This window comes from Pygocentrus nattereri, chromosome 2, assembly GCF_015220715.1.
Source record: "Pygocentrus nattereri isolate fPygNat1 chromosome 2, fPygNat1.pri, whole genome shotgun sequence".
NCBI lineage: Eukaryota > Metazoa > Chordata > Actinopteri > Characiformes > Serrasalmidae > Pygocentrus > Pygocentrus nattereri.
This window is the reverse complement of record NC_051212.1, coordinates 35,520,908-35,644,210: the sequence shown is the minus strand read 5'-3', so window position 1 is coordinate 35,644,210 and position 123,303 is coordinate 35,520,908. Positions and strand designations below refer to the sequence as shown.

At 38.8% G+C, this 123,303-nt stretch overlaps 4 protein-coding genes across 10 annotated transcripts in view; 1 reads left to right on the top strand and 3 right to left on the bottom strand.

The window, feature by feature from the left end:
* Nucleotides 1-1,658: 1,658 nt before the first annotated feature.
* abcf2b (ATP-binding cassette, sub-family F (GCN20), member 2b) lies at nucleotides 1,659-23,883 on the bottom strand. 2 transcript variants are annotated; one of them, XM_017719596.2, is made up of 15 exons: nucleotides 23,738-23,883; nucleotides 21,721-21,899; nucleotides 20,103-20,315; nucleotides 19,079-19,261; nucleotides 11,493-11,664; nucleotides 11,201-11,296; nucleotides 10,427-10,529; nucleotides 8,211-8,306; nucleotides 7,459-7,578; nucleotides 5,473-5,562; nucleotides 3,475-3,585; nucleotides 3,264-3,326; nucleotides 2,965-3,093; nucleotides 2,224-2,427; nucleotides 1,659-2,118 (listed from the first exon to the last, which is right to left on the bottom strand). In XM_017719596.2, the coding sequence occupies exons 2-15, from the start codon at nucleotides 21,866-21,868 to the stop codon at nucleotides 2,002-2,004; spliced, it is 1,845 nt and encodes a 614-aa protein (XP_017575085.1). In that variant the 5' UTR covers nucleotides 21,869-21,899; nucleotides 23,738-23,883; the 3' UTR covers nucleotides 1,659-2,001. The 2 variants fall into 2 exon arrangements, with proteins under 2 accessions (XP_017575085.1, XP_017575086.1); XM_017719597.2 differs by lacking the exon at nucleotides 23,738-23,883 and adding an exon at nucleotides 23,529-23,658.
* Nucleotides 23,884-28,170: 4,287 nt separating this feature from the next.
* Nucleotides 28,171-42,636, top strand: chpf2 (chondroitin polymerizing factor 2). Its single transcript, XM_017723278.2, has 4 exons — nucleotides 28,171-29,428; nucleotides 32,866-33,430; nucleotides 34,435-34,617; nucleotides 37,490-42,636. The coding sequence occupies exons 1-4, from the start codon at nucleotides 29,154-29,156 to the stop codon at nucleotides 38,759-38,761; spliced, it is 2,295 nt and encodes a 764-aa protein (XP_017578767.1). The 5' UTR covers nucleotides 28,171-29,153; the 3' UTR covers nucleotides 38,762-42,636.
* Nucleotides 42,637-51,904: 9,268 nt separating this feature from the next.
* Nucleotides 51,905-93,151, bottom strand: smarcd3b (SWI/SNF related, matrix associated, actin dependent regulator of chromatin, subfamily d, member 3b). 4 transcript variants are annotated; one of them, XM_017723274.2, is made up of 15 exons: nucleotides 92,995-93,151; nucleotides 80,214-80,422; nucleotides 76,581-76,670; nucleotides 69,499-69,541; nucleotides 66,275-66,397; nucleotides 65,946-66,068; nucleotides 62,869-62,964; nucleotides 61,181-61,201; nucleotides 59,568-59,669; nucleotides 57,492-57,653; nucleotides 57,271-57,368; nucleotides 56,625-56,760; nucleotides 56,372-56,494; nucleotides 55,392-55,493; nucleotides 51,905-55,281 (listed from the first exon to the last, which is right to left on the bottom strand). In XM_017723274.2, exons 1-15 carry the CDS (start codon nucleotides 93,070-93,072, stop codon nucleotides 55,228-55,230), a joined length of 1,560 nt encoding a protein of 519 aa, XP_017578763.1. In that variant the 5' UTR covers nucleotides 93,073-93,151; the 3' UTR covers nucleotides 51,905-55,227. The 4 variants fall into 4 exon arrangements, with proteins under 4 accessions (XP_017578763.1, XP_017578764.1, XP_017578765.1 ...); XM_017723275.2 differs by lacking the exon at nucleotides 61,181-61,201; XM_017723276.2 differs by lacking the exon at nucleotides 76,581-76,670.
* A 24,983-nt stretch (nucleotides 93,152-118,134) lies between these two features.
* Nucleotides 118,135-123,303, bottom strand: part of nfx1 (nuclear transcription factor, X-box binding 1) — an 18,404-nt gene continuing 13,235 nt past the window's right edge. Inside the window, exons 16-24 of one of the 3 annotated variants that reach the window (XM_017723271.2) lie at nucleotides 122,706-122,936; nucleotides 122,302-122,375; nucleotides 121,640-121,741; nucleotides 121,378-121,419; nucleotides 121,078-121,176; nucleotides 120,726-120,792; nucleotides 120,470-120,615; nucleotides 119,754-119,858; nucleotides 118,135-118,272 (exon numbers count right to left, since the gene is read on the bottom strand). In XM_017723271.2, the coding sequence (XP_017578760.1) occupies nucleotides 118,200-118,272; nucleotides 119,754-119,858; nucleotides 120,470-120,615; nucleotides 120,726-120,792; nucleotides 121,078-121,176; nucleotides 121,378-121,419; nucleotides 121,640-121,741; nucleotides 122,302-122,375; nucleotides 122,706-122,936 (939 nt within the window). In that variant the 3' untranslated portion in view covers nucleotides 118,135-118,199. Of the gene's footprint in view, nucleotides 118,273-119,749; nucleotides 119,859-120,469; nucleotides 120,616-120,725; nucleotides 120,793-121,077; nucleotides 121,177-121,377; nucleotides 121,420-121,639; nucleotides 121,742-122,301; nucleotides 122,376-122,705; nucleotides 122,937-123,303 lie in introns of those variants that run through there. The other 2 variants (XM_017723272.2, XM_037532610.1) reach the window with 2 other exon arrangements.

Genomic DNA, 123,303 nt, shown 5'->3' with positions numbered 1-123,303 from the left:
CAGCATATATGTCACGATTTCATGTAACAGCTTTGTGAGGTAGCATTTAGAGACATTAACTCTTGAGACATCTGGTTCCTTTCACCACCACTGCAAACATTCTCTAGAACAGCATCTCTCAACAAACTCTGAATGACTTTGCTTACATTTTAACCACTAAATTATGCACACATTTTGGAAAAGTCGATGGAATTTCTCTTTAAGGTCATTCTTTGCTATGTTACCCAAGTGCTTGCAGATATGCAAGATGAGCCTTGATCATATGAGAGATGGCAGTAGGTCTGCTTATGTAGACTGGAACAATGAAGATACTTAACAGATATTTAATTTGATTCATTTGTTTAAAGGTCCATTACTTGGGATGACCAGAAAGCTGAATTCATACTAAGCCTATACAACACAATGTGCTTTCTGAATCATTCCTGCATCCCGTTTCATTTGAACTGTATCAAGATAGAACTCTTGACCTTACCATTTCAACCATGTCGGCCAAACTTCAGATTAATTCAATGTAATTGCATTTATGATATTAAATGAAAACAAAACCAACACTGATAGCTAGATTCTGGTAGATTTGTGTACAACCCCAATTCCAATGAAGTTGGGACGTTGCGTAAAACAAATAAAAACAGAATAAGATGATTTGCAAATCCTTTTCAACCTATATTCAATTGAATACACTACAAAGACAAGATATTTAATGTTCAAACGGATAAACTTTATTGTTTTTTGCAAATATTCACTCATTTTGAATTTGATGCCTGCAACACATTCCAAAGAAGTTGGGACAGGGGCATGTTTACCACTGTGTTACATCACCTTTCCTTTTAACAACACTCAATAAGCGTTTGGGAACTGAGGACACTAATTGTTGAAGCTTTGTATGTGGAATTCTTTCCCATTCTTGCTTGATGTACAACTTCAGTTGCTCAACAGTCCGGGGTCTCCGTTGTCGTATTTTGTGCTTCATAATGCGCCACACATTTTCAATGGGAGACAGGTCTGGACTGCAGGCAGGCCAGTCTAGTACCTGCACTCTTTTACTACGAAGCCATGCTGTTGTAACACGTGCAGAACACGTGCAGTTCAGCATTAATGGTGCCTTCACAGATGTGCAAGTTAGCCATGCCATGGGCACTAACACACCCCCACACCATCAGAGATGCTGGCTTTCGAACTTTGCGCTGATAACAATCCGGACAGTCCTTTTCCTCTTTGGCTGCAGTGCTGCCTGAGGGATCGAAGGTCACGGGCGTTCAATGTTGGTTTTCTGCTTTGCTGCTTACTTACAGTGAATTCTCCAGATTCTCTGAATCTTTTGATGGTATTATGGACTGTAGATGATGAAATGCACATTGAGAAACATTGTTCTTAAACTGTTGGACTATTTGCTCATGCAGTTGTTCACTGAGTGGTGAACCTCGCTCCATCCTTGCTTGTGAACGACTGAGCCTTTCAGGGATGTTCCCTTTATACCCAATCATGACACTCACCTGTTTCCAATTAATCTGTTCACCTGTAGAATGTTCCAAACAGGTGTTTTTTGAGCTTTCCTCAACTTTCCCAAACTTTTATCCCAATATCTTTGGAACGTGTTGCAGGCATCAAATTCAAAATGAATGAATATTTGCAAAAAACCATAAAAAGTTTATCCATTTGAACATTAAATATTTTGTCTTTGTAGTGTATTCAATTGAATATAGATTGAAAAGGATTTGCAAATCATCGTATTCTGTTTCACACAACGTCCCAACTTCATTGGAATTGGGGTTGTAGAATTCTGCACATGTCGAAGGGCCAGAAGATATATGCAGTCGATTTTTGATCTGCCATGACTGCACATTGATGCACTGAAATGCAATTTACAATCCACTCTCAAAAGTTTTAGGGGAAGTCCAAAAAACAGTGCTGTTTGAAGTCCTTAGATTACATGCATATAATAAGAGGAGCAAGAAAATAATCTATCCATGATATAGAAGGAAAAGTCCAGTTTTTAGAGCTTTAAACGTCATGCGTCTGTTTATCGATTTTTGACTTCAAATGCTCCTTGTATGCCAGAATGTCCCCGTTCCATTTCGTGATGGTCTGCTTCTCACACACCCAGATCTCCTGAGCCACCTGAATTAAAACGCAATTTAGTTACATTCAGCATTTTTAATATCTGGACAGTGATCACTAAATGCTGAAATCATTGAAGGCTCCATCTACAAAAGTAATGCATACCTGCTGGATAAGTCTGAAGTCGTGACTGACCAGCATCATCCCTCCCTCAAACTCACTGATGGCATCAGCTAGTGCATCAATTGTCTCAATATCCAAGTGATTAGTCGGTTCATCCAGGAACAGCATGTGGGGGTTCTGCCAGGCCAGCCAGGCAAAGCAAACACGGCACTTCTGACCATCTGAGAGGTTTCTAATGGGGCTCACCTGGAGGAGGAGCTCAAAGGTTAATTACAATGGTAATGGTGAGAACCAGTGGTCATGACATCTACAGCAAATACAGCCATTTTATTTACTGTTCAAAACCACCAGTGAACCTGTTACTCCTGTGAGTTTATATGTAATGTAAACCCTGGTGAAAGAGGGATGAATTGGAAACAAATCTGTTTTCTTTGGGTACCACTTTGCCTATAACAATCTGCATATACCTCTTTGCCATAAATGCATTAAAAAAAATCATTTAGTCCAAAACTTTCTCATATAGATATATGTTTTCTGGAACTACATGACACTCTGAAAACTACCTGACACTGTATAACAATGAACAAAAGTACCTCACTTAGCTAAAACAATAGCAACTGCAAGCTAGAAACCTGAATTATATATGTGCTTTTGTCCATTTTTAAGGACAGAAAATTGTATCAATTTGAATTTTGGCCAAACTGCTGCTTCAATACTCAAGACACCAAAACTGATTTAACATTGGTTAACATGATAAGTAATCATCTCAATTCACTCACACACCTGTTGTTTGCCTGTAAGGCCATAGCGTCCAATGATCTTTCTCATCTCTTCTTTCTCTTTGATCTCTGGGTAGCATTTCATCATATACTCAAGGGGCGACAGATCTAACTCCAGCTGTTCTGTCAGATGCTGCGGTACACAAACAATAGAAAACTCAATAAGTCAAAAGTCAAAACATTTCAAGAAAACAATACTAGGTGAAACGTAAGCACTACATTAAAGTCTTTGCAGAATATTCTAGCAAGCATTTCACAAAAAAATAATCATATTAAAACTTAGTAATTTAATATATAGCTCACCTGGTGATACCTGCCAATCTTTACATGTGAATGCTTTCTGATCATACCATCAGTTGGGAGGAGCTAGGAAAAAGAACAAAAAGGCAAAAAAAAATTAGGTTTAAAAAAATAGGTTTAAGTGGATTCTTTTCACATAATAATGCAATTCAAGTCAGTAAAATCAACTAAATAACATTTATTTATTATTGAAATACTGTTACCCCCAACTGACCTCTCCCATCAACAGTTTCAGTAGTGTGGACTTCCCAGCTCCATTGGGCCCCACTAGAGCCACCCGTGTGTCCAGGTCAATGCCAAACTCCAAGTTCTTATAAATATATGGCTTTTACAAAAAAAAACAAGGTAAGTTAGTTGTTATTAAACGAACACATACAACCCCAATTCCAATGAAGTTGGGACACTGTGTAAAACATAAATAAAAACAGAATACGATGATTTGCAAATCCTTTTCAACCTATATTCAATGTTCCAAAGAAGCTGGGACAGGGGCAACAAAAGACTGGGAAAGTTGAGAAATGCTCAAAAAACACCTGTTTGGAACATTCCACAGGTGAACAGGTTAAGTGGAAACAGGTGAGTGTCATGATTGGGATTTGATGATTGGGTATAAAGGGAACATCCCTGAAAGCCTCAGTCATTCACAAGCAAGGATGGGGTGAGGTTCACCACTTTGTGAACAACTGCGTGAGCAAATAGTCCAACAGTTTAAGAACAATGTTTCTCAATGTGCAGTCGCAAGGAATTTAGGGATTTCATCATCTACAGTCCATAATATCATCAAAAGATTCAGAGAATCTGGAGAAATCTCTGCAAGTAAGCGGCAAGGCAGAAAACCAACATTGGATGCCCGTGACCTTCGATCCCTCAGGCGGCACTGCATTAAAAACTGACATCATTCTGTAACGGATATTACTGGGGAAGCTGTGGGCTGGAGGTTAGGGAACTGGCCCTGTGACCTCCTTGAGCAAGACACCTAACCCCTAATTGCTCACCGGGCGCCGTGGATAGGGCTACCCACCGCTCCGGGCAAGTGTGCTCACTGCCCCCTAGTGTGTGTGCATTCACTAGTGTGTATGTGGTGTTTCACTTCACAGATGGGTTAAATGCAGAGGTAGAATTTCCCTGGTTGTGGGATTAAAAAAGTATCACTTAACTTAATTCACATGGGCTCAATAACACTTCAGAAAACCACTGTCAGTGAACACAGTTTGTCGCTCCATCTACAAGTGCAAGTTAAAACTCTGCCATGCAAAGCAAAAGCCATATATCAACAACACCCAGAAACGCCGCCAGCTTCTCTGGGCCCGAGCTCATCTGAGATGGACTGACGCAAAGTGGAAAAGTGTCCTGTGGTCTGACGAGTCCACATTTCAAATTGTTTTTGGAAATCATGGACGTCGTGTCCTCCGGGCCAAAGAGGAAAAGGACTGTCCGGATTGTTATCAGCGCAAAGTTCAAAAGCCAGCATCTCTGATGGTGTGGGGGTGTGTCAGTGCCCATGGCATGGGTAACTTGCACATCTGTGAAGGCACCATTAATGCTGAAAGGTACATACAGGTTTTGGAGCAACATATGCTGCCATCCAAGCAACGTCTTTTTCAACGGAGACCCCGGACTGTTGAGCAACTGAAGTTGTACATCAAACAAGAATGGGAAAGAATTCCACCTACAAAGCTTCAACAATTAGTGTCCTCAGTTCCCAAACGCTTATTGAGTGTTTTTAAAAGGAAAGGTGATGTAACACAGTGGTAAACACGCCCCTGTCCCAACTTCTTTGGTTGCAGGCATCAAATTCAAAATGAGTGAATATTTGCAAAAAACAATAAAGTTTATCCGTTTGAACATTAAATATCTTGTCTTTGTAGTGTATTCAATTGAATATAGGTTGAGAAGGATTTGCAAATCATCTTATTTTGTTTTTATTTGTTTTACACAATGTCCCAACTTCACTGGAATTGGGGTTGTAAACAGTAATAAATCACTAGAAAATGTAGATGCTTTATGTGTAGCTTTATTTAAATAAACTGTATTTCCAGAACTACATATTTATGATTAATATGATCAGGCAATAATTGTCATTTACTTTTCCAACTTCTATAACTGTGTATCACAGTGGTTTATTGGAATGCTGTGTAAAATTTGACAAAACATCCTCTGAGTGGGGAACCATGCAGTTTGCCAATAATTTTGTGCTGGGCTTCATACATACCGTGTCCTCAGAATATCTGAAACAAACATTCTGCACCATGATGACAGGAGGGGGGATCTTCCCACAGGGAGGAAAATAAAATGACAGAGTCTAGAGAAGGGAAGAACAGAAGCTCAAGGTTAAATAAAATAAAAAGGAATCTCATGATTAATGTACACCGAAAAAGCTATGCACTGAGTGTACTTAATTCACATGTGTACATCATTCCCACATCAATAAAATATACAGTACTGTTCAAATGTCAAAAAGCTCCTTTGTTTGATTTGTAAATGTGGCATCTGCCCATCAACTGGGGTGTGTTGACAGCAGCGAGAGCCGGCAGGAAGCTGGGGCCTAAATTCCAAGCCCACACCCGCAAAGACACGGGGAAGAGAACGAAATCTGCCAGGGAATGGAGGACGATAGGGAAGGCTATTCACCTCACATTCGACCCCAGCTGGTGTGATTAGGGGACAGACACATGCCACAGTAAACTTTCTTCTTTTTTGTCTATTTTCTTTTCTCAATAACAGCTTTTGACAACTACAAATCCTACATCAGACTACATCAACAAAATTTTGTCTTTGAGTTTACTTATTTTTGTACTAATTGCCTTGATGTATACTGTATGTCCAAAAGTATCCAGACAGCCCTTCGTAAGTAAGTGAATTCAGGTACTTGCATGCTCACTGCTGACACAGGTGGTCAGCTGCATATAGAGCTCATATAACATCCAAACAAAGCACTGCCATGAGAACGAGATGCTCTAGATCTCATACCTGAGGTTAAGGTTACTGTGCTAAAACCAAGTAATCGCCAGCTAGAGGGGTATAAAGATCCCCAGCACTGCCTTGAGGAGCCATGTTCTCTTCAGTGATGAAGCACTATTTAATATATTTTGCAATAGCTGGAGTGGTGTTTGTGATCCAGAACGAATCATCCAACATCAATACCTGATCTCACTAATACTCTCCTGGCAGAACGATCTAACATGTAGTGTAAGGCCTTCTCACTTCAGTAAAACCATATCGTTTCTACACTCTATGTCCTTTTTATCAGGTTTACTCACTATATAGATGCACTTTGTAGTTCTACAATTGCAGACTGTAATCCATCTGTTTCTCTCCACACCTTTAGCCCCTTGCATGCTGTTCTTCCAATGGTCAGGACCCCGACAGGACCACCACGGAGCAGGTATTATTTGGGTGGTTGATCAGTCTAAGTACTGCAGTGACTTGGTGGTGGCGGTGTTAGTGTGTGTTGTGCTGGTACAAGTGATTCAGACAGAGCAGCTGGATTTTTTTTTTTTTTTTTTACACATCTCAGTGTCCCTGCTGTACTGAGAATAGTCCACCGAGCAAAAGTATCCAGCCAACAGGTTATATCCTGTAACCACTGATGAAGAACCAGAGGGTAACTAACATAAACCGCGCAGCAAGAGATGAGCCATCACCTCTAACTTCATCTATCAGGTGGCCTAATAAGGTAGGAGTGTCTAATAGAGTAGACAGTGTGTGGACACAGAGAGCATTGCTGTGTGTGATCCACTCATACCAGTGCAATTCCTTCTTCACAACAATATACAAAATAGTCAAACTGCCTAGTCTTTTATGCTGACCTCATTTGCATGCTGTAAACAAGTTTCTTATTTTAAGACCATACATTTAGCTGAAGGACTGTTTCTAATCACATGTAAAATTAAATAGATTTCAAGTTTATAGAAGAGACCTTGTCTTACATAGTATTAGTGACCTAGATGGCCAAACATCCAGTTTTTCCAATTCTTTTTCTGATGTGACAAACAGCACTGACCATGACTTTCTTCCCTTTCTGATTTCAATGTAGTTACACAAAAAATGCTTAAATCACCTCTGGGAAAGTAATTAATCAAACATTACACTGTTTCAACATCACACATTGGGCAATGGCTACTGGTACACAAGATATGTCACAAGAAGTTCAACCATGACCAGAGTGAGTGACTGTGTGAATTTGTGTGTGCTAGACCTTGTCGTTGACTACACGGGAAGTCAAGCCTGAGGCCACCATCTTCTGCAGTGTCTTCTCTTTGCTCTGAGCCTGGCGGGCAAGTTTAGCTGAGCCGTGACCAAATCGAGCAATATAGTTCTATATGGAGACAGACACAGACAGAAAAAAAGTTCACTTCAATGTTTACTAAGAATGTGAGAATTATTGGCATACTAGTTGCAATTAAAGTAAATATACTCCCAAAAAACAAATACGAGATGAAATAGTATTATAAATGGAAAGAGGATTCTGCTTCAAAATGCATTACAGACCATTTTCAAAAAGTTCTTTTCTTTTGTCATATACGCTGCTTAGAGCAGGCTCACACCTCATCCTACTAATCAGCTAATTAACAAGCCCTTTGTGATCTGAAGTGGGTGTTTTAGAGCAGGAAAATGTGCAGATCAAAAGAAACTCCAGGACCTGAGTGATTTAGAGAAGGAGAGGCAGACTACAGTCCTAGAGGGCCGGAATTCAGCACAGTTTGGTGAATTTGTCGTTAAAACACATTCAACTTGGTGTTAAACTACCAGATAGAGTAGGTGTGTTTAAAGCATTTGAGAAAGTCACCAATAAACAATTAACCACAGGTCACCATCCCTGATTGAGTGTGACAGAGCAGTCTACTATCAGAAAATTTTAAAGGGACAGAATGATCAGGTGATTTTTTTTATATTCACAGAGCACTGTGAGGCAGTTCCAGGCATGTCCACAAGGTAGCAGTGTTTTACCTTCATGTGCGCTATCTGGTCCTGCTCCCAGTTGTAGCGTTTCATCTGGTTCTCCTCCAGCTCCTCCCTCGTCTTTACGTACTGATCATAATTACCCTTCAATCAAAAGTAGACCCATCTGTCAGTACACAGTAGACAGAATAATGCACAGTCCCTTTACTTTCTTTTTGTTACTTTTGTTTTAGGCAAAATGAACAGTGTCCTAAAACAATTTAGGTCTTTCTATTTGAAATCACTACACTTATGATGCACTTATGGCTACCCTTGTGCGCTCTGACATGATTAACGGACAGCAAGGTAAATACTGATTGCAGTCCTGTGACCTGAAGTGATAATATAGCATTATTAAAAGAACTTTGTAACATTAAGAATACAAAATTTTGATTTTGTAAAAAAAAAAAAAAAAGCAGGACACAGGAAGCACAGGCTCTTTTAGGGCTTTTAGGTTGAGTGACATTGAGTGACTTTGTTTCTCCAGACAGACTAGTAAGTTAATACACTTGGAAATGCAAAAGAATAATGAAGCATCATGTCCTGCAATGAAGCATTCAGTCCTTCTAAATATAGACAAGAAGCCAGAAGAAAGTAGAAGAGAAATGCTAAGATAATCCTACTGACAGAGAGGTGCTATTCTTACAGAGACAAAAAAAAAAAAAAATCAACACTGCTACAAAACTTTTCAACTTTTTTTAACTTGTGGTAGTGTAACAGCTGTAAATGGTATGACTGCAAAAAGCACTATCCTTTCCTTCTTCAGGAGATCTTCTGCCATGCAGAGTATCTCCAACACATACTAATCATATATCCAACTCTAATTTTGGGACTTTTTTGGGTTGCACCAAAATTTAGGCACCTGAAAATGGCCAAAAATAGCAATTTTAGATTTTGGCCAGAAGCACTAAATGTCTGAAATATTTGACAATTGAACAAAGGTTAAATAGGCAACGTATCAAACAAAGTGCTGTTTGTTCCTTTCACCCTCGTACGCCAGTAAGCACAGACACAATCAAACATTTTAAGCACCAGCATGTCAGCTGTGTGGAACTACTTTTCAGTTTCCATGAAGGACATTCTATTAGACAAGCAATTTATAATTAGTGTACCATACAAGAGTGGATACATGACATGAGAACATCTCCACTACAGGTTGGATACCATGTGAAAACATAAAATCCTGCTCAATACACAGAATACACATAACAGAAAGTCTCTGATAGCACTCTCGATGCAGTCTGTAGTTGCAGTTTCTGAAAATTCATGAACAACAGGGCAAAAATGCAAAGTATAACTAAAAACAATGGGATTCATTCCCTTGGATGACCTACACTTCTCTTTGTTTCAAGGCATATTCTGTAGCCTACATGCTGTAATAGTTTTAGTAAGTTTATTTAATGTAAACTTTTTATTTGTCAGATTTCTGTCTCTTTTCAGATTTTTTGAGAACTTTTAGTCCAAGAATAATTTTTTAGTCAAAGATGTTAATTAAATGCAGATACCCTGTATAAATTATGCAAGGTTCTGGTTTAAAAAAGTAAGTAACCTGGTTGCCTTAAAATGTTGAATTAATTGAACTTCTAATAGCAAGTGTGTTTTACATTTACACAACTTACTACTTGAAGCAGTTCAAGAATTTCAAGAACTCAATTTTAAGGCAACCAGGTTACTTACATTTTAAAGTTAAAACAAGCATTTTTACAGTGAATGATGCTTCTTAGAATGTTACTGTATTTGCAGAATAACACATGTGATAATTTATTTTGTACTTAAAACAACCAAATCTCTATACAACCTAATCCTCTTATGCATCAGGTGTAAAACTTTGCTGGGCAGCAGAAGAGCAGTGCCTATATTCAACAGGGGTGGACAATATGATGACATTTATCATTACATTTAATTTAATCATGTTCTATCACCATATGTTTTTCAGTACTTCAAGAACATTAATAAAATAATCCATTACAAAGATATTAGTCCTGTTTAATGAGTATTACCACAACACAACTAATTCTGTGAAATGTTGAGAGATAAGATCACTGTTAAAGACCATTGTCTTCATGGTTTTTAAAAGTATTTTTAAATGTGGCACTTTTCTCTCGTAAGTTATACAACCTCAGAAAAAAAAATATTGCATTAAATGTTGAAGTATCATGATGTTATATGTTTGCCGTATCCTCCACCCCGATTTAGCTTTCACAAGTGCATGTGAAATTACTCACAGTGTAGTATTTGAGTTTCCTGTTGTGCAGATGAATGATGTTGGTGCAAACGCCATTCAAAAAGTCTTGGGAGTGCGAGATGAGTACAAGAATTCGCTTGAACCTAGAAAGGAGGAAAAGGACCATTAAAATAACTAAGAACACTGACAACAATTTTAACATAGAGGCTACTAGCATGCAACCTTGAAAACAAATGTACACAATTTTTCCTTATCCCAAATATAGCCAATGTGTCCAGTTTCATAGATAACATGGCTGAGCCCCTGAAAATGTTTTTTAAATGGATGGCTGGGCCCCTCACGTCCACCTTCTGCTCACTCAGTAGGTAAGATTAAGTAAAATATCCTGCTATTTACTTTAAAGTGTAGCAGTAAAATCACCTCTTTTTTAGGATTGTGTGTGATACATACTGGGTTTTATCATCGTGACTTACAATCCAATTTTTACTGATTTATAATCCAACTTTACTGACCTCATAATTTAATTTTTCATTTACTTAAAAAAATGACTTAATTTCTAATGTGTAGAGTGGAATACCCTGATATCTTTGTTGGCCTATTTCTATGAAATTTTGTGAATATGCCACAATTTCCTGTTAAAGTGCTCCCACCATTTCCTAGGCATCTTTTTTGTTTAAATGGCCAAATGGAAAGCATGACAAATTGCAGAGTTCACAAATACTAAATCAAGAACGAAATGAACAAGCACTCAAATAATTCAAGAGTGTCGTTTTTAATTTAGAAATGCTGTGAGTGGCAGAAATTGAGCACATACGATTTTAGCTCTTCTTCTAGCCACACACAGGCATCCAGGTCAAGGTGGTTGGTGGGCTCATCCAGCAGCAACATGAAGGGCTTAATAAACAGAGCTCTGAGAGTGTGGAGAACACAAAAAGAGAGGGAGAGGGAAAGAAAAAGCAAGAAGAGACAGAAGTAAATACCAGATACAAACTATGATAAATATGCATCCTTAGGTATTTTAAAAAGAGATACATAAATCTTTCTTTCTCAAAAACTTTTCAAAATCAATAACAAACAATTTTTCCCACACTTTAGTGATGTTTTACCTGGCCAGTGAGACACGCATTCTCCAGCCACCACTGAAGTCCTTTAGCTTTTTGCGTTGCATGGCTGGAGTGAAGCCCAAACCATACAGAATCCGTGAGGCTCGAACTTCAGCTTTGTCTGCGTCCAGCTCCTCCAAACGCTCATAAATCTCCATCAGTTTCTCACACTCTGCTATAGGAATGAGAAAAGCATAGATTTCAATTTGTTTTTGAGGTTTAATTTTTCCATACTGTGCTGTAAACAACAACCCCAATTCCAAAAAAGTTGGGACGTTGGGTAAAATATAAATAAATGCAAATAAAAACAGAATACAATGATTTGCAAATCTCATAGCCCTATTTTATTCACAATAGAACATAGAATGCATATCAGATGTTCAAAGTAAGACATTTATCATTTCATGAAAAATATTAACTCATTTAGAACTTGATGGCAGCAGCACATCTCAAAAAAGTTGGGACAGGGCCACGACCAGCATTACAGACAACAGTCTGTAAACGTCTGGGAAGTGAGGAGACCAATTACTGGAGTTTTGGGAGAGAAATGTTGTCCCATTCTTGTCTTGTAGGATTGTAGCTGCTCAACAGTCCTGGATCTTTTTGCCAGATTTTTGTTTCATGATGCGTCAAAGTGCTCTTCTCCTATGAAACCATGCTGAACTTCAAAATTTGATTAATCTAACCACAGAACAGGTTTCTATTTTGCCTCAGTCCATTTTAAATGAGCTTTGGCCCAGAGAAGATGACAGTGTTTCTGGATTGACATATGGCTTCTTCTCTGCATGAAACAGCTTTAATTTGCATTTGTGGATTGCACAGCAAATCATGTTCACAGGGAATGATTTCTGGAAGTGTTCCTGAGCACATGCAGTGATTTCCATTACAGAATCACACCTATTTTCAACGGAGTGCCACCTGAAGACCCGAAGATCACAAGCATCCAATTCTGACCTTAGACCTTGCGTACAGGGATTTCTCCAGATTGTCTGAATCTTTTGACGACATCATGTGCTATAGATGGTTGGATGTCCAAAGTATTCACAATTTTACATTAAGGAACATTTTTCTGAAATTGTTCCACATTTTTCATAGATTGGTGAACCCCTACCCATCTTTGCATTTGAGAGACTCTGTCTCTCTAAATTGCTCTTTTTATATCCAGTCATGTGAGGATAGGTGCAAATTGCTCCTCAGGCTGTTTTTTTTTTATTATTAGTAACACTTACTTTTCCAGCTTTTTGTTGCCCCTGCCCCAACTTTTTTGAGATGCGTTGTTGCCATCAAGTTCTGAAAAAAGGTAACATTTTTCATGAAATGGTAAAATGTCTCACTTTCTTTTTTTTTTTTATTATTTTCTTTTAAGAGCAAGACCAAAAGCAAACATATAACAGCATTAATTACAAGAAAATAGAGAACAGCACTGTCTATGCTCAAAATTTTTCCCCATTTTCTCCCCCAAACATTTTGGTCCACCCCCAATCATACCAACCCACAGAGGAGCAAAACTGAATAACATAATGAATTGAGTCTGTAAAAAAAATAAAAAAAAAAAAAAAAATAAAAAAATATATATATATATATATATATATATATATATATATATATATATATATATATATATATATATTAATAATAAATAAATAAATAAATAAATAAATAAAAAATCACAACAAAAATGCACAGAAAGGAGAAAAAATATATATAATTAAATAGATACATAATAATAATAAAATAATAATAATAAATAACAAAAAAACAAACAAAAACAAACAACAACAAACAAAAAAAAAAAAAAACACACAATTGTGAATGAATATGAATTATAGTAGTTCTTCAAGTTCAGTCAGCCGGCAATGTTGAAAGCGAATCAACATAGGAAAGAAAAGAGTTCCACTTGGTGTAAAATGAGGCAGTGTTACCTTTCAGGGTACATGACATCTTTTCCACTTTGAGAAAATGCAGTACATCTTGAAGCCAAAAAGCAACAGAAGGAGGTTTTGAAGATTTCCATAGAAAAAGAATACGGCGTCTAGCCAGTAAGGAGGTGAAGGCCAAAACCTGTGCTTGCCCTCGAGTAAGTGAGGGTAATTGAAGAGAAAGGCCAAATATTGCCACCATAGGACAGATATCTATTTCCACCTCCAAAACCTTGGACATGATATCAAAATAACAGTTCCAAAACCTCTGCAAGACTGGGCAATAAAAAAAACATGTGACTCAGATTACAAGGAGAAATTGAACACCTATCACACTGATCATTGACTAAGTTGGGATAAAATTTAGATAATTGAAATTTTGAACGGTGCATTCTATGCAAAACCTTAAACTGAATGAATTGGAGCCTTGCGCAGGGTGAACAAGACTGCACCACATTAATCGCTCTAACTCACCATTGATCGGAAAGAGAAATGCCCAACTCCTTTTCCCAAGCACATATAATTTTACACACATCAGGTACCTCTAAATTTAGAAGAATCAAATACACTCTAGATATAAGCGATTTATTGGAAGGATCTAAAGACAATAAATCATCCCAAGGCTGCCTTATAGGGCAGCCAGGGAAGAGAGCTAAGGCACAGTGTCTGATCTGGAAATACCGAAACAGATGCGAAGAGGGCAGGTTACGCTCACAGGCCAGTTGGGCAAAGGTGCAAAAGGTCCCATCTTTAAAAAGGTCACCAAAAGATGTTATACCCCTCTTGTGCCAAGTAAGAAAGGCAGTGTCAGAAAGAGATGGGGAAAATAAATGATCATTCAAAATAGGCATTAGCAAAGAAGAATTTAAAATGGCGTCTAAACTGACACCAAATACGAAGAGTGGAAATCACCACTGGGTTTTTGGAAAAGTTTTTAATCTTAAGTGGTAAGGGAGAGGTGAGTAGAGCAAGTGGAGAAGATGAGACACAAGTTTGAGTCTCCAATCTGCACCACAACAACTCTGGAGAGTGAAGCCAATTAAGTATTTTATGAACATGTGCTGACCAATAGTAGAATGAGAAGTTGGGAAGGGAGAGGCCTCCATCAGATCTGAATCTCTGTAAAATTAATTTACTCACTCTGGGAAGCTTGCCATTCAAAATAAAAGAGATAATAAGCTGATCCAAATCTTTAAAAAACTTTTTAGGTAAATATAAAGGAATAGACTGAAACAAAAAAAGAAATCTAGGCAAGACATTCATCTTTACAGCATTAATTCTGCCCAACAAGGACAAGGGAAGGGATTTCCACCTCTGCAAGTCCAATTTAAGTTTATTCAATAAAGAGGTGAAATTATTGCAAAAAAGAGATGGTAGGGTGCGAGAAACATGTATCCCCAGATATTTAAAACCAGTTGGAGCCAATTTAAATGGTATAGTGGAGTAGTTAAATGTCAGGGCCAATGCATTGACTGGATAACACTCACTCTTCTGCAAATTTACTTTATATCCTGAAATTAAGCCAAATGTGTTTAGCAGAGACAGAATTGATGGGAGAGATGAGGCGGGGTCAGTCACATATAATAACAGATCGTCAGCGTACAACGATAGTTTCAGCTCGACACCAGCACGTACAATACCCTGAAAAAGTGGAAGGGATTTCAAAGCAATAGACAAGGGCTCAATAGCTAAAGCAAACAATAAAGGTGACAATGGGCACCCCTGTCTTGTCCCACGCTTCAACGAAAAATACTCAGAGCGGACACCATTTGTATGCACACTAGCTTGGGGAGCAGTGTATAAAAGTCTAATCCAGGAAATAATTTTATCTCCGAATCCAAATTTATGCAGCACTAAAAATAAAAAATTCCACTCGACTCTGTCGAACGCTTTTTCTGCATCTAAAGAAATAACTAATTCAGGAAAAGAACAAGAATGTTCCATAAATATAGCATTCAAAAGCGTCCGGACGTTGAAAAAAAGCTGGCGCCCCCTAATAAATCCATTTTGATCATGTGAAACAACCCCGGGCAGAACACGCTCCAGTCTCAATGCCAGAGCCTTGGCCAAAATCTTTACATCTACATTCAAAAGAGAAATAGGTCTATATGATGCACAGAAATCCGGGTCCCTGTCCTTCTTAAGAAGAAGTGAGATAGAAGCTTGAGTCATCGTGTGTGGCAAAGTTCCAGAGGACAAAGACTCCTCAAAAACCGCTAAAAGAACAGGAGCCAATTTGTCAATAAACTTTTTAAAAAATTCAATAGGGAACCCATCTGGACCAGGAGCCTTATTTGTCTGCATAGCTTTAATAGAAATACCAATTTCTTCTAGGCTCAGAGGTGAATCAAGAGATTCTGCATCTGGTAGATCCATGATGGGAAACTCTAAGCCATCCAAGAAGGCAGACACCTCATCGTCAGACGCAGCTTCCGATTGATAAAGTTCCGAATAAAAAGATTTAAAAATTAATGGACAGTGGATCCGAACACAGCTCACCCCCCGGACCATTTATTTGAAAAATCGATTGAGAAGCTGCACGTCTTTTTAACTGATGGGCCAATAACCTAGAGGCTTTGTCACCATATTCATAGTAACTGCTGCGCGCATGTAAGTGGAGGCGCTCTGCACCGGAAGTAGTAAGAAGATCAAATTTAGTTTGAAGATCCAATCGACGCTTCTGCAAAGCGGAAGTTGGGTTGAGTGCATTGAGTCTATCAAGCTCAGCAATTTCAGTCATCAGATCCTGCACTTCATGTTTCTGCTTCTTGTTGGAATAGACAGCGTAGGAAATAATCTGCCCTCGTAAATAAGCTTTAAGGGATTCCCACAAAAGAGAAGCTGATGTAGAATCATTTTTGTTGTTGATAAAATCGTCTATAGAAAAATTGATAAATGAATTGAAGGCAGGATCCGACAACAGCAGCGAATTAAATCTCCAGGGTGGTGGGACAGAAGGACGGTTAGATAACTTCACATTGACAGTTAAGGGGGCATGGTCAGACAACACAATAGGATGGTAATTAGATGAAATGACCCTTGAAGAGAGAAAGCTATCAAAAAAAAAAAAATCAATCCGAGAATATGTTTTATGTGGATGAGAATAGAAAGAAAATGTTTTAGCACTAGGATTATGAACTCTCCAAGGATCAAGAATAGCATTGTCAGTTAAGAAATCAAAAAGCACTTGAGACGTAGCAGAGCGGGTTATCATGGGAGGGGCTGAATGATCTAAAACTGGATCAATAACACAATTAAAATCTCCACCAAGTATCAAGAAATGAGTATTCAGAGATGGTATCGAGCTGAGTAATCCTGTCATAAAGTTTGGATTGTCGAAATTGGGGGCATAAACATTCACAAGCAACACAGGGGTATTAAATAGATGACCTTGCACAATCAGATACCTGCCATTCACATCTGCAACAACATTCCCAGGAACAAACTGAATTCCCTTTTTAATCAAAATTGCAACTCCTCTGGTTCTAGAATTGAATTTAGAGTGAAAGAACTCACCAACCCAAGAGAATTTCAATCTAAGATGATCCTCATTCCTATGGTGTGTCTCCTGTAGAAATACTACATCAGCAGTTAAATGTTTCAAGTGATTAGATATCTTCAACCGTTTACGTGGATTATTTAAACCTCTAACATTCCAAGTCAAGAAACTTAAAGGGAACTCACCTAACACTGTCTTAAAATTAGGACCAGTCATTTATCATACAATAAATGTGAACCATCGTGCAGGCCAACTGAGAGAAAAAAAAAAAAAAAAGAAAAAAAGAAAAAGGGGACATCAACCCACTCATCCAAAGCATGACTCCCACCCCCCACCCTACTTCCAAACAGACTCCAACGGGAGTCAATCCCAAATGAACAACACTTCTGAAAGAACAGCACAGTGCAAGTACAGACTTTTAGTAAACCCCACAGAACAAGCAAATTTACAACATATTACAAACAGTGTCTCATGGTGCACCCCATTCAATCAATTATTCTTCTCAAACATTTCCATTAATTTCCATTGTAATTATATTTATCACTTTATGTACCTATTTATGTTTATCTCCCCTCTCCCTTCCCCACTCCATCCACATATTTATTCACTTTCAAAAAGCAAGGCATGGAGAGGATGTATGCAAAGGGCAGGATGAGAGAAACAGTCAGTCACCCAGGCATTGTAGAAATGAAGCGCTCAGCTTCAGTAGGAGAAGTGAACTCCCGCGATTCGCCCTTGTATGTAATACGAAGTCGAGCTGGGTAAAACATACCGTACTTGACCCCGTCCATTGAACGAAGTTTACTTTTGATTGTGTTGAAGGCTGCTCTCGCCTTGGCCACTTTGGAGATGAGGTCAGGGTAGATGGAGAGATTCATATCAGAAAAAGTGATTCGTGGACGATTCCTTGCCTCTCTGAGAATCCGAGCACAGTCCTCAAAATAGTGTAACCTCACTATTATTGGACGAGGAGGCCCATCGGGTTTTGGCCGAGGCGCCAAATAACGGTGAGCTCTGTCCACAAGTGGGCTTTTTTCCAAAGAGAGGGCTTCCCTCAAAAGCTCCGACACATTGGAGTTGGACAAAGTGAATCGTGAAGCACGCCGATAATCCTGATGTTCTGACGACGCGAACGAGCCTCCAGGTCCTCGCATTTAGCATCGACTCTGACGAGCTCACTGGAAAGGGACTCAACTCTCGCCCTGAGTCCCACAACCTCATCCGAGAGTGCCGACAGGGAGGTTTCAACTTCAGAAACGGTGCGCACGACTGACCCGAGCTCCGCTCTCAGCGACACGTTGTCTCGGAGAAGCTCAGATTTCATCTCCTGAAGCTCCGTCTGAAGTTTGGAATGATAATCCCTGGAGATAGAGTGGAACTCTGCTGTAAGTGCACGCGTGAGCTCCGAGGTCACCGCTTGTATGATGTCCGATTTTAGAGCTGCGAGCTCTTTGGCGAGGTCGGGGGAAGCGGGCTTCACTCTCGGAGGGGACGCAGCGCCCGAGGCCGAGGAGGCCGCAGTAAGCGCGGGGCCGATGAGAGGCTGAGAGGAAGCCAAACTTTTACTCGCTTTAGGTGGCATGGCGACGAAAACAGACACAGCAAAACGGGTGAGTAGACTAAAACCAAGGCTCAGTCGCGAAAAAAAGGAAATTAACAGTGCACCATAAGTAATAAACAACCTCGCTCTGTGGAGTTCACGTTTTCCACAACCTACGCCATACTGCCCGAAACCGGAAGAAAATGTCTCACTTTCAATGCAAATCATTGCATTCTGTTTTTAATTACATTTATTTATATTTTCAAAGCGTCCCAACTTTTTTGGAACTGGGGTTGTACATCAGCAAATCTGCATGACCTAGAAGCAATTTGACCAGGTTCAGAGAAGATTTTGGGGATGCCTTTTTACAGAAACAATTTGGGCTATTTAGGTGACTACTGAGTTCTAGTGTTTTTGAGCAACCTTAGCCTCATAGCTTCAGTTCTAAACTAAAAAGCAAAACTTGGACTCCAAACATCCCTTGGTTGATTGACTACATTGTATCCTGTGATATGTTCTGTGGATAAGATGAACCATAAAAAAGTCTCTGATAACACATCACTACAGCACTTTGTTAATTTCTTCTATTTGCATTTTTTCCATTGCAAAAAAATCAAGTCGGTGTACTCACAGTCCTCATGGGCTAGTCTCTCTGCTTCCTTCTCTAGTTTGATCCTCTCATCGTCAACCTCCATGACACACTGCAATGCTGTCTTCTCACTGGGAGCCATCTCGCGTGTCAGATGATAGATGTCTATGTGCTCTGGGATGGGAACCTCTCGATGGGCAATAGCAGACAGGAGCATGGATTTTCCTGCCAAAATTATCATAAAGAGACTGATAAATGTTTTTCATAGCTGTCAAACTGCTGGTCAATCCCTTTAGCTCAAAAGTCTATTGTTTTAAGCATCATGTTGTCAGGAGCAAAATACATCATAAAGATCCATATTACCTATGTTATATTAGCCTTAATGAGGCAGCAGAGTCTGTTAGTATTTTCATCCAGGTGGCCAGGTGCTGAATTCCATCAGCAAGAAATTATATGAGACATTTATTTTCGTAGAACACATTCATGAATCCTTTACTCAAAGGCCTTCAGAAATTAAAGGACTCATGTCCTACATTTTTCTTGCATTTTATTTTTTCCTCTGAGGTCCGCTTATGACATTTGTGTGGGTTTATTTACCAACAATAGCCACAATTCATTTTCCAATCGTCTAGGCTGTTTAATTAAAAAATTCTAAAACATTTTTATTACTATATTTTTTAAGACAGATACAGGTAAATGACCTCTGTTTTGACAGGCTGCCCTGTATTGTGCCTCTTTCAATGGGGCTAAATTGCTGTATAGGCTGAATAGGAGAAACAAGAAATTCAGAAACTCCTTTATTTCGGTGCAAGAGAAATTCAGTTTTCCATGATATGGGCCCTTTAAGTTGAAAAATCTGTATAATTTATATAGCTTTATTTATAATTTAGGAAACAATTGACTATTGGTTAACTATTGGTAACCGATAGTATAACACATACGTGGCTGATGGAGAATGTGTAGAAAAATGGAAAATTCTTTTAACATACTCAAGACTATGGCGCTTGCTAATTTTAGTGTGTTTCAGTATCTACTACAATAGCACAAGTCACAGTGTTTGCCATACCTGTTCCATTGAGGCCAATAAGACCGTAGCGTCTGCCTGAGTTCAGCTCCAGGCTTGTGTCACTCAGCAGCTCCTGGCCATGGAACGTAAGCGAAAGACTGCTGATGTGAACATCTGTACTGTTTGGATGGGATGCCAAGACGCCTGTGACTGCTCGAGCTTCCATCTTACGCAATTCAAACTCATCCAGCTCTTTAGCCAAGGCAGTAACATCTGCAGAGTGCAACAAGAAGAGGGATGGATAAGACAGAAAAGAACAAACTCTCCCTTCGCTTGCACAGGAAACATCAAAAACGGTTCAACTGCATGGCAGAAATAGTAATTAATATGAATCAGGCTGAGTTCTGTTTTTAAAAGAGTTTTTAAAAATGTATGTTATAACATCACACTATATTTTGTTACTAAAATAAGTCGAAAACGCTGAATTTTCTAAGCATTAAATAGCAGAAAAATCTGTTTGTTCTCTCTTTAGGTGAGGGCTGGAGTTAGGGTAACTTTCTGGTGGGCCAAATCAAATCTACTACAGAGTTATTTGAGTAAATGAATAAATAGCAGACAATAGTTTTCTTCCACCAGCCAACACTGACCAGCTCTGGTTATTAAAAATAAGTATTAAAAAGTTATTAGAAATATGACAGCAACATATAGGAACTAATGTAACGAATGTTAACTAGGTTGTGGGTTAGCAAACTATTGCTACAATTGCTGCTACAAAGCTAACCTAACGCTGTGTGGCTGGTCTTTGTCTGGGGAGGACAAAACAAAATGTGGGGAGAGCCAACGTTTCTGCAATACTAACAAACACACATGGCGAGACTGACTATGAAAGCAAAAAACGAGAAGCTCGGATTAGAACACAGAGGCAGTGTGAAGTTATGCACTGCTCAGGATGCCATTCCTCCATTATATCTTTACATACATAATAGAACAGCAATCAACTATTTATGTTCAAAATATCGCTTGTAGAACCTTTAACAATCAGCAACATGAGCGACAAATGGTTTGGTTGCATTAGTGCATCTGGTGCATTGATCACAAAAACTGACAGAAAATGCCACAAAAGCTTTACAGCTTTGAAGTTACCGAGAATTTAACCAAAGCCTCTGTAACCTCGTCACAACAAAATCACTTGTCAATTATTTTGTTAGAATTTATGACAGGGATGTCATTCAGAAAACTGCTTGATGGAGTAATTCATCAACACCATCAACGACCTTTGCAATCTACAGATCTAAGTATCACTGATCCATTGCGATCAATTCCATGTAAAGATTTTTACAGCATACAAAGAAGAAATTACCCTGGAGAGGGATCTTCTTTGAATCCTACTCCTTATTTGGTACTTGATATAAATATATCATTTGGCGTTTCTGTTATTTCTTACACCCTCTGTAGCTTAGAATACCGACTCCAAGGTGTATGAATAGCCCACTAGCTTGCAGTGATCCTGCATGCAACAATAAATGAGAATACACAGCAAAATCATTCATATGAACACCTTTCTAAGAGGAAAACTCATCTCAAGTGTAGTTACTGCGTAGTTACACACTAATGATGCTGCTGTATCTTTCACTGTTGGTATTTTTAGCAGTTCTTTGAGTAGATGAATAAAACACACCTCCATTTGCTTCGCCATTTGGAACCACTCCATTTTCCTCCGTTTGCTCTGCCTCCACGTTCACCTCCTCATGCTTTTTGACACGCTGACGAGCTTTGGCTGCCTCCTTCTTCTTTGCAGCCTTCTTCTTAGCAAGGTCTGAGGGCATGGCCGCAGAGCACAGCAACCTGGGGGAAGGGCTACACAGTACACTGTGTGTTATTTATTATCATTATAAATGCAAAGGTCACAGTAATTGTGGTAAATTTAGCAGCGGTCTGCATTCCTAGATACAAATACAATACGCAGCAAAATGAGCACTATGGTCAATCTCAGATATTCCTGTTGCTCTAAGGTTAACGGAGGAAAGCCTGTTCATCATTTCGCAAACTGAAACTGGCCCAAGATGTGGCAATAAATCAGGGGTGAAAATACTGGATCAAATCCAGTCCTTCCACAAACGTTAATTAGCATAGTCAACAGTTCAAGTTTACACAGATATGAATTGTTAAAAAATAAACTATGAGGCAACCACGTAAGGGGGCAAGAAAAAAAATATCATGGTCTTTGAAATTTTTACAAGTACTCTGAAGGTCTAAATGAAAAAGTGAATTGAATAAAAGTGCAGCTTTGAATTTACTTGCTTCGAATGTGTATATCAGTTCCACACATACCAGTAACATTCTTGCCAAAAGTGAGTAAAAACAACAGTAATTGTGATGATTTTACATAGTGCATTTTTGTGGGTCCAATGTCCACATCATGTCCAAAAGGAATCAAGTAAATGTAAAGCAATCATTTTAAATACTATATAATTGTTATTTTTATGTACAATAATAACAAAATGTAGATTTAAACATTAGACTACTTTGAAATTGTATTCAATTGTTCATGATTGTGTTGAACAAGAAGTGAATACATTGACAACGTACTGTAATATCTATTCGCATTCAATTGTATACTGCCTCGAGATCTGAGCTACTTTTAAAATACGATGAATAACGGATAGGATTTTTATTGAAACTTCATTATCAGTGATATACAGCCTTCTCAGTCATTTTACAATCTTCTGCAGCTCCTCAGAACTGACTTTATTTTCATGAACAGCTTCCTATTGTCCTATTAATTAGTTATATGGACTAGTGTATTAGCATCACCTTATACGCTAATCTGGAGCCACACTGGATTTCGTAGTGAAAATACTTCCAAACTTTCCAGACTGGCTGTTTCATAACAGTTTAACAGCTCGCTGATACTGACGAAGGAATTGTGTTAGCTGACAGTTGGAACCTTAAAGTTTCTTCTGCCTTAAAAAAGGTAACTGAGGACGGAGCGACACCCTCGAGCAGAGCGATTTGTGCTGAGAGAGGCTCCGCTGTGGCGCAGCGGTCTGTTGGGCCACCACGAGCAGCCTCGACCGGCCGACTGCAGCTAACTTACCCTCCGCACGGGCAGCTAACGGCCTTAGCCGCCGCTCACTGACTACAGCAGCTCGTTTTACCCTTTGTGGAGACATGACACCGAGCCTTAGGGGCCGTTTTATAACATTTATTCAGGGAAAATCTGTCTGAAACAATAAGTTACAGCAGAGCAGGATGGGAGTTATTAGCCAGCTAACTGCAGCAGGTCTGCACCGGCGCTTTGGCTAACCGGCCGACATGCTAACATTAGCTAGCTTAGCTAACCGGCCTACGGATATTGCGAATTTATTACGAAGAATAAAGGTTTTAATTTTCGAACAGCACAACAGACACAACGGGGTTAGAGTCATTGCTAAGTTAATGTGCATAAAATAAGATTATAAACAGAAAACCCTTGCATTTTCTTACCCCCTCACACTATTACCATCAGCAGCGGCAGCATGACAGCAGCTGACAGCAGGGAGAAAGAAGGAGAGAAAGACAGAGAGAGAGAGAGAGACAGAGAGAAATACAGAGAGAGAGACTAACGGGGCCACGTGAAGCGTGAAACACGGAATAGTGCTGTCAGCTGGTGAGTTAATAAACTAAGTTATAAGCACAGACCCGGCTCTGCTTACCTTGTTGAGCGATAACTGGTGCTGGTGATAGTTTAACGTTATACAGCTGTTATAGAGACCAGCTCTACTTTCCTTAATTGACTCTGAACGTGGTAGTTACAGAGCCCGGCTCTGTTCTCCTTACTTGGTCACTGTTCGAGCCCCGTGTTTGGTTCTGGGCGGAGAGAGTCGAGACCACGCCCACATGTGGGCGGGACCGATCCCTCCAAGCGACAGACACGCAGCTGTAATGCTGCTGAACTAGATGAACAATAATAGAAAACCAGTCTGTCACTTTATTCAGTCTGAACTTTATTCAGTCTGTCACTGTATTCAGTCTGAACTTTATTCAGTCTGAAGTTTATTCAGTCTGTCACTTTATTCGGTCTGAACTTTATTCAGTCTGTCACTTTATTCAGTCTAAACTTTATTCAGTCTGAACTTTATTCAGTCTGAAGTTTATTCAGTCTGTCACTTTATTCAGTCTGAACTTTATTCAGTCTGTCACTTTATTCAGTCTAAACTTTATTCAGTCTGTGACTTTATTCGGTCTGAACTTCATTCAGTCTGTGACTTTATTCAGTCTGAACTTTATTCAGTCTGTCACTTTTTTAGTCTGTCACTTTATTCGGTCTGAACTTTATTCAGTCTGTCACTTTATTCGGTCTGAACTTTATTCAGTCTGTGACTTTATTCGGTCTGAACTTCATTCAATCTGTGACTTTATTCAGTCTGAACTTTATTCAGTCTGTCACTTTATTCAGTCTGTCACTTTATTCGGTCTGAACTTTATTCAGTCTGTGACTTTATTCGGTCTGAACTTTATTCAGTCTGAACTTTATTCAGTCTGTGACTTTATTCAGTCTGTGACTATTCGGTCTGAACTTCATTCAATCTGTGACTTTATTCAGTCTGTCACTTTATTCGGTCTGAACTTTATTCAGTCTGAACTTTATTCAGTCTGTGACTTTATTCGGTCTGAACTTCATTCAATCTGTGACTTTATTCAGTCTGTCACTTTATTCAGTCTGTGACTTTATTCGGTCTGAACTTTATTCAGTCTGTGACTTTATTCGGTCTGAACTTTACTCAGTCTGTGACTTTATTCGGTCTGAACTTTATTCAATCTGTGACTTTATTCAGTCTGAACTTTATTCAGTCTGAACTTTATTCAGTCTGAAGTTTATTCAGTCTGTCACTTTATTCAGTCTGAACTTTATTCAGTCTGTCACTTTATTCAGTCTAAACTTTATTCAGTCTGTGACTTTATTCGGTCTGAACTTCATTCAGTCTGTGACTTTATTCAGTCTGAACTTTATTCAGTCTGTCACTTTATTTAGTCTGTCACTTTATTCGGTCTGAACTTTATTCAGTCTGTCACTTTATTCGGTCTGAACTTTATTCAGTCTGTGACTTTATTCGGTCTGAACTTCATTCAATCTGTGACTTTATTCAGTCTGAACTTTATTCAGTCTGTCACTTTATTCAGTCTGTCACTTTATTCGGTCTGAACTTTATTCAGTCTGTGACTTTATTCGGTCTGAACTTTATTCAGTCTGAACTTTATTCAGTCTGTGACTTTATTCAGTCTGTGACTATTCGGTCTGAACTTCATTCAATCTGTGACTTTATTCAGTCTGTCACTTTATTCGGTCTGAACTTTATTCAGTCTGAACTTTATTCAGTCTGTGACTTTATTCGGTCTGAACTTCATTCAATCTGTGACTTTATTCAGTCTGTCACTTTATTCAGTCTGTGACTTTATTCGGTCTGAACTTTATTCAGTCTGTGACTTTATTCGGTCTGAACTTTACTCAGTCTGTGACTTTATTCGGTCTGAACTTTATTCAATCTGTGACTTTATTCAGTCTGAACTTTATTCAGTCTGTCACTTTATTCAGTCTGAACTTTATTCAGTCTGTGACTTTATTCGGTCTGAACTTTATTCAATCTGTGACTTTATTCAGTCTGAACTTTATTCAGTCTGTCACTTTATTCAGTCTGAACTTTATTCAGTCTGTCACTTTATTCGGTCTGAACTTTATTCAGTCTGTGACTTTATTCGGTCTGAACTTTATTCAGTTTGTGACTTTATTCGGTCTGAACTTTATTCAGTCTGTGACTTTATTCGGTCTGAACTTTATTCAGTTTGTGACTTTATTCAATCACTTTTGCTCGGTCACTTAAACGGGTACTCCAATGATTTTTTCCAAATTTCTGCATAATAAATGTTTAATATGTAAACAAAGTCATTCAGCGTGGTTTGATTTGAGATGCTCTGTTATAGAGAAACTTAAAAGAGTCAGAAATGTTCACAGTGGTGGTGATAGGAACCTGACGTCCACCTCTAAAAGCTTCCTCACAGAAAGTTTTTACATGAAATGGTTATGAATACACTGCCTGATGCCTGAGACATTGTTTTACAGTAGTTTTGTGATAAAGCCTTTGGTCTATAACATGTTTTAATGGTGGAAACATGTAAGACGAGTGTTCTAAGGCAAAGTAGTCCCCAAGGAAAACTTTTTTTTTTTCAGTTTTTCCACTATTTTACCATCATCAACATTACTTATTAAACTCTGTTTTTTTGGATACTAAATAAAATTGCAATATTTGTGATCCCTGGTTCCCATCACCACCACTGTAAAGAAATCAGTGTCTCTACAAATGAACCATTCCATATCAAACTACTCTGAATTACAGTGTTTACACCTCAAACACAGAATCATGCAGATATTTAAAAAAAAATAGTGCATAATATTTTCACATACTAATATTTCCACAGGTGAGTAAAGCCGTCTCAACCCACACTCAGAAGAAATGTTACTTCTGTGAAATAATGACTTAATTTAAATTGAAAGTAGTTTTTCAGAAACTAAAGTGGCTAAAACAGTCTGTACTATTTTAGTACTGAGCAACTTTCAAAACTACAGGGGAGCTTCATCATCTCTCAGTAGAGGAACTGAAGCTTGTTAGGTGTGGTTCTTCTTTTCTTTTCATTTAAATGGTAAACTTCTAAGTCAGAAGTGTGACTAATTACAACACAGTACAGATGCTGCCACCAACATAACACAATGAAATCAAACACAAAAATCAATAAGGAACTAAATGCTAAAGACTAAAATGTAACTGAGTAAATATACATCCAGTTCCTCACTAGCAAAATGGTTCTATAGCACCAAAAAGAGTTTCACTACTGTTACTGGTCATAGAACCTATTTTGGTACCTCATTTTATTTGAATACATGTAAACAAGCAAGTCTAAATATTGTTAATGTAAATTCTCAATGCAAACAGTTTTTATCTTCTTCAGCTCAGACCTGCAGCAGATTTGTGTGACCTTAAGACGTAAACATTCAGAGTGGTTTGCTCTGTTTTAGAAAAACTTACTGAGTCAGAATTGTTCACAGTGGTGGTGATAGAAACCAGACGTCTGAAGAATTTTCCACTAAAAGTGAACACATGGAAAGTTATTACAGAAGTTTAAAAGTTTACAAACATGCTGCCTGATGCCTGGGTGGTCGCTTTACAACAGTTTTGAGATAAAGGTTTGGCAGCAAACTGTTTTTTAATTCATTCATAAGAGGTACATGCAGTCTGTTGTATAACATGTAGTGCCAAAAGAAAACCTCTCATTATGTATAAAAACATAGGAAACACATGTAGATTCACAGATTCACTGGTTATTTTGGTTATGAATGGTAATAAAATGCTTTATATTTGGGTTGTGGACATCGCTAGCCCTGGTTCCTATCCACACCACTATAAAGAAATCTGAGTCGATAACTTTCTCCACACATTTCACACCAAACCTTTTCTTAAATCCCAAACACTGAAATTCCACTTTAAAGGGCAGTTCTTCTGATTTCTCAAATTGTATACATAAATGAATCTTTTCAGATGTAAACAAAGTTATTCGGGCTGATTTGGTGTGAAATGGTGTATTTGTAGTGAAACTCAGATGTCTTTACAGAGGTGGTGCTGGGAACCAGGGGCCACTGTGTTCACAGTGTAAATGTATACGTTTCATTCACACAAATGAACCAAAATGACAACTAACCTATATGAGTTTTATAGTAATGTTGATAATAATAAAAAGTTTTGAATAAAAAAATGTAAAAAGGGTACATATTTTCCATTTCCATTTATTTTACATTTTAGTAAAAAAGATCATCAGAGAACTACCACAGACCGAGCCTCCACCTCAGGCAGCATGTCTGTATCAGTTCTGTGAGGCAGCATTAAACACTCCAGACGTTTGGATCCTCTCACCTCCACTATGAGCAAGCCCAGAGAGTTTCTCTATACAGCCGAGCACTTCACCCCGAACCACTCTAAACGACTTCGTTTACGTCTTCAGCACTAGGTTCTGCGGGCCTGTGTGAAAACGGTGGAAGTCCCCTTTAAGGCGCGGACGGTGTGGAACGTTGTGTGTGTGTTTTTTGTTTCCCGCGGTGTCCTGTTACTGAACCCGCCGTGTGGATGTGTCCGGCCTGTCTCTCTCCGAGATGTGGGCGATGTGGTGGTCGAAGCTGGAGCGCTAACACCAGTCCATTCTCGAAAAAGAGTCCGGTTTTGCTCTCAGGAAAGGACAAACTTTATTAGAGAACGAGCACTTCTCCTCCGCACGAGAGAAACAAACGACCGTTCAACGTCTGAGGACGAAGCGCAGGACCGACGAGCTGGAGGAGCTGAGAGAAGAGCAGGAGCGGAAAGAGGAGACCACCTCGGAAACATTAAAAACATCGAGAAACATTACAGAAGAGGAGAGGGGAGCTGTCGGCTCAGATTAGCCTGCATTCTTTCGACTTTGTGTGCTGGATTTTGTCGGAGACTGGGTGGAGGATGTCTGTCTGATGAAGAAAAACAGACGCCTGAAGTATCTGAACTAGTGAAGGAGAAATCCGAAATGCTGGTAAAATGTGCTTTAATGTTGACGACATGAACTAAGAGGCTCAGTTCGGTGCGAGAATGAATGCTAGTTTTAGAGATATGAGACATTCTTCTCTTGTCGGAGTAGCTAACTAACTAACTAGCTAACTAACTAGTTCCGTGCATGGATTTCTTACAGCAGGAAGAACTGAGAACTGCGTCGTGCTCTTACTGAGAAACTGAAAGATCCTTTAAACGATGGGAAGCAATGTTTTACTAATTAAGTGTTAAGAATTGTCGTATTGTTTTACCTTAAGCTAGTAACTTAAGTGTCTGTTCTTAAGAGAATGTGCTCACAGCTTTCCATCCCATAGAGTCTTTCGGTCACTAGATGACCACAGTGACTTACAACATCCCCCAGAAGATTTCATAACTGCTGAAGTTACAGTTTACACTGTTTGCAAGGCAAACATTTCACAGCACTGTGACTTGAGTCATTTAGAGCAAGCTGCTCGAGGTGGTTTTTGCCATCCAGAGGCTTGGAGGACCCTGATCCATCTGCTCCATCATGCGCCTCTCTTCTTTTCTGGCTGTTTTCCGCCCTGCCCTGCCTCTCATCCTGGGCCTTTCTCTGGGCTGTAGCCTCAGTCTGCTCATGGTGTCATGGACACAGGGAGACACAGAGGATGGCTGCAGTGATGAACTGCTGAATGGTGGTCTTCTTCAGGGCAGTCATGTTGGAGAGCACCAGGGAGCCAATGGAGAGGATGGGAATGAAGACTTCCAGCCACGTATTGTACCCTATCACAAAGATCCCAGCAAGCCACACAAGAAAGTACTCAGGTCAGTAAAGTTGGCTGATGTCACAGTTCCTTTGAGATATGTGTCTGCTCTGGTACCCCAGGGAGTGGTGTTATTGAGGCAGCGCTGTGAATTATACAGTACCAGTCAAAAATATGGGCACCCTGATTAAATTGAGCTTTTTCATAAGCTTACAGACACTTTATCTAACAGGTTATGCTTTAATCTTTTTAAAGACAAATATAAATAAATCAAAACACTCCAAAAAGTATTTTTCAGCAGCCAACAAATGTTCAGCATACGTGGAACTTCAAGTCAAATCATTCCAGGTGAAGCTGCTTGAAAGAGTGTTCAAAGCCCAGGGCAAAGGGCGTCTACTTGGAGGAATCTGTATGAGAGTTATGATTTAGCACTTTTTTATGTATACTGCATACGCCCATATGTTTTTCATAACTTTGATGTCTTCACCATTATTATAAAAAATAAGCTCTACTGTGACTAGATGTGTCCATAGTACTGACTGGTACGGTATGGTGTATAACATCTGAAGTGTAATATTAGGGATGAGTAAAATGATAATATTTCACTGTTATTGTGATCAGTTGTGTTGAGTGTGTTTTTCTGAGCACATCATGGAAAATGTCAGAAGAACACTGAATAACTATGTTTCATTGCACAGTGAGCATAGTTAGGCCTGTTTAATTGGATTTAGTGCAATGCCATTTGTAAAGCATAGAATAAACATAATTGCAGTTGTAGGATTATTATTATTATTATTTTATATGTAGTGCTAAAGGTACTATCTTGCATGTTGCAACTTATTAAATCTCACAAAAACTAAATATCGTGATGCATGTTGTACATCGTATTGACATGATATTTTTGCCGTATCACCCACCCCATGTGTAAGTGTCATTATTGGTACATCAGCTCAAATCTGAGCAAAAAAAGACAGATTTGTTGCCTAAAAAGTGTGCAGTGTCACAGAAACATTTTATTGCATGATTAATGGCATGCAGCCTAGTGTACCTGCACCAGTGTGGAAAATTCATGCCCTGCTGTGAATTCCATTCCCTGATATTTCCAGTATCCTGCCAAAAAGACCTTCAATGATAGATTAGTGTTAAGACCTCTGACTTTTTAAACAAGTCATCCATTGAGAAGCATGGTCTCACATTTCATTGACTGCTGAGTTGTTGAAATACATCATTTGTATGTCACAGGCAATATGAGGAGAAACGTGATAATATTGCACTGTATTTGGCAAAGTATGATGGTGATCATGACCGTTCCTGCAAAAGCCATTAATCTTAGCTGTTATTTTGTCATGTTTGTTTACTACATAAAGTTTTGTCTAAATGGTGAATGAATGAACTCAGTGAATGAATGAATAACCAGTTTTGTAGATTGTCTGCTTGTTCACACAATTTCAGAATAGCAATGATACCACAGTAGAGGCCAAGTGTTAAGCTCCTACAGCCAAATCCTCCTCTGATTTGTGAATGTCTGTTTTATTCTCTCACGTTACTGAGGATGAATTTTTCTGATGAAACAGCAGTGGGTGTACGGCCACAGAAACGGTCAATCAAATTGGGGACAAAAATGCTAAACGTATTTTACATAATACATTGGGGTGACATGGTGTGCCTTGACATTTACATTTAAATTTGCCTGCCTTGTAAAACCCATAAAACCCAACCTTTATGCCTGCAGACAGTTCACTGCGGTTAATTTAACAAAGAAGCTTTGATTAATCTGTAGTTAAGCAGTTCTTAGCTGTAGGTCTCTGCTGATGTTTTCATTGTATGTATTAGGCTTGAAGCTGTCATCATTTTTGTGCTTCAGACACAAAGATCCTGTGGATCAAAAAGGCATAACATACATATAAGTGTGCATAAATATAAAAAAAAAAGAATATAGACCACATTTAGCACACAAGTTTTCAGCTTGTCTTGATTTAAAAGAATGAGGTAAATCTTATTTTGTCTGTATCAAAGCTTCTTTATTAACGTAAGCTGATTACTGTCTAGTACGAGTTTAATTGTCGTGGCGTCTTCTCTTCTCCCTAATCTGCTCTGGTAGAGGTTAAGTGTCAGTATATTGAATATAACGTGCCACCTTTGCGGAGTAATTATCTAAATGAACCACAGCTCATGCGATTTCTGTGATTGCTATTCATAAAAGCTCTTTTCCTGCAGATGGTTAGTGAGATATTGGTTAGAGCATTAAACACATCCTGAGCAATCTGTCCCTGTTACAGTCATAAAGGGGGCTGGAAGAGGTCAAATGTGTAAACAAGAATAAACTGCAGTGTTTTGTTGGCACTCAAGTGGTAGGCAGGTATTTACAGGTTAATACGTAATCACAGTTATAAACAGACAGCAAAGGTCTGACAAAGGAGTGACTAGAATGGGGAAGTGAGAAAAATGGTGAACAACTTAGAAACAACTGGGACAGGACCATATGCTCAGAAATTACAAAAAATAATCTACAAGAAAATGACCTACAACTGCGAGGGTGGAGTACACGCATACATGCAGGAGTCAAAACCTAAAAGCCCAGAATATGTGATATTTATACAAACAGGCAAGACACGGGCGCATTCACTATCCACGGGGTGGAACTAGAGTGGATGTCACGCTTAGGATATTGTGTGCAATATACCATCGTCTGATCGCGACCCTAGCTATTACAAGTTAATGATGGTATCTATCGTTTGGGGACCTTCTCGTGCCATCAGCACATCACCTGACTGCAGTAACAGTACACACAGAACAAAGGAGCTGTAAATACAAACTACAGGCTGCTCCTTACACTTACAGAGTAAGGACACTCTTACGGCACATTTCTCCAGTATCCTGTTTCAGCACAGCTAGTTAATCATGCCTCCCATAAACCGAACAAAATAAACTTGCTTTCTGATCAGAAACTTTGTTCTTGCTATGGTTTTAGAAATTGTGTGTTTACAGCCTATAAATTGTATTTTGTTAAAATAATAAAAAGGTTACAGCTTAACCTAGAGATGTACTCTAAATGTCTCTGTTATTGCAGCTGTGACTCATCTTTTTTTGGGGGATGGGGAGATCTACCTCATGCTACAGAATGTTCTGAAGCCAGACAACATGTCAGACCTGTTTCAGAACAAGGAAAAAGAAAACTGTTCACATGACATCCTAAACCCATAGTTGGCGTGTTTCCAGACATTTAAATCTTCCAGCTGGATTGAAAATCATGATAGATGGAAGCTGTGGGCAATTGATGATACTGCTGTCAGCCTAGTGGACACATGCACAGCAGGGTTTCCTGTGACTCGGAGAATGTACATGTTAGCCTTCCCCTTCCCAGTTTGGTAGCAGTGTGTGATGGAGGCTGTCCTGGCTATTAGCAGTGACTAAACTGAGAGAAAAATACAAATCCTTGTGGGTTCTCTGACAGGTTGGGTTAACCTTTTCCCGTCTCTTCCTTTTTCCTCCTTGCAGGACGCGTTATATCCACACAGAGCTTGGCATTCGAGAGCGTCTTTTGGTGGGCATCCTGAGTTCACGCACCACCCTCAACACAATGGGAGTAGCAGTCAACCGCACGGTGGCTCACCGCTTCCACCGAACCTTCTTCTTCACTGGCCTCCGAAGCACTAAGATACCTCATGGTATGATGGTTGTTGCTCACGGTGACGACCGACCTGTGTGGCTGATGTACGAGACGATTCGTCACCTACATCAGCACCACGGCAATGAATATGACTGGTTCTACCTGGCGCAAGACGACACGTACACGCAGGCGGAGCGGGTGATGGATCTCGTGGGGCATTTGAGTGCAGGGCAGGATCTTTATATGGGGCGTGCAGAGGAGTTTATCGGTGGCGAGGAGCGTGCTCGTTACTGCCATGGTGGATACGGCTATCTGCTGTCACGCAGCCTTCTGGCACGACTGCAGCCCCATCTGGACTCCTGCCGCAACGACATCCTGAGCGTAAGACCCGATGAGTGGCTCGGCCGTTGCATCATTGACTACTTGGGTCTGAGCTGTCTGGAGAAGCATCAGGTAAGGCGGAACAGTTGACAGATATGCACTAGACTAGGTGTAATCTTATAGGACTCGTATCCTAAATTTCTCTTGTATTTTATTCCACTTATGACCTTTGTGTGGATTTATGGACCATGTACTCAGTTAGAATAAATTGTTACAGTTTGTTTAAACTCTTTAAATTTAATTGCATAACTAGTAATATAGGGTAGTCAGCACTTTTTCCTGTTTTATTTCATGTACAACAAAAACTTTTCATCAAATTCCTATTATAATAAAATATCTCTTCTAATTGAGTATTTTAAATACACAATTTTCAGTTTTACATTTTGCTTCAATGAGCTGAGAATCAGAAATAACTAATAAATAAAATTAGAGCATACATTTATAATCTCTGCTGATGAGTGCAGCTTTTAAGAGTTAACATTTAATTTGCCATAAATATCCTGACCAGTAAGTTTCCAGTAAATGCAGCATCTATTGCTGTTGCTCATTTCCTGAGTCTTTGTATGAAACTAATGCTCAGACTGTATGTAAGCTATTTCAAATAGTTGTTGTGAAATTTAGTGGTTAGAACAGCAGGATTACCCATGAACCTGCAGCTGTGCTCCTAACAGTCCAGTGTGTCCCTGTGGTGCTATGTCATCAATTTAAATAGGATAGCAGCATTGATAATGATGAGCAGTAAAGCTGGCCAAACTGCTGTCTAACACAAGCAAAATCAGAAGAAGTTGATACAGAATTAATACTTGCTTGTCTAAACGGGATTCACATGTTTGGCTTCGTGTAGCGGCAGGGCTTTTTTTTTTCTTCTTTTCATAAGGCTGATAAATCTTTGGATTGAGTCGTTTAAATCGGGATCAGATGAAGTCTGTTTTGCAGTGTTATATTACAGCTGGGCCCACGTGATTATTTCTCTTTCTGGGTTATGAAACTACATCTCAACAGTGTAATTTCAAGTTCATACTGCAAATGAAATAATACAGTACTTACTTTCATATTACATGCATTTTGTTCTTTAGGAGATGACGTACCGGTACTTTGAGCTGCAGAAGAACGCAGACCCTGAGCGTGAAGACAGCTCCCAATTTAAGAATGCTTTCACTGTGCACCCTGTCTCAGAGCCAACGCTCATGTACCGCCTGCACAAACGCTACAGCCAGATTGAACTGGACTGGACCTACGCTCAGATACAGCAGCTGCAGGTGCGTATGTAGCCTAATGGCTGTAGTCCTTTGTCCTTTGTTTCACAAATCTCATGCATATTATAATAGGCAGTATAAACTGCTTAATAGCAATATGTTCATGCTAAATTTTGCTTTGTGGCACACTGTATGCAGAATATAATAGCATGAAATAATAGTGATGTCCAGTGATTTACAGTAAAATCTGAGACCATGCTGAAGATCTGGATTTTTTTCATTCAAACCTGGAAATAAACAACAGAGACTTTTAGTAAGTCAGAGAAAAGTTATGACAAGTAAAATGCAGAAAATGTACCTAAACGTCTGCACTATTTCTAGGTCACAGTTTAAATTTCAGCAAATTTGTGACATGGTTAAGACTTTCGTTTTTTTTGTCTTGCTCATTTCTTTGAAACTCTTCTTCAGGCGACTGGCAGGTAGATTTTATCTGCTTGCCAGAAGTTTTTACACAAACTTCTGAAGTTCATGACTCAAGTGCATGCTGCTATTATAACAAAGGGAGATACAGTACGACTTACTAAGAAATTCTGAATTTATATTTCAAAGATTCTGCTTTTCATTCAGTATGTTAAATTGCTAATATAATTTGTAATGAAACACATTAGTTAAATTAGAAAAGAAAGCAAAATAGAAGCATTTTCACTAGCGGACTCAGGCTTTTGGATGCCACCATATGTTAGCATGTGCTTTAAATTGTACCATCACTGTTGGACAGAAACCTTGTATCTCCAAAATAATAACATTACAGAAGAGCGAAGCCTTCTGTAAGTTAATGTAAAGAGATTTTGATCCAAGCAGTTTTTGAAAAGTTTCTTTTGGTGTAGTCATCATGAGGTTTTATCACAATTTAAAGAATAGCTGGTCTTTTCAAATTATGCTCAAAACTAAGATATGTAAGGTACCTTATTTTGTGTTTAAGACTGTTTGGTGTTTTGGTTTAAGACTGTATGCCACAGTGTCTGTTTACAAGGAGGTAACTGTTATACCATTTTATAAAATGGTATAATTATCCAAATTAGATACAGAGAATAAATCCACAGATTTTTTTTTCACACGTTGGATGAATAAATGGGTATCTTAAGCTCTTTTTCCCCCCCTGAATGCTTTGTCTAGTCTAAATCACAGTTTAAGTGTGCTTAGCATCTGGACCATTTAAACAGTTCGTTGTCAGTAGTTAATTTTCCTAACAGGTCACTACTACTGTTTTTTTTTTTGGGGAAATTTTGAAGTTACACATGTAAAATCAACTGCCTGTCAATATATAAAAAACATGGTGATGACTAGACTAAATAATGTGTGGTGAAATTGTAGTCATTAGGAAAGAGCAGTAAATAGTTTTCTCACACTTTAATATGAGGTTGCTGATTTATTGAAAGGCTAGCAGAAAGGCATTACTGTGAAGGGTAATGAAAGGCTGGCTCGTGGACGTTTGTTCCACTGGGAAATTCAGTCTAATATTCCACTGCTGGATTACCGACCGAGCTGTGGAGCCTCGCTTTGCAGACTGAGCAAACAGTTCACAGGGGTGGCAGAAGAGCAGGGTGAACAGGGTGCCTGCAGAGGAGAAAACTTTTAAATTCTGAGCCACTGTCAGAGTGAACTAGAGTAAACTTACTTGCTGTGAATTAGGATTCACTTCCTCTACTATCTGTTGTGGTGAGTGGTGAGCACTGTAGTGAGCACTGTATCTTATCCATGCTTCTTCCATAAATGTGTTCCTCAGGTAGAAACGAGAGTTTGAAGAAGCTTTACAGCTATTTTCATACAACCTAATGAATTTAGGCTGTCAGTTAGAGACGCTATACAGTATTGAGTTTCCAGATTAAAATGTTCTTGACAGTGTGATGTTTCACATGCATTCAAAACAAATATCCATAACTCCAACATGTCATGCATGTACATCAGAGGAGTTGCTATGAAAGAATGCGCTTGTGTGCAGAGCATGGATAGATCAATATAGTCTCATGATTTTAATTTCTATTAATATCTAAACAAAATCAATCATTTTTGCATTGATCAGACGATTGGAAAATTACATAAAATGCACTAAAAATTCTTGGCCGTAATCAAAATTCAAGACACACCTAGCCAAAAACTGAAGTCAAAACAAAATTTTTTTTTTGTTTGTTTATTTTAAAATTTACTGTCTTATTAATGTGGTTGCATAAATATATTAAACGTAAAAATGACAAGGTAACAAAGACAAAGAAAGTTTTATTCTTGACAAAGTCTGAGCTGACATATAAAGAGTTTGCATTAAATAAAGTTATTACACTATGCAGGCTACAGAATTTATCAGTGAAATCCATCATCCTTAACAACAAAGAACAGTTGATCATCCATGCCAGTGAACTCTATTGTTTTTTTTTTTTTAATTAAACTTTGCACTGTCACATTTGAGGGGTTTTTTTTTTTACATAATTTTAAAACCTGTGGCTATCTGTGGTTGTCTTTCTGTGTATTGAGTGGGATGTCTTGTTTTCAAGTGGTAAAAAAGTGTCATACTCTCTGTTGTTACTCAGGATGAACAGAGATTATAAATCACTTGTGTATTGTGCTCATAGAAACTACTGAATAGTTTTGCAGATTAAATTTTTATTTATTTATTTATTTAAAAACACTGAGTAACTGATGAGTGGTTTTAATCGCTGCTTCTCATTTTAGTATCATTCAAATGATTTTGCATTGATCAGACGATTGGTGTTTTTTCACTTCGTTGTAGTCCTATGTAATTTTAATTTTCAGCCTTTATGTTCCCTTGGCTGAAAACGGGAAGTGCCACTTTTAACCATTTACAACCTAAATGTCCAACTAATCAGTTAATTAACAAGCCTTTCCTGAGCAGTCCTTTGTGTTGTTTTCTCACTCACAGGTTCAAATCAGTAACCTGAGTGAGCTCACTCCAGAGGGCAAAACTGGCACCACCTGGCCCATTGGAGTCAATCCCCCTTTCCAACCCAAGACGCGTTTTGAGGTGATTAACTGGGAGTACTTCACAGAAGACCACATATATTCATGTGCAGACAGCTCACCAAAGTGTGAACTCCGTGGAGCTGACCGCGCAGACGTTAACTCCATTCTGGAGACTGCTGTGGAACGCCTGAATGAGCGGTATCAACCACAGCTACGCTTCCGCAAGCAACGGCTTCTAAATGGCTACCGCCGGTTTGACCCCACAAGAGGCATGGAGTACATGCTGGACTTGGCTCTGGAGGCCTTTACACAGAAGGGTCACAGTCAAGTCATTGCCAAGCGGGTTGGCCTGCTGAGGCCTCTCAGTGCCATTGAGATCATTCCGATGCCCTACGTGACTGAAGCAACAAGGGTGCAGGTCATCCTTCCAGTAACTGCACGTGATCAGGACTTTGTAGGCAACTTTTTGGACACGTATGTCGTGAACGCTTTGGACACTCGTGACAATGCTCTGCTTACCTTCTTGTTTGTATATGATCCCTTCGATGCACAGAGGGTCAGCCAAACGGACGTCTTTGCTGGAGTCAAAGCCATGATCGGTGAGGTGGAGAAGCGCTTCAGTGAAGTGAAAATCCCATGGATTAGCGTCAAAACAGAGGTACCCTCACAGGTCAAGCTTATGGACATCATCTCCAAGAAGCATCCAGTGGACACCTTGTTCTTTTTGGCCAGCGTGTGGACTGAGGTGAACGCTGACTTTCTGAACCGCTGCCGAATGAACGCCATCAGCAACTGGCAGGTTTTCTTCCCCATCCACTTCCAGGAATACAGCCCTGCTCTTGTTTACCGTGACCAGCAGCCTTCTGCTGCTTCATCTTTTTCTTCAGAGGCTTTGCGCGATGGCCGTTTTGATCGCCACGTCTTCGAGGAGGCTTGTTTCTACAATGCAGACTACATGGCTGCCCGCACCAAGATGGCGGCTGACATCTTGGACAACGACGAGATGCTGGAGAGCATGGACGTGTATGAGATTTTCGTGCGTTATTCAGGCCTGCATGTGTTCAGGGCGGTGGAGCCAGCTCTAGTGCAGAAATACGTTCATCGAGTTTGTAACCCTCGGTTCAGTGAAGACATCTACCATCGATGTGTGCTGAGCAATCTAGAGGGGCTGGCCTCTCGATCTCATCTGGCTATGGCACTGTTTGAACAAGAGCAGGCCAACAGTACCTAGGAATCAACACTGGTTGCTATGACTGTAAATCATGCTCAATGGATCTCATTCTGCCAACAAACGGGCCATACTGGGCCTTAAGCAGTGAAAGAGTGAAAACTTACCTGTAATGGTCTGACCTGGACCCACTTAATGACTTATTGACTCACTCGAATCTTTCTTGCGCATTAAAATGGACTAAACCAGAAGAACTTGTTCAGTGGGTTTAGCCTGTTGGTTGTTACATAAAGTGAACTTGACTGGGTGGCGCTTGATCTTTTAACTCGATGCATTGAGTCTTAGACTCTGTTTACACCTGTTTGATGTGTCTTTTTATCTGGATTGTTACCTGGTAAGAGTTTGACCACATGCATTTAGACTTATTACACTTCTTAACTTATTAGTAGTGGGGAGTATATAGTGGTTTTCTGGTATATTGGTATATATGAGTTTCATCTTAATCATTACACCTGTGTGCCACATGTAGATAATGCAACGCACAAGCAGTAGCTGAGTGGCTAAGTGAGGAATGTTTGTCATGTTTCAAGTAAAAATAAATATGCAGCAGTCCCTTGATCCCTCTGCCCTGACTAGTCTGTTGCGTCTCAAGTTGCAAGGTCTACTTTGTTTCTGAGCCAGCGAACATAAACCACAAGTCTGCTGGACACAAGTATGAGACAAATGACTTGTGCTGAAGTTAGCTTTTTATTTGAATGTCCTGTTCCACCTTAAATGCTTTAGCAGTGACATTCTAGTGCTTGAACATAACAGTTGCACCATTTAAGGCGAAAATGTAAACAAAAACAGCTGAAGAAGCCTGCATCTTTAGATGAAAAACAACTTTGAGCACTGTTTGTGACGGACTTTAGAGTTTAGAGTTACAGAGCAATATTGGCAGGTATGTCTACGTTTTGTTCAGTTTTGTCATTACTGTTTTGCATAGCAGAATTATTTATTGTTTAGTTTGGTTGTGAAAATATAACATATATATATTGCTGTTGGAACAAAACCTTGTTTGTCCAAAATGGTAACTTTACAGAAGGAAAAACCTACTTCGCTTTCAGTGTGAGTCAATGTAACCAGACTTCTTTCCAAGTCATTTTGGATCATTTCTTTTGGTCCATTCATCATGAAATTTACATGCAATTTAGACAACAGGCATTTTCAAGTTATGTCAAAAACTGAATGACGACTAACATGGAGGTACGAGGTCTTCTTCTAACAACAGCAATACATATATATATATACTGCCCACTGCTAAGTCAAATGTTTCTCTGGTTAGTCTGTTAGTCTCTGGTTAGTTAGTTTCCATGTGGTGCATAGTGTGCAAATCAGCTCAACACCCGATTGGCTGAGTTGTTCCTCATTTTTCCTGTTCTATTTGAAAGATTGTCTGATTCGAAAATCATAATCTTGCATGACGTTATTAATTTCCTTACTCTCATGTTCACAGGCTTTTTTGAATAGTCAGTCTCCCAGGTCATGCTTTAAAACATAGTGTATAGTAGCAAGACAGTGAATAACGTTATGGGGAAGTAAACATTAACCAAACTGCCACTTTATTTAAATCTCTTGACTTAAAAGTGCCACGATGCCTCTGTTTAGCAGTGGCAGTATGGTGGGGGTTTTTGGCCCTTGTGTAGAGCAGCTGAGGGAGTATTGAGAGTTTTGGCTAACTCTGAGGAGGTTTTGTGTGTAATCCTGATACGCAAGATGCATGAAATGAACTGGTGTAAACAGGGTCATAGTGACTCACTCTTATTGAAATGAAATGTAATGAAGCTCAGCTCTGTGTACATGACTACTCCACCTGGTTAGACTGGGTAGTTGAATTATTGGTTAACTGAATTAAATTCTTACTGGTCATCAATTCGCTAGGAAGGAAAAAAAGGAATTCATTTGACTTGCTGGTCAAACTTGAGTTTTGGTGTCCCTAATACTGGGTCTATCTACTATAAGCATAATAAATATAACCTAAGTGCTATGCAAGTACGTTGTAATGCTGTATTTGATTACATGTCGTTGGGATATGTAGTCATGTACTGTACTAGCGTAATACTTACCATACTTTATACTGTTAAAATGTTAAAATACTTTAAATTAACATTACTGTAATGTTGGGTGCCATTTTACAGAGATTGGTTGCAACTCAATTGTTTTTTTAAAAAGAAAATAAAAAATTGACCCAAGTAGAATTAAAAGCAGCATTTAATAGCAGCCCCTTAAGTTACATCGCATAAAAATTCAAAATTAAATTTGAATTCAATGCAAACATTGAACTTGAACAGTAACTAGATGTGAGAAATAGTACAGTACTGAGTAAAAAGATTTCCTTTTAAGAAATACAAACGTTTTGCAGGTAGATAATTCAAATAGTACAAATTCTTACGAATGGTACTTGAGCACAGAGCCCTCAGTGTGCAGTTGTTTCCTGCCCACATCTACTGTTTAAATACATCTTTAGAGACACCGACTATATGTGAACAACTTGTAGTAAAGTCTGACCTTAAAAAGACATTTCAGCATTTTGGCAAATAAATACAGTATTGTGCAAAAGTCTTAGCACCTCAGCACATTGTTTAAAGCCATCTATTTTGGCAATAAGATTTTTTTACTTTTAAAATCACAAGATGTCATTAGAACAAATACAAATAAACGTAAATATAGTAAAAAGTAACAAGAATTTCTGATTTTGAAGACTGGAGTTAATGTCTTGTGAGCTAGTTTGAAGAGCAAAGTTTAGTTCCAGATTTCTCAACGAGGTCCAAAGGCATCACGTAGATGTACTGAAGTCCTTCAGCAGCACACTTATTGAAATACTGTTTAGGTGAACCAGGTACTGGATGATAACTGTAAATTAATACTGTGCTGCCACAAGGCTGAGAAATTAGAACAGCTTTTTAAATCAAATCAATTCTCTCTTATGCCTAAAACCTTTGCACAGTACAGTTTGATACAGTTTTAGTAGATTTTTCTCTGCTAAATTCATTTTCCAAGCCATGATCTTCTGAACACTATCCATGTGGTTGCCAGGAGTCAGAATCGACTTGACTACTTTTAATGCTAACAATAATAATGATAATAATTAATTTGACATATAATCCTGAAACGGTTTTCCTTAGACGCATTCTTTCCTACACCTTTCTTGTCATTTGAGAAGCAAAGCCTTAAATCCTTGTCAATAGGTAACGAACAGTTGGCGCAGCTGTGTTGAAAATGCTTCAAAGTGAAATGAAGATTTTGTAACCAAGATGAGGTCATTGAGTTTCTCCACAACTGCTCTGGGCCCAGTTTCCCAAAAGAATTTTAGTGTTAAGATAATCTTAACTGGTAGACAGAGAGTGCTCAGTGGGATTCTCACCCTACCATTTAAGATTTTTGTGCAAAGATATTTCTGGGAAACTTGGGTCTGTTTAATTAGGTTTTACAGTGAAAAGGGGAACTGCATCTGGCTCCTGTTGTAAGAAGTGCCTTGCTTAAGATTTTTAACGGCTCAATGTGACTCCAGACTCAGTCACAGAGCCCTGACAGGTTAAAACCAGCAGTTTGTAGTCAGTAGCCTTAACCACTCGTCCCTGCCCTGCTAATTATGTACACTTCGACTGTGATCGTAATAAAGGTGCTGTTTAATAATGTACAACATGTTAACTACAGTGAAGCTAAGAGATCCTCCCTCTCTGTTGCTTTAGACTGTATACAGTGAGGGGAAAATGAATTCATAAGTATGACTAACCACAGCATGGATTATTTGCCAAAATGTTGAACTGGCCTTTTAAGCTCCTGCTTCAACCGCACCTTGAGCCTTTTGCCTTTCTTTACGTACATGATTGTATGAGATTTGAATGAAATGTGTTGAACCTGTTGATGTCAAATAAAAACCTGAATATTTGTGAAAATGTGGTCTTTCAGTTTTGATGCCCAGTGTAGACCAAGGCCTTTTATGTATTGTAGGCTGACAGACATTATTAATGTTCCTACAGTCATATGCAAAAGTTTGAATGCCCCTGCTCGTGTTCTGTTGACGTTCTAAGTGAAAATGAATAGACAGGTACTCTAAGGAGAACTTAAATGTGTTGTTTAAAGCTGATTTGGTTGCAACAAACGTATCTCAGCCTAGAAATCCAAGCCAAAGACATAAACAAACAGGTCCCCTCTCCTCCCTTCCCGCTCCCACTCCAAAATACAAGCCAAACAGAATGTTTATTTACTTCATAGCAGCCTTATTGTCAGGAATGATTATGTCTAAAAGAATAAACAAAACTCCCACTAACTGACCATAAATTATTATAACTACGCGTACCCAAAAAAGAAAAACAAAACAAAATGCAGTCACTTCCCTCACTCCCTGTCTGTCCAGTAAACATGAGAAAGCAGGCCTTTCCCCCTACACAGCTACTCTGGCTTTCAAATATAGTGAAGAGAAAAAAGTCACAAGGTAGAAACAAATCATGATGAGAGCGAAGTGTCTCTCCTACTTGCACAGTACCAGTATGAAACACTTATAGATCTTCAGCCACAAAGACAGACGGTCAGTTCTGGACAGACAGATGGGAGCAGAGCTGGAAGAACACCATCTGAAATCCAAAGCTGCCAGCAGTTTACAGCCAAATCAGATTAAAATGATTCATCATTCAGTTCGACTGGTCAGTTTGGATTTCCTGTGTTTTCATCATTGTGGTGTAGCAGTTCATGATGTCAGGATGTGTGATAGGAAGGTCACTGGTGCACATTCACAGTCGTGAGATCTGCTACTGCCACATGAAGAAAAAAAGGTGACCCAGTGTGTCATAATGACTTACTGACTACTAAGAAAGTTATGATTTAGTGTCTCATGGTGAGTTTCTGATAGTTTCATATATTATTTCATAATTATGACTTGCTGTCTCTTAATTATGAGATACTAAGTCATAAATATAAGATGGCAAGTGAAAATCGAGAAATGGACAGTGATAATTATGAGGTACTAAATTATAATGGTGATATAAATCATTTTAAGTCGTACGCATGTCAGTATCTCACGATTATTATTAGATTATTATTCTTAGGGAGTTCTAATTATGAGATACCAAGTGATTTATCAGATACTAGGTCATATTTATGGGAATTATTATGACTTACTAATGTGTAATTATTATGACTAATAATGTTATTATGACTTACTAATGGTTGTAATGTCCTTACTACAGCACAAACATGGAGAACGAAAGCTTCAATAGCCATTTAGGCTGAATGATCTGAAGTCTGTCTCTAAGCTTGTTAGCTGTGTGCTGACCAGGTCAGCCTGCACTAACGGTAACTTCTGTTCATGCTGTAGTTAATAATAAACAGTGTAACTGTGTTGTGAAATACAGAATGATTGTCCTGGTAGCTGATTAGACCATTAGGTTTGCCTCTACCTGGTCAGTGCACACATGCCGGAGTCGTTACTATGGCAGCCAGTGTGCGTATGTAAACAATTGGAATTAAAGTCTGACTATACAAATCAGATTTGGTCACTTGCAACTTGAAATCTGAACAGTTGGTCTAAAAGGATATAAAGAAAACAACTGTTTGGCCTGCAGTGTGAACATATTTAAATGTATTTGTCTTCAGAGAACAGTTGGTTTGTGTTATTTGTGCTTTCAGCAGGAGCTGCGGTCTTGGTTGAATCATTTGGAGCAACAATGAATGAATGTGACACGTCTATATGTTTTTTAAATGCCTAAAATAAGGTGTCTTCACCTCTGTTATTTAGGATTTGCGGCATACGAGCAGCTCCACCTCCACCTGCTTGTTTGCTTTCAGTGTTCTCGTGATAGAGGTCTCGAGGCCTCTCTTCCTCTTCAGCTCTTCCTCTTGCCATCTTCATGCCTGTTAGCTTTCATGTGAGGCCAGTTCAATATCCTGTGCTCCGACAAACAGCAGCCACAATCTAAGTAAAACATGCTGACTCCTTTTAGCCTTTTTCAACAAACATTTCATGAAGTGCGGCCCACATGTGGCATTTTACTGCACATCAAAACTACCAGCAGCGCGGTGGTCTGTGAGACGTAGGACTGCGCTCTAGAGTCCTGAGACATATTTAACTTTGTGCACGGGCTCTGATTCCTAGGGCTTCACAGTGAATACTAACAGCATTCAGTCCTGGCAGGACTTTTTCTGTGAAAAGGCCATCACTTGAATTCTGAATGTGTTTCTGAGTAATTTCACTAACACTGTTGTGGCACTTAGGATGAAAGAAATCTTCCAGACAGTTTCATCTCATGTTTTATGTGATTTGGATACCATTGCAATCTGTCTGTCTGTTGAAGGGGCTCACATAGCTTTGCAACCACTTCCTGTTCTATATCAGCTTTCTGATCATACAGTCTACATCAGGGATAACCCTTTCCACCCCAAGGCTCACACATTTATCTGTAGACAGCAGCAAAGAAAGTAAGAAAAAGTATTTTTGCTGAAAAGTATTTTGAGAAACATCTTTTAAATAGTCTGGGGGCAGTCGTGGGCTGGAGGTTAGGGAACCGGCCCTGTGACCGGAAGGTCGCCAGTTCGATCCCCAGAGCTGATAGTACATGACTGAGGTGCCCTTGAGAAAGACACTAAACCCCCAACTGCTCCCCAGGCGCTGCAGATAGGGCTGCCCACCGCTCCGGGCAACTGTGCTCACTAGTGTGTATGTGGTGTTTTACTGCACAGACGGGTTAAATGCGGAGGTGAAATTTCCCTGTTGTGGGACTAATAAGAGTCTCTAATAGAGAGAAAAGAAATGTTGTGTTCAGAGCTTTAGCCCTGACTTCTCTGTCACTGCCCACTGTCCAGGACACTCGGTCAAGACCCAAATCCTTTTTTCAAACATGCATAAAGAAGCTTTTTCTGTATTCATTTCTGTTTCAATGCTTTGTAGCTATTAGGGCTGTTGTAGTTGGGAATTTTCAGCACAGTGATACGTAACATGACATTAAATATTAGGCTAATGTAAGCTTGTTTTGTACTTCAGCAGCAAAGAAACTCTGCCAGTGGAAGAGCGGATAGAGTGAAACATTGGAGGGGGGCAAGAAATAGATGAAGCTGCTTCGTGTGCTGTTGATGCAGGTCTTTGTGTTAATATTTGCTAATTTAAATTACATTTTATATCTCTTTCTTATTATTGTCATTTATTTTTTCATAGATTTTTATGACATGAAGTGCCATAACCAGCTAACCAAGGACCACTGGCACTGACCGTATTAGCCCATGGACCACCAGAGGGTGCTTCTCTGCTTACTTGTGGTGTACAGCCTAGTGGTAGAGAAACACTGGCCTATTTGATAATAATACCTGTATTCACTGTAATAGGGCCCAAACACTTTGTATGTCTTAGAAGTAATAAGACAGTTTTTGTTACTGTGCCCTTAAGACTGACATGTATAAATGATCTTTTTTCTGATTATTGTTCAAAGTCAGGGCTGAAACACTCCTTATAGCTTCAGCATGAGTGGGCGGGGCTAAACTGCTGCAGGCTTAATGGTCAGGTATGTATAAATGAGTAAAACAGACTTTTTTGCTTTGTTTCCATATGTGGATGGTGTGGGCTGAAGAGAGATTGATAGGTTTTGAAACATAACCATATTTGTACATTACAGCAAACTCCATTATATTATTATTATATTCTGCAGTGAGTTTGTCTTCACAAACCTATCATAGTGACAAAGAGGTCTTAGGAAGCCATAAAGTTTCCCAATTCAAAATTCTCTTCAAAAATGTTTTTGTCTGTGAGAAATGAGTTTATAGACATTTGGTCCTGGCCTTTTGTTCACTTATTCACAGAATGCCTCCACAGAGCGCCACAGAGCAGGGAGGTCAGGGAACCAGCCTTGTGATTGGAAGGTCGCTGGTTCGATCCCCAGAGCTGACAGTACATGACTGACGTGTCCTTGAGTAAAGCGCGTAACCCTCAACTATTCTGGCACTGTGGATTGGGCTGCCCACTGCTCTGGGCAAGTGTGCTCACTGCCCCCTAGTGAGTGTGTACTCACTAGTGTGTATGTGGTGTTTCACTTCACGGATGGGTTGAATGCGGAGGTGAAAATTTCCCTGTTGTGGGACTAAGAAAGGTCTCTTAATCCTAATAACCAGTCCCTACATACTAAGTGCACCTCACACATTTACATATTACACATATTAACCCTCAGCAGTCCAAGTTATTGCTTTTGTTGTGCTACAGTCTTATGCAAAATTTTCTGTGCCCCAGGGCAAATGACGAGAGCAACTTCTGCACACTTTATATTTCACGTTTTATTTTATTCCAATATATTAGCTCAGAAAATACATAGAAATTGTACCAGAAATTTTGCAGAAAATGTTTGTCTCTGTAGATGACGTACTGACTTATTTTCACTTTAAGTTACTTCACATAGTGAGTCACATAATGAATTACACTCAATACATTCTGTATTTGAGTCTGCACTTTTCTGTCTTGTTTAATGTAAAAAAAAAAAAGACAAAAATGTGGCCAAACTGTAAAACTGAACTGAATACATTTTTTTGTTAAAATTGAAAGAAGTTGAATTACTGACTCAGGAGTCTGTGATGACTTCTGAGGGTTGAAATGTAGGTGGTGTGTGTTTCAGAAGAAGCCTCTGGTAAGGTGGTTGGGGGTTTGTGTTAAATTTGCCTGCTCCTCAGTGTCACAGCAGTACTAGAAGAAGTGAGCGGTCTGTACCGAAGCCGCTTCCGGCTGCTGCTGCTGCTGTAAATGAGTTCAGCTCTGCTGCTGCTAGTTCAAACCCCCACTTCCCCCCTTTAGGCCTTATCCTGCCTGGCTGGAATTCAGCACGCATACTGCATGTCTAGAGGGGCTGAGAGAAATAGAGGGACAGTGTGAGAGAGAGATTAAAGAGATAGTTCCACAAAAACTAATTTATGCTGCTTTTATTCTTGAGACAAACGTAATTGTGCAGACTGCATGCCCCAGTCATCACACACGGGTGTCAAACCAAGTTGAGCTCTTGAAAGACCCATAATCCTGCATTTTCATTGTGCTTTATCTTTTTTCTGGTGCACTTGGTGTTATTCACCAAAACCAGTCATAATTCATTTTTAATGACCGTTAATGACCATCCTCTCTTTATCCCCTCGGTTTAAAGTCTTTTTTTAAACTCTGCCCTTAAAACTGATATATATGTAAATAAGCTCTCTTCTGATTGGCAGCTCTGCATTGTGCCTCAATTAAAAACCAAGCCAAGCCGGAAAACTTCTTATGACTTTAGTGTGAGTGGGTGGAGCTAAACTGCTGTAGGCTAAATTGGTCAATATATGTAAATAGATTATTTTCTGTGACATCACAAAAACAGTGAATTCAAAATGGGCTGTTCTGTGCAGCTTAGTTTTCATGTATGGACTGTATGGATTTCATGGACTGGGGATTGAACATTATGCTTTGAACCTTTAACAGTGTTTATATGCTACACCAAACTTTATTTCAGATAAGTGAGAAATGTGTGTTTTTCCAAGATATAATAATCTCAAATACACTTGCTTATGTGGTTTATGACACTATATGACACATCTCTACCATCTCTGCGCTTATATGTGTTTAAATAGATACTCTTATATTTGTACGTATATGGTGTACGTACATATAAGGTGGACATGGAGATGGTTGGTGTAAAAGTAGAGCAGGCAGTGGATAGGGCAAGATGGAGGCAGATGATCCGCTGTGGCGACCCCTAAAGGGAGCAGCCAAAAGAAGAAGAAGAGGAAGAAGAAGATATTTGTACATATATATTGCACAACTATCAACATATGTTATCATTTACAGTGTATAGTCACTCGGTTCATTCACTGGACATGCTTTGTCACATGATGTTTGTGTGATTTGTGGATTTTTACATTTTTAGTAGCATACTTTTAAGCATTAATATTTTTAGTAGCATACTTTTAAGTATTAATATTTTTAGTAGCATACTTTTAAGCATTAATATTTTTAGTAGCATACTTTTAAGTATTAATATTTGGAGTAGCATACTTTTAAGCATTAATATTTTTAGTAGCATACTTTTAAGCATTAATATTTTTAGTAGCATACTTTTAAGTATTAATATTTTTAGTAGCATACTTTTAAGCATTAATATTTTTAGTAGCATACTTTTAAGTATTAATATTTGGAGTAGCATACTTTTAAGCATTAATATTTTTAGTAGCATACTTTTAAGCATTAATATTTTAGTAGCATACTTTTAAGTATTAATATTTTTAGTAGCATACTTTTAAGTATTAATATTTTTAGTAGCATACTTTTAAGCATTAATATTTTTAGTAGCATACTTTTAAGTATTAATATTTGGAGTAGCATACTTTTAAGCATTAATATTTTTAGTAGCATACTTTTAAGTATTAATATTTTTAGTAGCATACTTTTAAGCATTAATATTTTTAGTAGCATACTTTTAAGTATTAATATTTTTAGTAGCATACTTTTAAGTATTAATATTTTTAGTAGCATACTTTTAAGCATTAATATTTTTAGTAGCATACTTTTAAGTATTAATATTTTTAGTAGCATACTTTTAAGCATTAATATTTTTAGTAGCATACTTTTAAGCATTAATATCAGAAGGCATTAACTTGCGCTTAGCGTTAAAGAGTATGACATTCGCATGGCAGGGCAGGCGAAGAACAGACAGTACATGACAAATGTGCAGAGATGTACGCAACAACAGACAACCGTCTAAAGTCAAAAAACAGAAGTAGGTCTGCGCCTAACCTAAGGAACATGAGGGTCTCGTATCTATATATGGTAAAGCACATGTCCATTGCACCCACTAAACAGGAACATGTACACATTTAGGCTCAGCTTATACGCACACACATATTCAGCTTCAGGGTATAAAAGGAGTCAGAACACATTGGGAGGTCAGAGCTTACTTGGGAGATACATGATGCATGTCCTCTGTTTGTAACCTCTCCAGAATTCTGTAATAAAACTTTGTTTGTTTCACTTCAGTCTGATATACTTGTCTCATTTTTTTGCATCAACGAACACGCAGGACTGGTTTCGTCCACTTACTTCTTTTTGTACTGCAAGTTATATTTTATGGTTGTTTTAGTATTTTATTATATATCTTTACTTTTTCTACTTATTTATCTTTATAGTAACTTACAGCAATACTTTTGCTCTTGTTTTGCTCTTTACTGTACTTTGTGCTGCTGTAATAGATTAGTTTCCCTCTGGGATTAATAGTGATCTATAAACACTTTTGTAAGGATAAAAAAAAATTGTTACTTTCATCTAAATTTGTCCCATCTGTCTCTGGATGTCTGTGTAAGATTTTTTTTAATCTGAGGACATAAAGGGGTCTCTGTTTTTTCAGCAGGAAAGGCAGAGGGTCACTTAGATTCTAGTCTAAACTTTAAAAAGTGTTTTCAACTTTTAACTGATTTTGTAGAATTAACCATAAATGTGATGTTTTAAGTGCCGCACTCCTCTAGATTATCGTAATAAAAAGAGAGAGAGAGAGAGAGAGAGAGAGAGAGAGAGACTGGGTGGGTGAGAACAGGAGAGTGAGTGAAAGGGCTCTTTTTATGACGAGGAGGCTGGACCTTATTAATGCGCGCTCAGACTGCTGTACAAACGGCCACCTGTTTCCTCCTCAGGACAGAGGGAAGCAGTGAGAAAGACAATGGCACATCTGTCTGCGCAGGACGCAGCCATACGTGCGCACATCAATCACAAAAGACTTACTGCAGGCCTGCTCTGTTGTCTTTCAGTAAGAGATTATTGTGATTTATCTGTGAAGTCAAAGAAATTTACTGCAAAGGATTTGTTGTAACAGACCAGGTCTAAGAAACGAGCCCCTTAATCTGCAGGTTTTTATCCAGTTATTGGACTTAATCTTATTATTCAGAAAATATTACACCTAAATTACAAACTACTATGAAACTAATAAGTAAGTTCTGTGGTTATGAAAGAGAAGAGCCTAAGTGTGGATTGTGAATTGTTACTCAGAATGGTGCAATAAAGAAAAAACATGCAGTGAGTGGAAGTTCTTTGGATTGAAATGTCTTGAGAGAGGTCAGTGGAGAAAAGCCAGACTGTTTCAAGCTGGGTTGAGGTACGGTAAGACTACGGTAACTCAGAGGTTACGGTAACTCAGATAACCACTCTGTACACCACTCTGTGGTGAGTTTAAAAGCATCTCAGAAGGCACAATTGGTCAGATGTAGTCGAAGACTGGAAAAACGCAGCCTGGTGTGATGAATCTTGAAGTCTGCTGTAGCACACTCAGATGGTATTCAAAATTTGGCACCAACAGCATTAATCCATGCACTAATCAATGGCTTGAATGCGGCAGCCTGCTTGAGTATTGTTGCCGTTGCTTCCCTTCTTGGCCACAATTTACCCACCTACTAATGGCTACTACCAGCATGGTCATCTCAAACTGGTTACATGTTAAGTTCAGTGGTCTTCAGTGGCCTGCCCAGTCAATTTATTACAATTTCTGTCTTTGAGTCTTTATGGACTCATCTATAGCTCTGAATCTGCCATTATTTTCATAGCTTCATACATGATTTGAAAAATGCAAACTTGTAGAGTAACAGCATCCTATTATAATCATATAATCATATAACCGTGATTCCAAATTTGTGTATATACACTCAGCAAGAACTTTATTAGGAACGGACTCAATACTCCTTGTCCAATTTATCAACTCCACTTCCTATGTTGACGAACTCTGTAGTCCATCTGTTTCTCTGCATACTTTGTTGTTTGTTAGTGTGTGTTGTGCTGATACAAGTGGATCAGACACAGCAGTGCTGTTGGAGTTTTAAAATGCCTTAGTATCACTGCTGGACTAAGAACAGTCCACCAATCAAAAACATCCAGCCAACAGCGTCTTGTGACCACTCATGAAGGAGCAGAGGACCAACACAAACTGTGCAGCTACAGATGAGTTACTGTCTCTGACGTTACATCTACAAGGTGGACCAACTAAGTAGGTGTGTCTAATAGAGTGGACAGTGTTTAAAAAGCTGATAAAATTGACAATGAATGTAGGTTCAAGGAGATGTTCCTAATAAAATGCCCAGTGATATATATATATGTTACAACCTTAGCTGCACTTTGAGGCATAAAATTGATGCTTTCCTCAGGTATTGTGACTTTCAGTCATGCACACTCAAATAAAACTCACGACAGCCTCAGAATTGGGTCCCTTTTACAAACTTTGGCAAATGCTTGTTTATTTACATCCACGCCGTACCACAAAGTCACAGCTGTGGCTCTCACACAAGTTTCTCTCTGCTGAAACTGGAACAAGGTGATACAACAAACGTACAACAGAATCAGAGAGAAAGGAAATCATAGTCGACCACTGGAAACAACCTGACCAACCCACTACTTTAACAAGGTCTAGAAAACTGCTCTCTAATACTAAATGAGCCCTGACTGTGTATAAACGGACCTATCTGAAGATATTCGATGAGTCGTATTCATTCTATTAAAAGGTCATACATCTCAGATCAACAGTTAGTGGCAACTTCTATATCTCTGAGTTACACTACGGGTGGAAGTTGCCCTTTAATGCAGACCAGTGCTGATGTTTTCAGTGTACTGCTCTGGAAGATTCACCTTAGGAGGTTGGGCTGGTGTAAAAGGGCAACTACTACCCTGAGCCACAGGCATACATAGTGGTGAACCCATCACTAAATTGACAACAGTGCTAACTGGCCATCGTAGCACTTGGGTTGGAGAGCAAATCAATCAGGAGACATAAGAAAAAAGGGTTAAGAGTTGAAGGTCGAGTCCACAAGTCCAAAGTGTTGATACTGAAACAGCTAGCTGCTACCACAGATTCCCAAGTGGCGATGCCTCAGTGTAGATGCTGGATTCGGGAGGTTCAGTAGGAGGCGCTCTAGTCTTGATGATGAACCAGAACCAAAGCAGTCTGCGTCCTGGTAGAAATCAATTAGTGTGCTTCTATTTTTCTTTCCCAATACTAAAATCACCAGGTCTTTTACAAAGATAAAACAAGAAGACAGAAGACTTAAAAAAAAAAAAAAACAGTAAGATGACCCAAATGGGTCTCTGCGTAGTCCATTCGTAGGTTTGACCCAGCCACCATTGGCCAGTGCTCTTCTGATCTCCTCCCTTTGGGTCAGAAGGGTTTTCAACGTCCTTGTATGAAAGTATAAAAAGCTCTGTCCATGCAGCATGCATAGGCCTTAGAAAATGAAACGGACCCTCTCAACTTCTCGAGGTTCCACAAAAAAGGTTTGAACATAACTCTCCTCCACGAGAAGATGTTTGATGATCTCAGGTACTTCATTGGATGACACCGATCACCCTCTACCTGAATGCTAAGATCCAGTAGAGGGATGAGAACACTTACTCCCAATGAGATTATGGGACTATATTAATAAAATAAGCTGTCCTTCATTTCATTCCCTTGTTTGTTTCAAGTGACAGTTAACGATGAAAAAACACTTAGTGCAAAAGGTTTTAAAAGGTGTGGTGCGTGACTGAGGTGTTTTTCTTCAAATTCCAAACTAAACATGATATTTAGTTTGTCTAATTTCTATATATTTAATGTCTAACAACTAGTTGGTGCCCTTCATTATGAAATGACTTAATAAATACTTAAAACCTAATAGTCTGTGACCTTTGGCAGACATCAAACACGAAAGGACTCTTAAAACATGCCAGAAACAGATGTTGAGAACAGTACCCCACACTTTCATGTTTTGGGTCAAACATATAAACACATTTATAATATCTTACAGCTAACCAGAGAGATAACGCGTGAATCTGCGCCCCAGTATTTACACAATTTAACCTTGTTTTTATGAAGCAGCTGCACTACTGCCTTAAATTACAGGACCGTTTTGTTTTTGTCATATGTGCCTCTTGTCTTCACAACAACTTTCATCTGTCCCCCTTAAGATAAGACAGCAAAACAATCTTTAAATATTTTTACTGAGTTTTGCTAGTTCATTCATTCCAGCCAAATGCTAATATTCTGCTGTAGAAGGCAGAATTTCATGTATCTGCTACTGTCCAGTGGCTTGGCTTGATATACTTCATAGTACAGTATGCCAAGACATACGTTATGCGTTATAAGGCATTATAAACACTGATGAAGCAAGAATTGATAAAAAAAAGAATGTCCTGTTTTTATGAAAAGCTTGAGCCTGTAACAACAATAACAAGTCAAATTATTTCCAACTAGCAGTGGGCCATATGGGCAAAAATTGTATCATGGTATATTAAATTTCTGACAGTTTTGGTAATATAATGGTATATATTACCAAATATAAACCATTTTAGATGCTTAAGTAAACCCATTTTTGCGTCATTTTATCTTTCTGTGTTATCTCTTCACTTTTAAATAAGAACCGTTTGTCAGTACTGTTGTCTAATACTTTCTACTACATTGGGCAGCTTTTGTTCTAATTCTTCTTTCCCCACTTTAAATGGAGCATCAGTTGCTTTTTGGCACCTGTACAGGCACCTGAATGTAACTGCTGCACCATTTAAGATGGAGGGAATTTCAAATCAGAAACTACCCAATAAGAAGCCAATATCAGCCATGTAGAAATTAAGATGTCAAACAACATTTAGCAGCAAATGACTTAAGAAATTCTTCTAAATGTGCCTGCTGCAGCATTTACAGTGGAACAGGAAATCTGAATAAGACACTGCTAAATATGAAGCCAACATCAGCCTTGTTTAAATTAAGACGTCCAGCAACATTTAGCAGCAAATGACCTGAGAAATTTGTCCAATTTCTCATGTCATTTGTGTCCCATATACCAGTGCCTCAGAGAGTCCGTGGCATCTCAGGCAGTATTAGAGAAAGCATGGCAATCGGTCTGGTATGCATATTAGACTAAAGCTGTCCCCAAAAGACCAGGCATTCCTTTATGTTCACTGGCCCAAAAACAGTGGACTACTTCATATGCAACAGACCAGACAGCTCTGGCGCAAAACGGGCATACGTTAGCATGGCTGCACTGCTTACATGTCGCATTATCTGACCTTATGTGTAGCGTACAGATGTAACTGTCATGACAAAACCCGTACCTGACGAAGTATTTCAACCAGTACACTGGGTTACCTGGTATACTGCCCACTACTACTTACTAAAACACAAGATTGCAAAGGGAACAGAAACTGTTCATTTCTGTTTATACATATATAATCGGGGTACAGTGTAGAGCTTATTATTACATCCACCGGCTGCTGGTATTATTACAAAATCAATCATGTGACTAGTAGGATCAACAGTATTCTATTCTAAGGCAAATGTTATGGGTCCGAGCACCGGGATTGGTTGAGAAGGACAAATGGTAGGGCTCCTCTAAACGGCTTTGTGTGATTGGGCCCTGGGTCACAGTGACGACAAACACATATAGACATATACACACACACTCTCTGTAGGAAAAAAAACCATATGGGGATAATGAGGGGCATCCATGTGGCTCAGACTGAAGAAGGGTTGCCAGAGTGGTTGCTGAGGTCTAGCTGCATTCTAAGTATTCCTCATAGCCAAGGTCTGCTCCAGCTCTTGTCTTCTTTGCTGAATCTATGAGAATAACATGTGTAACAGTCAGACTGACCTAAATGTGACAGACATTTCTTGGTTGTAGCAGTCTTGAAGATGGTTAAAACAGATCTGATAGAAAGCAGCCTCACCTTGCAGTAGAAATAGCGACTGACTGCCTCCTGAGACCATGGCTGGTGGTAAAACTCAGCCCTTCTCTCCTCCTCTGGGTTTCCAACAACATCGGTCATCAACTGCAAACAATCAGGATGTACTTATTAGCAGGCCAGGCCCACCCCAGAATTCTCACAGTGACTGTCATAATTAGCATTATAGATGCTCTTTGTTCGACGTGTGTTAAATGTGTGATTCATTTGCTTACATATGCATTAAAACTACCTACAATTACATCTATGCTCATAACTATATGTAAATCCATGTACAGGTGTAAACCATTTGAGTGGTACATAAGTGTGACAGCATATCAATCCACTTTTTGAGCTAGAAGTAGAGTTAAGCACTATTGGAGCTGGATTAATTTTACCAGAAGATGTTCTGTAATGTAAATTGTGTAAGAGATCTGACTGGTCAATTTGTAAATTCGTCCAAGATAAAATATATGCAAATTTTTCCCAAATGACTCCCAAAGCATAGCCCTTATTGAAACTCATAACTTGGATGTTACACGGCAGGTGTCACATTCAATAACAATAACAACACAGAGTGTGTCCATTAGCAAGTTTGTTATTATATTACTCCAAATTGAGGGAGCTCCCAGTTATACCACTACAGAGGGTCACTCATTCCTGAATTATTTGATAGACAGATACTCTGCAGGTCAGGCTGGTGGAAAAGTTTCAGTACTAAGCATATGACAGAGAAAAAATATGTGAAGTGTGTGGTGGAACATTTAGATTTGCCAAATATAGAGAAACACAAAAAATACTACAAATAAGTTACGATCTTGAATTTGTTTTGATTTTTTTTCTATTTTATTTTTATTAAGCCATGCTTAATTGCTTAAATGGATGAACTGCCCCTGCTGCAGACTACAGGATCTTGTCTGTGATCCCTTAAACTATAGAACCTCCCCAGGCAGAACCCAGCTCAAATAGGTCCAATAAAAACTAACTTTGAGGTCTCTGCTCTGAGACTTCAGCCAGTCCTGAATGTAGCCTTTAGGATCTCTGGAGAAGCTGAGCATGAAGTCTCTCTGAATCTTCAGCTGGTTGATGGACTCGATGGTCTCATGGATCTGCAAAATGTTACCATAGAAATGGCAAATGTCATACCCGAAAAACTCTACACTGATAGTGTAAACTTGTAAGGCATGTTTAAAAAGGTGTCTATAATAATGGCAATGTATTATTATGTGCTTAAGGTACCTTGTTGTCGAGGGAGGCGATCTCCTGCTGATTGGCAGTGGAGAGCAGGAAGTTGCTCATCTGGGCTTTGAGCGGATCCTCCACTTCAACATCTATATCATAGCAGGCTGTTTTTTTCTGATCATTAGGGTCCACACTACAAGCATCAACACAATGCAACATCTTTAACAAACGGTAACAGTCAAATGGTCACTGATAAGGCTGTCCAATGTGGGGCCTGTCGATTAGCCTGACCAGAAAACTGTCTAGGTAATCACTTACTCGGTCAGTGAGAGGACAAGTGTTTTGATACACACACACACACACACACACACACATACACACACACAGACACACACATACACACACACACACACACACACACACACACACACACACACACACACACACATATATATATATATATATATATATATATATATATATATCTATACACACACACACATACAGAAACTCATATGAGGTTATGAGTTACAAGCTAGCTATTGTCTTTTTGACCTCTGGCCCACTACAATCGTCATAATTTGGTCCTCTCAAAAGTGCACCCCTGGTCTTAAGAAATAATCACCTATAAAACTTTAGATCAATATGTGAAGAACAGAATTACAGTAGAATGAGGCAGATTTCATAAGACAGACTGACTGACCTAATGATGTGATTGATGACGATGGGGTCGGGGGGCAGCAGTAGGTTGGTGAGGCGCTGAGGGATCTCAGAGAACTTCAGCCGAGGGCAGTCAAAAATCTGAGTGAGTACGTTTCCGTTAGCAACATTAATAATGGAGAAGCACATGAGCTATCAGAGGGGATGTGTCTAATCTCAGCATGGTCAGAGATAGTACAGTGTGGCTACTTTGGTCAATCTTACCTGTTGGAAGTACTTATCACAGTTGATGTACTCCTTGTCGTGGGAATCCTGCAGTTTGTTGGTTTTGATGTACTGCCACAGGGCCTGGATGATGCAGGAGCGGGTCTGTGTGTGGATGCCCAGCAGACGAGCAAGCCGTGGGTCCAGCTTAAACTGAGGGGGCTAAATAAATCCAAAAACGTAATGTAATTGTAAGTTTTGGCTTGTTGTTGGTTTCACTGTATCTAAAACACTGAGATCTTGCTAACATATAAAATGTGCATCATTTCTGAAATGTAAAAACGACTTATAAATAAAAAAATCCAAATAAATGTAACAATAAATGTTTAAAATAGAGTGAGGAAGCCCACATGTTCAGCACCCTCAGCCTAGTGTAAAAAATGGCAAGAACGTACTTTTATTTTACATTATTTGAATTGTTTTATTTTTGATATATGCATATGTGCATAACACACATGCCTGTTTGTTTATTTTACTGTATAAGAATGCATAAATAAAGGAAGAAATTGCCAAGGACTTCCTTGGGGGTTACAGTTAAATCATCCATCCATCCATCCATCCATTGTCTAAGCCGCTTCTCCGTAAGGGTCATCGATAAAACAATCAGAGAATTATAATGGACAGGTTTTCTTTATTTTACAGTCCAGTTTATTTAACATTGTTTTATGACAATTTATTATAATCTATGGTATTTTGTTGTTAAAATTGAAAGAAGTAGCATTACTGAGTCAGTGGGAAAAACACAAAAAATTGGTGTGTTAACATATTAATGTAACATGCACAGATGCAAAAAGGTCTGCCTTGATGTTTTGGTATTAAACTCAAAATCAACATTATACTGATGAAGATATAATGACGCTAGTAGTGATTCACTTATGTCTTCTGAAGAAACTTCCTTCACCAGGTTTTGACTGAGTTTTCTTTGAATAGTCTTTTAATGCACTCACAATCATCAGATTGATCAGGGGTCCAAAGCACCACCGACATTACAAAATGTTCTTCAATATTACATGCAATTACATATGACCACCATAGAGGTCTCCAAATCCCCAAAACTTACATAGTGTGGCTTTAACTTTTTAAAATGAAGTATATCAAAAATACAGGAAAAACTCCATCCTTCATCGTTGACAACATTCATATTTTTACTGCTATTTTAACCAAAGTCAGTGTTCTCATATGCTAAATTTAAGAATTGTCCTATATGTGTTAAAATGGCTTTACAGTTGATTTCAGTGTGGTTCACAATAAGAAGGAATGATTTCTTCATTAAGATGCTGAAAGATAATAAAAATCTATATAGAGTTTTATTAAAAACTGATGTATATTAGTTTCTAATAGTTTTGGACATAACACGTTTTACAAAAGAATAACATTTTATGTCTATAATACAGGTGGTGTTAATCATAATACAGCATTAAAATTTCTAACTCCCAAAAACGTACATCATAAAAAAAGAAAAAAAATTCTTGTAAGTGCTCCATAATGCATTGTGCACTTAAACCCTTAATTTCCTAGGTGCTAAGATTACTCTGAGGTGGTCCTAAATTTTATTACAATCACAACCACAGATAAGACTGGTGTAAACGGTGCCTCAAATGTTCTGAGAACTGCTGGAGCAGCTAGTTATGACCAAGGCTGGGAAGAAATTTTGGTCCTAGTGGGTTATGGCAGTTGTGAGTGATTTTAGAATCCAGCCCCCAGAGTACACAAAATATGTTATAAATAATTACTTGCAAGAACTGGTCTAATCTAATCTTTTTTTAATAAATAATCTGCTGATTTAGATGTGATGCTGATATCAGTGTGCATCCTTTTTCGTGGCTATTGAGCTGATCTTTAAAACAGCAGTCACAGCCATAATGGCACATTGTCTGGCACATTTTAAAGCTTTCTCTGCTTTAACACACACTTTGCAACTCAGTAAGGACTTGTTATTGAGCTGTTTCAGTTGATCAGATGTGTTTGAGCAGGGAAAGTACTAGAATGTGCACAGAAAGAAGCTTCCAGGTTGTAAAGTACTGCAGTAGACACAATGTGGCACCCTTACTGAGCTGTGCTCTGTGGCACCCTCACCTGGTAGTCCAGCATTAGGAGCAGAGTGCAGCGAACGTTAACATCACCCGGCCTTTTCACCTGGAAGCCGTCAGTCTCCTGTGTGGAGGGAGTGCGGTGCCACTAAGATGCAAAACAGAAATCAGTCTTGTTAACATTACAAAAACATATGAGACACACACATAAACATTCATGCATAAATATTAGGGGTGGGAAAAACAGATTTTTAGCATCGCGAGTCTCTTTTGAAAGATTCTGATTCAATTCAGAGAATAATTGTTTTTTTGATCTCATGCATTGCATTCTCAGCACGTGCATGTTTGTCACCACATATTTGTCGAAAGTTTTGTTTATATGAAGTTAAAGACCTGAACTGTAGTCAACATACATACGAACATGACTTTGTTTAGCAACCACCAAACAGGCTACCAGCCTAATCTAGTATTATTCAGACATTTTTAAAGAAAGCCTGTTATCAGTTCCTAATATTTCTGATGAAAAATAAACACTTTAATCTGTATGCCAGGGGTTCCCAACCTGCCCAGTCATTTCAAATGCAAACAAATACACCACAATAAAATATACTCAACTTCACTTGACCGTATATATCACGCAACATCATAAGCACTGAAAATATCAAAAAAGGAGTCTTGCCAAAGGACTCTTATTGGTATAGTGTAGGGTGCTGCCCTGGTGGGGGATTGAAGGCAGAGGTGTTAACCACTAGACTATCCCAAACACATCTATCTAGTGAACAGATCTAATATTTAATATAATATTAAAAATGATGAAGTGGTCTTACTATACAGGCAGGTAATTTAGTTTGTTTCTAGCTTTCTTAAAATAAGCTAAATTATCTGCCAATACAGTGAGATGATAGTTCTTAATAAAATTATTAAAACAAGAAAAAAATATATAAATAACGTAAATACTTATAATAAGCTTAAAACAATGTCAAAATGAGAAATATTATATATATTGATTAGACTGAAGATAATTTTACTTGCCAAGATAAGATTTTTGCAGTGTATTTATGCACAAGTAACTACTGTATAATTATTAACAGTCATTAAAACACTATTAGATAATGATTACATTTCTATTTATAGTGGCCTGTTATTATAGTGTTAGCAAATTGTTTTATTATTGCACCTTGGATCCCTGAATCCACCTTGATTGATGAGATGCCAAAAAAATTCCCACCCCTAATAAATACAGGCACAGGAACAAAGCACACACAGCCACAAATAATTCTGTATAACTTAAACACTCCCTGCAGTGTAAAAATGTGTGCATGAAAAAAGGTTTGAAATCAGTAGCTTTAACCCTGAGATAACTACACTATATAGCAATAATGTTGTAATAATTTGAAAACTGAAGTCTATAATAAAGAATCTAAATGAAATCTGCCTACATATAATTTAAATATAGATTTTTTGTGCTTGCACTTTAAGACCTGGTAGGAACATCTAATAATGTGTAATGTGTTGCATGTTTACCTGAAAAAACTACTCAAATTCTGTAAAATACGAACTGTTTCATGCTGTTCATGTGTACTTGAGAATGAAAGGAAGATGAAAAAAATCTCCACTTTAACAGACTCTGTTTGTGGTGTGAGCAAGGCTGGATCTTACCTGAGCCTTGCTGCTCAGCAGCTGAAAAGAAAAACATTTCAAGCTCCCAGAGATTCAAGGTAACTGTACTCACTAAAGCATGCAACACTCGCTTAGCAACTACAAACGCCAAGTACTACTTAACCCTGACATGCAAAAAGTCTTTACGATGACCACTTATGGCAAATAACAGGGTATACAGTGCTTCTATTGACAGGATGCCTCTGGAGGATGAGTCTGTAATTGTGCAGAACGAGATGATTCAGTCTGTGGCCCTGTACGTTTTTTATCGTCAGAATAAGGCGAGTTTACCGATTTGCTCTATTATTGACTCGATAACATGCACTTATTCAGCATCAAACTCGCATTCAGGACGGAACATGACAGGGACGGATATGAAAATGTGAAACGTGTATTTCAGCAGTGCAGCTCTTTTTAAACGGGGGGAGGGGAGGGGGCAGCAAACTCCACACATTTTAGGTAACTTCTACTAAATTTTTAAACTCTTGATGAGCTTAATACAAACTCGACCTCACTCCACACCAAATTAACAATAAAATCACAAGAGAAGACCAGGCACTTTTAAAAGAACTAGGGATGGGTGTGGCCATAAAAATCATATTCATTCTTTTTTCCCTACAAGATCTGATCCAGCAACATGGTTATCTGAACTCACTTAACTGGGTACTCATATAAGGTGCATAGAAAAAGATAAAGTGAATGATCTGAACACGCAACACAGAATATATATGGAGGTATAGCCATTTTACAGTTTTATATATATATATATATATATATATATATATATATATATATATATATATATATATATATATATATATATATATATAAATCCCAGGCTTATTACACTCTAAGGATTATTAATCAGTAACTACAGGAACTTCAATGCAAACTTGCTGAGTTATTCTTACGTTATAGAAGTGTGCAATAAAACTTTGGGCATGCCAATGGGCCCTAGCCATTTAAGGGGGGTAAATAAAAACACAGTACGTTGTGGGTGTTATTGTTTTGTAGGCCTGGTAGTACTAAACATATGCTTAAAACTGGCACTGATCTGATATTGAGTATTAGTGCTAGGTCAGCAGAATATGCTGGATTGAATATTGGAGGGTAAGAAGAATGAATCTGATTCAATGCTGTAACAAATCTATCCTGAAATAGCACATAATACATTCACACTGTGTGATTTGATGTTGTTAGTGTGTATTTTTTTTCCTGTGTTTTTGAGTAGGTTCACCACCATAGCCTACTTTTTGATGCTCATCTTAAGTGAAGTGCTTCAATTATAAAAGCTCATTTTAAAGCCTAATAGATTTTAACAAAAAAAATGATTGGATCACTATTGTGTCCTCTCTACCGAAACCACAAAGATACATCACTAAATTAACTGAATTGTCAGATCCAATATACAAAAAACAGATCTTAATCCTTTCTGTTTTTAGTTTGCTATAATCATTAGGATTGGTGTTTGAACATTATTTGCTTATAAATGTGAATATCAGAATAGCAAATATGCCATAAGCCCATCCCTAATAAAAAAATGTGAAACTCAGCAACAGGTCTAAAAGCTTTCTGTGGTGAGAGGTGTGTTTGTAGTATAACGAGTTAATGAAATGGAGATAGAATATAAATTCATAGGGAGATGAAGAGCACCCAGCGATTGGATCATAGTAGTAGTAAATGCTCACCTCCACTAGGTGGTTGTCTGGCCCATACAAGTCTTTGTCCAGCTCAATGACCAGGCTCTTAAAGAATGAGGAAAACTTCCTTTTCACTTTTCCTGGCTGAGAATCACAGGGAAAAAGAAGATAACAAATTAAAGTGGGTTTTAATGGAGGTTCAATGTGCAACTGGGAACCTTTCATTTGCTTTAATGCTGTTTCAGAAAACTCTTGAGTTTGAATTTTCTTTGAAACTGAGGAGAGATCCAAGCAATACAAAGCGGGCTCATTTCAGTTTGGTGTACTGAAAGATTTCAATTCAAACCAAAGTGTGGTGTTAATGTATAAAACTGTCATCAGTAACTACTGTTTCCACTTGGGTGCTTACGGAGCATATGCTTAAGCTGCACTTGGCCAGACGTTCAGGCTTTGGTAAGGACTTCTGGCTACTACCTCTTTGGTAAACCATTCACCCAGCCTCACTCTTATCCAAGCAAAACAAGCAACCGCTGGAGCTAATCACTAGCCAAACATCCCATAAATGTATCCTGAGACTAAACACCATGGTTGTTTATGGCAGAAAGTAGAGAAAGTCCTTTTGAACTTTCAGAGAATGCTTTTGGAGGCTGTTCTCTGTGATGTCTTTTCCACAGTCAGAGAACTTTCTCCTCCAAGATGTTTCTGGAGTGCAACTTTATTCAGATATAAAGCATGGAGTGAAACAGGGCATAAAACTAGAAAAGAAAGTCAAAGGAGTCAAAGAACGTTAATGTTTGCACAGGAGCGGGCGAGTGACCTTATTGGTAAGTGGGGCATGCTGCCGTGGTGGAAACTTGGAGTCTACACAAGTAATTTTAACCTCACCACTGTAAAACACACATAGCTGCCATTCAGCGGCTATGAGGTCACTCAGACAAAGGCGCAGGGGCTGCAGTTTTCAGCTCTTCCAGTTTGTCCGGTTCTGGTGTTGATGCTGGCATGAGAACCGGGAGACTGAGAAGCTTCATGAGTAGCTCATTAGCAGATACTTCAGCAGTCAGCAATTTTTTTGAATAGCTCAATATAAAAATTAGCTTCTTTAAGTTACACAGTTGCAGAGTTGGTGTGAGAAGAGACAAACAGAAGTTTGGTGAAACGGAGAACAAACAAAATTTAAGTCTGATTTTAACACGTTAGATAAGCATGAAACATAGCCTTCAGAAGGAATAGTACTTTATGAATAGCCTTCTATGAAGGAATAGTACATTATCAATAGCCTTCTATGCAGTAATAGTACTTTATAAATACCCTTCTATGAAGGAATAGTACTTTATAAATACCCTTCTATGAAGGAAGAATACATTATCAATACCCTTCTATGAAGCAATAGTACATTATCAATAGCCTTCTATGAAGTAATAGTACATTATCAATAGCCTTCTATGAAGGAATAGTACATTATCAATAGCCTTCTATGAAGGAATAGTACATTATCAATAGCCTTCTATGAAGGAATAGTACTTTATAAATACCCTTCTATGAAGGAATAGTACTTTATAAATAGCCTTCTATGAAGCAATAGTACATTATCAATAGCCTTCTATGAAGGAATAGTACTTTATAAATAGCCTTCTATGAAGCAATAGTACTTTATAAATACCCTTCTATGAAGGAACAGTACTTTATAAATACCCTTTTATGAAGGAATAGTACTTTATAAATACCCTTCTATGAAGGAATAGTACTTTATAAATAGCCTTCTATGAAGGAAGAGTACATTATCAATACCCTTCTATGAAGCAATAGTACATTATCAATAGCCTTCTATGAAGGAATAGTACTTTATAAATACCCTTCTATGAAGGAACAGTACTTTATAAATACCCTTTTATGAAGGAATAGTACTTTATAAATAGCCTTCTATGAAGGAATAGTACTTTATAAATAGCCTTCTATGAAGGAATAGTACTTTATAAATAGCCTTCTATGAAGGAAGAGTACATTATCAATACCCTTCTATGAAGCAATAGTACATTATCAATACCCTTCTATGAAGGAATAGTACTTTATAAATAGCCTTCTATGAAGGAATAGTACTTTATAAATACCCTTCTATGAAGGAATAGTACTTTATAAATACACTTCTATGAAGGAAGAGTACATTATCAATACCCTTCTATGAAGCAATAGTACATTATCAATAGCCTTCTATGAAGGAATAGTACTTTATAAATACCCTTCTATGAAGGAATAGTACTTTATAAATACACTTCTATGAAGGAATAGTACTTTATAAATACCCTTCTATGAAGCAATAGTACTTTATAAATACCCTTCTATGAAGGAATAGTACTTTATAAATAGCCTTCTATGAAGGAAGAGTACATTATCAATACCCTTCTATGAAGCAATAGTACATTATCAATAGCCTTCTATGAAGGAATAGTACTTTATAAATAGCCTTCTATGAAGGAATAGTACTTTATAAATACCCTTCTATGAAGCAATAGTACATTATCAATACCCTTCTATGAAGGAATAGTACTTTATAAATAGCCTTCTATGAAGGAATAGTACTTTATAAATACCCTTCTATGAAGGAATAGTACATTATCAATAGCCTTCTATGAAGGAATAGTACTTTATAAATACCCTTCTATGAAGGAATAGTACATTATCAATAGCCTTCTATGAAGGAAAAGTACATTATCAATAGCCTTCTATGAAGGAAAAGTACATTATCAATAGCCTTCTATGAAGGAAAAGTACATTATCAATACCCTTCTATGCAGGAATAGTACTTTATAAATACCCTTCTATGAAGGAATAGTACTTTATAAATAGCCTTCTATGAAGCAATAGTACATTATCAATAGCCTTCTATGAAGGAATAGTACTTTATGAATAGCCTTCTATGCAGGAAAAGTACATTATCAATAGCCTTCTATGAAGCAATAGTACTTATGAAGGTTCATAGTTCATAGTTCCTTATGAAATTGCCCTCTACAAAGGAATAGTACTTAATGAGAACTCTATGAGTTACTGTTATCAGTATAGGTCTGTACCACACTTTCTAAGAAGTGAGAGAGTGAGTGAGCGTGTATATACTGCATCAGCTGACTCACATCATCTAGTAACTTGCCCTCCACCCGCAGCTCCCATGATGCAATGCTGCCATCAGAGTCCTCTGCATCAGCCTTGGCCGGGTTGAAGGTGTTGGAGATATAGATTCGTAGTTTGCGTTTTTGCTGCAAGAGAAAAACAACCCTGAACCAAACAAAGTTCCCATGTAAACTTTAAACATGACTTGTATTGAATGCTTTCCATGGTAGTCCTTCAAACTGCACTCACAGAAAAACCATTAAAGTCTCTCAGATCTCTTAAAACGTTAAATTTAATCTGAATGCCAAATAATACAGCTTGTGTACAGCTACAGGATAATGGTCTAACTGACCTTCATGGGTCTTTTCAGAGCCTCTTGGATGTCCACCCGCTTGCGCATTATGGTTTGGTCCAGTTTGCGCTCGAATGCCAGCAGGTCCATATAAGCCTGGGATTCCGGGACTAGCTCACGGATCTGTGGGAGGAGGTGATAATTAAAAAGGTCCTCTAACCTACATATGACCATTTATCAGTCCCTTACAAATAAACAGGCTGATTTTGTTATATGTTTAAGACTGATTATACGTGAATGGGCTCTGTTCTGTTCGGCTGCTCTGTACTCTGCCTCATTCAAACAGCAGTGTGGAATGGGCTGTTGTGTTTATCTTCCGGGATGTGGACTGTGGAGTGATTGGTACTTTTGAAATGTTAAAACACTTATAATTCAAAAAATGAGCAAATAGTCAGTTTTCTGTGTTATGGAAGCATTAATATTAGTAGCTGAATAATACGCCTGATATTAAAGAGATTAAACAATACTTCCCATTTGGTCTATACCGGGGGTGTGTGTATGTGTGCACATACTCTACTGTGTAAAACGTTTTTACAAAAAGTTTGATTTTTTTTTATGTCCAGTCTCAACCAACATGAAGTACAAATGATTAATTTTCCCGTGTCAGGAAAAACAGGAAACATATTTAAGAAAAATCACACACAAGCCTCAATAACTAAATATAATATCACTTTTTCAGTATTTAGTGTGTCGACTCTTTGCTTTTATCACAGCTTCTATTCTTTTAAGGACACTTGCTTTCAGTTTTTAAAGAAATCTGCAGGGATATGTTTTGACACTTCCAAACCTCTTAGTCTTAGAAGTTGCATTTTCTGCTTCTCATATTCCAAGTAATCTCAAACAAATTCAGTCATACTGAAAGCTTTAAGCGCTGTTTATCTGTTATCACAATGGCTGTTTGGACTGAAAATGGAATGAAGAGTGATCTTTGACTTCTTCACATTACTGTATGTTCAGAAAGCTTTCTTATTCATCTCTATGCACAACTATTTGCTCTGTCTGTCTGAGATTCACTGCCCCCTCCACCACTCACCACAGTAGTGTTTAGGAGTGCTGTGTGTGTGCGCGTGTGTGTGTGTGTGTTCTATCTGCCAAGAATCCACAGAAACCCCTCCAGTGCCACATTATCATGCACACACACAGATGGTTGGAGGATGCGAGTGCCAGAAGCTTCACTCTATACCGGGCACAAACCCATAGATTCCGATACTGCATCAGCTCTCTCTCTCCTCTCTTTCTATCTCTCTATCTCTCTCTATCAGGACTACGTAGAGTGCTGCAGACGTGTTCAGTCTATGAGTAATGTGACCGGCGTCTGTGTTTCTGCCATATCTACACACTTCTGATAACACACCCACTCACTCTCTCACACAAATGACTGAGACACAAACACACACAGACCTGACCCCAGCATTCTGTCTTTAAAAACCACACACACTCAGGTTTTCATATCTCTGAAAATCTTTAAAAAGAGATTTAAATATTTTTAAAAGAACTTTCACAAAACATAAGGGTTCTATAGCAAATGTAACAGCCCATCCTAGAACAGGGGCACACAAACCACTAAAGTGCTACGTTTGTGGTGGGCCAAAACACATGAAACAGTAGTATACAAGTGAAGAAGGTAGGTAGGTTTCACACTGTATTTTGTTACTAAAAGACATCAAAAGTACCATTTAAAAAGGAAAATAGGAATTTATTAAGCAATACATAGTATCAAAATATGTTTGTTCTCTCATTGGGTGAGGGGATGAGGTTAGCATGACTTTCTAATTTACAAATGTGGTTCTTCCCACTGAAAAGTTCTTCAGGCAAAAGAAGAATAAGATTTTAATCAAAATCATTTTGGAGCATATCTGTTCCTCCACGCATCATGAAACTTTTGCACAATGTAAAAGGCAGTTGTTGATTTTTAACTGTGCAATGTAGACAATAATATACTATAATAATAATACTGTTATTGTGATATAATTTTTCACAATATGTTACAATACACAGATATGGTCAACTTCTAGAACATTGGTATTAATTAATATCTAGAACAGAGTATTATTAGTCCTGTTTAACTGAATTTAATGAGGATTGTACACTTGTACTCAGTTGTTGCCAGAAAAAAAAACAAAAACAAATACTAAGACATGCCAGGTATTGTTTCTTGAAGTATTGTGTCATTATATTTTTTTGTAATATTGCCTGCATCTAGTGCAAAGTAATAAAGTGCCACAGAAGAAGCATTTCAGGAGAACCTATCAGGCATAAAATCCCTTCACATAATGTTACGGTACTTTCTAGGTTCTTCCTAGAACATTTATATTATGTTCATTAAGCCCTAGAAGAGTTCTTAGCACTCATGCATCTTATTCACAAAAAATATTCTCTTCTGGCTCTTCTAAAGCAGCACATAAAGAACTCTTTCAACTCTTAAAAATAAAGGTGCCAGATAGACAAATAAACATGTATGGCATTCAGATTTAGGGATGCACAATGATATGAAAGTTGTATTGTGTATTGGTAGATAACTGCCAAAAAATATCAACATTGTACAGATGTTTAGCTTTGACCGATATTTCAGATGGATATTTGATGATGTGTTTTTAAAGTCTGGAAGAGCAGCATGTTTAGGTGATGCTAGATGACTGTATTTCTGCTGCATTTTAATAATATTACTGCATTTGTAACCCTACAGAAATACATGCCATATTTCTCCATAATGTTAATCCAGGTGGATCTTGTCCTCAGCTACATGCACTGGCATCAACATTGGCAGATACATATGTGAAAATTTTCAGATATTGGCATAGGCCTTTAATTCCCATATCAGAGCATCCCTACGTCAGATTCAGTGCGTTTACAAAGCCAAGTCAACATGCTACAACACTATCGGCCTCTAATGCTGCCATGTACGCACCTGCAGCTAGCTCTGGGACTTTCTTCAGCCCGTTATTTAGGTTACGGTTACACACCTGTGGAAGCTTGGCGCTCTTCTCTGAATACAAATGTCACTGCGATAACACATCGTCCCTACTAAGTTGGACCGCTGATTGAAAAACGTGACCTAAATGTACAGGGAGCCTCCCGAAGCCCTTTCTCTCTCTCTGGGCAGCACCCAGAACACATCACTTATTAGCTCTCTGAAAGGCCACCATCAAAATCACATAAAAACACTTGCAGTCAGGCATGCATACATATCCAAATAACCAAATCGCAGAGGTTTTCTCACTCACCCTTTGTGGAAGAATCTTATCAGCCATTTTCCTCCTCTTGGTGCTGCAGAAAAGAGGGAGAAAAAGGAGAGACAGAGAGAAAGACAGAACGAGAAAAAAAAAAAGATGTTACTATGGAGACCGATAGTGTAGCACCCGGGACATCTGCTAAAATTCTGGGGCTGGTCCAGGATGCAAGAATGCCGGCGGCGCGCGACTGTGTGTGTGTGTGTGTGTGTGTGTGTGTTTAAGTGATGCCAGCCCAGATGGTGCCTGCCAATATGGGCACAGAGACGGGTAGTAGAGTGGCACCCATCGCTTCACACCATGGAATTTGGAAAACAGCTCTAAACAGAAATCTAGACTGGAAATATGTGGGCTTGAGTCTGTTCAACACTTGGTAACACTTTCTTTTACAGTCTCTTTGGTTCTCAGTATGGGTAAGTGTGAGGTACAAACTTCATAGTACAAGGTAATTCTTCTAGGTAACAGGATGGTAAGCTCCAAAGAGGCCTGACTAAATTACACTTAAATGCCTGGCACGTTCTAGATATTAACTGACTAAGTGTGTGCATTGCGTAACTATTTTGTTTAAAGTGTTACGTGGCATAAAAAGACAGTATACAAACAAATTATAAAGAGCCTTGCAATGTATGTAGCTGTTTTCACCTATAAACGAAATGATCTGGGCTGTGAAAGAAAGCAACGATCTATACCACGGTTTTATTTGTGTACTTCGTTACATCATTTTAAGCCGTATAACTTGGTTCTTGGAGATGTTTACAATCTACTTCCACTGCTTAAAGCTGTGACATTACATGGAAATTTAGGTTGACTATGTATGTACTTAACACCTTGTTAGTCCTACAACAAGGACATTTTACTATGTATCTTACCAGCTCAATAGCTAGAACCTGCTGGGCACTTCAGAAATTGCCATCATGCTACTCAAAAGCATTATCTCGTACTTTTGAGTTTGTATATCACAAATATCTAGAATTTAGGGAGCTGTAAGAAGGCATAATCAATTAGGCCTGTGCTTTACACTTCTTTTATTATGAGAAGTATTTCAGCATTTTCATCACCATTCAACCATCACTCACTCTAAACAGTTCTCCAATGGGGAACTGTTCTCTCAGTTCTCTTTAATGAGCTCACTACTTTAGCTCATTTCTTAGAGACAACTTCATGCTTAAATGCAATACAAATCATTACTGTAAATGAAAAGATATTGGAGCTGGGTTCGTTTTAGCTGGAGAGGTGCTGTAATTTAAGTGATGATTGACAAGATCTGTGATTTTAATGCATGTATGAATCTGCGGTCAGTAGTTTTTGTAAGTCTACTAAGTTACAATTTTAGAATGAATTACTGTCTATAATTTGTCAAACCTGGTGATTCTTCTGTAATAACAATGTAATAACAAAGCCTGGTAATCCAGCGACTGGAGGTCAAGACTAAAATGTAGCTACACAGTTTCTTTATGTCAGGGGTCGGCGACCTGCAGCTCTTTTACTGCCTGTTGTGGCTCCAAAGCAGAATTTGATTTTCATGTAGAATTAAAATAATCCTCCTTTGCAGTAAAATGAAGCTGTGCTGATCATTCTAACACAGTTTTAACAATAAATGGTCATAAACGCTGGAGTTTATGTAGCCTATAACTGCTAATTCAACAACTTTTGACCCTGAAGGTTGGAGCACAGATTGCTGGTCACCATAGCAATGCAGACAACAGCCTCGTCTTGCTAGTAGCTAACGAAAAGGCAAAGAGGAAGATTTAAGACGGACATCAATAATTTGGAGACAAAAGGACTTGTTTGAGTTGGTAAGCACTCCTGATACGTTTAATCTGCAATGAGAAACTGTCAAACACTAAAAAGCCACAAAGCTAAAGTCAGTGTCTCATTCTCTAGCTACTTGTTCCCGTTCCACCTCAAATGTTGCAGCAGTTACATTCTGGCACCTCAGGCATCATTTAAGGTGGAACAGGAAAATTCAAGCAAGAAGCTGCCAAATGAGAGGATGACTTTAGCCTTGTAAAAAGTCAAATGTAGAGAGAGTTTTACAAGAAAATATTCTACTTTTGCAGAAAGGTTTCCTGCCAGAGATGTGAGAAAAACAGCTCTAACTGGGCTAAAGCTTAAAGCAGAGCAAAGTATGCATTTCTGTTTGTATATTTTTTAGCCTAAGCAAGTACATTAGCACTTACTGAGTGACATACAGTACTCACAGCCAAAATGGTAAAACAGACATAAAATTTCGAGGTGAGGCTCCCAAGGTGTTTTGATCTTTGTTGAAAGGACAAAATGGCTCTCCTTAACATTTGGGTTGCCGACCCGTCTTAGACAACGAGACCAGATGGAGAGACAAAGGAGACTTCTGCTGAGGTCCTCCTGCAGTTCAGATGTTTCTCATGAGAAAAAGCCCAGTAATCTCAAGTGTTTCCTCTTGAGGTTTAGCTGAGACCTCAATAACGTCACACATTGTGCTCAGATTTGCCAAAATAATACTGCTCATGTTTATCTGCAAAGAAACTGTCATCTCTGCCATTTTTCATGTCTACTTTGTGCCTAATGCTATCACTATTAAGCCTCCTGAGTCATCACAGAGCTTTTGAGCACTAAATTGTCTGGGCAAGTTCAAAACAAGACAACTATAATTTACAGTCATTTTTGCTGATGGCCTAATTAGAATGACAATGAAAATGAAATATCTGAAAGTGCTTCTCACAGAGCAGTGTGATTTCTGTCCTGCTGGGCGGTGTTCGCTCAGTTGAACAACCTCACTTTACTAGCCAAATCCTACCTAGTGTTAACTGGGAGTAGGGTTGCAACGGTATGAGATTTTCACGGTATGATAACCGTGCATTTTAATACCGTGGTATACCGTGGAACCGGTTACCGCTGCAACCCTAATCTGAGCCTGTGTGCGTGTCTGACCAACTACTGTTGTAAACGTCCGTTTTACTGCCAAGTTAATATAACCAGAGACTGCAGAAAGAGGGGCCTATCTATTTTATACATGATCCTCACAATAGAGGCACGTCAGATTTTAAATATAAACTCATGCAAACTAATGGCGTCTTTCACGTTGAGTCCGACTCCGGAAAAATCCAAATTAGTCTGTGAGGACCTGAACACGGACACGCGCATCCACCACAGCACGCGCTTCATAGCCACGGGCATAACGTTACTTCCAGCACCTGCATGCTCATAGTTCGGATGACTCAGCACTTTTGCGGCGCTTAACGCGTGGGCTGTGCACGAATACAAAGATGGGTTTTATAGTCGAAATTTCACGCATTTAGGGTCGGACTGAAATTATAAACGAGCACAGCGGGGTGGTGTTCTCGGAGATGGGAGAACAGGTTAGAGGTATTCCCTCCTTTAGCTGCCACTTTCCTGCCACATTGATTACAAATCGGATTCCATCCTCGCGTGCATTTGGCGGGTATCCGAAGTAGTCCCACACTGCTGACTTTAGTTTAGCCTTTTTTTTAGGGGGACGGAGATTTGTTAAGTCTGTGGCACTCTCTGCCATTCTCACTGCTGTGTGCTTGTGTGACTGAAACGGAGCGGAGCTGCGCATGCGCGGGTGAGTTTCTGAGCTGGGTTGTGTTTTACCGGTAACGAGCAAATGCCCACGGTATGATAACCGTGCATTTTAATACCGTGGTATACCGTGGAACCGGTTACCGCTGCAACCCTAACTGGGAGTAAATTTTTGTTGTTTTCTGTTTGCTGCAACCTGCTTAATTTTAATCTTAATGCTGACGTGAACATCCAGGCTATCTGGGGTAATATGGGGGGGGAGTACACAGACACTTTATCCTGTCTTGACTGGCCACTTGAATCCTGTAAAATGACATTATTGGACCTGATACAACTAATGCAACGACTTTCTAGATACAGAACAAAAAAACAGAATTTTAACTGCAAGTTATATTGTCCTTTAATCATTATCATGCCAACAGTAGTAATATTGAAGGGTGCATTGAGCAAAAGAGCCACTAACCAATCACTGAGTTTTGTAATAGAGACTTTAAGCAAAGGTGGCGGCAGGGAGTGCTACTGTAACTTAAAAATAAACACACTGCTATGCTCATGCTTGAATTTGCTTCTTAAGTGTTGTTGTATCCTGCTGTTTTGCTACAGTACAAACACCAGCTCCCTAAAACATGAGGTTTCATCAAGAAAAATTCATGAAGTATTGAATAGGACACCACTTCCTCAAAGAGTTCAGTGCAAAGTTTCCAAGGACACTGGATAATTCAGTCAATTTTTCCATTTCTGTGAAGGTATGTCATCAGGCAAGACTGTCAAACACTCCCACAGTCATGTTAGTCCTGCTGTTGCTTAGAAACAAGGCTACTATGTTCATACAGATTTACGGTCTCCGCAGCCGTAACAACAGCTGTCAATTCCTAAAGTCCTTATTGTGTGCAATGAGCATCCTGACCAATCATAGATGTTCTCTGGGTGTTCTCTGGATGAATCAAGGCACTCATATCCAACAAACACACAGTGGGGTTCAAAAGTCTGAGAGTACTGGTGAAAATATTTCTACACTACAAAAAATAAAGTATTTATTTACAGTAATTATACTGTATTATAATATGACTGTAATTTTCTGTATTTCTGAACATAGTTGTTTTTTTCCTGTACTCCTGTATTTCTACAGCTAATATGTGCTCTAATGTGAACCCACAGATGTCTGAGGGTCTTTAGTTTTATGACATTATCTAGTACAACCTTTAAAGATATACGCTAACAGGCCAGATCTATATAGCTGTTGAATGCTGGGAAGCTCCATCCCCGTCACTACAACATTCAAAGACAGGCTGCTCAAGACTACACAAAGTAATGGTCACGTTCCCACTTTTTATTTACAAATAAAAGCTAATTACTGTAAAATTAGGCATTTTTACTTCTTTGACAACATATTTAACCTGTTTCTCCCAGAATGCACCATCCTTTATAGAAATCTGCTATATTTAAGGAATACAGTAGATTACTGCAGTGGTTCTGTTGTAAATTTACATGTACCATGAAGTTTTTGGGTTTGTTTCTAATATAACACACTTTTTCATTACACATTATATCATCATCATAGCAATCTGAGCGAAAAGAAGAAGATTGAACTGAAATTTCAGAATTTCTTAGTATTTCTTATGTCCCTCTTTTGCTTTGATGACAGTGTGTGTTCAAGCGGAAATGAACTCCAGAAGAAAAGCCTTTGATGAACAGATCAATTCACATGAAAGTTGTCTGGACACAAAATTCAGTGAAAGAGGTAAGACTAAAAATATGTGACTTTTTTGTATATAGGTCTTAAAGACATTGTTTTCATTTTCTCAGTAATTACACGGCTAATGTGGAAACAAAGTCATTCAGAGAGGTTGGATGTGGAATTCTCCTTTCTACAGAAGCTTACAAAGTCAGAATTGTCCCCAGTGGTGGTGATAGGAACCAGACAACTGAAAAGTTTAATGCCTCTAAAAGTTCCCTCATATATTCCCTGATGCCTGAGACTGAGCTATTTTGGAAGATAAATAAAATGCCAATAATTGTGTTGTGGACATTAACTCCTGGTTCCCATCACCACCACTGTAAATCTATCTTCACATCAAACCACTATGAATGACTTTGTTTAACTCTCAAACACTGAATTATACAGAAGTTTAAAATCATGGAATTCATCTTTTAGCATGGTCAATTCCCAGATTTTTAAATGTGGTTTCAGACTTTTAGAACCCACTGTAAATAATTCATATGTTTCTTTAACCGTGTCACATCAAGCGGCAACTAGAGTGGTTATAATATACTGGAAGGTATGAATGTACGTTGCAGTATAAATGCAATTTGTTATTTTGTCCACATTGTGCAGCCTTAAATCAGAATATCAGAATTGCTGCATTAATTCCCCCAATCCAATAGGAACACTTTCCATTGAAAGAGTGATAATTATCTGCATTTATCTGGTCTTTTTTTTTTTTTTAATATACAATATTATTCAGTCATACTATGAAGTAGGGATGGGCGATATGACAATATTTATTGTTACTGTGATGAATAACACCACAATAAGAATTTCTTAGCATATTGTGGATATCATCCATTTTTAAAGGACAATGACCAACTGCATGTTTCAATGAAAGATCAAAAATAACCCTGATTAACTGGATTAACCACAGTTACACTGAATCAAATTTACTGAATTCATCATTTTCACAGTATTTTTGCATACTGGTTCTTTTTTATTTTATCCCTCAAATAAAAAACTAATAACATTCAGAAAAAACTCAATAATGTGCCCATCCTGTTTTGGGAGAAGGCTTTGAAGTACTGCGATGACATACGTGATTGCCATATCGCTTACTTCTAGTAAAAAGAAAGCCAAGAGTAACTGATCCACACCACACAGATGCATACGTACTCAAAGAGGATCAAGGTGACCATCCCTAAAACAAGAACCATCAAAAACAGCTCATGTCCTTAAACAAAACAGCAGAGCAGACCTTCTGCCTCACTGGCTGCATCTTAGAAGCACTTAACACTCAACTTCCAGAAGGTTTTTGAATTATTAAAGTCATTTAAAGTGATCTGAAGTCATTGAAAGTGACTCATGAAGAGCAACTGGCACACACCGAGTCCTGCGATGTGAATGTGCTGCATTAGGTGAGTTCAACATCTTGGAACTTACACTGAAATCAAAATCTCTCAGAAACTACATCTCCCATCATGCCATGCAGCAGCAGCATATGTCATGCACATCCATGCTTAAACAGTGTGAGACAGGAAAACTGATGCAGAAAATACATGATCAAACGTGGCTGTGGTTCTAGGTCTTTTTAGACTATTTTGTTTTTAAAATCTTCTTTGGCTGAGCTTAAAATTATTTCTATGAATATTCATGAGAGCTGATCTTTCTCACTTCACACAGAAGGCAGTCTTTAAGGGTGAGGTGCAAAATGCTGTTAAGGGATACTCAGACTGGTTTGGTATGAGACAGACCTCAGGGGTGTGCAGGGGTCAGAGGGACGGGGGTGGGGTCAAAAGGTCAAAAAATGCATGAAAATCTGTCATGCAGCATGATAAACTCCTACTTTGATCCAAGCGTGGGATCTGATTGGGCCTCTCTCATGTCCATCTGCCTCCCTGGCATCTCACTGGCTCCAGGAAATCCCACAGGCTTCCTACGAGTCGATGGGATTTGAAGGGTCCTTCATTAGAGAGTACTGAGGTTTAAATGTGTTCCTGAAAATATCTTTGAATATCTTTAGGGTTTTAGCACATTTGTGGGTGATGGAGATGATTAAGACACCAAAGACGGCGAAAGGACGTCTCAAACTGAAAAGAACTTAAAAACACATGAACAAATGAAAAACAGAGAAATGAATTAGCTTGATTTTACTTTTCATTTAGAATAAGTATGAGAAGGGCCACTGTCGTTTCTTGGTTGTCCTCCTGAGATTCTGGTAGAACAGTTGATTTAATATCACACAGAACTAGTAGACATATGAACATGCATTTAACAAGTGACCACTGACAATCAAATAAATTCAGTGTTTGCATAAAAAAGATTGGACTTTTTTTTAACCCCTTAAAAAGTTGTATTACACACTTCTATAGCACAAGAATAGCACAAGCATTGGAGTCCCTGTAGTTACTGAATAATAAGCCTTTGTAGGTAATAAGAATGGGATTATGAGGGGTTAATATTTGAAAAATTTAAATTATATTTGCAGTCATTATTGCTTATTCATAGAAGATCATTCCTGTCAGCCAAGACCAATTTTTCACTTATGTTGAAATACCATCCCAAAATTATTGCTTACTCTCTTGAAATTTAGTCATCCAAATATTTTAATTATCATTTCATCTTAATACCTCAACATCAGTCAAACCTTTAAAAAAATACATCTTGAGATAATGAGGTCAAATTTTTGAGAGAATAAGTAATTATTTCTAAAATATTAAGTCTATACTTATTTATTTTGAGATACTAAGTCAATGTTTCCATACTGCTACTAGAAACAGAGAAGAAGAAAAAAACGAGCGCTGTTTTCTTTCTACCTGGCGGGAATGAGCTTCCATACGTACAGGATTCATATCATGACAAAATGTTAATATTCATCAAGCCCTCATATGAACCCTGTAATAGCACTGGGTGAAAGTACACGGTCAATCTGAACTTCCTTTCATCTGTTAGTACACCATCAAATCAACCTTGGGTAATTCAGATCAGTCAGCAGGGGGCAGAACAGCTAACACAGTGTGTGTAGTCTACAGACAGCTTAACATAACAGACTCAACAGCACATACACACGCTTAAACACACACACAGTCTTTGTGGTGATCGATCGGCCGAGAGCAGAGAAAGCTGGTACAGATACTACTAATGCAAGATAACATTTCACTACAGTATCTGACAAGGATAAGAGAGCAAGTGAGTGTGGGCGGATCAATCGAACCGAGGGGGCAGCTGATGGGTTGCTGTGAGGAGATAGAGAGAAACTGGGGGGCAGACTGATAAGTAATGGCAGCTACACTACAAACAGAGTCTGCAGGTTAAAATAATAACTCATTGGTTTAAGCTGTCTGCAGACTGCGCATGATACTGTGCATCTGACCACAACACAGACAGTACAGACAGCAGTAGACAGAGACCGTCACTAGGGTCAATTAGAGCTACTATATATTACACTGGTACATCAAATGATCTACCAATTATTTTGTTGAGAAATCGAGAAACTTTTTTTGTTTTAAATAAAGCCAAGCAATAAAAAATTAGTTTTGAAATATTTGAACAGAATTCTAATTTTTCATTAGGACATTGATGAAATGTGACAAAAACTAATGCCATGATGTTGTAGCGATAACACACGACCTCGAGTATTCTAATGCTTTTTATACAACAGTTAAATAAATAACGTAAGCAATAAATAAACTGGGCTGTGAATGTGTCATTTAATATGTTTTAATGTTAGCTATTCCTTCCACCAAATTATAGCTCCTTAACAAGCAGCTTGTTGCTACGTCACAGTAACAAGCTCCGCTCAGTCGCTGCACAGCCAGCAGTTTGTTCTCCAGCTCCTTACAGTAAATTCCGAAACTGTCATCACCACCACAGCCTTTTTGTTTTTTATTGCGCCAGTTTGCTGGCTCAGTCCGATGTGGTCAGACGTTTGGCGAATGGTATTCGGTTCATTTCGGGCTAATTCTAGGTTGTTTAGGTGTTCTTCTGTCACAGCTGCTGACTGAAAAGCTGCTCAGTGGTGATTACAGTTTGGGAATTTAGTGTAGTCTCGTCTTCAGAGTCTGACCAAATCAGCTGTCGGTCAAATGTGATCTTAAAAATATCCATTTTTTGTTTGTGCACAAAGCAAGAAGCAACGGCGTCTCAGCGGAGTGATGCAGTGTTTGTGAAATACCTGTGATGATATGGCGAAATAACTGCACGGCTAGAACATTTTTCAACCAATCAGCTTGCGTGGCTTTAACTAACTGTATAAATTACCATCAGCGCTGCTGTTCTCATCACATCTTACTTTGTGGACAGTTCTTATTTTATAAGTAATTTTTAAGCTTTAATTGACTCTTTAAGGTCACATTGTTTCAATGCATTTATGATTATATTTATGTGTAATTGTGACAACACCATTGCTATTTGATAGTAGTCTTCTCTTCTTGCACTACATCAGTAATATTAACTCCAGTCCTCTACATGTGTCGCTGCACTCCATAGCCATCAGTGTTAAAGGCATTTGGTAGTTTATGGAAATCTAAAATCGCTTGATGCAAAGAAACTTACAAAGCAGTTCTCCACATATTACCACCTTATGCCTTATTTCTCTTTGGGATTGTTATTATTTATAAGAAGCTGATGAGAGATTTGGGGGAGGGTCATGCCTTTTCAGCTCCTTATTTGAGGGAGGGATTAGCATTATTCTGTTTAGTGCTGGGAGATCATGTAACCTGCCATTTTGTTTAGGGCATCCTTAAAGAAGTCACAAATCTCAGTGGGGTTTTCGCCAAAAATAGAGAATGGAATCTAAATGAAAACTGCATCATTAAAGACATACAAAGAGAAAAGCCATGCAATCTGCAGCCATACGAGTGAATGTCTACTGAAATATTGCATATTTTAGCTTAGAGAATATGAATAGGCAGTTCAGCGGTGTCCAAACAAACTGTCATGTTCGGGATGTGGCTTTCATAAGACATGCTGCTTTACTCAGATGTTAGAAAATCTCAGAGCTGTTATTATAATGTGGCACAGATTACTAGGATTACTCACATGGCTGCATGAGTCCTTAAATCCCTGCACCATTTTAAACAACTTACCTACGACCAAATAAGCACCAAAGGCAAAGTACAAAACTGGAGTGCAACCAATTGCACAATCACTTCCAGCTCAACCGTGCAGACTCCACAACTGCATTCAACGTGCCTTCGCCGTCTAACGCCTGCAGCCATAGTAACAGCCCTCGGGCTGTTGCCATGGTAGCGGCTTACTTGTCTGTTGTCTTGGCAACAGCCTCTGAGCCACACTCTTTGTGGAAGCTTCAAGGCTGTAGGTGAGACTACAGCCAAGTCCTCGTAGTCATAGTAACATCTTTCAGTTTATTTATGCAAATTTTTTGGGAGTCTTTCTCAAACAAGTACTCCACACTTGCAGCCATGGTAACAGCCTCGATATCCGACCCTGTGCCATGGGTGTGGCTTCTGATACTTACTTTCTGTTTCTGTTCTGTACGGTTTGCTGTTGTTGCTGCTGCTGCTGCTGCATCTGTTGCTGCGAGGGTGCGGGACGTTTGCGGTTGGCCTCCATCGACGGATTGGTCAGTCCGGGCCGGACGGTGGAGTTTCCTCCGTATGGCGGCCCTGGAGGCCCCATTGGTGCCCCCTGATGAGGCATCCTCGCACCTGACGGCATGCCGGGACGCTAGAGAGAGAAAAATAAAAAGGAGAGATCAATAAGAGACAAGAAAGAAATTTTAACTTTCTTACTTCAGTCTATACCAGTACTCTTGTGTACTCTTGGTAGCACATAATAATACTAATTATTCATTTTTGATGTCTATTAACTTTTGAGATAACCGCTGCAATGTGTGTTATTCACTTGTTTTTTGTTCTACCAAGATAGTTCAAAATATATTAAACATTGAAAAAAGCAAGTTTCCTTTCTGGAAATGTAGTTTGTGTCTGGTTAATGTTCACAAAACAGTAAAATACCCTTTGCTGTACTTTTAAAACGAGCAAAACAAAAAAACAGTCCAATTAAAAGTTCAGGCAAACAGATAATTGAGTACCAGCTCTGAGGAAGCATAGAGTCATTCATTTTATTTATAAAACAACCTTAATTTCATGGCAAGTTGGAAAGCCACCACCCTTTCATTTCATTCATAGTCAAACTGGCCATTAAGTCATTCATTTCTCAGTGCTGGAAAAAGTGCCATCCACACCTCCAAAGTTCAGTTTTAAAACTTGGTGTATTTTCTGCTTCTTACCATTCAAATAATCCCATTTCCAAATTATGCTCCTCAGTCCATAAAACCATGTTTTGTATTTTAGATGTCTAGTTTTAATGCTCTAACGCAAATATTCTCACGTTCACAGTAACATCTTCTTGACAGCTGCACAGCCTTTCAGACTTTTTGGGGTTCTTTTGGGGTCTCTTTGAAGGGGAACATAATATCAGTGACTCCTTTGGGAACAGATTTGTTGGGAGGACACTGTTTGGTTTTTAGATCTGAAGAATGGTAGAGTTAAAGCAGCAGTTGAGTGCACAAAACTGAAAAGCAGACAAATGAAATACTGACAGATTTGATATTTAGTGTTGAAGGCTTTAGTATAATTTTCTGCTAGTACATATTTTTATTTTTTACACTGTCAAAACAATCATTTGTATAAAATGGTCATTTTGAATGGAAACTGAATTTAAAAAAAGCTGATAAAAAGCTTTATAAAGTCAGGGTTTAAATAAGGGGTTCTTGTGCTAGCAGGTGTGCGTTGAAGACTTTGGAGTAAATCTGTGTGAGGGGATGATAGAGATCATTTTACAATGACAGGAGACACCATATAACCTCAATAATCCACATACTAGCAGTGAAACTGGACATGGATAAGAGACAGCTGTCCGTCTGGCAAACAAAAGGAGCTGTATTCACCAGCCATGCTCACTCAACAAAGCACAAATGACTTAGCACAATAAATGTCTCAACACCCTTCCACTTGCGCTGGTCACTCCTCTAGCAACAGCCGGCATATGTGACGTGGCTGAAGTTTGAGAGATTCTCTTTATGCCTGCACAGTTGAATTTAGCCCAATGAAATTCCAGAGGTTTGTGAGTGTGGGACAGTTGAGCAATGTCATTGATTATGTAGGATGAAGGCATCACTGTCTGCATTCTGTAAGGGGAGGAAGGCATAGGAGGTTTAGGTTGTTTCTTCAGAGCTACTGGCTCAAATTAAACGCATGCAAGAAATGAAATGACAGCTCTTTGGATTAAAATCTACCATTAGAAAGCAACAGTTCTTCAGTTCACAATACAAGACTAATGTTACTTTAAAAGATATAATCAAACCTACAAGCCAGTCAACTGAGGCATGTTTGCTGCCTTAGTTTTACACCACAGCCTCAAGGTTAATGTGGATCTTGTTGCATGGAGCTAATTTTCAGTGCTGTTTGCAGGAGTCGGTGGGTAACCAGCCCACTGCAGGTGGGAGCGGGATAAGGCATGCGTAAGGAGAAATCCTGAAATGTAATTAATTGCCTAAATAAGTCTAAATAATTGCCTAAGTCGAATGATCACAAAATTATGTATATAAGCAATATAAAATGATAACAGTAAGTTAATTAAATTGAATTAAGTCATGCTAAAAAGTTGCAAAGCAACTGATCATGTGAACAACATAAATGATTGTGGCTTACAGAGACACCGGAGCCTTCAGTCTGATGGCCACAGCTGCAAAAACACCAAAAACAACCATTCTGTGGTTTAATTCTTGCTTTCAATTTACTGGGAAAGAATAGTGTTTGGTGTATGTACTTCACAGTAAACCTGATGACAATGAACATTGTGTTATTTCAGCAGAGTATAACTTATGTATGAAATTGGATGTCAGTTCATGGAACAAAACGTTTTGGTTACGGGTGGGAGCAGGACAAATGATTCCGATTTATTGCAGGAGCAGGCAGAAGTGGGATGAAATCTTGCAAGAGTGAGACTGAAAACACACCATGCAGACCTCTCCCAGAAACCTTACACTGTAAAATGCACTGTAACACTTGCACTCACATTTTTTTTTGTTTACTCATCTGTTAAACCTACTGCAAATCTTGTATAATCATTAGTTACTGAGGTAAATCTAGTTAAGATCAATTAACTGGATAAGTACCACAAGCTTTTCCCCAAAAAGCTTCCCTGCATTCTTAGTAGTTTTTGCATTTTACATGGTTTTGTTATGCTCACCAAGATGGTGTTTATTATTTCATCCTATAGCCACGAACGCTTCCGGATGGTTAATCCCAGCCCAGAGGAGCTCCTAAACAGAACTGCCAAGATGCAGCAAACCGAGTTTTCAGAAATGAGTGACTCTTGTTTAATTCCTTTCTTCATCACTGTATAAACAAATGCATAAGATGAGAAGTAGCTATTGGACAGGCAGCTGTTTGTTCATTACTGAAACAATCCGTTTTGAAGTTGCTTCATAGTTGATTCCAATGCATTGTGCAAAGACAGATATTTGCAACAAAGGGCAATTAAATGAGATGTTAACCTAACTAGTTATTTAAGTTAACCTAACTACATTGAGAGTAAACATTGATCGCTCAGCTGAAATGATTTAATATTATTGGGCTCTTCGAGTTAACTTTGCTTGCTGCACAAGTGTGGATCACTGAACACTAGAAAGTACCCATAAGTCAAATATAAAGTTATTACTTGAACCTATTAAGTAACTTACTACTTACTTTTTTTGAGGCAATAATTTTGCATTATTTTTTAAGTCACCTAATTTAAGTTCCAGACTAACTCAACAACTCAGTGAGGTTCGAGGTAAGTGTGGATCATTTAAGTATGATTCTACTACTTGCTATAGCCACATTAGCTTCATAGCTCCATTGCAAAACTAAAAAACGTTGGACACCAAACATGTTTTGATGGACTACATTCATGGTAAAGGGAAAAAAGACTGAAAGACACAGCTGACAACAGTCTTAAACTGTTTAATACAGTAAACATGATGGTCAAGATAAAACTAGTCTTGGTTATGAGTTTCACTGTGACGACATAAAACAAGAAGTTGGAAAATGTTTGGAGTGACAATAATCCACTGCAGCATCAGTCCTCATCCACTGCAGTGCAGTCGTGTGGCACAAAACAACAAAAATCTCCTCTAAGCTGGGCTACTGATTTCGAGATATGTTCACTTCTCTTTGTATATCGTCAGAGCTAGTTGTGGCTCATAAAAGAAATAAAATGACAATGGATTTAGCCCTGCCATTAAAGAAACCAAGTGCTTCAGTTAACAATACACAGCCAGGCAGGCCGACAAAGCTTTTCTTAAATCAAGCAGGAACAATTTTGGAGGGACAACAATCCTCTGTAATGTTGGTCCACTGATGATAAGGTGATTCAACGGGCTTGTGCTTGAAATATCTTCTTAGTGGTGCTACAAGTATATTGAGATACTACTTTTCAGTGTTCGTGATATTTTTAGAAATATATATTTGATAGATAGCCATGATGTAATCACCATAAACTTACTTAATGTATGCAGTGTACATTTGCAGGGTGATTCAGATTGTTTTGAAAGAACAAATGCATAAAATGAAAACAAATAATACATTTCCTTACTAAAAATAGAGCCCTTTGTCTTGTTAACATTTACATTAGTCTGTAAGGCTCCTTTTGGTGTTATTTTAAGAGAGGAAACAGGACAAACCAGTGCAATCAAAACAAGCTATATCAGGTTTGGAGGACATTCTTTTTAGCAGTAAAAAATTGACTTTCACTTTTAACAAAGACAAAACATATAATGCAGCTTTAATAAACATTTCTCTACTTGTTAGTCCCTGGACAGGTACAAGAGGAGAAAAGCACTAACCAAAGCTCATAAAATGATATAAAACACAAACGTTTTGGTTCTTTAAAAAACTTTTTAAAACAAGCCAAAAACACTCTATACTGCACTATACTGCACCCTTTTTGTTAAGAGTACTTTCAGGCACTATAGGCTTATTAAATTCATTAATGCAAACTTCAATAAGGTCTGATACTGTGATATTGAATGAAACCTCTCTGCTCACATGCTTAATTTTAATCAGAGATTTTGGGCTGACAGTGTTTTCTGTTTAGATAAAGGTAGAGAGCAACACGCTTCCAAACCACAACAAGCTCAAACGTTTTGTCATTTGGGCCACTGCAGAGCGGCGGTGTTAAGGACTATTACTTTCACCCAGTGGCCTTAATGTGAGAAAGACGTGTCCTCTTTGGACATGCAGGAAGTGTTCCCATTCAACCCTGCGAGCACAGGAATGTGCTATGAATGCGTGAGTGTGGCCGTTATCTCCTGATCTGATCCGGGGTCTGTGTTTGGTGTGATAACGGCTAAGGTTAGCACCTGGGGGGAAACACCGCAAAGACAACGAGGCAACGGTGGTGGCACTTTTCACACAAGCTGCTTTTTTGATGAACCACTGAATAACGCTCCACCCCCATCACAACCGAATGTGACTGCCTCTGGAGTGTGTAATGTAGTATGTGTGTGTTTTTGGTGTTTTATGGCAGGCTTGTAAGCTGGACTCTACACTATTGTGAAACAAGAGCAAATGAAGTAGAGATGAGTTGCAAAATTAGAGCCAGTGATGTGCAATGTGGTCCAGAGGGGACACCAAAACTCAAACACAAGCAAAGGATACAGTTCAGTCTGAAAGCTAACGTTGACAACAATTAATGAAAACAAACAGCCACCTATTAATATTATGTCAATTACATCATGATCCCGATAAGCTTCCATTCATTATTAGCCATATTGGTATATTTAGTCAAGTTATTCCTTCAACTGTATGTGATATTTTTATATCAAAACGTGTCGATATCTATCAATAAATATTATTAGCATTAACTATTGCTATTCAAAAACTATAATGTCCACTGTAAAACTAACTAAAATTAAAACAGGATTACTCAGAAAAAAAAAAAAACTTTTTCAGAGCATGAATGAAAGTTTAGAAGTGGGTCCCTTCATTCCGCTATTCTGCTCTCATCACTCTGACTACCATACTACACTCACTATCATAATACTAAAAAACTAAACCTGAAACTGAGACAAAATAAAAACAAACAAACAAAAAAAATACTTATCAGTAAACAAACAAAAAAAAACCCTAAAACTATGAATGTACCTTTGAGACTAATGGAAAGTAAACTGAAATAAAAAAGAAACAACCTAAATAAATGAATTAATAAAAAATAATGAAAATTTTAAAGCTAAAATAACCCAATAGCTAGTCAGCTATCTGGTCATATTAAACATGATTCATATTATATAATTCAAAATTCCTGTTTTCTCATTTCTTGTTAGACTTGCCCACTTCTAAATCACTTGCTGATTTTTGATTACATCACTGTGTGAGGAAAAAATATATTAACCAGTTATGTCATGTTTCAGCTCTGTCTCCCACCACACCCACCTAATGGATTTTACTTTATTAATTCTGATTCATGTTGACTGTTGTGCTGTTACGAGTGAACAGCTAGACTTCTTCCTCCCATCTAAAGAATAAGTCACACTTCGGCACTTAGTCGACTAACCGTGATGCTAATACTAGACTGAGGTACAGAACAGCATGATCCTTTTTTTTTCCTCCAATATCCCAAACGTGCATGACTGATTTAGAAAAAAATATTTAGTTAATTATAAGTATTGTTTTATCCTCCAGACCACATATATAGGAGCCAGATATAAATAACCTCTGGGTCACCTTCAGAATGCTCTGACCTCCTGAAACAGCCCCCTTCTAGTGCACTCGTTACTTTTTCATGAACTCTTACAAAAAGACTCCAGGACAGCTTTCACTACACCACAGCTGTCCCCTCATGTGTGTGAACGTAATCGTTGGTTCAGGTTTGCATCAGATGATGAAACTCCATTTCTGAAGTAGCTGTTCTTTGTGTAGCCCTTTGTTTTTGCAGCATCTCTGTTCTCTGTCTGGTCATCTGCCAGGTGTTGCTGTCACTCACTGCTCTGGAACAGCTGTCTGCTCTCTCTGCCGGTTGCTGATGTACTGCTTTTGTTATGCTTTCCACAAAGCAGTGGGACCACAAAATGGTGGGACCAAGGCAGCTAGGAATAATCCAGTAGCTAATTACACAGAGCCGCTGCGGCCTTTTCTGAAATTTCTCTCTTAGTATTAGAACTTCAGTCTCTCTCTTACTCTTGTTGCACAGGCTCACAAAACCCCACCACATGCTGCCGGATCACACATCACCAAATGCGTTATTGGACAGCGTATTGAAGAGATTACTGGGGGATGACATGACATCGATATCACAATAAATGACCCCATAAACACACTGTTCTGAGCAAACTGTACTGATTAAAGGCGAAAAGAAAGTATGTTTAAGTAAAAAGACCACGATAAAGACCAGCTAAGATGGTTGTAGTTGTCTAAGGTTTTGCCCTATTGTTGGGAAATTTGCAATTTTAACTGTGGACTATGGCAGCAGCTCAAGAGAATATAACAAGTGTAAAATCACTGCTTCAAACTCAATGTTTCCTTTTTCTTAGAGATGGCATCAAGTTAACACTGGCAGCAAAAGTTAGATCTGATATTGGAGAGATCTAATCCTGTGACAAAGTGTTCAAGCGTGATATCCTACTTTTGGACGACAATCTTCAGTGAACTGCTTTGATTAAAAGCAGCATATTTTAAAGCTTAGTTTTAATGGGTACCGATGTTGGCTGATCCTGAAGGTTTTAATATCAGAATCAGACAAACAAATGTGGTTTCGTGCCATCTCTAGTTTTTACTGGATTTTTCCTAAATGTTTTCCTATGTTGTTTTGCTAGTGCATAGTTTCTTTTTCAACTTATCAAGCTTACAGTCTTAGGGAATACAGTGTAAAACAGAAACAATATCTGTATGACACTACACTGTGAAAAATGACTCATCAGCACAGCCTAAAAAATTACTTTATGTGGTAACAAGCAACTGAACTAGTTTTATTCAACTCTTTGATTGAAAGAATCGTTCAAAGTATTTGTTTAGGTTCAATAGAACTGGTGAGGAGTTTAGGTTGAACTGATGAGACATTTTTTACAGCGTAAAATTGAGTGTTATATTAAACATGATGTGAATCCAGGAAAGATTATATGAAGAAAAAAAAATGAGCATATAATAAACTTTGCTTAAAATCACTTATCAGAGCTATCTGAGAAATGTGTGAGCGTGGTCCTAATGTTCTGATGAGCGATGATTGACGTCCTTCAGTTCACTGCTCCCAGCCTGCTACATCACTGAAGGAGAATTAAGCACAACTGCTTGAACGGAGGGAGAAATGAGTAAAGGGCTCTTTATAAGCAGGTGATGGTGAAGACTATCACTGATCTGACTGTAACTCAGTAAAAATGATCAGGCTCTTATATGCTGACGTCTTAAAGAAGGTAAGGTTCTTATTCACTTTATTGCAGGATGTGCATCCAGGAAAAGTTGGTGGGCCCGGTAGAACGAATGGACAGACAGACAACAGGCAGACGGAGCTAGCTTGACAGCAATTCTTGTTAGGTTAGCTTTTGCTCTGTAAGTTTCTCCAGCATGAACACAGAGACACCACTGGGGAACACAACTTTGTTAAAGACGAGAGGGTGGGCGGAGCCACAGCCTGATGGGTGAAGATACTAGGTGTGAATAGGATTGGGACTGCCCAGTTTACATTGAAAAAGGAGAAGACTGGCAAAATTCACTGGCCATTTAGTGGACAGTTATTTACAGGATAAGCATGCATACTGTATAGTGCCCACAAGAGCATTTATGCATAATTACATTATGATTTCTGCAAAGACACACTGATCACTGTTCCCAAAGTTACACACACACACACACACACACTATTTCTCTCTGACCCTCTGTCTCCGTCGACTTCCACACACCAAAGCGTTTCTCAGCCCTCAGGCCCGCCCATGGAGAGTGTGTCACTGAAAGAACAGACACACACAGCGCTGTGGTGGGTAAGAACGCCATGACCTTCAGCACTCCACTGTGCGTGTGTATCTGTATATGGAGCGTGTAAAATTTTTATCATTATTCTTTGCAAAACTTGTGGACCTAAAAGAGTGGGTGGAGCTATATTTTAACCAATAAGGAAAATGAGGCTGAACCAATCGAAAACTGGACAAAAGTCCTCTCATCTGCAAGTGCACCCTTTAAAAAGTGATTCTTCAAGGCAACAGTAAAGGCAACAGTTTTATATAAAACAATGAGAACTCAAAGAACTATGTGAATGCATAAATGATTATTTACATGGTTAAAAAAATAAATAAATAAATAAATAAATGGTTCATGAACCTATTGTTCTATTTAGCACCAAATAGGGTTCTGCTATTGTTACTGAACCTTTTTTGGTACTAAGAGTTTAGCTTTAAATGTGTCCTACATTTGCCTTCAGAAATGAATATTTATCCTAGATAACCCTGGAATCCAAACTCTGAAATAATGACAAACAACTGCAGGTTTCCTCTCACGGTGACCTCTATGTTTAAAGATCATTTTGAGGAGGAGTTGAGCAAGAAGGCAAATGCAAAACGATTAATTCCACATATTTTCTCTCAAATTCGTCAGGTTGAGCCAAAGCATGTTTTACACTGGAAAAAGACTGGGACAGCATCTGAGCTGCCAATCAACCCTGACTGACAGGCTTTTGTAGCTGAACCCTGTCGATAAACAACGTTCTCCCGCCGGCACTCTCACATCTCCTGCTGAAGCTCCTGTCTTTGTAATTACTCTGACAGCTGATTTGACAGCTCCTTAGATGTACCTTGATTACCACTGAAGGGAAAAACGTCATTCACTCATGTTGACTTACAGTTTTTTTTCCTGCACAAACGACACAAGCTGAACAAATGTCAAGCATGAATTTCAATTGGGTCAAAGTTGGCTTGTTCTGAGAGCATGTTGCAATGGCACATTTTGAAATGAAAAGAAAAAGATATCTTTAGTAGCCTGCTGGTTTACTCATGCATTCTCAAGTCAGTTTTTCCAAAGTTATTCATTTGAAAGGATTCTACATTACCCTAAATGAAAGAGTAAATGAAATGGTCATTTAAGGAATTCCACAAGAACCAGTTAAACTGTAGCCTAGAGCTCAAATTAACTACAAATTACCCCTAATTTTACAAAACAGTCTGACTAAAATGACATGTTATTTTCCCTCCACTTTATGTGCCATGTTGCCACGTATGGACACTATATATGGCCAATTATATTGCTACTATACAGCCATTATATGGCCAATTAAAATCACTACATGGCCAATTATATGGCTGCTATACAACCACTATATGGCCAATTATATACCCACTAAATGGCTACTATATGGCCACTTAATATATAATATATAGGGCCAACTATTTGGCAACAAAATGGCCACAATATAGCCAAGTACTACTCGACCACTATAAGACCGCTACATGGCTACTATACTACCATATGGCCAACTATATGGCCAATTCTAATCCACTGGCCAATTATATGCCTATTCAATAGTGTAGGACTTCAGATCTAAATGAATCGGAAAGCATGGTAACACTAACTCCACCCCCTGAGTGACCCTTAGGCTATCTTTATTTATCTACACAGTTACACAGTAAAGGCCAGTCTGTCATTAACCAACGCACTGTGTTTTCCACCTACACAAGCAACTACAACCAAAACAAATCAGCAGTGACTGGAGGAACACTTTTACAATATAAAAAAGAAAGAATATAAATGCAAAGGACATGCAAAGAATGCACAGACAAGCCTGAAAGGGACTGATCTTCTACTAGTTCCTACTAGACTGCCATCAGCTATTTTTTCTTAACCAAAATCTATATTCATTGACCTCATCTTTGAAGCTTGCAAAGAAACACTTAAGATTATGAGCATTTCTGTAAAATTCTAATAATTTGTTGGCAACAGAATTCCTTCCCCTGGTATATAAAAGGCAGCTAAGCTGAGGACTCATGCTGGATTCCGTTCAACTCAACTCTTCACTGCAAACCTTGATATGCACACACTGTTCCTTGCCTTGGAAACAAGGCCGAACCTCCACATTCTTCCTCCAGAGCCAAACATTTTCACCCAAAGTCGAGATAACAACCGTAAGAGCCTCCTGTTTGAGTATGGTGGATTACTTTTTGGACACTGTCATGCCCCTGTACTGCTTAAAAGGAGAATAAAGCAGCCGAGAGAGAGAGTGAAAGGGCTGGTGAGGTACAGTACATAGGGAAGACGACAAGTACAGAGCTGAGATAAATGTAATGAACACCAAAGATGGAAAGATGGAGAGGTGAAGAGGTGAAAATAAGGAGCTGGAACCATTTGGCCAGGAAGAAAAGACTCATGAAGGTTAATTAGTCTGCAGAGACATGATTGCTTAATTCATTCATCACCTAAACTCAGTTTTAGTTTGCCTTTCTGCTCACTGCCTGCTGCCCACTCAGTCTGCAGCTTCATTCTGTATTCTCAAACACGCATACATTAGTATATTAGCATCCAGTAGGTCAGGGCTGATTACTGTAACTGTTAAATATCACTGGGACATTCCAGAGCAATTTAGCAAGTTACAGACCCTTCTACAGTGAATTTACAATATTGCTGGCAGGACATAACAAGCAGGGCTCACTCTCCTAAAAGTAATCATTAAAAGCGTAAGCCAGAATCTCAGATCCAACCAAAAAAGGACAAATCGGATTGTACCGCAGCCTAGACCTTTCTTGTAGAAGAAAAAGGCTGATGAGATCCAAAGCTGAGCTGCTTTGTTGATTGAGTTTCACGACACTGCAATCATCCACTGCTAAGCAAGTAAAGCAGTAGCTTGAAGATGTCCATGGATTTCAGTTTCCATTGATACTACAAATCTCATCAAATGTTTTGTGGTCGAAAACGTAAAGTTCAGCCTCATGTGTCACACACCATGTCTCTGCTTCTCTCCAAATCTGCTTTGACAATATGCTGATACAGTCTAAGGTCCTGTCTAGACGAAGCATTCACTATCATAAATAAAAGATTACACTTGCACTGTATATGAACAAAAGGTTCAGACCTCAAGTGTGGAATTACAGGGGAAATCCACCTGTTTTTCAAGCATAATCGTGATGTAAACAAAGTCATTCAGAGTGGTTTGATGTGAAATAGCTCACTGACGAGAAAATGACTAGATTTCTTTACAGTGGTGGTTATTGGAACCAAAGGTTTGCATGTCTGCAATGCAAATACAACAAAAACACCTTGCGTGTACCTTTCCACTATGAACCTAAAAAAAATCATGTTTAAAAAGTTTTTATAGATCAGTTTATTTCAACATTATTATAGACAGTGTATCTATTATCAAGTACCATATTTGTATGTGAGGTAGCTTTCAATGAGGTATTTAACACTTTGGATGTCTGGTTACTATCACCACCACTGAAAAAACTCTGACATGTCAAGCTCGTCACTCTGAAAGACTTCAACCTTTCGGCCCTAACCTTTTTGTTCTAAGCACAATTTTGGCTATATCTGAATATAAAGCTTATTTTTAACTAAATTTATTCTACGAAATCTATCTGTTAAATACACCCATGAACCGTTTCTGTCAAAACATTAACTTGGTATAGGACCTTTACATTATCTGGAGTCTTTAAACTTCTTTATGTTTCCACACCTCTTTTACAAAAAGGGTTCTTTAAACTCACTCAAAGGCTGTTTAGGGAACCAAAAGTAGTTCTCCATAGATACCTATTTTGGGTGTAGTTCATTCGGCCAGCCCTTGACAGACAGCCTACCATTCAATATGTTGCATGCTCGAATGTTATTGGAGCGGCCGTTCGTGTGGTCAGAAGAGTTAGAATAATGTCAGTGTGCTGTGTTTGGGCTGAAGGAGCGCATTGTTCTGAATGAAAACACTCGCCGTTCTGTAGCACGCTGCCCATGGCATCCGTCCTCCAATGACTGGACGGCTAGCCTCAGCCTTTCTTTGCTTTTTCCCCCCCTTCTGATCTTTCTCTCGTTTTCTGTACACAAACGCATGCCTCGTTTCCCTCGACTTACTTCCCTCCCTCCCTCCCTCTCTCTGCTTTAAAAAGAAAGAGCAGCATGCTAGGACTGGAAATAACCTTCACATGGACGGCTTTCCCAGCTATCACACACACACATGCGCGCGCGCACACACACACACACACACACACACACACACACACAGACGGCTGTCTCTGCATTTACACACACACACACACACACACACACACACACAGACACACGGAGGGTACTCACCACTCCATGGACGAGGAACTCGAACAGTTTGCTCTTGGTGGCTTTCCGCGCCCCTCCAGCCGTCTCCTCCGAAGCCATTTCCCTCCTTTACTTCCACTCTCCTCTCCTCTTTCTTTTGTCTTTCCCTCTCTCCTTCCCTTCTCCTCTCTTCCTCTTCACCCTCCGTTCACCTCCTCCTCCTCCTTCTCCTCAACCCCCCCACCTCCCCTCCTCCTACTCCCTCACTTACTCACTCACTCCACTTCCTTCGCTTTCTGCCCTCCTCCTCCTCTAACTCTCTCCTTCTTCTCCTCCTCTCCCTCTCTCTCTCTCTCTCTCTCTCTCTCTGTTTCGCTCCACTTGGAACGCGCTGCTCTGGTCTCTCTCTCTCTCTTTCTCTCTCTCTCTCGCTCACGTTTGGTTGAGCCGTCTTTCAGGAGCCCGGCTGAGAGGGAATGTGGGGGGTTGAGAGTTGGGGGGCTTTCAGGGGGGTTCCTGCTGGCCCACACACACGCTCTCTCGCACTCTCTCTCACGTGCTCACACACACACTCCCATAGGCTCCAGCAGCTGTTGCATTCCATCAGTAGATAAGGGAATGCTCCCTGACTGGTTACTGCTGTGAAGCCACTTAGCCTCTCTCCTTCTCTCTCTCTCCCCTTCTTTCTCCCTCCTCTCTCTCTTTCCTTCTCTCTCTTTCTTTCTCTCCCTCTCTCTCTCTTTCCTTCTCTCATTTTCTCTGTCTGTCTCTGTCTCTCTCTCTTTCCTTCTCTCCTTCTCTCTCTCCCCCCTTCTCTCTCTCTCCTCTCTCTCTCTTTCTTTCCTTCTCTCTCTTTCTTTCTCTCCCTCTCTCGCTTTCTTTCCTTCTCTCATTTTCTCTGTCTGTCTCTGTCTCTCTCTCTTTCCTTCTCTCCTCTCTCTCCCCCTTCTCTCTCTCTCCTCTCTCTCTCTTTCTTTCCTTCTCTCCTTCTCTCTCTCTTTCCTTCTCTCCCTCTCTCTCTCTTCCCTTCTCTCCCTCTCTCTCTTTCCTTCTCTCATTTTCTCTCTGTCTGTCTCTGTCTCTCTCTCTTTCCTTCTCTCCCTCTCTCTCTCCCCCTTCTCTCTCTCTCTCTCTCTCTCTCTCTCTCTCTCTCTCTCTCTCTCTCTCTCTCTCTCTCTCTCTCTCTCTCTCTCTCTCTCTCTCTCCCCCCTTCATTGCAGTCACAGCCAGCAAAGCTGACATGTCACTCATTTGAAAGACAGGATGTGAAGCAGTGTTAGTTCAGTATAATAATAAGGCTACAACGCTATGAACTTACAACCTTGTATATTAAAGACTTTAAGGGGACTTAATGGGGATTTTTTTTAAATTAATCTTGTTAACAATTCGATTTGATTAATCTGTTGTGAAATGTTCTGTTCTACAAAAACGGAGAAGGTGATATGAACCAGACATCTGAAGAGTCTGTCATACGGAAAGCAAATGCATGAAATAGTAATTAATAAATTGCATTAGGCATCATACATACATTAAAACCTCAGAGAAAAGGTTTTGGCCAAAAATGTCCAATATTATAAATACTTTGAAAGTACATGCAAGGCATTATAAAGCTAGATTGTCCCCAAAGAAATTTTATTTCAATCTAAATTTAAATTTAAAACAAACATGTAGATTCACTGGTTCTTTTCATCATCAATGTACAGAAACCAGAGATGTTACATTTCACATCAAAATGCTCTGAATGGCTTTATGTCTCAAAACTATTTATGAAAAAATATTTTGAAAAGGCTGAGGAATTTCTCTTTAAAGGAAATGTAAGATTAAAAGGGACACACTGTTATAGAAATTACTGGCCGATATGATCCAAAAACGTTTATAAACTGTAGAGAATATCTACCTGGATTAGTATTACAGTGGAACATAACATTTTTCGAGGCTACAAAGGCATTGAAAAAAGTAAACAGCAGATATTTTAGCAAAGTAGCCCAGCATCAACTAAATGTGGTCTTCCAGAGTGCAATAAATACTGGATTGAAATATCAGGCAAATTTAAACATCCATCTGATGCCCATATTGTTTTAATACTGGCAATACTGATATGACTTCTCTAAGATAAAGTTTGACAAAACATCAAATTCACACAACCGCCTCCCCCCTTACCTCAAACCTAGTTGATCAACCAAGACATGTTTGGTGTCTATAGTCTGCTTCTTTAGTTTTGCACTAGAGCTAAGTGGCCAAAGTGGCTAACAAATAACGGAAACTTAATTACCATTAGGTAAACTGTAACCATCTGAAACCGTCACACACTTGCCTCAAGCCATGTCGAACTATTAAGTGATGTAAAATAGACTTGCTCATGTGTGTTTAGACACTATACAATATTTTGTTATCTTTTTAAATCAACAAAAGCACATCAACATTATTTACCAGAAAAAAGAAGTAGTAGTATGAATTTTGTCCGTACTTTTGTCTTTTTTTCTATTCCAATGAAAGTTCCAGGGGCATCTAGAAAACTCCATCCATTTGTGGTCAAGTTCTTCTTCTGACACACCTTACAACAACTTTATTGGCATGACAGTTGTAGTTTTCAAGAATTGGTGAGCACAAAATACTACCATCTTCTACAAATCTCCAATCATGATTCTTGGAGGAATTTTTTATACTTGTGTCCACAGGTTCACTGTAGCTCTGGTTGCTTCAAACTTGTCAGTTATTTCTCAAACTGTGGCTATGGGCATTTTCAGATGCTATCGTTTATAGCCATTGACATGTTTTGTTTTTTGTTTTTTTTTAATTTAGAAAAATCTTAATGATCTTTCCCATGCAGATGGATGTACATATGCAGAAATAAACAAGCAAACATGTCTTGACTGATCAACTATTAAATTTGATCTTGGCCAAATCATGGTTTTAAAGAAGAGTCAAGAGTCAAGTCATGATCTGAAGCAGTGTTATGTCACAATTCTCTACACAATAAACAATAAGGTTATGATATTACACTGTTATAATAATTATATATATTATATATATATATATACACACACACACACACACACACACACACACACACACACACACACACACACATTACTGATTCACTGTTCCTCACAGCATTGCTGAATTACCTCTGAGATACAGAGTCATGTATTAAATTATGGATTATGCATGGAAGTCTGCTTTAATATTTCAGAGGGTTTGAACAGAAATGTCCTTTTACTGCAGCTTTAATTAATTAGGCCAGTCCACAACATACAGGCTACTGGCCTACTGAGAACTACCTGCTTTCACACTCTATATATATATTTTATATATCTATAAAATATGCTTTTAACAAAATACCACCTCTGATAGATGGAGCTTCAGCATTTTTACATTGTAGAACATTAAAAAACGTTCAAGCAGTGCTGTATGAGCAAAAACCTTTATTTTATTTCATGTTGTTTTTGTTGTAATGATGAGAAATATAGGTGAGACTTTTGGAGAGTGACTGTGACCTGAGGTTGCAGTGGGTTCCTGTATGCGGCCAGTGCAACTGCTACTACTTAACAGCTGGTTGGCAAAAGCTTGCATCAGGTAAAATAGACAAAGGTCATCCGTCCACTTCTGTACTTGCGTACTCTGAGTGCTCTTGGTCCCGCTGACTAATAGTCAGTCAAGTGCACTCCAAGCACTGAAGGATGGAAACTGAAAAACAGCCAGTCCAGATCAACTGCCACCACATTTCCACAGCACAGTGAGTCATTAGCTGGAGTGTGACGCCACTTCACAGCCATATTTCATCCCCATACCTTCACTGGGAGATACTGAATTATTCATAAGGCTATTCGAATGACAATGTTTCTAAATGCTAAATGCTAATTGCCGGCTGGCACAGTTTCTGATTTCCAGCCTCTTAGCATCTTACTTTGATGAGACTTGCCCCAGAGAGACTAACATATGACTGGGCCTAAATGATTTGGGGAAAACTTCTCATTGTTTTTTTTTTTACCATTCTTTTCCATAAATTAAGTATTTTTTGCCAAAAATACCAACATTTGCATTTGGTCTGGTTTGAGGCTTAAATGCTGAAAGCAAAAGACTGCGAGCACAAAGTTATTAAATGTCCTCACTTAAAACTCTCCGGCATACATATGACCGTGTGCTACGAGGAGTGTTCATGCAGATACGAACCAAGGAACATGTCTGACCAATTACATTACAACTGCCTTCACAGCATTACTTCATTCATAATTCTCAGGCCTAATCTTACATTTAATATTGGTGTTCTTGATTAACTTATGCACTAACTTAACAGCACTAACTTAAATGACCTTTTTGTAAACAAGATAAGACCAATTGGAGACATCTCAACATCCAAAGTAAATGAAACTGATTATCTGATTTCTAGAGATACCCACACAGATCTCTTGGGTCAGTTATTTGTGTTCTCCTGAATGAACTGAATTTGGGCTGAACTGGCTCAGGTTTCTACAGAAGACAAACTTCCAACCAAAGGGAGTCTAACTGTTATAAAGGGAACTGTTAGACAGTACAATTAATTCTGAATTAATTTCTGAAGAACCTCCAAAAACAGATGGTTTGGATTATTAAGAAGGAAAAATATATTTGGCAGTTTGCAGAGTTTAAGCACTGATCAATAAATCAATTAATAAATAAAATCTCAGGCATATTACTTACTAATGCTTATTATTCAGTTACTTCAATGCAAACTAACTGAGCTATTCTTAGGATATATAAGGGTGTAATAAAACTTTGGGCCCACCGATGGGCCCTGGCCATTTAAGGGGTTAAAAAAAAAAAAAGATCCAGTATTGTATTGTCATCTTTTGTTTTTAACTCAGCTTCTACCCAGCTCTCCCTAACATCTCCTTCAATTTTGCATAAATGCTTGAAAAAAGATAAGTGGATATTCAATTCTCTCCTTTAACTGTACCCTCAACTGACATTTCTATCACAAGTAAAGCGTCATTGGCTGCATAACAGTGAGTAGTCAGAACGTAAAAGTGTGGTAGGTGGGTTCAAACAATTGAAGGGCTGGAGCAAGGCTGGGGGTCACAAATACAGCCAACAAATCACAAATACAGATGGCATTAAAAGATGTAGGATGTAGGTGATAATACATAACATTGATCAAAAGGGGATGGAAAGGGTGAGGAATGGGTGGTCCCCCTCAAACTGAGGATATCCCTCAAACTAAGCCTCGCTCACAGCAGTTCAGACTGGAAAGGGGAACACTGTCTGAATTAAGACTGAGCTCTAGTTTGACTCAACAGTGCCCCCTGTTGACAAAGGATGGATCTTACAACATATATGAATTAATAATTTGCTGCACTGGCACATAATACATGCTTTGATCTAGTCATATTGTGTGGTGCCTCTGTGCTGTACATTACTGCTTGATAAGCAAGCATTTTCTGCCCTTATGAGCTGCATTTTACATATCTTGAACTGATATACCTAATTACATTGTAATCTCAGAATGTTACATACAAATTTCCTATGATACTGGTCTACATATCAAAGACTTCTTATAAAGGTATTCATGTTCATGCCTGAACACTGTCTTATGTAATAGGTGAAATGTGATTGCTGTTATTGGCCATATAATTATAGCCATCAAATGTTTAGAAAAGCCTTGTCTTGTACAAATCCAATAATCTTACATGTCCTCCCAGTCCTGACCTGTAACAGGCGTTTCCCTCTAATGCCCAATCCATGTGGGGGACCAGCTTACTACTAAGGGGAATCTCTGCTTAAGAGACGAAAAGAACCGTCTGTCTGAGTACCCCCTGCTGGTCCCTCTCAAGTCTCCTCTCCCCCACTAAATGCAGGTCTCATTGACTGGGGGGAGAGGGGGTGGAGAGCTGTTCAGCTGCAGTTTTCTATCTCTCCTGCAGAGGGCAAAAAAGAGCATTTTACGCGAGAGCTCAGCCTCTCTCATATTGTATTTTGTTCCCCTGAGAAAAGCATATTCCACTGCAGTAATACGCAGTGTAGCCACACACACACACACACACACTGGTGCATTCTTCTGCAGGTCAAAGGAAGGGGGACTTTCATCATAGGTAGGCTGGCACTGGCCAACAATGGTCATTCTGCAGTGCAGATATAGACAGATGTTTAGATAGTATATCATTCATTTAAAACACAAATGTTTTTTTATAGGCACACTCAATCAAAAAATCCAATTTACACAACCCCCCCCCCTTACTGTAATCCATGGAAACATGAAAATGGACTAAACTATGTCATATAGCTTAAAACAGTACTAGCTGCCTTCTTGAGGCCTGAATTGTGGTCACAGTTTGTCCTTTTTATAGATAACAGCATGTCATACAGTTGCAACTAGGCAAATATATGACATGACTTAACAATTAAGTGTGGCTTGAGGCCAGCACATCATTATTTAGGAAAAGGAGTTTGCACCATAATAACTGGTGGCTATAAGCTTCCATGGCTTGCCAACTACATTAACCTTGTAGCTACCAATATGAAACTAAAGAGGCAAACTTCAGGCACCAAACAAGTCATGGCTGATCAACTACATTTGGGGCAATTTGATTTTCCCCTAAACTATAAACTTTAAAAGTCTATAATTTGGATTTTGAACAAGCAGAAGGTGACTGGACCAAGCACCTCAAACCAAATTTTTTATAAGGCCATAAAACAGCAGCAGTGTGAAGTGATAATTAAAAAGCATTCACGAGAGACAGACAGAGGTGTCATTAAATAGAACATTCCCTGCCAAATCTCAGAACGTTAGCTGAATAAAACTAATTATACTGAGACAAGTCTGAGCAAAACCAGACCAACAGTGCCCAAAGGTAGAGATATCAATGCTTAAAAATACAAATGCAAAGCCATGTTAAGCCTCCAATGTCCTCCATGGTGCTTTTAAACAGCCAGTTGCACGCTGACTTGTGTGAAAGTTACTATTTTGGAGTTTTTCTTTGGGCAGCGACAATATAAATATTACTTGATGCCAATTTTGGTTGCTGCCAAAAAAGCAAAACACTTAAAAGATAATCTGAATGATTATGAGACTGAGATATAGTGATCAAAAACAGTTCGTTACCTTTACTAACTAGTGCTGGTCAGCACAGACGTGTTCAAACAGTTTGAGCAGCAGGAGATCAATCTATACAAACTATACAGTATTTAGCATTTAGCAACTCAGGTAGGTCATTTATGAATGGAACTGAGTCACTCAATATCTTTTGGCAATAAACTTTTTCACTTCTTGTTTTGAAAGTTGTTACTGCAAACATGCATTTCTTAGATTCCGTTGAGGTTCAGGGCTGTTTCTTCTCTAAAAGACACAAAGACGTGTTTTTGTGCTAACAGCGTCCTTTGCTGGAGAAACGTCAGACTGCTACACGGGAGCTCCAAAGCCATATCACATGTTCAGAATTTTATATATTATTTTTACATTATTTAGCTGCTTAAAACTAAATTAGTCCTCTAGTTCTTTGTCAGTTCTCTTTCACAACATGCCTCAACACCAGCATTGTTATGTATTATTACATAAATACAATGGCAAGTTACATATCTAAAAGAACTCTATCAGTTTTCAGCTTTTGTTCAAGAATTTTATTTTCTGTGCATCACTGGTATAAAATGTAAATTGAATGTACAGTTAAAGAACAACAATTGTAAGATTATTACAGTAATTGTGGATGAATCTGAGTTAATCTTGTCAGTGAAAATATGATGAATCCAGTGACTTCGACTAAACAGTTCCTGCTCGACTGCCTCACCAAACTAAAACGCTTCTGTCAGATGAAAAAACACACCAACGCTGTCGTCACAGTCTGGGTTGGCTGGCAGCAGGAAGTAAACGAGATTTTGCAGGGCTTCTTGGGACAAAGCATCTTTATCCTCTGGGTGCTGGCAGGACCTGCGCCTGAGCGCTGCGCTGAAAGAGCTGAGCCATCGCATACTCCTCACAGTTAACCCCAAGCTCACCCGTCCTACCCTAAATGAACAGGACAAGCTGTTCTGGGAGAAACTAATGAGCTTTTCCTGTTCTCTGTGACAGGGCACTCACCTGAAAGAAGAGTGTGGGGAGTTAGCATAAATGCTAAATGAATTGCAGGGCCAAAGAATACCTTCAGCATAAAATGTGTGTAAAATGCTTCTAGCATTCTAGCACGTTATTTATGTTGGCCAGCAGGCTGGCTATGCTGCTTTGTCCTTTATGCGTGCAAGAGGAAATGTGAAACTTTATCAGATCAGCGACACAAATAGGTGATATACTGTAGCAAGAGCAGAGTAAAGACTAGCACGAAAGGTCAAGTCACCAAGAGGCAGGCAAACCAGTAAATACAATAAAATGAAAAATGTTCCCCTACAACAAATGACCAAGATAATCTGCATCTACTTGGTGAGGTACAAGTTTTCCTTACTGGTTAGCTACATTAGCTTCATATGCCATGTCTTGGTCAACCTATATGCCTAATGCCAGACATGGGTACCTAGGGAACAGACTAAAGAGTCAGGTCAGTTGTTACATTCAATTCTAAAGTTAAAGTAAGTGAGATAGTCTGGGGGAAACACACCTTTAAAGGGCAGGGTGTCACTATTTGCTTATCTGAACATTGTGAATATCGTCAGTTCCTACGCTCCATTAAAAAGACAGCATGGATTTAGTGCAACAATTTAAGTACAACACCAAATAAAAATCATAAAACATTGTTTTGATAATATTGTTTAAATATGGTGCTACTAGTGTATGATACGCTGTATCATAATGTTATATTTTTGCCACTTTGCCCACCTTTAATTAAAGGAATGTAAAAAATCTGATTCACTTGATTCTCCACTTAGTCAAGGTATAGTTGATCAGCTAAGACAAGACTGATGTCCAAATTGTCCTTCCTTCAGCACTGGAGCTACAAGGTACACACTGCCTACACAGATTAGAAGGCAGTGGTCACCCAAATCTATGCCGTAAATGCATTCCGAAAACTTCTCTCAATCTCAAAGCGCATTCAGCGGATTTGGTTTAGCAGATTTTAATACATAAAAGCAGAAATTTTAGGTAACTATGCTAAAACGTCTGCACAGAAATAAGTGTTCTATTTATCTGTAATGCTAATAAAGGTAGATATATAAATGTTCATATACTGGCATCTGCAAATATGTAAGTGAAAAATATTGGATGTCAGCATCAGCCCACAATTCCAATATAGGTGCACCTCTATGGATGCTATAAATTAAAAGTTTGCAATACCTGTTATTTCTTTTCATAAACAAAAAAATGTTAGTCTTAAATTTATGATCTAAAGATATACAGCTCCATTTCCAAAAAGGTGGGACACTGGACACTGTGCAAAATGTAAATAAAAACAAAATGCAATGATGTACAAATCATTTAAACCATATATTTGTTTGAAAATAGCACCAAGACAACATACCGAATGCTGAAACTGAGAAATGTTTTATTGTTTTTTTTTATGCCCATTTTGGTGCCAACAACACATTCCAAAAAAGTTGAGAAGGGGCAACGAAAGGCTGGTAAAGTTTTGTAATGCTAAAAAACACCTTGTGGGCTCCCAAGTGGTGCAACTATCTAAGCGTTGGCCCTATCATCAGGAGATTGTGTGTTCGATCCCTGGTGATGCTACAGCCATCCGTAGCCAGGAGTCCGAGAGAGCACAATTGGTCTCGGTGTCTGGGAGGGTAAGATTGCCCCCCCTTCCCCCCCCCATCACTCAACGTGCTTCTAATCAGAGCAGGCATCTGTTAGCTGACGTAACAGATCTGGCTGTTGGAGCTTTCCTCTGAGCGTGTTCAATTGTCCAATGAAGTGGCGGTAGCTGGCTTCACAGTTCTCAGAGGAAGCTTGTTAGCCTTCACCCTCCTAATGTTGGCAGTATCGTGTGATTTGGGGAGTCCTAACTAGTGGGTTTAATCGGAGAGTACAAAAAAAAAAAGAACAAAAATGTAAAAGTCAGTAACATTTTTGCATGTAAAAAAAGCATCCCAGAGAGGAGGAGTCTTTCAGAAGTAAAGATGAGGAGGGGTTCACCACTCTGTGAAAGACTGCATGATCAAACAGCACAACAATTCAAGAATAAAATTATACGGTACATAATATCATTAAAAGATTCAGAAAATATGGAGAAATCTCTGAAAGGGACAAGGCCAAAAACAGTACTTGTTGGCTGTGATCTTTGGGCCCTCAGACGGCACTGTGTTAAAAACAGACGTGATTCTGTAGAGAAAAATCACTGCATGGGCTCAGGAACACTTCTGCATCCACAAAAACTTTAAAACGCAAAGAAGAAACTGCACATAAACAGGATCCAGAAACGCAGCCACATTCTCTGGGCCCAAGCTCATTTAAAATTGACTGAGGAGAAATGGAAAAGTGTCCTGTGGAATAATTTAATAATTTAAATTCTTTATGGAAATCATGGACACTGTGTCCTCTGGGCTAAAGACCACTCAGCTTGTTATCAGCGCACAGTGCAAAAGCCAGTATTCATGATGGTATAAGGGTGCATTAGTGCACACGGCATGGGTGTACAACAGCGAAGGCACATGGCATGGGTGCACATCTGTGAAGGCACATGGCATGGGTGCACATCTGTGAAGGCACATGGCTGGGTGCACATCTGTGAAGGCACATGGCATGGGTGCACATCTGTGAAGGCACCATTAATGCTGAATGATAGATACAAGTTTTGGCAACATATGCTGCCATCCAGACAACATCTTTTTCAGAGAAGGCCTTGTTTATTTCAGCAAGACAATGTAAAACCACATTCTGCATGTATTATAACAGCATTGCTCCATATTGCAAGAATCTGGATGCTAAACTGGTCTGCCTGCAGTCCAGACCTGTCACCACTGAAAACATTTAGCATGTTATGAAATTAAAAACACGACAAACCAGGCCCTGAACTTTTGAGCAGCTGAAATTCTATATCAAACAAGAACAGGAAAACATTTCTAGTTTAAAACTATAGCAACTGATCTCCTCAGTTCCCAAATGCTTACAGAGTGTTGTTAAAAGAAAAGGTGATGAAACACAGTGGTAAACATGTGCAGCCGTCCCACCTTTTTTAAAATGTGTTGTTGGCATCAAATTCAAAATGGGCATATATTTTTCAAACAACAATAACATTTCTCAATTTCACCACATATGTTGATATGTTGTCTTTGTAGTATTTCCTTTAAAAATGTGGTTTACAAGATTTGTACATCATTGCATTTTGTTTTTATTTAGATTCTGCACAGCATCCCAACTTTTTTGGAAATGGGGTTGCATGTTTACAAATAAAAATAATAATAAAACAGAAATCGTGAACGTTTGCAAAGGGGAGTTTGCAAAGGGGAGTTGCATTTTGGTACAATATCTGTTGTCTAAAATCCCTGCCGCATTAAGTTCTGTTCTTTTTCATAGTTCAGATGAAGTCAAGTGTGTCATAAATCACACCAACAGGCTTATGTTACCTTGATGAACACCTGGATGTAGTTTGAGCAGGTCAAAAGAAGTTCTGAGGAGGATGTATTTAGGTGATTTGGGTGACTATTGACTTCTAGCATTTGTTAGTACTCTAGTAAATCCAGTGCTAAACTAAAGATGGAAAATTTGGAATCCAAACATGTCTTAGCTGTTAAACTATATCGTAAGTATATACGTAATATATAAGTAAGTTTATATTACTATATAAGTAAGTTTACTTTTGCATTGGAGATTTAAGGTTAATGCAGCTAAGAAGTAATAGAAGCTTTTAGCCACCAATCAGCATTGTGCTAACTGTATGCTTGAATAATCACACTCATCACACAAGGGCCTTTACAAACACTTGTGAAAGAATAAGTCCCTCTAAAGAGCTCACTGAACTCGAGCATGGTTCTGTAATAAGATGCCACCACTGCAGTTTGGGAAATTTCTTCCCTCCTTCCCTCCATGATCAGCTGTGAGTGATATTGAAAAGCAGAGGCTTTTAGAAACCACAGCAACTCAGCTACAAAGTGTCAGACCGTGTAAAGTTACAGAGAAGGGTCGCAGAGTGCTGAGGTACATAGTACCTCATAGTAGTAAAAATCAGCAACGCTGTGTTGACTCAGTAAAAGGAGGTTCCAAACCTCCTCTGGCAGTAAATCACCAGAAATACTCGAAAGCTTCATATCATGGGTTTCCATGGCTGAGCAGCTACATGCAAGCCTTACATCAGCAAGCACTATGTCAAGCATCCGATGGAATGGTGTAAAGCACCGCCACTGGACTTCTGTGGAGCCTTCCCAGAAGAGTGTGCTGTAAGCTGCAAAGGGGGGGACCAACTCCATATGAATGCCAATGGATTTAAAATGGAATGTCATAAAAGTTCCTGTAGGTGTCCCAATACTTTTGTCCATATAGTGTATGTTACATATCTGAAACTTAATGAAAATGTCCATACAGTAAACCCTGTTGAAGCTCTTTCTAGCTTCAGTATGGAAAAAACAGTGCACTGTAGTGAGGAGAGGAAGTGACTGATTCTGTCAAAAATCCATTTTGTGGTTCCATAACTGTCGTTAACTATTTTATATGGAACTCTGCATGCACCACTGATTCCAAATGCACCAAATCCTTTTCTATAGAAATAATATTCTGCAGATTTCTGATGTGCATTGTGCTGTAGTTTGCTCTATGCATCTCTATACATCTGCAGCTCATTATCTAACCCCCCTGTTTTAATGGAACAAATTTTAGACTCTCCTTTGCTTATACCCTTCAGTATTGCTCTGGTTGTGCTGGATGAGATCAGAAGCGGACAGATCGAGGGCAGCGGGGTAGAGCAGGACAAATCCAGCTTTTCTGTGTAAAGCCGGAGGCTTTCGAAAAATTTGTCATCTTTTATTTCATTTCATTTTTTGGGGGGGGGGGCATGAACGTCTACTTTCCAAGTGCTGGAAATCATACATATGGTTAGTCCACTCCCATCTGCTAAAAGCTAGCCCTAGGTCTTTATAGATTAACAATAACAAGTCACTCAGCTAACTCGATATGTCTCTCTCTCACTTTCTGCTTGGGGTGGCTGAATGGGATATTGAGCATTTCCCCTCGTAAAAAATGGGTCAGGCTCAGTGAAAGCCAGACAGTCTGTCTCAGAAACAGCCGGCAATTTCTCCAGCGGAGGGGAGCTTTCTATTGCCCAGTTAGTCTCCCCCAGACCCGCACTGTAAGCACAGCCCAGCAGCCCATCAAACCCACAATTGAGCACTTATTGAAACCAGGCTTTGAAATTGTGTGACGCATTCCATGGTCGGCTGCGAACAAACTGAGGGGTGCACTTTTTTTTCCAAAATAGCAAGCTCTAGCTGTAATCATCATGTCATTATGCAATGAAAAAAATTGGGTTGCCTCCATTGCTAGCCTGGATTACTGCAGTCATGCTACAATAAATCAATGCCGGTGCAGATTAAATATCCTATTTGCAGCACTAGGGCTGTGGAAAGTGGCAGGCTGCTTGGGATGACCGAACACAGTTCTTTTTCCAGCTACACCAGGCAGGGATTATAGCGAACAGTGTTGCAGCTCAAAAAATAATTTGCAGTTAGTTGGCAGCATGGACTGCAAGAGCTACAAACATTTTCATTAAGCATTCCTCCTAAAACACATTGACGTCTTTTCACAGTAATGAATAAACAGTCTTCTGGTAAAAGAATCTGTCTGCTAACCTGGCGCTTGGTACCTGCTCCTTTTCTGGTCAAATCCGCAGCCCTGTGAGTTCACTGCAAAAATCTGCACTGATGGAAGTTTCCGGGCTTACAAAGACTGGCTTTTCTCTCATGCTGCCAAAGCATTCCAGGCCAGCTAAACAAGGAAGTTCACTATTGTCCACCTTTCTCTGCAAGGAACCTCAGACACAAAAAGCAAACACTGTTCAATATATCGCTGCTGTCGGAAGAAAACCGTGTATCTCCAAAATAGTAACTTTACAGGAGAAGGAAAAAACATACTTCACTTTCAACGTAAGTCAATGGAACCAGAATTTTTCCCATGTCATTTTGGGTAATTTCTTTTAGGCCACTCATCACAAAATTTACAAACCATGTAAAGAGTGACAGATACTTTCAAATGATGTCAAAAACTGAAAAATGCCAAAAATGGAGATACAAGGTTTTCTTCTGACAGCAAAGATATGTTGAGCTGGTATTTTGTAAAGTGTTAATTCTTCTAGAGGAGAAGAAAAACAGTGATGTCAAATATGTCTAAATGTGGATTCAGGAGACCTACAGAAATTTTTTAGACACATAAAGTGCACGGTGCATGATTTATTCAAGGGAAAATAATAATGAACGCTGAATGAAAAGACCTGCCGTTCTGCTTGAGTGATATTAGAGCAGCAACAACAAAGAGGTCCCAGAATAGAGCCGGGGGGAACCTCTAATTCCTCGCGTTTTGGATGGCTAGATGGTGCCACCTGGAATCCTTGATAAAAAAAAAAAAAAAAGAAATAATGAGAAAGGAAAAAGTGAGAGATTGAAAGAAAGAGTATTCAGTGATAATCGGCCTTTCCTTTGGCTGCGTCTGCTCTCACACTTGTGAAAGAACCATGCCTCTTTAAAGCACTTGAGGTGTGACAGAGAAAAAAAAAGTGGGTTCCTGAATACTAATAGGATTTCTTTTTTGTTTCTTTCTTTCTTTCCTTCTTTCTTGCTCTCCTGTCTAACTGACGGATTAGAGGGTGGTGAGGCGAGCCACTGTGATCATTTTCAGGTGTTGCTGGCCCCTTTTGGGACTGCTTCGATAGAGAATACAAGGCCAGCGACTCAAAAAACACACACCTGGGATGAAGCAGCACAAACTTTCTTTGACATCAGCTGGTCTTGGTCCATTTGAGCTAGACTGCTCACAATAAAGGTTACTTCCACAGTTTGAGTTTAGCAAAGCTCAGTGCATATGCAAAACCATTTCTCTTCCGTCATCTTGAAGTACGATACACAGATTCCTATTATTTCACTTTCATGATTGCAAATGCATTTTAGCAATAATTTCTTTCATAATTAAGTGCATTTTTGGGTAAAATCAACATTATAATTCAATAATAACAGCAACAAACACAAAATATGCTACTTTAGGTCCAGAATCCTGCAATAAACTAATCTTAAACTAAGTTTAGATTAAAAGCAAATCTAAACTTACTAGAATGAAACGCTGGATATATTCATAGGGGTCTGATAAAACTTTCATTTCAGAGTTGCTTTGTTTTATGATCGCTATGAACTATGCAAAGAAATGGGTATTGCGCAGTATACAGAAGATTTAGACCACCCCACATCATTTTAGTCACGGTATCTTTCAAAACATTTGTCATAAGAGCATTTTTAGGACACATGTTGGCCCACTCCCCTTTTCTTTGCATTGCAATGTACAGTACATTAGTACTTCTTGGATAAATATAGAGCTCATGTTCTCAGGACACAATAATCCAACATAAAATACGCCGCCTTTCATCCGCATTTCTGTAAATAAATCAAAACTCTGGAACACAGCAGTCGATGAAGTCAATTCCACATTAGCTTATCTAAGCTTGCTAGAACGAATGCTTGGATACCTTCGTATGCATCTCTGTTAAAGCACTGATTTCAGAGCTGCTTTTTTATGAGAGCCATAAACCACACAAGAAAAATGTCAAGTGCAGCTTATGCTCGTGTTATGAAAGCAGTATGAACACAACACTGGCTCTATATTCAGTGTATGAAGAAAGAGGAGAGCGCTCTCTCTTTTTCTCTTTGCCCCGCACATTCACACATTCAACTGGGTTCGTAAAATGTAAATCAAAAGTGCAAATTGAATCTGCCGAGTGTAGATCACAGAATGTAACACACATCTGCCTGGAACATGCATGGAAATGTAATCTTAGCTGCACTTGAACCGTAGTGATGTGCGGTTTACTGTAATCGTCTCTTCAGTGGCATCAAAATACTCACAATCAGCGCCATTTCACTTCTACATGGTCAAGGCAAAAGCAATTTCACATAAAGTTTCACAGCAAGTTATCACACATATACAGAAATGGAGTGGCCTTGTAATAATATAGCCTTTTATCATCTCTTCAGACAGCACGAGTTCCTGCAATGCACCCATGCAGAAGTGATGCGACAGTCAGACTGCATTCCACAAAGCTGTCTGCAGCTACTGCTGAGATGCTACCCCAACCATGCACTCCCTCAGCCCTAAAGTCAGATGTGAGCAAAGTCATTCATGGAGTGGTTCTGTGTGAAATGCAGTCAGAATTATTGGATTCAGAATTATTTACAGTGGTGGTGATAGGAACTGGACCGCAGCTGCTACATCTAATGCTACCTCTGTGAAAGCTATTACATGGAATGGTTACAAATGTATTGGTTGAGACACTGTTTTATGATCATTAGATAAGATTTTGTTCAGTATTTTTTAAATCCATCCATGGTTTAAAGATACAAGTAGGACATTTTAAGGCATAAATAGTACCCAAGGAAAACCTTTTTTTTTTGTTCCAGATGTATATAAACTCAAATATAAACTCAAAAGACATATCGCTGCTGTCAAAACAAAAGCTCATATCACAAAATTATAATTATACAGGAGATGGAAAAAACATGCTTTCATTTTTAATGTAAGTCAATGGAACCAGACTTTTTTCCAAGCAATTTTAGGTCATTTTTCTGATCCATTCATCATGAAATTTACATAAAATATGAAGGGCAACAGGTATTTTAAAATTCTGACAAAAACAAAACGCAAAACATCAAAATTGGAGAAACAAGGTATTTTCCAACCGCAGTGATATGCAGGATCACTGCTCATTTTGTATAGTAAGTAAATTCACTATACTTGTGCTGTAGACATCACAACTTCTGGTTCCAATCACCTCCGTGGTAAAGAAAACTGAGCAGGTACATTTCTTTTCTGTGAACCACTTGCTTGAGTTTTAAAAAATAAAATGATACAGACATTTTGAACGAATGTTTGAAGGGCCTTTAAATCAGCAAGCCTTCATGAGCATTTAGGTACTTTTTCAAAATCGATTGCCCACATAACCTTTAGAACTACTATCAGACGTTCTGAAATAACTGCTAAAAGAGGCTGTTTCATTCAGGGAGGGCTTCTGAAGCATCTTGAAGTAGTGACTTCTGAAAGTGCTTGCTCCTCTGCTAAATTTGGAAATAACTAAGAGGTGCACCATAAAATGCACCAAAAACACCAACTCAATTAGCTTTCACGAAAGCAGTTTCGCCAAACGTGTATAAAGAGGAGACGTTGTGTTATCCCCACACGTTTGACTCCTTCACCCTCTGTAACATTCTTGTAATTTTGTGTGCATTCTTTTTAGACTTGAAAGGGCAGCAGCAGTAACAGCAGTTCTTTCATCTGGGTTCATGAGAGAGCAGACCTTCTCATGAGTACCCTCTCTCATGATGAACTAATGAACTGTGTGACATCATGACCTCACAATACAATAATGAAGTGAATTAAATAATGGAGTGAACTACAGCCTCTCAGCTTAAAGGAGAAGAGCTTAAATGTCCGCATATTTCAGCCGTTGAGATGAAAAAAAAAAGTGGTTTGACTTGAATTGTATTGCACTGTATAAAAATGTACCTTCTAAGATTTCTATGTGGTGATAGCAACCAGGGGTTGTAATGTCAACAAGACGAATAAAGCCATTTGATTTGATATTCAAAAAGACCCGTAAGCCTCTACATGTAACTCTAACAACGAGAAAACAGTGATAAATCTAAAATAAAATGACCATAGGATGCTCTGCATGTACCTCTCTGCCATAAACAGATTTAAAAACCATCTCAAAACCATCAGAAAACACCATTCATGGCCATTGCATGCAATAACTTTCTGTGAAGGAGCATAGAGAGGCGGAAGGGAGGGGGATTCCACCAAGTTTCTACAAAAGGTCTACATAATACAGTGGTTGAGATATAAATTGTCATTCAGAGTGGTTTGATGTTAAATGGTTCACTGAAGAGAAACTTGCCAACTCTGATTTCTTTACAGTGGTGTTGATAGGTATCCAGGGTCCTGATGTCTAGAACACGAATACAGCAATTTTATTTGCTATCCAAAACTACCGGCGAACCTGCACGTCTCTGTGGGGACCTTCATGCATCCCCCGCACCATGATCAGATGAAAATAAAATGATTAACATATGTTTAAGGCCAAAATTCTGTGTCACAGACATCAAGCTGGGTATTCACAGACATTACATGCGATAACTCCCTGCTAGGGGGCTTTTGGAGACATTGAACACGTCTGGTTCCCATCACCACCACTGTGAACCATTCTGACTCTGTAAGCTTCTCTAGAACAAAGGATTTCACACTAAACCGCTCTGAAAGACGTTCCTTACATCTTATCCGTTTTGTTAAGCAGAAATTTTGAAAAACCGAGTTCCCCTTTAAATGCTTCAGACGTCTGGTTCCTATCACCACCACTGTGAACCATTCTGACTCTGTAAGCTTCTCTAGAACAGAGCATTTCACACTAAACCGCTCTGAAAGACATCATGTTTACATCTTAACCGTTTCTTTACGCAGAAATGTAGAAAAACCGTTGGAGTTCCCCTTTAAATGCTTTGGACGTCTGGTTCCTATCACCACCACTGTGAACCATTCTGACTCTGTAAGCTTCTCTACAACAGAGCATTTCACACCAAACTGCTCTGAAAGACGTTCCTTACATCTTAACCGTTTTGTTAAGCAGAAATGTAGAAAAACCGTTGGAGTTCCCCTTTAAATGCTTCGGACGTCTGGTTCCTATCACCACCACTGTGAACAATTCTGACTCTTAAGTTTGACTAGAAGGATGCATTTCACACCAAAACACGGTGATTGACTTAGTTTACATCTTAGTGAGTGAATTAAGCAGAAATTAGGAAAAATCTTTAGAAATGCCGTTTAATCTGCTTCCGTCATCCCAGTAATGAAGCCTTACATCATATGAGCGCTGAAGCTGAACCAGGAGTGGCGGCTGCTTCACTCTGAGGGAAAAGTGGGAGGCTGTTTTAGCCACTTGACAGGAGAGAAGAGGAAGAGAAGGATAAAGCAGAAAGGGGAGGGGGTGTATATCACACTCTCTTCAGCTGTCTGTCCACTACATTACGACCAGTAGCTCACTACTACTCCCTCTTCAAGTGGCTGAGTGTCTGAAACCAAGGTGAACAAGCCTCTCCTGACTGCAGTGGAGCTACACTTACTGTAGCCTCATTACAGCACTGAAGCACTCTCAGCCCCTCTGTGCAGACAAAACCTCCACAAATACACAGGGAAACATTTCCTTTACCTCAGAATCTCCTCACACAAGAAATATGAGGCACATCCACAGCCTCGTTTCTTCTTCTCTCTTTCCTGCTGCCGGTGCTCCGTGGCTAGGCTACATACAGTACGGAAAGCTGGGCAGGCGAGTGTGGCAGACTTTCACTTGTGGCAACAACACAGAAAACCGCAGAACATTTTTAAGTAGAGAAGAAAGCAGAGGCGCTATAAAGATGCTAGTTACGTGTCCTACCTTTCTCTCCATGGCGGTGATGTAGCGGTGCTGCAGCCCTTCAGAGGTGCGCTGCGGGTGCGGGTGTGTGCTGCTCTCGGAGCTGGTGGCTGGCGCTGGCGGAGCGGAGTGGAGTGGAGGCTGAGGCTGAGGCCGGGCAGAGTGCAGGCTGAGCGGGGAGAGGCTGCGGCGCAGGCGCGCCAAACCACCTCCAGCACCAGGGGAGGAGGGAGCGTCAGCGAATTACAGCAGGGATGGACGATACCACTGACCTCCTTTACACTCCGATACCGATCAGACTGATAACAAAACCGGTCGACTTCGATACTTTTTAAGGGTCTTCTTGCGAATAAAAATACATTTATGATTTGTACAGTGAAAACTGACAATGTGGACATATTTTTTTTCAAATGTATCCTATACTATAAATTAAACTAACCAACGCTATTTTTCAAGTCTTTTTAAGACTTCTGACAACAAAAAGTGAATAAAATGATAACATACTGTAATAATCGGGTTATTTTTTGGCAAGTTATTGAGATTTGATTTTCACTTTCAAAATATGATGCATTCTGCTATGAATTTTTTTTCTCTGATATGAATTTCTTAATTCTAAATGCTATACAGCTTTATCAGTCGTTTTAGGATCATCGACAGCTCCGTTCGTCATTCTGTCATTCAATCTATCCAATTAAATATATGAAATTTAAGTTATACAGGAAATATTAAATCATTTTATACATTTATCTGCAACCAAACTGATTTTGTATTATTGAAACACTTCTGTGAAAAAGGGTAAAATAAAAGAAAAAGAAAAATCAGGGATCAGTTTTTCTGCATCAAACGCTTCCTCTCTTCATATGACATAAAATTACTGACGAAGAAAAACACGAAGGGCCAGTTTCCCAGACCCAGATTAAGCCTAAGTCTAGTTGAAAACGTGTACAATGGTAATTTACCATTGATACTGCAATCTGGTCCAACAGTAGTCTTGATCCATGTATAGGTTACCAGCCCAAAGTACGGATTTTTTTCATGTGAGGATCAGTTCTCAAAAAGAAACATGGATCAAACCACTCAAAGTTACACCTCAAAACACTCTCACAAACAACTGGATACTGAAATACATTCATATCTGTCCTCAGAGGAGACACGACTGTTAGCAAAGTCTGTGTGCTGAAAAGGGGGGCTTGTGTTTTGCTTCTAGCCCACTGTGCATGGACCTGCAAGTCACCACTGTTCATAGTCATGTGGGGGAATTAGGATTCCTAGCTAAAACGGCACAGAACAAGATTACATTCAACTGATAATCAACAACCAAGTCAAAATTCACCTCAGTGTTCACTAAACTATGAATTTGATTATGAAAGGAGTCAGTAAATCTTACAAGGAGCTTGTGTGACCAAATACTGATGTGTACTTTGGAAAGAGACCTAATAGCCCTTATATTGTCCACAATGGGCTCTTCAAAATAGCAGGATTGTGGAATCAGTATAAGCAGAGTATCTCCAAAGTGGTAACTTGATAACTTTACAGGACAAAAATGAAAAATTTCATTTGAAAAAGTTTTAATGTAAGTCAATTCAAAACGGTTTTATTCAAAGTATTTTGAGAGCTTTGCAATAAATCCATTCATTGAAAGGTTTACAGACTGCTGCCATGCTATAATGGTGCAGAGAAACTAAAAATGGGCAAAAATGGACACTTTTTTTTGGGCAGCCACAAAACAGTAGGCCGATGTCCGATGCAAGAGAGCTGTAAGCTGTAAGTCTTCTAAACATCTTCCAGAATTGCTTTGACCTATAAATTCACTCAGTCATTATTACTCTCAAATCACATGTAGTCTACAACTACAATTTATTCCACACTAAACTAACAACACGGTTCTTATTGGTAATCACAAAAAATACAACACATTCCGCATCTAATTCAGCTCAAACAGAGATTTGATGCTGGTCACTTTACTTGTAATTTCTCCCAAAAACTCCCATATTCTTTTAGTAGTAGTATCTGAATGAGTGGTGCCCAAGCCTGGCCCTGGAGATTGACCACCCTGCAGAGTTTACCTCAACCCTAATCTAACACACCTGATCCTGGTAATGAAGGCCTTCAGAGGCCTCTGAATATTAGTAGCAGGTGTGTTGGGTCTGAACTCTTCAGTACCAGTACTGAGGCCCCCCTGATCTAAACCCTGCCTAAAACCTCATGTCACTGGCGGTGCCAGTGTAAGAGCTCCATTAGTTGGCCCAAATGCAATATTAGGATCTTATGACTGAGTTTCTCAAGAAAAGGAGGTGGTGGATGTGGGCATATGCAACGTCAACTTCAGTTTGAGGGTATTTCTGTCTACAGTGCTGTGAAAAAGTATTTGCCCTTCACCTGATTTCTTCTATTTTTGCAAATATGTCACATTTAAATGTTTTAGATCATTTTAATATGATAATTTTAATATGAAACAACACAAGCAAAGACAAAATGCAGCTTTTAAATGTTTGTTCCACTTATTGACGATAAGGATTTATTCAAAACCTATATCACCCATGTGAAAAAGTAACTGCCCCCCTAAACCTAACAACTGATTTGTGTCACCCTCGGCAGAAACAACTGCAATCAAACGACTGGGATAACTTGTGATGAGTCTTTTACCATTTTACCTCATTTTGTTTCTTTTGAGCCATACAGAGGTGAAGTTGCTTTTGTGGTTCCGATTATTTTCTGGCTGCATAACCCAAATGCACTTGGGTTTTAGGTCACAAACTGACAGGTGGATGTTCTCCTTAAGGATTTTCTGATAGAGAACATAATTCATGGTTCCATCATTTATGATGACCAGTCATCCAGGTGCTGCAAAGCAAAGCAGCCCAGGGCCATCACACCACCACATTTGACTGTTGGCATGATGTTTACATGGTAGAATGCAGCGTTAGCTTTATGCCCGATGTAATGGTCCCCGACTTCCAAAAAGTTCCACCTTTGACGCTTTAGTTCTTAGAGTATTGTCCCAAACGTCTTGGGGGTCATCTAGATGTTTTTTGGCAAATGCTAGACAAACCTTTGTGTTCTTTTTGGTCCGCAGTGAACTCTCCCATCAACGACATCTTTGTCCTGTCTTTTATATTGCGGACTCATGTACATTGACTTTAACTGAGGCAAGTGAGACCTGCAGTTCTTTAGATGTTCGCCTTCGTTCTTTGCGAGCCCCTGGATGAGCTGTCGATTTTGGTGAGATTTTGGTATGCTGGCCACTCCTGGGAAGGTTCACCATTGTTCTAAGTTTTCTCCATTTGAGCATAACAGCTCTTACTATGGTTCATTGGAGTCCCAGAGCCTTAGCAATGGGTTTGCAACCTTTTCCAGACTGGTAGATTTCAGTGAGTTTGTGTTCTGCTTTTTGCATGTGATGCCACATTCTGCCTGACTAGATGATTAGATGCAACAGGTTTGGAAGTGATCATATGTGGGTATGGCTGGTAAACCGACCCCAATAGTCAATTGAATTTGTCCAACTTGTTGATTTAGTGGCTAAGGGGACAAGTACTTTTTCATATAGGGCCAGGTAGGTCCGAACAGCATTTTTCCTTCAAAAAAACAATCTTTCAAAAACAGCAATTTCTGTTTACCTGGGCTATATTTGTGTAATGTTGGAAATAGGTAGATGATCAGAAACACTAAAGTGTGACAAATACGCAAAAAGAGAAGAAATACCTTTCCCCCAGCACTGTACATTAGGTAAACCACAAATGAATCAATCAATCTCTTTTATTAGCATCATAGTACCCGAGTCCAGTACCGAGAGTGTAAGCAAACTGTCTTTACCTTGAAACAAAATGATGTTAAGTTTAGTTCTGGAGACCAGCTGACTGCCTGGCCTAGTCTGGAAACTGAACTAAATTACTGAACATCAAACCTTTCGAACAGAACACAAGTCTTTCTTTACACATTTAAATAAATTCTGTTCTTGGCTGGTTGATGGCTTAACTGGCTATTACTTGTTTGTTGATGTTCCAAAATTCAACCGTCTCCTGAGGGCTGATGAGAATGTTATTTATTTACTTTTTTGGCTTTCATGTAATAACAAAAATGACTATGTTGTTTGGTTTATATTCTGTTGAATTTTGTGATTCTGTATTAGTTTTATAGAAGGGACAGAAAATAACCTCATTATCATTTACTTCCAAAAGTAATATAATAGCAATACAATACAATGTTACAATTAATATTACTTATTACATATTACTGTTATACTTGGTCCTGACTCTGCTCTAATTCCACAAAGCAGAAATTCTTAGTTAGCCTGATAAATTAAGCCCAAAGACGAGGACTGTCTAATGGGAATGTCCCTCAGCCCTTTTCTATTAGACAGGATTAACTTTGAAGTTAAGTTTTCTAGCTAAACTCAGAAATCCTACTTTGTGGAATGTCCCCAGGTCTTGTTCTTGAGTCAGATTCACGTCTAGTGATCTTGACTACAATACTGCTTTTTATACATGGAAACAAAAGTTGAGTCACTCTTGCAAAGTAACTTGAAACTAAACTAACATATACAGTACAAAACCCAACATACACCACACCCCCCAACACAACCTCTTTGCTTATTTTCTTTGGCACTGTATGCCGTATTCTTTAGGTATTAAATTGTTTTAAAGGGCCACATTGTATCTGGACAGTGAATCCCAGCAGAGACCAGTTTCCCAGTAATTGGGTCTTCGTACATTCAACAAACCAGTGCTTCTGAAATCAGTTCAGGCCCAATGCAAATAGACGCTAACCTTTTGGAATCTGTGGAATCTGTGTCCTTTGTACACGTTTTGCCATAAAACATACACTAGAAAAATGTTTCCATATAATTTGGGAGACTTTAAGGGAGAATATTTGCAGAAACGAAAAACAACCTGAGCTGTTTCCAGCTGTAGCTCGATACATGTTAAGTAATAAAATACCTGAAAGCAAACAACCTGAAACATCTGACCAAATTTGGTGGCACTGGCTCAGAAGAGACTAAGGCAAAATTCCAACAAGGGTTGTTCTCAGTCAATACACATGATGCATGTTCATAAACCGCATAGCCAGCCAATGCACAAAACGGAGCCTCAAATACTTGAGGAAAACATTTGCTACGATGGTCCGCATAGTGTGTCACAGACTAAGCAAAGGATAAAGATTCCACAAATGCAAACAGACAGTGTTAGGTTAATCCAGCGCACTCACTGTTTCACTGCAGTGTCATGAATATGTAAATGCAGACCAGCTAAGTACATCTCCAGCGCATTCTAGAACCCATCTTAATCCTAAAGCAGAGAACAGTTTGATGTGTTATTTCACTGTGATGAAACATTTTCTGATGCTACACGACGGCACTTCCAATATGTTTCATTGGAGTTAGAACTAATCTCTATATAATGATGGTGCTGCAGAAGCAGGGTTGGAGACACATGGGATTAACCACCATCCTCTGTAGTGAGTTGCGTCAGTGCCACCCTGTGTCCAACACTGGAACATGTGATCCAAGTTCAAGACCACTGCAATGTCACCAGTTAAGCTGTAAGGCACAGATTTATTTGAGAAGACAACACTATTCTGCACACTGTGCTGCTTCTGTATATGTACAACCCACAAATGTACATCTGTCCAAAACAAGTGTGTGGATACAGTACAGAAATACCTCAGATCATAAGCCTTTTAAAGACGATGCAGATTTCCAACTCACCATGTGCTCAGTTTTATTTGATCTGTTTACAGTGACTAGTACAGCAACTTTAATCAATCCTGAACATCAAAATAATCTACAGCCTCTTCTCTACTATGCTTCCCCCAGGCACTGCTACCATCAGCCCTGAAACAAACAAGTAATACATTTAATCAAAATTACAACATAGAACATCAGAAACTAATTTTAAAAACATTTTAGTTCCATTTTATTGTGAGAAGACCGCTAAAATGGTTAAACACTAACTGATCTAAAATCTTATTTTATTAATGTACATTATAGAAGGATAAAACAATACTTTGAAATAAATGATGTACAACATAAACACAGCTAAAGTTTCAAACATACTCACTCCCCAGTCCGTTCAGTCAATATATGAACCATTCTACCATTTGTTCTCCGGTTCCACAGTAAAATATATAAAAATTTAATTAACTAGATTAACTTAGTTAATTAACTTAGTTAACTAATTAACTTAGAATACTTTGTTTTTTTTATTTTGAATTGATTTCTTTTATTTATTTCTTTTATCGTGAGTTTCATTTTTATATTTGAAAAATGCTCTCCCATGTTTTCATGGCGCTACTACACCACAAAGAGTTTTAGTCCATACGTGGAGACACGCCCCTGCATTTTAGAGCAGGAAGAGAGACTGCATCCCTGTCCCTCATGGCCACATGATTAACAGTTAGATCCTATCGCTTTGAAGTAAACAAGGCCCAGACTGAAAATCAGTGTGAGACCTTAAGAACCGTCACTACCGAAACACATTGTCACATGTTCAGTTATATAAACTTCTTTTGTGTTTTAATGAAAAATATTATGATTTTATGTGTGCACAACTGTTTTTACTGTGCAAGCTGTGTTCGCTAGCCATTCTGAGTTCAAAATGAGTTATAACTATCACCAACAGTCACTCCTAAACATCAGGGAAAGCTTTTGTAGTGTTTTGACTGTTTTGGTAGTGACAAGATAGAATGTTCATTTATTTGTTATAATAAAATAAACATAATGAAGGTACAGAGTCACTCAAAGGATTTTAGTCTAAAGTCCAAGTCAGTTAAAAGTCCGAAAGGTGTTTTCTCCTCTGACTTTGAACTAATTTGGTGGAATAATACATACATAACCTTAGCTGTAAAACCAGTTCTTTTTGAAATAATTAATTTTATGATACAAACAAAAAGCAACACAGCCTACAGCAGTTTAGCTCTGACCCATTTATAATGAAATTATAAGGAGAGTTTCAGCCTGGTCCACTTTTTGAAAAAAATTCAATTTTGAAAAATTCAAGGCAGCCAATCAGAATGGAGATCATTTACATAGATCAGTATTAAAAGGTACAGTAACAAAAAAAAAGCCTGCTTAAGGCTAAGGGATAAAGAAAGACTGGAAAATGATCATAGATGAATCACTGGCACAAAAAAAAATTAAAGGGAACCTCGGGGACAAAAATAAAATGCAAGAACAATGGAGGACGAGGGCTCTTTAAACTACTTTTTCACAGATGATCTGTTAGAACAGTGACAATATCTGTTATGTAATAATCAAGAGTCATGCAATAATTTGACCAAAGATTTCACTAACACAAATATGATATTGTGACTTACTTGCTGTTGTATTGCTTGATATGGGCAATGGGTGGTGGGGCCCTGGCAGCGGTCTCTCGCTCAATCAGTGCAATCAGAGTGGAGTTAGGGCACATAGATTTCCCCCTGTAGAGAAAAAAAAAAAACAAACAAAAAAAACCCCACTAATTTTCAGAACACAGCACAGAATTGTTTACAGTATATCTGAATCTCATCTCTATATTCATCTGTCTAGCTAATCTCAACAAAAGAAAAATGGCAATACAAATGGTTCTACACATTTCCACTAAAGTCAATGAATGTGCACATAATGGAGAGAGCAATGTTAAAAATTTTTTAAATCACATACAGTATACTAATGCCATGCATGTCAGCTTCCAGACGCAATTACAGAGTCAATCAATTCAAGTCAATGTTTTATACTGGCCATATAACAAATCCATGTTATTATTCAGGAATGCAAGTGCTAAAATTAGGCCATAATATTCTACCCAACAGCCGTCCAACTGTGCCTAGTCTAGAGTGGTGACCCACAGGCCCATCAGCTAATTTGATACTCAATAATTTATTTCAACAAATGATGTTTGAGCAGCAACAGCTTACTGTGCCTTTCATTTCACTGAAAGAAAAAAAAAAACTGGAAATATGATTTCAAAAGTCTTATGGTATAACGTAATTAAGTCGTAAGAATGATCGTAAAAATCCAGTCATGCTCCAATGAAAAGTTCTTTGCTGACCTGATGGCTGTAATGACTACGTTACGTTTGGGTTCACTGTCATAGCTGACGCTCTCCACGCCATACACCTCTGCCAGCTCGTGGATGATTCGCCGCTGCTCGCGCTTCATGGGTGGGAAACAGTGACTCCTCTTTGGCTGTTTGCCCTAGAGAACATACACAAACACAGAAGAACAAAACACACTCACTACATTCTGCAATGTAAACAGCTGTAGCAAAATTTCAGAAAGTCTCACTGGTGATTAATGTTTACTACCTTGTTTGCTAATTCAACCAGATTCCTGATCTCTTCCTCCACCTCACTGACGAACTTGAATTCTTTTCTGCAGAGGAAGAGCAACATTTTTCACCGAAAGTTGTTTTGGACTTTCAGAAGGCTTCAGGATTAACTCAGTTACCTTTAAGCATTGTACACACTGTCATTTATTAAGCTTAATTTACAAAGATAATTACATAGTCAATATTCTTTCCACTGGAAGGTACCAACACAACACACTGTAAATTTAGATTTTAAAACCTTATAAATCCCTGTCAGTTTTAAAACAACATTGGTTTTTAGACCGCACATAACATTGTTCCCCTAATAAAAGGGAGAATGTTGAACAAACCTGGCATCCTCTTTTAGAGAGTCACTGTATTTGCACGAGGAGGATTTGGTGTTAAATGGGTCAGCGGACAGATCGACCTGCAGCGCTTCAGCCAGACGCCTGCAACAAAACACAAGAAACCATGAATGTTTCTGAAAAACTGACCATATCGAGACACATGAACTCCCCACTAATATAATAATCTGATTACAACACAATTAATTAACAGTGTAATACTTTGTGTAACAAACAAACAAACAAAAAATTCACAAATTAAACCCTAATGAGTGAACCTGAAAAACACACTAGCACTAATCTCACCGATTTCTCTCTAGTGTGGCACACTCTTGATCACATTCCAACCTGTAAAATACAGAAGGCAAAAGGCTTAGAAGTCTTCAATGAGTGAGGTGCAATAATAGTCATTTGGCTGCCCCCTCCTGTCCACAGAAAATATTGCATCAATCTTACACAACATGAGAGATTTATAAAAGTGGCAGGAAATACATGCTACACAAATACAAATACCATCAATAAAACAAATAAACATCTTGGCTATTCTGCTATAGAATCCATCTACTACTTGGCCTGTGTCTGCTCCTTCTTGGTGAGCTGAGCGATGTCAACAGACTCTCCCAGCTGCATATCTGACAGTTTACTCGCCACGGCAATTGCTGCATATCTGCTGGCCAAACAAAAAGAGTAAATTCATCTTTTGATACACTTACAAGTGCTTCTGTTTCATTTTCACTGCAGTGGTCATATTACCATTTTGTAGTCCCAGTCAGAGATTATTAACACTCAGATTTAGTCACGAGACACTATGACTGTGCCATGAATGGTATAACAGATCCTGTTAAATGTTACTCTGCTGATGTAGTGTTGTCTTTTTGGGTCCTTGAAGTACAGCATAGCAATATAACAATATTTATCATGAACAAATAATTTACAAATTAGGTCACAATAACAACAAGCTTTTTTGAGCATATCACAGATATCATTTGTACTGTATGTACATTATAAAGAGAATGTCATGTTTAATCGGAAAGTGTAAACATTAATATGTGGCACTACTGATTTTTTTTGTTTCAAAATATCAGAAAAATTACATTGTGATATCATGTATGGTAAGAATTTACTGAATGACATTTTTGCCACATTGCCCATCACTATATTTAAGTGTCCTGTTTAAAAAAGGCTCAGTGTCTGAGCAGTGAGAATATATGGGCTAATGGTTCTACTGACCTCTGGTAAGAACTGGCTGCCTCCATGCAGGGCATGGTCTCCTTTCTGCAGCCACAATCACACTGCATTGAGACCTAGTAATAAAAAAAATGCTTTATGTTTACCCTGGTAACCCTGACACAGAAATACATTCTCTCCTAAAAAATAAACAAGCTGTTGGCAATGAAGCAAAAAACTGCCACATGAAAATAATAAAATAATATAAAAATATAATATGAATAATATTTTTTTTATTTAAAAAAAAAAAAAAAAACATTTCTAAAAAAACAGCAGGTATTCCTTGACACAATGACAGGTTGACACATACAGTAGCCTCCCTAATACTGACAGTGAATAATAAGCACCTTTCTTTAATCACTGAGTGCTAACAGTCAGAAGATTCAGATGTGCAAAAGTAGGTGTACCTTTGCAGTGCAGGTGGTGTGCGGGCAGGTGGTGCCAGGGTGACATGGGGCTTTACATGGATGCCCACATTCAGGCCTGGGATGAAGACAAGGCTGCTTACACTCTCCCTCTGCATCGCATTCCCCACGATGGCATATCCTCTTACAGCGATGGAAGCCACAAGGCAACGGCTTATTGCACAACAAACCACAGGAGATGTCTTGAAGGTGGCATGGGATATTACTTCTTTGCTGTAGGGAAAGAATGGTGAGGAAGAACGAGCGAGAGAGAGAGCGAGAGAGCGAGAGAGCGAGAGAGAGAGAGCGAGAGAGCGAGAGAGCGAGAGAGAGAGAGAGAGAGAGAGAGAGAGAGAGAGAGAAATGAAAGTCACAAAGAAGAGGCTGTTTATTAGACTCTTGATCTCTTCATTTTTAAAACAAAGTGGCAGGGGTAAGAACTGGCAATATCCTTTTATTACAATTACAGACTCTTTTTTAAAATCCCATACAAAGCTCTCGAAATCTAGGTCAGTTTTTTGTGTCCAGAGTGGACTACGAAGTGTGCACTGTAAAGAAACAACATTGTATGAAATTTACATCATGTTTATGAAAGGATGAA

Coding starts and splice junctions, on each gene's coding strand:
- smarcd3b (XM_017723274.2), bottom strand. CDS start 93,072: ATGGCTTCGGAGGAGACGGCTGGAGGGGCGCGGAAAGCCACCAAGAGC. Junction 76,671..80,213: donor GTACAGAACAGAAACAGAAA/GTAAGTATCAGA, acceptor ATCGACTCGTAG/GAAGCCTGTGGGATTTCCTG. Junction 59,670..61,180: donor TGCTGAGCAGCAAGGCTCAG/GTAAGATCCAGC, acceptor TTTGCATCTTAG/TGGCACCGCACTCCCTCCAC.
- abcf2b (XM_017719596.2), bottom strand. CDS start 21,868: ATGCCCTCAGACCTTGCTAAGAAGAAGGCTGCAAAGAAGAAGGAGGCA. Junction 11,297..11,492: donor ATGCGTGTCTCACTGGCCAG/GTAAAACATCAC, acceptor CCACACTCTCAG/AGCTCTGTTTATTAAGCCCT. Junction 2,119..2,223: donor ACTTCAGACTTATCCAGCAG/GTATGCATTACT, acceptor GTTTTAATTCAG/GTGGCTCAGGAGATCTGGGT.
- chpf2 (XM_017723278.2), top strand. CDS start 29,154: ATGCGCCTCTCTTCTTTTCTGGCTGTTTTCCGCCCTGCCCTGCCTCTC. Junction 29,429..32,865: donor CCACACAAGAAAGTACTCAG/GTCAGTAAAGTT, acceptor TCCTCCTTGCAG/GACGCGTTATATCCACACAG. Junction 33,431..34,434: donor GCTGTCTGGAGAAGCATCAG/GTAAGGCGGAAC, acceptor TTTGTTCTTTAG/GAGATGACGTACCGGTACTT.